General features: G+C 38.0%; 2 protein-coding genes across 3 annotated transcripts; one reads left to right on the top strand and one right to left on the bottom strand.

The window, feature by feature from the left end:
* The first annotated feature begins 63,177 nt into the window (after positions 1 to 63,177).
* grin3a (glutamate receptor, ionotropic, N-methyl-D-aspartate 3A) lies at positions 63,178 to 79,799 on the top strand. The gene is made up of 9 exons (XM_053646008.1): positions 63,178 to 64,531; positions 70,308 to 70,909; positions 71,717 to 72,767; positions 72,892 to 73,037; positions 73,879 to 73,994; positions 75,084 to 75,235; positions 75,380 to 75,538; positions 75,713 to 75,783; positions 79,331 to 79,799. Exons 1-9 carry the CDS (start codon positions 63,818 to 63,820, stop codon positions 79,707 to 79,709), a joined length of 3,390 nt encoding a protein of 1,129 aa, XP_053501983.1. The 5' UTR covers positions 63,178 to 63,817; the 3' UTR covers positions 79,710 to 79,799.
* Positions 79,800 to 84,290: 4,491 nt separating this feature from the next.
* plppr1 (phospholipid phosphatase related 1) lies at positions 84,291 to 132,182 on the bottom strand. Of its 2 annotated transcripts, XM_053645377.1 has the most exons (8): positions 131,400 to 132,182; positions 114,598 to 114,686; positions 97,540 to 97,728; positions 93,909 to 94,041; positions 92,089 to 92,339; positions 89,656 to 89,832; positions 89,276 to 89,407; positions 84,291 to 87,032 (listed from the first exon to the last, which is right to left on the bottom strand). In XM_053645377.1, exons 2-8 carry the CDS (start codon positions 114,655 to 114,657, stop codon positions 87,000 to 87,002), a joined length of 975 nt encoding a protein of 324 aa, XP_053501352.1. In that variant the 5' UTR covers positions 114,658 to 114,686; positions 131,400 to 132,182; the 3' UTR covers positions 84,291 to 86,999. The 2 variants fall into 2 exon arrangements, with proteins under 2 accessions (XP_053501352.1, XP_053501351.1); XM_053645376.1 differs by having other exon boundaries at positions 84,291 to 89,407.
* Positions 132,183 to 144,179: the final 11,997 nt, after the last annotated feature.

Raw genomic sequence — 144,179 nt, 5'->3', positions numbered from 1 at the left:
TGAACATAGTCTTTCTTTGTTCCACAAACTTCATATCTGTCACCTTACTCACACCCACTTGAAAGTAAAAACCTCTTGCTTGCACAATTATTTTTCTTGATGCACAATTCTGGTCTAAGCTATAAAATGAACCACTGTGGCAAGCATTCTTTAAAGAAAATAATTAACTTTTCTGTTCGATTCAAATTAAAATCAAGCCCCTAATTCCACAATACAATGTGTTAGGAACAAAAGATACCATTTCCAGTAGTTATAATCACTTCAATTACCAACAATATTTTTTTTTTCAAAGAGTCAGATAGTTGTATTTTCACCAGCATCTTCAAAATATCAGTCTTACAGACTTTTTGATCAAAAACCATCAAACAGCAAAAAGATAGATTTTTTTTAATTACCCATATGTATTGCTGCAAGTAAATTTCACGGTCTAATTTTCTTCTTAGGTAATACTCATGCAGAATGAAAACTATGATGACACAGTGCATTGTCAGATCTTCTAGTGCGTACTTATATATATATATATATATATATATATATATATATATATATATATATATATATATATATATATATATATGTATATAATATAGCATTATAATGAAAGGAAAAATTCCCTAAAGCACATACTTAAGCAATTAGATGATACAGCAATTCGGTTCTGTGCTGTAGTCTATTAATTTCCCCACTTTTCTTATTGAGGTATTGCTGATCCATTTACAAATTAGACTGAAATCACTGTCTCTTCCTTTAGCAAACTGAAATACTATAAAGCATAATTGCATTTGTTTTCAGAGGGTTACTACATTCATCGCTGGGGAGCTTCTGTCAGTGAGACCTCTTCCAACATCACATTGAATAGCTGACCATAAAAATTAGCAAGTAAGGTTCTTTAATGTTCAGCAAAAAACCTGCTGCAAATATGTTTGGTAGTGAGGCAATTCAGCTTACTAAGGATTTCTCAAGAAGGATCTAAATGAATCAGTAGGTCCTAACTGAGGTTAATGGGTGGTTTGCCATGTCTTCAAAAAAAAAAAAGTTATTTAAAACATTAAAAAAAGATTTGTAGTTGTACAGTATATGTACACGGTGACTAAATGAAAAATGCTGCACACCTCTGGTTTGATTGTATTGAAGTTCTGCCATGGTCTGGTACATTGCAAAAATGAAATTATTTTTCTAAATTAATTATAAAATGTGCAATAAACAGTGATGATGCTGTTGTTATGCTTTAAATATCAACATTATACAGTGCCCTCCACTAATATTGGCATATAAGCAAAGAAGGCTGTGAAAAATTGTCTTTATTGTTTAAACTTTTCATATTTTGTTTAAAACAAATTCACAAAAATACTCTGCTCTCTCTACTCTGGATATCAAACAACTGCAAACACAGGTTTAACAAAAAATATATATCTTTGTTGAATATAGGTGTGCAACAATTATTGGCACCCCCATGTATTTGTATGAGAAAATATATATTTGAAGTATATTCCCATTTATATTTTTTATTACATCTGTGTGACTAGCAACAGGAAATTTTTCAACCATGACTTCCTGTTTCACAGGGGTATAAATATGAGGTAACACATAGGCCAAATTCCTTTGGTTACTTATAACAGTGGGTAAGAAAAAGAAATATAGCTGTGATGTGTGGCAAAAGGTTGTTGAGCTTCACAAAATGGGAAGTGGCCATAAGAAAATAGCACAATCATTGAAAATGTCCATTTCCACCATCAGGGCAATAATTAAGAAGTTCCAGTCAACTGGAAATGTTATGTGACGTGTGCCTATATCGTCTCAATGCACTGTGAAGAGGTTGGTTAGAGTGGCCAAAAATTCTCCAAGGATATTATGATATATATACTACATTACATTTACATTACATACATTTGTTCATTTAGCATATGCTTTTATCTGAAGTGACTTACAAATAAGGAAATACAAGCAAAGCGATATATCAAGTGGAGAACAATACAAGTAGTGCTACCATACAAGATTTTTTAATTGAGTTCTAGAACAGCAAAGTGTGCAGAATAGTGGTGTAAGTGCCAGCGTATGTTTTTTTTGTTTGTTTGTTTTTGTTTTTATAAGAATAATGTGGGGTTGGCGTTTTAGGGGTTAATTACGTGCTCACGGAAGAGGTGGGTCTTTAGCTGTTTTTTGAAGATAGCGACAGATTCTGCTGTTCATTCCACCACTCGGGGACAGTTACTGTGAAGGTTTTGGAAAGGGACCTTGGGCCACGCTGAGTAGGTACTACTAAGTGTCGGTCGCTAATCGATCGCAGATTGCGTGAGGGAACGTGAGCCTTCAGGAGAGTGTTGCGGTAGGGGGGTACTGTTCCAGACAAGGTCTTGTACGTGAGCATCAAGGCCTTGAATTTGATATGGGCGGCTACAGGAAGCCAGTGGAGGGAGATGAAGAGGGGTGTGACATGGGTCCTTTTGGGCTGGTTGAAGACGAGGCGTGCTGCTGCATTCTGAATCATCTGGAGGGGTTTAATGGAGCTGGCTGGGAGGCTCCAGAGTAGTGCATTGCAGTAGTCCAGTTTGATATGACAAAGACTGGACTAGTAGCTGTGTAGCCTGTTCGGTGAGATAGGGTCTGATTCTCTTGATATTATACAGAATGAACCTACAGAACCGTGCAGTTGTTGAAATGATTAAGAAGTAATGTACATTAAGAAGTACGTTTCACATTTTACATGAAATCCAAAACTGGAATCACCAAATGCTAATGTTTAGGGGTGGGCGATATGACTACAATCTCATTTCACGATAACGATACGTTTTCTCAGGTAGGTCTATCAGTAGTATTCAAGTAAGAAATATTACAGAAATTTAATAAAGCAATTAAATGTAAAATAAAATAGACTTCACTGTATGGCATATACAGTGATTCTTATTACATTTACAGAAGTTATTCAGTCAAATGAGTGAGTGAGTGATTTTCTCTTTGTCTTTTGTTGTTTGATTAATATTAATGACACAGACAGCCGCAGGTTTATTAAACTGCCGTGACTTTAAGACCTAATGCACAGATCCAATATACTGTATCGACACACCTCTGATTTTTTCCCAACTGTTTACATTCACTTAAGACATAACCGACTGTGTATACATGAATACTCGGACAGACCTGAATTTTGACATGATGTGAGGGTATTTATTTGATCGACCAAGCATAATAAGCCAGTAAAGAGAACTCAATTCGGTACTCGCACAATGAGGGGCCTTTCTGTGCATGCGCTTTAAGTGTGTGCACACAGAAAGCCCCCTGGTCAGGCAAGAAGACATTCATTAATTTCTTGTTACCAGGAGCAATTCTAGAGTCTGTTGGGGCCCTTGGCATAAATTCTCAGGGGGTCCCTACAACCAGCGTTCATCACTATTATGTTATAAATAATCCGACACCTACCAAAAATGTACACAATCTAAACTTTTGTATTTTTTTCAGATGTTCACATTAGTACAAATTTCAAACTATAAATACAAAGAACAATAAAAACTTAAATAAATAACTAAATAACTCCAGGTCAAAATACCATTAAAATTGTAAATAAAAATATATTTTAAAAATATCGAACAAAATATAAATATATAGAGCGATAAACCATTGCAAAACACAATCTGAGATTTTAGTTTTCTTAGGGAATTAAACCCACATTATAAGGCCAGTGCTCATCAACATCCTTTACACATTGATTGCACAAATGCTGCTTACAGGCCTTGGCTAGTGCAAATGCTGCCACTATGTCCTCCATATCTAAATAACAGCATTCAGTTATTTACTGTTATACGTAAACAAACAATTTTACATTATCTGACCCACTTACCACCATCTTCCTTTCTTTTTTCCTCATTCTTTTTTTTTTCTTTCTTTTTTCATTTCCTGACGGAAAAGTCCTCTTCATTTTCCTTCATTAATGTTGTTTTCGGAAAATTTTACTGCCAAAAAGTCGACAGGAATGACATGGGGCACCTTTCAGGAGGTTTCCGACTGTCATGTCATTGCAAGTCATCCAGTGTCACTGCGGTTGGCAAATTTTAAGACATTGCTGTAGAGAAGGTTTGTCAGCCCTCGGGGACCCCCTAATGGCCTGGGGTCCCAAGCAGTTGCCAGCCTTGCCTGTTCACAAGCTGCGCCCCTGCTTGTTATCTAAATTTTATGTTGTTATTTATTTTTTAATCTTTTTTTTGCATGTTACACATGACGCAAACTCGACTGTAGTTTTCTGAGTCCAAAATGTCCGAGTGCGTGTCAAGTCCGAGTACAAATTTACCTGAGTGCGAGTTCATTCATAACTGGACTCAAGTCCAAGTCCGGGATTGACATTTACAATATTGACCCCTTGCTACTGTAATATGTGAAACACCTTGCAACCAACCTTGTTTCAGCTTTTTCTGCTAAAAACAACTCAAATTCATCACAGAAACTGTGATTCACTGAAGGGGAAAGGACGTGTGATGTAGAAGACACATTTATGTCTGGTAGTGATTACTTTCGCTTTGCATGAGCTTTATCTATGTACACTTTCACCAGTGAGTCTTGGTCTTGGTGAGCTTGGGAGCCAATAGAAACCAAGAAGGAGGGACTGTGGTCTCACTGGTTGGTAAAAAAAAAATGGAGGTGCTTCTCATTATTAAGTAGCAGCCACACCAGACTTTTACATCACAGCGGTAGGTTTTTGTGGTAATAGATAGATAGATAGATAGATAGATAGATAGATAGATAGATCAAATAAAATAACTTTTGATTCAATTTGATTTCAAATTAGATAAAGCAAAGATCAGTTTAGATTAGATTTCCCACTAAAAGAAATGTGTGTGCTTTATCATTATTCTTATTATTATTACTATGGTGTCAGTAATCAATCATCTACAGTTTAAGAGCATGTCCTGGAAATATCTGGCTAAGATATTCAACCTCTTGGGAGCTTAGCAGCCTGGAAAAGCAATTTGCTTAAAAGCATCCGAGTTAACAGTGTCCATGTGCAATGGAATGGATCATTGTCACTGCTTGAAATCGCTCACATGGTGTGCGAGTTGTGATGTGTCAGCACAGGCATATCTCAGCTATATGACTGCATATGAATGCATGATTGATAACTGTGAACTACACACCAGAGCAATCCATGTGCATGAAAAACTAACGACTTCACCCTGCATTCAGGAAAAACTCCGAAACCATAACATTTACAAAACGAGGCTGAGGCAGCTTTTCCAGCAAGTCATTTACACTAGTTTCCCTGAAGCGGCATCATATACATCAATAGTTCTGAAAAATAATTGAATGTTTCTTGGCTGTAGACATTTTGCTCTTTTAAAGGCACATCAATGCAAATGGCCGGGCTGTCTTTGGGCTAGGCAGGACACAACGGTGGAACAAAGGGCCAGCATCAGTCTTTTCAGGCTCCTGCTTTGTGTTTGCTTTCTTCTTCCAGCACCAGAGTTCTGTGTTACAGGCCAATTCTGCTACTTTGCTGATTGCTCATGCCCTCCTTAAGCACCTCCATTCTCCACGGCCCATATATCAGTTTCTAAACTCAAACAGCCCACTTTGAAAACACTCAACATTAGTGATTTGCAAAGAAGTGCTTCTATATAAAGACGCATCTTTCTTCTTCTTCTTTTTAACATGCTAAAATTGAACATGTTCAAAAAGCTAGAATGTGTCCTTGAGAACCTGACTGAGGCAGAGATGTTTAATAATCTTTGGACCAGGCTGATTAACTTGACTGACTTCTGGAAGAATTAAGATAAGTTTTGAGATAAGTTACTGTCTGTAAAATCCGATTACAGGTGTATTTTAATCAATGCCTTTTGGTTTGCCAGTCACATAAGTTACATACTAGGTTTTACACCAGTACATAGTTGAAATATCTACTACTTCCTGAGTTCAGAACAAAAAGCAATGCCAAAAGTGCTTTGGTTGGAAGTGTCAGCAATTAAAATGAAGCAGTGTTGCAAACAGAGCAGCAACTCAGGCATGTCAGCCTGCTGGGATCTGCAGTCACATTAATCAGATACCAAATGCTTTCACATTTTCAGGCTGTCATGGCACCTCTACGACTGCAGTTTAGATGTCAATTATAAGGGGTGGCACCACATGGGTGAGATATTTTTTCAGCCAAAGGTCATTATTGTTATGGCAACCTGAGAGTCTCGCTGTTGTTTTCAATTTCAGAGCGTATTAGCTGCTGAGATTTCATTAGTGTAGCGTAGTGGAAATAATATGGCTCTCAATCGCTGCTGAAGTTACTAATGTCTATGAAAAAAAAGAGAGAAAATAGAACGTATATGGTAAACAGTGCTAAATGACAATGACTAATAAATGACCTGTAACACAGAAACAAGGTTAATTTCCATTTAATTTCGCAATATATATATAAGCAGGTACCTAACATGTATACAGCTGGAATGCCTGTACCCCTGCTCATTCATGCAATCATCCAATCAGCCAATCGTGTGTCAGCAGCTCAGTGCATAAAAGCATGGACAGTTGGAGATTAGAAAAGCATGGTCTGGTCTTTTTGAGCCTGTGCCCACTGTAGCCCCAGATTCTTGTTCTTGGCTGACGGGAGCAGAACCCAAGATGGTATTCTGTTGTTGTAGTCCATCCTCCTCAAGGTTCAATGTTTTGTGCATTCTGAGATGCTTTTCTGCTCTCATCAACACAGCTTTTACACCTGCAGAACTGCTGCTTACTAAATGGTTCTTTTAAAGTCATTATAATACAGTCTTTTATTATACTGTGCTTCAAAAATGCTAGGCATTGACAATGTAACACAATGATACTATCTGTATTTGTTTTTGGTTGGTGCTCAACACATATATCCATATATGTATTAAGATTTTGATATGACCTAAACTGGAAAGGTTTTGTTGTTGTTGTTGTTGTTGTTGTTGTTAATTAAAAATGAACCTACTATGTCCCCAGAAATACTGGAAAGGCTGGACAGAAGAAAAAAATATTGTATGAATTCTGAATATTCTAACAGTTTCTCAACCTTAGCTGCATCACTCCAGCTCATAATTGGATTCAAAAGAGATGATTTTAATCCAGCTCACATACATATTAGTTTAGATTGTGCCTGTGCATGATATTTTCTTACAAATTTAATTCTATTTCCCTAAATATAAACAAATTAGTAGCCTGAATTAATTAAAACCACCATGACTCTGATCACATAATTACTAAGGAACATTGCTGAATATGGTCTTTATATGAACTTCATATCCGGCAGCTTTCTCACGCCCTAAACTAAAAACCCGTTCCTTATTCCCTTCACTGGATCTAAGGGGCCCAATCATGTTCCAGCATTGCAGTGCTCCTGTGCACAAAGCGAGCTCCATGAAGACATGATCTTCTAAAAGAACTTGAGTGAAAGCACATGGCCCTGACCTCAACCCCACTGATCACTTTTAGTATGAACTGGAATGCTGACTGCAGCCCAGCCCTTTTCGTCTGAAATCAGAGCCTTATCTCTTTAATGCTCTTGTGGGTGAATGAGCACAAATTCCCACAGTCACACTCCATAAGCTAGTGGAAAGCCTGCCCAGAAGAGTGGAGGTTATTTTAATTCAATTCAATTCAATTCAATTCAATTTTATTTGTAGAGCGCTTTTTACAATAGACATTGTCTCGAAGCAGCTTTACAGAAATATATAAACATGGTATACAGATATTAAAAGGAAAAACTCCCTAAGATGTTAAGAGGAAGAAACCTTGAGAGGAATCAGACTCAGAAGGGAACCCATCCTCATCTGGGTAACAACAGATAGTGTGAAAAAGTTCATTATGGTTTTATATGAAGTCTGTTTGGCCTTAGAAGCAGCCGTAGTCCCAGCAATCTGGAATTGGAGTAGATGAGAGCTCCATCCAGAGGTAGGACATCCGAAACGGATCAGGCAGGTCCGGAGAGCAGAGAGGATCAGGATCTCTAGTATCTCCATAAAATCGTGTGTGGCTCGACAGAAGGAGAGAGGGAGAGAAACAATTATTAGGACTGTGCTTAGCATAACAGAAAGTCTAGTCAGGGTAGGCTTGAGTAAACAAATACATTTTAAGCCTAGACTTAAACACTGAGACTGTATCCGAGTCCCAAACGCTAATTGGAAGGCTGTTCCATAACTGTGGGGCTCTATAAGAGAAAGCTCTTCCCCCTGCTGTAGCCTTCGCTATTCGAGGTACCGTCAAATAGCCTGCATCTTTTGATCTAAGCGTGGTGTATCACAGAAAACCAAAAGGTCACTTAGATACTGTGGCGCGAGACCATTTAGTGCTTTATAGGTTAATAATAGTATTTCATAATGCGAGATTTCACCTGGAGCCAATGCAGTGTTGATAAGATCGGGGTGATGTGGTCATATCTTCTGGTTCTAGTTAGGACTCTAGCAGCTGCATTCTGGATAAACTGGAGTTTGTTTATGCACCTACTGGAACATCCAGACAGTAAGGCATTACAGTAATCTAGTCTAGAGGTGACGAAAGCATGAACTAATATTTCTGCTTCATGTAGTGACAATATATTTCTTATCTTAGAAATATTTCTGAGATGAAAGAAGGCTATCCTAGTAATATTATCTACATGAGCATCAAATGATAGACTGGAGTCAATAATCACACCAAGGTCTTTTACTGCTGCACATGATGAAACAGAAAGTCCATCCAGAGTTACTATGTGATCAGAAAGCTTACTTCTAGTTACACGTGGTCCTAATACAAGTACTTCTGTCTTATCAGAATGAAGTGAAAGGAAGTTAGTTAGCATCCAATGTCTGTCCTTTACACATTCCTCAACTTTATTAAGCTGCTGTCTGTCCTCTGCCCTCGCTGAAACATACAACTGTGTATCATCAGCATAACAGTGGAAGCTAATTCCATGTTTACGAATAATTTGACCTAGAGGTAGCATATATAAAGTAAAAAGCAGTGGGCCTAAAACAGAACCTTGCGGAACACCAAATTTAAACTCGGTATGCGTGGAGAAGTCTCCATTTACATCTACAAACTGATAATGATCGTTCAGATAAGACCTGCGCCAGGAGAGGACTGTTCCCTTAATGCCAACAACATTTTCTAATCTATCAAGGAGAATAGTATGATCTATAGTATCAAAAGCTGCACTAAGGTCAAGTAACACAAGCAGCAAGACACAACCCTGATCAGAGGCCAGTAGTAGGTCGTTTACTACTTTAACTAATGCGGCCTCTGTGCTATGATGAGGTCTAAATCCTGACTAATACATTTCATGAATGTTATTCCTATGCAAGTATGAGCATAACTGCTGTGCTACAACCTTTCTTTCAAAAGATCTTGGAGATGAAGGGGAGATTTGATATAGGTCTATAGCTGGACAGTTGAGAGGGGTCAAGGTCAGGTTTTTTAATCAGGGGTTTAATAACTGCTAATTTAAGTGATTTAGGTACATAGCCAGTGCTAAGGGAAGAATTTATTTATATTTAAAAGTGATTCAATTACTCCAGGACAAATCTGTTTAAAGAAACACGTAGGTACAGGAGCTAGTATGCAAGTTGATGAATTTGCTGAAGAGATTAATGTAGCTAGTTCGGTCTCTCTAAGGGGAGTAAAACATTCTAAACATTGATCTGATATCGCTATATTATCATCTATAGTGTTAGTTATAATACTGTCTGGTTTTAATTTAATAGCCTGAATTTCACATCTAATATTTTCAATTTTACCAATGAAAAATTTCATGAAATCTTCGCTGCTATGTAATGATTGAGTGCTTCTTTCTGTAGTGGTTTTATTCCTAGTTAATTTTGCTACTGTGTTGAATAGAAATCTCAAATTGTTTTTGTTATCTCCTATTAAGGTGGAGAGAGAGACTTTTCTAGCATCGCTAAGAGATTTTCTATAGTTCAGTAGACTCTCCTTCCATGCTCTTTGAAATATTACCAATTTGGTTTGACGCCATTTACGTTCTAATTGTCGAGTGGTCTGTTTTAAGGTACGCGTTTGATCGTTATACCAGGGTGCTAGTTTTTTCTCTCTAATTAATTTTCTTTTGAGTGGAGCCGCTCTATCTAGCGTGTAGCAGAGTGTTGACTCTAAGCATTCAGTCGCCTGATCGAGTTCTATCGGATCAGACGGTGATCCAAATCTAACTGATGTCTCTGCGAGGTTATTTATGAAGCTCGGTGCAGTAGCTGATGTGAACGTACGTTTTACGCGGTAGCGAGGCGAGGTGGAAATATTATGATCAATACGTATTATGAACAAGATAAGATCATGGTCGGTGACAACTTCAGACTGCGGAAAAATTACAATATTTTCTGTATTTAATCCGTATGTTAGTATGAGGTCAAGAGTGTGACCACCATTATGAGTAGGTCCGATTATGTTCTGATTAATCCCTACTGAATCTAAGATGGATACAACTGCTGTTCTCAGAGGGTCTTCTGGGTTATCAAAATGAATAATAAAATCACAGACGATTAATGCTTTATCTACAGAAACAGCCAGGATTGAGATAAAGTCTGCAAATTCACTAAGAAATTCAGTATATGGCCCTGGGGGTCTGTAAATAATCATTAGAGGAATTGACTTATTTTTTGTGGCTACATAAGTTATACTGGTATAAAGAATTTCAAAATAATTAAATTTATGACTAGGTTTTTGTGTGACACCTAGATTTTGACTATGGATGAGACCAACACCTCCTCCTCTACCAGTTGAACCAGGCTGATGTACATAACTGTATCCAGGAGGACTGGCTTAATTTAATGCTATGTACTCGTTTGGTTTAATCCAAGTTTCCGTTAAACACATTAAATTACATTCCTGATCAGTAATGATTTCGTTAACAATAAGAGCCTTAGACGCAAGAGGTCTAATGTTTAATAGTCCTAGCTTCAGATTAAAGGTGCTGGATGTGCATTCAGTATGATCGAATTTTATGTTAATTAGGTTACTAAAACAAACTTTCTGAAAATATTAAAGTATATTAAAGTATAACAGCAAAGGGGGAATAAATCTGAATGGTCTGAATGGGATGTTCAAAAAGCATGAGAGTGTGATGATCAGGTGTCCATAAACTTTTGGCCATATAGTGTATATATTAATGAATTAATCATGTTTGGACATCTGAGTGTTAATATTTCATGTGTATGGCAAAAGTGCAGAGATAGAGCTGGAATATTTATAGAGTACATCCTGTGTATGATTAATTTAAGATAGATCTGAAGATAGTCCCAGGATATAGATACTGCAAGAGAAATTGACAGGCACTCCAAATTCTCAGAATAATGGTCTATAATGGTCAAATAATAGTCATTGGGATCTTTTAAGAACAAGACATTTTTTAAAAAGTATATCACCACTGAAGAGTGATATTTACACAGGGATATAAAGCTGCTTCCAGAGAGAGGGGAAGAAATGGTTCCAGACGTTACTGGAAAAATCGATTTTATGTCATATATATGACAAAAATTTGCTTCAGCTGTCTATCAAATCTGTCCATCATGTATCAAAGGGTAGTCATGCAAAAGCTGTTTCAATTCTCCGTATAACTTTCTGCCATGATTTCCACTAAGAACACTCTCTCTCTCTCTCTCTCTCTCTCTCTCTCTCTCTCGCTCTCTCTCTGTGTCCTATGCCCCTATAAATGCTGCTAATTGACAGCTGTGTGAATTTCTGAATAAATCATGACGTGTTTGCTTCTTATCATATGCATGTAGATTAAGTATGCTGTGTTATTTGTGTAATTTGTGTTAGTACACAGCTATAATCAAGTATACAATATACTTGCTGCAATCAAAATTATTCAACCCCCATTACAAATCAGGTTTATTGTCAAAATTTACAGACTTTCAGCTGTTTGCAATGAACAAACCAAACAAAAGCAATTGAAATAGTCCAAGACAATAAATGTTTCAAGTGGTTTCCCCAAATTCAACTGAAAATGCAACTTCTAATGATTTCTCCAGTTTCAAAATTATTCAACCCCTTCATGGTAAGCATCTTTAATACTTAGTAGAGCACGCTTTTGCTGTTATGACCTGCTGCATTTGAGATGCATAGCTTCTGGCAGCGTTCCTGAGGAATCATAGCCCATTCCTCATGAGCAATGGCCTCCAGTTCAGTAATATTCTTGGGTTTGTGCTGCAACCGCCTTCTTCAAATCCCACCAGAGATTTTCTATGGGGTTCATGTCAGGTGTCTGTGATGGCCCTGTAGAATCTTCCAGGACTTCTTCTGCAACCAAGCCTTGGTGGAATTTGAGGTATGCTTGGGATCATTGTCCTGTTGGAAGGTCCAATGATGCCCAAGCTTCAGCTTCCTCACAGACATCATGACGTTTTCTCCTAGGGTTTCCTGATACTTCAATGAATCCAACTTGCCTTCCACACGCTTCAGGTTTCCGGTGCCAGAGGATGCAAAGCAGCCCCAGAGCATCACCAAGCCTCCTCTATGCTTGACTGTGTACAGAGTGTTCTTTCTTCATTCTTCTTCCTCCAGACCTACTGCTGATCCATCGTGCCAGAAAGTTACAGTTTTGTTTCATCGCTCCACAGAACAGAATCCCAGAACTTCTGTGGCTTATTTATATGATTTTGAGCAGACATTTCTTGTGCTTTTGGGTCAGTAGTGGTGTACGTCTTGGAGTTCTGGCATAGAAACCTTCTGCAGTGCTCACTGAAACCTCAGTGTCTTGCTTCAGGTCTTTTGCAGTCACTCGTGGGTTTTTCACCACCTGCCTTCTCAGAAATCTGGTTACAGCCGTTGATAGCTTCATTTTCTGCCCCGTCCAGATATTCAATATGTTTTCTACCCCTAACCAGTTTGGGTATTTCATGTGTTCCAGCTCAAGCACACCTGGTGCAACTAATGAAGCTCTTGATTATCTGCATTAGTTGTGCTTGAGACAACGCCCGTTTTGCATATGTCTGCTATTGTGAGGGATTCTGTTCAGGGGGTTGAATAAATTTGAAACTGGAGAAATCATTAGAAGTGCATTTTCAGTTGAATTTGTGGAAACCACTTGAAGCGATCATTGTGTTGAAATATTTCGATTGCTTTTGTTTGATTTGTTCATTGCAAACAGCTGAAAGTCTGTAAATTTTGACAATAAACCTGATTTGCAATGGGGGTTGAATAATTTTGATCGCAACTGTAAATCCTGTAGATTTTATCTTGCTGTGGCTTCAAGCAAGTAATGAAAAATAAATTCATGAAATCTCTGTCACTATTAAAGTGTGTAGTATGATTTGATCCTTACATTCATAAAAAATAAAGTGTGTAATATTTGAAAATAAAAAGCAGTTAGGGAACTCAGTCATTGCTCAAGAGAAATCACATAGGCTCAAAAGGGAAAAAAAATTATCTTAGACCCCCATGACACTGGCTTCTTTTGCTTCTCCTCCTCTCTGGGGACAACGGGCTCTCCTGGGCAGCCTGCCCAAAAGCTTGTTCTGCACAATTATGTCCCAGCATTGTCTATCAGAATGGCCCTGCTGTCATTTCAAAGTCGTACACAATTACATCCATGTATCCTTCTAACAAAACGTTTGCGCTCCTTCTTCAACTCCCATAATGCTCAGTTAGCAAAACTATTCATCACCCAGACACAAAACCTCTCCTCTCTGATAGCTGATGGATAACACAGTATCACAACCTCTTAAACAGCCAAATCCCAAAGGCAGGTCCAGATTTAAATTCCTTTCATCTTCTTTCCACCAAAGTTAGTCTAATCTTTGCAACTATTTCTGCTCATAGCTCTAATTAGAAAATCCGATCCTTATAATCAAATATTAAGACATAGTGGAATATAATTAGGCATATTAAATCTATTTCTAAACATTTTATAGTAATTTCAGTTTTAGTTGTTTTGTTTCAGGGAAACAAACATCCTGAAACAACACAATTACCAAACTTTTAATTAGCAAAAAAGAAAGAAAAAAGTCTAACCATTTTAATCAGCTTATAAATGTTTTTTATAGTAATCCTATAATAAGAAATGAGGACAGTTTTCTAATTTTTTACATTTAATCTTAAAGGACTTTAATATAACCCGGAACCATTTGATTAAAAGAAAAGTCCATCACTAGATGTAAACATAAATAATAAATCACGTTATGTGATATGAATAAGCATTTGAAGTTGCATTTAGCAATTACATTTTTTATTTGTTTATTTGTTTATTTTATTGCACATGGTTGATACTGAGCCATTTGGAGTCTGCTATGCAGATACTCACTCATACATGAAGACAGTTTAAACTCCAGTCGGGGTTAATGGAATTGCAGGAATAGAGAAAATGTGTTTGTGCTTCCTAATGATCGTTCATGTGGCTCATTGTCATGGAGGGGTACTTAGATAATTGACCTTTTTTTTTTTTTGTCATTAACATTCCTAGTTAAATAGCAGACTTATTAGTTCACATACACCTACTACAGTTCGTGAGGGTCCAGCTACTGTACATAAAACTTCTTGCTTACAAAAGTCTGTATAAACATATAACATTACTAAATGTTTTAATGCTTTTAATGCATTTAATGCTTCACCATTAATGATTAGTTCATGGCTATAATGAAGGCATCAATTTGAAATGTTTTATACTTTCACCTCACATTGCCCTTTTTGACTAGCGCCATGAGATGAGATGAAACATCTCTTATGAACTTGAAACTGAGAACAAACGGATACTTCTCTCTAATTAGGCCAGAGAAATGAGAAAACTGTATTCGCTGAACTATGGTCAGGGTCTTTTTTCTTTCCAATACATCCATTCAGTTCTGCTACAGTATTTTTCAAGTGCTTTATACAATCCACTGAAATATTTGTTATGATGAGGACCCCTGACATAAGACATTATTTGTAACCTGGAGTGTATTTAACTTTGCTAAACTGAAATTTATACCTGTGTATTCTCACAGCAGACCAAAGAGTAAAAACCAAATGATCACACAGACCCATGCAGCTTATCTGGATCACTGGGACCCAAATAGCCAATACCGGTCCAGATTACAGAGTTATCAGACCCTGAACAGAGCGTGTGAATTGGCAGAGTGTCTTTTCAATCAGAGACACAAAGCAGAGACAGACCTTGAATGAGTACAAGCTCAGTGTCCATTGTCTCGCCATTGAAAAAGGAAGGCAAAACAAAGGCACTGTTGAAACAGGGGTGTACTTTTTTTTCCCACCACTGGGAACTATACTAGCACAATATTCAATAATAAAATAATAAAATACCAAATGTCTGCAAATTAATTAACAGAAGATGAAAAATAAAGGATTATCTTAGGAGAGGAACCCACTGCAGCTTTCACTGAAGTGAATTTGTCACAGAATGTCAGAGCCGGAGGGACAGCGAGAGTTCATATCCTACCAACACTCAACTTGATGATTACGCCATGTAATATTCACTAATTTATTCATCTTCAGTTACCACTTTCTCTTAGTCAGAGTGAAGAGTCCTATCCCAGAAGTACTGGGCACGCGGCCTCAATACTCATGGAATACATACCAGTCCATCACAAGGCATCATGCATATACATTTGTACACTCATTCACACCTAGGGGCAATTTAGAATAGCTAATATACCTCCCAGTATGTTTTTGGGAGAAAACTAGAGAACCCAGAGGAATCCCATGTGAAAATCAGGAACCCAGAAACTCAGGTTTCCAGGAGGTGCTGGAGCTGGAGTTTCTGTTTTGTTGTTGTTGTTGTTGTTGTTTTGATTTAGTAATAATTTTTCATTTAAATTCACTGCTTGGTTCAGTGAGCATACAATCTAAATATATAATCCAGAGACAATAAAAAGTGAATTCAATTGAATTACTAACATAAACAACATATTACACGGTCTTTTTCCATTCTAAAAACCTTAATATTTAAAGATTTTTAAAGCTAAAAGTCCATTGGGATAAACGCCTTCATATTTCCATTAATGACTGCCAGTTTTCTTAAATAAACAATCAGTACTTTATTATTTTACTTTCCCTGATGCTGACCCATGATGCCCTTAGTTTATGTCTCGCAGACGTTCAGTGCCTTAAATTATGTGTTTTTAATTATGGGCTAAAGAGTTTTGCACCAAACTGCAGGGTCAGGCTGAGGTTTCTTGAAGTTCAATCCTAGTGATAATTATAATTACAAAAGGTTCTCATGAGGGGAATCTCATTAGCTTGAGCACCAGATAAAACCTGACGAAGGATTCCTTCTGTAGTCAGAGCATCTTTCATGCGCTTCAACCAATTACCTGTATTAATGTGATTAACAGCTGGGATTATGCACCAATTTACAGAGGCACATCAGGTAATAAATGGCATATGGTTATTCATAAGAAGTGGAGTATACATTTTATACAGAGAGATCGTGCTCTTCAGCCACTTCTACCCTTCCCATTATTATGATGATTACCTGCTTACCATATCTCTAGCTTCTGTGCTGAACAAATTAATATTTTGGTATTCACAGTTTTCTTAATTTCTTTATTTTTGCTGTTTTCTATTTACCAGTTTGAGGTAGTGGGACTATATTGGTAGCAGGTGATATTTTAGAAATGTGGCTGTGTATTTTATAAATATATATATATATATATATATATATATATATACATATATATATATATATACATATATATACATATATATATATATATATATATATATATATATATATATGTTTTTAACAACTGCCATTAAGTTGTTTAGGTTGCCATGGAGGCTACTGTAAAATATGCAAACTGACACCATTGATCAGGTGAAATACTGTTTTTTTAAAATTAATTAATTCATTTCTTTCTTTGTAGAGTGAAGATATAAGACAGATTATGCCCAACTGGTAATTTCTTTTCAAGAGTACGGGACATGTTATTGTCTTATTTGGTGACTAACATATTATTAATTGATTACAATTAAAAGCTTGTGTTCTCCCAAACTTGTACATCCCGATAACCTTTTACGTGCATCTCTTAACTTTGCACATGAACTAGTATACCATCACTGAGCATGTGCACTAAGAACCAATGAGAGCAAAGGAAATATATGCAACGTTAAATGTCTACTTAACACAAGTAAATGTAAAAGTAGATTTAAATAATAGAAATCTGAAATAAGGCTCCTACATCAAGTAAAACTGGTCATTTTATTTAGCCTTTTTAACGCCGCTATGAAACTCTACGCATACCATACAATGTGTAAAAAACAAAGAAATAACTTGGAATATAAGAAAATGTAAGTATCAGTGAAGATGCTCCATATAAAACCTTCATGACCTTACAAGTTTTGACATCAAATTGGATATCGAATTTATAAAATATTTCTGAACTGTTTATGTAAGGGAAAAGACCCACCAATTTATTTCATTTTGAATATTATTTTATTCAATTTCAGCGTATTTAAACAATTCATTTACATTCCACAGTTATGGTTGAATTTTTCTGCATTCTTTTAGGTCTGGTGAATATATTTAATGTTTCTGTTCTTTTCATGCTCTATCTGCACAGTATTATGTATAATGTCCGTCTGTGACTTTTAATCGCAAGACAGGTTGAGGAGCATGTGTGTAGTTGTTCCCCATATTGCATCTACACGTTGCTAGTTTTGAAAGTGTTCTTAAACCTACATCAAAACACACGTGTGGACCTTGTGTGTAACATTTACAAATGTGTAATGATTGCGTCATGAAGGTCCAGTGTAGGTTTCCTTCAGTGGTAAGGCCTTTGTGTCAGCATGAGCTGAGGTAGTGCATTTAGTTTATGCGTAGGCCTATAATTGCTTTATTGATTTCTTTGGTTTTTGTCATTTTTATAGAAGCCCACCTGGGATAATCCAAGCTGCTTTACTACTCAAGCACTAATCCTTACAAGCAAAGCTTTCCTTCTTCCTCTCACTACTTACAGTACTTTGATTGATCCATACGCATAGAGCAGTTGTTATCTCTGCTCTCCTCACTGTTAGCTTCCTCATTAGTCAAAGTCAGTCAGTGTTTGGCCTTCGGGACTGCTGTTTAGGCACTTTGAAATCCCAGAGCAGAGCCGACAGACGTATAATAATTAATGTCACATCTGTGCCACTTGGGTGGCTGGACTGACAAGTGAATCATGGAAGATATATACTGCCATGCCCTCCCTCTGCTGCCTCTTTACTGAGACTAGTGTCTTTTGGGGCCTTTTGCTGCAGTTGCAGGGACTCTTAACAGCATCCATGCACATTATACCTTTCTCTCCAGATCAGTGAAAGTTTTATGATATGATTATATGTTCAGGGAGCAGGTTGTGTCCTGTTTGCAATCCATCATCTTTCTTCTTTAGGCTATGGACTTTATTTTTTTCTTCTTCTTTATTTCTCATAATGCTGGTTCTGTCTTGCTCTAATCTCCTAATGGACAAGGGTTTTGGCACTGGTTGGGGTTCAACCTGTACATTTTCAGTCCAACAAGCAATTATTAATGTTAATGATCAGGTTTATGGGTCTTTTCTTCATGACACCAGTATTTCTGGAGCATTTGTAGGAATCCTTTTGGCCTTTACCACTATGCAAATATTAATACAAGGAAACCACAGTCTTGCAGGAGTGAAAAGTTGCTTTATTCATCAGGTTTTTTATGCTGGCTCCTTGACTAGCTGCTATGCGTAATCTCTGCAATGAAGACACAAAAAGTCTCCTGAGCAATATAAGGGCATAAATTACAATGCAATTAATCAAGCTCTTCCGACAAAAGACGTGGGCATGTTTGTCAGACCTGCAGACTACATGCAATGATGTACAAGGCATTTAATTAAAATAAAAACAGTAATATTCAGTAAAATAGTCTTAGACTTCTGTGATATATGTTTTTTACTATAAGTCTATAGTTTATGACACTGCATACAGAAGAGCCACATCAATCTGTAGAATGCAATAGGAAGTGTCTTAAATGGTGCACTTATATAGTGCTTTTGTCGAAAGCGATTTACACTGTGTCTCATTCACCCATTCACACACACACACACACACACACACCAATGGTTGCAGAGCTGCCATGCAAGGCGCTAACTTGCCATCGGGAGCAACTTGGGGTTCAGTGTCTTGCCCAAGGACACTTTGGCATGTGGAGTCACGTGGACCGGGAATCGAACCGCCAACCCTACGATTAGGGGACAACCCGCTCTACCACCTGAGCCACAGTCACCCTATTTATTTACTGTTTTATTGTTGAGTCCACCAAAGATTTATTGATGGCGTTTAAACTGGTGGTAACCATAGTGGTTGCTTAAAGCCACTATTATCTTACAAATCAGTACTATAACTTATACAATATGTGCAGTGGTGTAGTTTTTTTTTTATTTTGCCACGCAATTTGTAACAAGACTCTTGTCTCAGCCAAGACCAAGACCCATACCAACCAAAACCAACACATAACCAGCCCATACTGACCGAAAAAGAAAACAAGATCAAACCATTCCAACTGTGAACAAAACTAAACCAAGACCCATACCAATGAAAAACAAAACCAACCCATGTCAATCAAGAACAAAACCAAGACCCATACCAGCCAAGACATGACCAAGACCCATACAAATGAAATTTATACAGTTTGTATACATCTTCCAAACATGCTGCAGACTATGATGTAGCTGTCAGGATTTATTAGTCTTATTAGGACAGGTTAACTAATCATTTTATTTTTATCCTTGGTACAATAGAGAACAAAAAGAAATGCTGATCAAGCAGTTTTGGTTTGTGGTCAGAATTAAGTTAGTTGCAGTCTAAATTACTCAATTAATGTTTATGCTGAGAGAGCATGTTCTCCTCGCTGTGTTAAACTTTGGGCTGGGAAGATGGATTAGTGTATAAAGTGAATGTACAGATTTGTCACATTCATGGCAATAATATTCATCCATTTACCACAGTGTTCTTTCTGTTTGTTCTGTTTTAGTCAGTACTCATGGTATCCTCTGCAGCAGTGTGTGTGTGTGTGTGTGTGTGTGTGTGTGTGTGTGTGTGTGTGTGTGTGTGTGTGTGTGTGTGTGTGAGAGAGAGAGAGAGAGAGAGAGAGAGAGAGAGAGAGAGAGAGAGAAATCGTAGCATTTCGTAAATATATTTAAAATAATCTGTGTTGAATAATAATTTTTAATGCTTCAGGGAGTACTCCAATGACATGTGAACATTTATAAATGTTCACCTCTATAAATACAAGGTTCTGTGAATAGCCATGATATATATAAATTGGAAATGGCCCGCCTCAAAACCCCACCCTCTCCCCACCACTAACTACTCTGTTTATGCTGTACCACACTACAGCCAAAAAAAAAAATAAGCCAAGATGCAACATTAAAACTTGTATTTTAAACAGACTCTCAGTCTGATGAAAAAAAAAAAAAACATTTATTTACCAAAATGAAAGAATTATTGATACATCACAACCCTATGATCAGTTTTCAACTTGTGTTGACTGGCATTCAGTTGTATTTTACTTTAGGTAATATGCACATATAGTTAGCTGGATACTTAATGCCCAAAATCCTACCGATTTGTCTTTGGAGAATGTTGTTCTCAAAGTGTTGGATTATTCACTGAAGCATCTGTTAGCAGATTGCGAGTCTCGACCCATCCTTGCTCTTGAAGGACTAGGCCTTTTTTGGAGGCTCCTTATATACTATGATTAGACTACTGCATCACCTGGTTCACATCATCACCTTCTTATTTCAACATGTCACATCACTATTAGTCCTAAATTGTAATAGTTGTATTATTATTATTATTATTATTATTATTATTATTATTATTATTATTGGTGGTGGTGGTGTTTTGTTGTTGTTGAAAAATAAAGTAGTATCATCCATCCATCCGTTTTCCACACCACCCTACACAGTCTCACTGGAGAAACTGGAACCTATTCCAGGAGACTTGGGGCACAAGGCAGGGGATAACCTGGACAGGGTGCCAACCCATCGCAGGGCACACGGGCACACACAGAAACACACTCAATTTGGATATGCCAATCAGCCTACAATGTATGTCTTTGGCCTGGGGGAGGAAACCAGAGTACCCACAGGAAACCCCCGAAACATGGAGAAAACATGCCAACTCCACACACACAGGGAAGAGGCGGGAATCTAACCAGCAACCCCGGAGGTGCGAGGCAAACATGCTAAACACAATTACTCACATTTAAGGGAGCCTGTGTCAAAGTTCACAGGTTTTCTCCAGATGCTTCTTCTAAATATGTGACATGAAAATCGTACAGAATTTTTCATTATGCAGCCTCAAGCACAATGCCACCATGCCTTAGTGACATAATTTCTCTGCCAATAGACACATATCCTGACACATTGAGAAGAAACCATGTTGCGTTTACATAACATATAAACACAATAATTGAAGAGAGAGTTGATTACTGTTAGGAACAACAGTAAAGTCTATTACAATTAGCTGTTATGCATGTATGCAGATCTAGAAAATATCTCGGCCTGAGTATTTAAGAGGGCATCTGTGAATGAAATTTCTGCCCTTAAATATTTATTCTGTCAAATACTGATAAGCTCCTTTGCTGGAATAATAAGTAAGCTGACCCTTGAAAACTTTAAGGTTACAGTGTAATCAGCATCCTATTGTGTATGAGAGAGATGGTGGTATTGAGAAGTTGGGACCAAAAATGAACAAAACAAAAAAAAACACAATTCTGAATTGAATATCTACTGCAACAGGGACAGTGCAGGGTAATGCTCAGAGAAGCATGTAGACTGATTGCATTACAGTTCTCTGTGTGTGTGTGTGTGGGGGGGGTGTATTGTGTATCTACTGACAATCAATAATACTGAGAAAGATCTATTAGAATCAGCTCCATTACGGAGCCAAAAAAAAAAAACCAACAAAGCACACAGACCCCATTTTATATTCAATGCGCAAAATACAATAGCAATTTGTATAAGGTTTAGCTTTAAATGGTCTCTCTGACTCTTTATACCAGAGAAAAAGAAAATGATAGCAATCCATTTATCCTACATTTGTACATGACATTTATTCCACAATCCTATAAAACATTTGCATGCACAAACAAGGAGCTGATTAGATTGGCAGAGGTCACTGTTTATAAAACAGATTAGATCAGATTAGATGTAAATTCTTTTAGAAAATGGTACAAAAAGTGAATCATTATTGGAACTAAAACTTAACTGTACTTTCCTTTGTATGCAGTCCAACCATGTCTCTTTAGTCCCTCGTTCTCTCTCTCTATCCTGATATTCCATTTATAAATACTATAAACAGAGTGTACACATATCTAAATAAACTACAAAATAATGTGCGTTACAGAAACGACATGAGCGCCTTCCCGCTACTTCAGAAGGTAGCATCTTAGCATTCTGGTGGATGATGGCTAATGCTAACTATCCTTCAAGAGCTACATTGGGGGTCAGCACTAAATCATGAAGCGTCAGTCAATGATCTTTTATTTCGAATGTATTACAGTGCCACAAAAAGTTTAACTGTTTCATTGTAAAATTAGCTTTGTTACAAATATCAAAGTAAAATTTGGTACAAGTGTGTTACACATTGCTAGCTCTGGAGAATCTGTAAAAAAAAAAATAAAAAATAAAAAAAAAACATTTTTATTTATAGAAGCAATACTATGAACAGGCAGCATCTTCCAACTAATATGCATACTCACAAAAAATACTCAACTATACAGATATTAAATGAAAAACCTGACTGCATCTGCCAGAAAGCTTAAAATGGGCAGTGGTTGGATCTTCATCAACATACATCCTATTCAACACAGAAATGGTTTACTGACCACAAAATCAAGGTCCTGCCATGGTCATCCCAATCCCCTGACTTGAAACCCATAGAAAACCTGTGGGGTGAACTGTAGAGGAAAGTCAACCAGTTTGGATCTCAAACTTTGAAGGATCTGGAGAGATTCTGTATGGTGGAATGGTCTCAGATCCCTTGTCATGTATTCTCCAACCTCATCAGGCATTATAGGAGAAGACTCAGAGCTGTTATCTTGGCAAAGGGAGGTAGCACAAAGTATTGACTAAAAGGGTGCCAAAAATTGTTGCACATCTATATTTAACCAAGATTTGTTTTGTAAACCTGTGTTTTGTTTGCAATTGTTTGATATACATGAGAGCAGAGTAATTTTTGTCAATTTCTTTAAAAAAAGATCAAAGTGTTCAACAATAAAGACAATTTTTCATAGCCTTCTTTGCTCAAATTTACAAAGGGTGCCAATATTACTGGAGGGCACTGTATGCTGATCAATATGTACTATATAAGTGGCTGAGCAATAGGTACTGAATTGAATGCAGTAGGTACTGGCATAGGCGCTGTCATTTGTACACACACTACAATGTTTTGGTTTAATTTCTTTTTGGGGATTAAAGTCTTAATTGGAGCGTCAGATCCCGAGAACTTCCCCGCTGTAATCTGCACACTGAATGTTAAATGTCAATCAAATATCAGAAATATTGCCCAAGCATGGGCAGGATCATAATTTTCAACCGCTTGAGCTGGGTAATTTATACAGTTCTGGTGCAGCTTCAGCAAATCAATCACAATATGAATATCAATAGCTGAAACTGTACAACTTCTAGCCTAACACTCATAACCTTCATTTAAATAAAATGCAGAATACTGCACAGGATGTCAGATTCAATCCTGCATACTAAAATCAGCCTGTACTGAATTAAGTACTACATCTATTATTAGACAGGCTAGGCGTAAACAGGCACTGTAACTGTTCATTCAAATGTATAAAAGTATATTTAAAACATTTGTGTCAGTACTGCAAGCCTTTATCAGTGCAACATTTAAATCAACAATAAGACGTCATTTAAAACTCACACAGCTATTTTGTTAACACAATGCTTCTAAGAGGGAACTCAATACTGCAAATGTTTATCGAGTATTGTAGTTGTACAAAGGAGATATTTCTATAGCATTATCACATAGCTTTACAGAAACCAGGATGTAGAATTAGATCCCCAATGAACAAGCCAGAAGTGACAATGGCAAGGAAAAACTTCCTGATATTACAGAAGGATAAAACCCTGAGATGAACAAGACTCAAAAAGGAGCCTGTCCTCTTCTGAGTGACACCGGATAGTAGGTTTATATATCCTTACAGTCAGACGTGGGTAGTATTGTGTTATGTTTACTCCGTTACATGTACTTAAGTAACCTTTTCCAATAAATTGTACTTACAAGAGTAGTTTTAACGTGTAATAATTTTTACTCTTACTCGAGTACATTTATGATTTTAAATTTTTTTTACTTATACTCTGTTACATTAGACACACTTGTTGCTACTTTTATTTAACTTATTAAATTCATCTCCCTCCACTGGCTTCCTGTAGCCACCCGCATCAAATTCAAGGCCTTGATGCTCACCTACAAGACCTTGTCTGGAACAGCACCCTCCTACCTCAACTCTCTCCTGAAGGCTTACGTTCCCTCACGCAATCTGTGATCAATCAACAACCGATGCTTAGTAGTGCCTACTCAGCGTGGCTCAAGGTCCCTTACAAGAACCTTCACACTAACTGTTCCTCAGTGGTGGAATGATCTTCCAACCTCAATCTGGGTGGCAGAATCTGTCACTATCTTCAAGAAACAACTAAAGACCCAACTCTTCCGTGAGCACTTAACAACCCCTAAAAAATAAAAATAAAAATAAAAACCTTACTCTTGCACTTACACCTCTACTCTGCGCACTTTGCTTCTTCTGGAACTCAATTAAAGATCTTGTATGGTAGCGCTACTTGTATTGTTCTCTGCTTGATATTGCTTTGCTTGTATTTTCTCATTTGTAAGTCGCTTTGGATAAAAGCGTCTGCTAAATGAAATGTAAATTATTTTTATTCACACACGCACAGTTTCTATGACGTCAAATTTTTTGCTACACATTTATATCACTATGTTTGGCTCACCGTTTAAATAAACCATACCCTTCCAGTGTGGAGGCTCCACAACTCCTTTTCACAAGATGGCTAATGAAACCGCTCCTGAGGCAGATGCAGCAGTACCCCTACATCCCTGGCCTCATCTTTAGACGCTGTTCCTTTTCCAAGCTACTAAGAATAATAGTTACATCATGCGCTGCCTGCTTTGTCAACCAATGTGGCGGTATGTATTTATCTTATAACGTGAACTTATAAAGCTACTGTTTGGCATGTTACCTAGTTAGCCTGCTAACATTATCTATATGACAGATCAATGTTCACCCTCTCAAACACATGTACATGCATATACACACACACACACACACACACACACACACACACACACACACAAAAGTTTAGACACACACAATGGACAAACATGAATAAAGACCAAGACTGTTAAGTTTTAATAGAGTAAACACTAACTGTTGTTACTTTGGTATTGGTTATTTATATTAAGAATTTTTTTGTTTGTTTTTTTGTTTAGATGTTATTAAGCTAGTTTGGGAGATTTATAAAATTAACCTGTGGCAAAATTACCTTCATTTATGTTATTTGGTAAATATATAATTTATATAATTTATCTGCTACCATTGGTGTGTGAGTGTGTGTGTGAATGGGTGAATGAGACACAGTGTAAAGGATAAAAGCGCTATATAAGTGCAGACCATTTACCATTACCATAATTTATTTATTATTATTATTATTATTATTATTATTATGATTTAGTACTTGAATGAGCAGAATTTATGCTGTGTTTATTAGACAAGCACTTTCAATTTTTATTTTGGGCATAACTGATATTCTGGTACATTTGAATGTAATACATTATAGATATAATAATTCATTATATGAAGTTACTACTTGATTAGTAATTTTATGAGATTGTTCTTACTGAGTACTTTTACTTCTACTTGAGTCTTTATCATTATTATAAAGATCTTGCTTACTCTACCAACCTCTGCTTAATGTATACAGCTGTAGAAGAGTATAGACCATGTTCAGTATGAGTATATTGGGAATAAGAGTCCTGGGATGAGCACAGGACAGTTTTTATTATTAAGGCAGCAGTTCTTAGGTACAAATCTTACAGTGTCCAGGTGAAATTATCCATGGAGGCATGATTGAAATTTGGGTGTAAACTGTTTTTAGGAAGTGCAAATCTTTAGGGTATCCATGTGGGACCATCCACAGCAGCAGAAGGTGAGTGTAGTTCAACTTCAATCCATTGTAATATTGTACAGACTGAATAAAAACATATTATTTTCATTCAATACTCTAAAATATTAATACAACCCGGTAGGTGCTTTTTCAACATTGTAAGGGTATATTCACCACTGACATTATAAAGCCAACGCTGTAGGTGTTAATCCACCAAGTGAAAGCTAATTTAAAACACTGAAAATGTCCAATATTTGTTCTCTTATCCATCCAATGTAATTGTACACTAGTATAACAAAAACTGACTCAAATACAGACAAAAGTCGGGCTATCATGAAGGACAAAATTTCTAATAAAAGCATTAAGCAATGCATTTGCATGGATGTGACAACTGATTAGCCCCAAGTAAGTTAAAGTCTTCCTTATACATTTTTATAGCCTTGTCAGACATCACTTCCTCTGACAGCCCCGTCCCATGGCCATACATACAGTATTTATAAGGATAAAAACGTCTACATATAACTCTATAAATATTAGCAGCAAAGAAAATGGGAACAAATAGAAACTCAAAATGTGCTCCACATTTCACTGTTGGAGAATAATTTGTTGCAGGTGAAATTTAAATTAACAAAAAATAATAATAGATCAGTCACATGGAAAAAGTAAATGCACCCCTACATTTATCACACCTTAAAATCCATAAAATTGTAATCAGGTGTTCAGTATTGGGTGCCAGTGATCAGAACCTGCTTAGGGAGTGCGGGTGGAACCTGTCTTATTTATACCCCTTTCATATCTAGTGTCTGGTTTTCCTTTTGCTATTGAGACGTGTTGCTAAAGAGTTCTGTAAGGCCTTCAGAAAAAAGGTTGTGGATGTTCATAAGTCTGGCAAGGGATTTTAAAACATCTTCAAATTATTTGAAGTACATCATTCCACTGAAAGGAAAATCATCTACAAGTGGTGCAGATTTCAAATGACAGCCAATTTGTCCAGGACTGGCCGTCCCAGCAAATTCAGCCCAAGAGCAGTCTGTCTGATGCAAAAAGAAGTCTTCATCACAGGATCTGCTAGTAAATCTTGAAACTGTTGGTGTCAAAGTGCATGCTTCTACAATCAGAAAGACATTACATAAATTACTTTGAAGCTAACTGTACTTGTCAGCGTCACATAATATGGTGATATGGTAATAATGGGGCATACATAGTTTTAGGTTTTGTCTGGAAAGTGGCAAAACAAAATATGACCTAAGTGTTATGCCAATTTGTTATCACAGTTGAGCCGTTATGACAGTTTATGGTTGCTGGAATAAGTCTTTATTAATGTTTATATGTATTTTTATATCAACTGTCATGGAAGTCTCTAAAGTAAGGTGTTAGCCATGACTCTAATATGAGCCAGCGTCATTCAACTTCACAGGTTTCAAATAATCTGCTGGAAAATGGAAAATGAAAAAAAAAATTAAATTAAAAAAAAAAAAAGGATCAAGAGAGAAACATTGTAATCAGTATGTAGTACAGCAGTGCAAATGAATCCAAAATGACTGAGAACACCAACAATGATATTAAAATTAATATCCGGCATCACTTGATAAAGCAACGATAAAACAATGCATTTATCCAGATACTACAAGGAGAAATTACCACACATAGATATCCACAGCATATTATTCATTCATTAATTCATCTTCAGTAACCGCTTTATCCTTGTGGATCCCGAGCCTGTCCCAGGAGCACATGGTTTTTATGGTCTAGTTTATATGTGAAGCTAAATTGTATATGTTTTAATGTATCAAATAATAGGCTAGGGTTATGGTGTGGTGGATGAAGAATGGTTATTTTTACCAAATACAAATGCTGAAGCATTTTTATCATAATCCACTCATCCAGCTCACTAAGGCTACTGAAAATAAATCAGTGAATGGTAAATACAAGGATAATACCCATAAGTAACCCTAGAGACCAAACTTAACATAACATCTGTAATTGCTTCAGTCGTTTATTGTTTATTAGACAATACACTGAGTGTTTATACTTGCTGATGAAATGGTTCAGCTGGAATACAATCTATTATGCACAAAGTATCATTTATTAATCATGATTTGTTACTCATGATATTGGTCTTTCCAATGTCGCAGATGAATGTGAATCTGAGAATTCATTCAACACAACCTGTTTCCTATAGCAATCTCTGTTGCAAAAATCTCTTATAGTGAAACACATTCAGTGCCTCATGATGCCAAAGAAATCCCTGCAACTGTTTTAATTACTGCCTATTGATTCCATCCAACAGGATTTGGCTTGAGCTCTAATTGGTGAACTCGGGGAAGCTAATGCATCACTGGGCACTAGATTGACTGAACTATCATGGAAGGCCTGAGAGGTAAAGTCTTAATATTGTTCACCCATAAATTGTTGATTTACAACCACCAGGGAAGATAAAATCACAGTAAAAATGTCATGCAGGTAATTCTTTGGCTGAGGTAAAAGGGATTTCCTCATGTGGCATTTTAGTTTGGCAAGCTAATCTCAGAGGAAAGGCTGGATGCAAACCGTTTGACCAAAGTGACAGCAAGAAAATAACACTTCACACACTTTTAGAGTTAGAAGTGTATTTCCACTACGACACTGAAAGAGATATGGGTTATAAGTAATAGAAAAGAAAACTGAAAGGTAGACGGTCCTCATCAGTCACAGTATTTATAAGAATAGGAGCATTCACATGCTGATACAGTGTTGATGTGTTCAAATAAAAAGCACTGAATGTTTTCTAAAGCACAACCTGTGGAAACTGCTGATCACAGACAAAAATCAGAAGCAAATAGGGTGGAAATTTGGGATTTTCAAATTGGAGGTGGAATTTGTTCTTAAATTTATGCTGTGCAAAATCTCTAATGTTTAATTTGCAAACAAGGACAATCAGGGCAGACATAGCAGAGCATTTGAACTGACCAAACAGAGTACTCAAAACATACTGAAGCAGAGCCAATCAGTGTAGGCTATGAAAACTGGAGAACCTGGAGGTAACAGGACACAGGGAGAAGAGGTGAAACTCCACACAGATAGTAACACAAGCTCAGGATTGAACCCTGTAGTTGTGAGGCAGCAATGCTACCCACAGCACCACTGTGCAGCCCACATATTTATACTTAAAAACCTATTGTTTTCCCTCAAAATACAGTATGTAACTCTGGTGCAATGTGAATTGCTTTACACTAGATCTATGGCACAATATGTGTAAGCATGGTTTTCTTTAGCGGTTTTCACTCTAGCTCTGAATTGTCCACATGGGGACTTAAAGCATCATCAGCTGCCGCCATGGCTGCTACAGTTTTGTAACTTTTACAGCTTGATGCGCCTCAACAACTCTTTTTCTGAGATCCACATAAATATCCTTTGTTCATGCCATGATACAGTTCCACAAGCATGTGTTGTGAAGAGCAGACTTTGATAGATCCCTGTCCTTTAACTAAAACAGGGTGCTCACTCACACCTGATTGTTATCTTATTGATTAAAAAAAAACACCTGACTCTAATTTCAAATTAAACTGCTAATCCAAGATATTCACATACTTTTGCCACTCACAGATATGTAATATTGGATCATTTCCCTAAATAAATAAATGGCCAAGTATAATATTTTTGTCTCGTTTGTTTAATTGGGTTCTCTCGGTCTACTTTTAGGACTTTTTGTGAAAATCTGATGATGTTTTAGGTCATATTTATGCAGATATATAGAAAATTCTAAAGGGTTCACAAACTTTCAAGCATCACATTTGCAAACTGAACTATGCTCATGTTTAGATTTTCATGGTTCCTGGTTCCCTTCTCTTCCTAGCCATAGTGTGATTTCTTAGATGTGAGTTCCACTTAGAGTTTGTGCTATGATTTTGAACCTGGCTTGTTTTTCTGGAGTATAATAAGGGATTTGCCTGTTCAACTGCTGGCTCAAATTTAGCCTATTACCCAAAAACACTTAAAATTTAACATAGAAGCCAATACTCACATCTACCTCTGAGCCCAGTTGGAGATAGAAAAAAAGACACCAGCCGTGAGTGAGAAGAAGCAAGGGTCCAGATTTATTGTTCCGTTCCACCACACGAGATCCACACCGATGAGAATTCTCAGAAGTGATCTGATACCCTGAGCTTAAGCTCCAGTATTTATACTGTATTTACACAGTAAATAACCCATATGTTTATGATATAAGACTATGATATCAATACCAATAGGGTTAAAAAAGAGCTCATCTACCTTACTATTATGTTCAAAAAAAGGGCTATTCCACTTACCAATAGCTCAAAAAACAGGGCTTTTCAACTTACACATAGAATCAAAACCAGGGGTTTTCAAATTACACATAGAATCAAAACCAGGGGTTTCAAATTACACATAGAATCAAAACCAGGGGTTTCAAATTACACATAGAATCAAAACCAAGGGATTTCAAATTACACATAGAATCAAAACCAAGGGATTTGAATTACCCATAGAATCAAAAGTGGAGAGACAAAACAATCTAGAGTGACCTTGGTCTATTCTGTATGTTATAAAGAGTTTTTCTATTATTATAAGATATTGTAATGTCTTGTACTATCTTAATACTTCTTTTCATTATTCTTATAAAGTTATTTATGTGTGTGTGCTTTATGTCTACATGCCCGTCCTTGACTGTGCGAGAGTGAGTGTGAGTGTGTGTGTGTGTGTGTGTGTGTCAGTACTCCTCAGCTCTTATACTTCTTTTTGACTCTTCGACTAGTAAACCATAGTGTAGTACTCTTAAAGTTTAAAGTGTAAATCCAGTTTGTCAATATCCGCCTAAAACCGCATCTGTGTGTCTAGGTGCCCATCTTCAGTCCTTCTTCTCTCCTTTACAGATCCACATCTGGATCTGGATCTGGACACTCATTATCAGCTTGTGCATCTCACTGCTGATATCATGGTGCTACTTAACTATCTTCGCAGCACCCCCTCTAGAAATGGAAATGCGGGGTCCCCCCCCCCCTCCGATACAGAATCTGCCCCGTGAACGTGTGTGTTGACGCCTCTACACAGCCAGAACCCCCCTCCAGCTTTCAGTCTGAGGGAGATGTCCTCTTCTCTGATCCGGGCCCCGACCATTCGTCCCTCTTCTCACCTACCAGTCCGCCCCACTCTCAGTGGTCCTCTCACTTCACCTTTGCTGACTTTCCCATGTCCCCAGGACGCACCCCATTTTCTTCCCCCTCCCGCTCTCCTCCAGACTACGCACCCACCAGTCCTGTGAATTACCAATAAAATTACATTTTACTCATACTAAGTCTCCCTCATGTTTATTTCATGTCATTTTTATCCACAACACAACGCATCTGTAATCTGAAATTTCATTCAGCCATTTTCTGTGTTACACAGAAGAAAGACTATAAACTATAACCTCATTTTGGTGGCAATTAATGATCAATGATATGCGGGTTAAAAAACAAATTAATTATCATCTAAAATGAGACAGAACTCAGAATCTCTCTTCAGTATCATTAAAAATAGACAGCAATATAAGAATGTTAATCAATAGGGGATTCAGTTTCTTAATAGTTTTGACCCCTTCTGTCTCAAGGTTCTGAAATGTGCAGTGAATACTCAAGTCGTGCGTAGAAGTGAGAAGCATGAAAATCATACTGTAATATGTAACTTGTAAGGAATAATGTGAGCCAGTTTGATGGATTAAGTTGACATTTACTTTTACGTTTATTCATTTAGCAGACGCTTTTATCCAAAGTGACTTACAAATGAGGAAATACAAGCAAAACGATATATCAAGCGGAGAACAATACAAGTAGTGATACCATAGAAGATTTATAATTGAGTTATACAAAAGCAAAGTGCGCAGAGTAGAGGTGTAATAGCAAGAGTATTTTTTTTTTAAGGATAATGTTGGGTTGGCATTTTAGGGGTTAGTTACGTGCTCACGGAAGAGGTGGGTCTTTAGCTGTGTTTTGAAGATAGCGACAGATTCTGCTGTCCGGATTGAGGTTGAAGTTCATTCCACCACTGAGGGACAGTTAGTGTGAAGGTTGCTGTAAGACTGCTTCAGAGTTACATTCTATATGCTCCTTGGTTGTCCTCACTGTTTACTTTCAACAAGAGCATGCTGCTTGTTCACTCGGCAAAATCATAATGCTGTCAGTTATCCATGCTATGCCATCCATCAGGAGAGAAACTGTCCTTATCTAGCAGTGCTGAGCTGTGCTGAATAAGAAGAGGCATAGGTCAACACTTACTTACAGGCAAGCTCACCTCCTTTATTCAATAGCACTTTATTTATTCCACAATTCCCAGCAGCTCTTCCTCCACAGTGCTCTTTTCCATTTCGCCATAACACACTTGAGGGCATAAGAACTGAAAATGTGAACGCTAAGAGAATATGGATCATTTTTGAACCAGGAGCATTTATGAGACATTAAAAAGGTTGTGTATTTGATCTCAGAGGAAGGCTGCTGCCACACTCATTTTTAACAGGTGTTTATTTGAAGGTACCTTTCATAAAGATCAATAAGGCTTAAATATTTAATGGGCATGAGGACATGGGGGTCAGAAAATGATATCAGGTTGTGCATGTATATCAAGGGCTAGCAGTAATGCTCCAAAATAATCAGCACATCAGAGCATTCCTACAGTAATGACCAATTTATCCCTTTTGCAGCCCTTTACAATGTCTACTCGCTTTACAAGCTAGCGCTAAAAGGCTTTAAAACAAAAGACCTTGAAGTGCTGTCAGCCATTAGGGGATACGTCAGTTTGAAAGCACGTTAATCTTTCTTTTTATTTATTTATAAGCTAGCAGAGTAGTGTGTGTTGTCCCTACAGTCAACACAAAATGCTTGTAAAATAATCTAGATAATGAGGAAGGAGACAAAAAAAAACAAACAAAACACTAATTTAAAGAAATGAAGGTCAAATGCAATGGGAAAATATTAATATGATATATGCTAGTTTTTCTGGTAAGTTAATAAGACATCAATAAGATTATTTCTCACATTAATTTGTGCTTATAAAGTTGGTAGAAATGATGGCAGCTATGACTTGTACTGTATATCCAGCAGAAGTGGGTAGTAACATGTTACATTTATTTTTAAAGTACTTTTAAGAGTAGGTTTAACATAGGCCATACATATAATCTCACTCAAGTTTATTTTTAATCACAGATATGTACCTCTTAGGTACAAGGAAGAGATTCATCAAGGTTTTTCTCTGGATGTGCTTTTTTCTGTAAGTCACTCTGGATAAGTACATCTGCCAAATGACATAAATGTAAACGTAAAGCTACAAGTGATGATTTCTAGTACTTTCATGTCACTGCCCACTCTACATAGCCAGCTCTCATTGCACAACATGATGGAGATCCTCCCAGGATCGTGGTCATGTTTTCACCCATGGGTTGAGTGTGCATATTCCACCACCCAGCTCACTCCTTTCCAATACATACTGGGCTACCAACCTCCTCCCTTACCCTGGAACAGCAAACTCATTGGTGCAGAATCTGTTGCTGAGCGGTTTCAAAGTAGTGAGGAGGCACATTGACAGTTAAGTCAAGCAATTCAATGACAAAAGTAATTCACTGAAAGACACTGCTCTGAGATTCCCACATGTATGAAACAAGTGACTGGACAGTGCTTTTGACTAAGAACTTAAGTCCATTCAGGAGTTGGGAAAAAAACATGCTCTGTTACATCTGCCTATTCAGAGGAATCTATCAAATCAGATCATCTAATTATTACCACACATCTCCATGCTTTAATTTTTCCCTTCTCAAGCCTGTCTTCCTGGTCCACTACATGATGCCACCACCAGGTATTGAAAAGAACACCCGCATATTCAGTAAATTTCGTACTTGCCTCTTATTATCACCAAAGGCATATTCAGTATCTCATTGACTAGGAGTTCTACAACCCAGGAGGATGCTGCAGGTTCCCTCAAGAGGTGTTTTGAATCATGCTCCTTTACTCATGCTGTCCCCATCCAGCACCATGAACCTGAGAAAGAGGTTCGTTCATTTCTAAGAGTGAGCTATTCTTACCTGTCTCATGTCTCTTTGTACTGCGTAGGCCACTGGTTCCTAATTCTGCTACTGAAATACCCTCTGTCATGTGATTTTTAATGTTTTCCCTCCACTAACACACCCATTTCAACAGGAAGGGCTGCTAAAATGGACAGGACAGGCAGTACTCCAGGATTAGGGCTGGGAACATGTACCCAAGACTTTTGGTTTTAAACTCCAAAATCTGCACTTGCATCCAACTCTATACTTCATAACTACATTTGTAGAGTGAACTGGCTGACAAATGTCTAATCCATATGGGTGTAACAAGGTAATTGAAAATGTTCAAAAAAGTAAATTAATTAACTCTGCTAATGCTATATAGTTCCTCTAAACCTTGTGATGGTGATTCATTGGCTGATGCTTTTCCTTTCAGACAATATTAATAGCACAGTGTAGAGGCCACCCCATCACCCTCATGCCCTGCTGAGCACAATTGTGTTTTATGCTTCCTCAGTGCCTTGTGATGAATACGGGGGCCATAGGATGCGCACACACCGGCGCATTTAACAAAGCTGGGACTCTAAATAGCTATTACCCAACAGGTAGCACAGCAGGTGGTGTCCTCTATGCCGACTAGCCTCCAGCTACACAATCCCTCCCTGTGTGCACACACAATCAATATGACCTTGCAACACAACCAAATACGTCAAATTACATACCAAAGCACACAGTTGCAATATGAGAATGGAATGGCTCCTATATCAACTCCACTGTGAATTATTTGTTAAATAATTTTTGATCTAGAGGTGAGAAAATGCAGGCATACAGATGGTACTCAGGAGTCAGTTTCAAAAAGCATAAATTGACTAATCTATGGGTTCATCCAATACTGAGACAGGGCTGTCAGGATTCAGATAAGGAAAATGCATGTCCAATTTGGTTTCAAAGCACTGGTCCATATGTTACATTGTCATAAAGTTGAATCATATCATATAGGACATAGATTAATATGATTCTGAATTTGTGGTTGAACAACTTTAGATTTAGATTCATGGTAAATGAATTGCATCCCTACACACAGGGAAAGCACAAATAGTAAATATAAAATTTGTTATGGATTGAGCAGTAAAGATAAGGACTACAGGATTTGTCTGTGGCAGTAAGGAAAGTGGATGAATGAATTTATATGGGTGGATCTGGCTTTTTATCTACACTTTTACCTCATAGTTATGGTAGACTTATTCATTTTGAGTATTTTATCATTTATTATATCTCAAAATGAGTTTGGTTTTGGTGGTTAAAACAAAAATAATGCCACCAGGAAAAAGGCTTTACGTAGCATTAAACCTACTTCAACCTTAATTATAGGAGTGCAATGCAATTACATTAATGACATACTTAGCATCTACCTGTACTTAACAACCAGTTTCTTGTTTTTATCAAGTTAACAGTCACAGTTAAGAATTAAAGAACCAATGAGGATAATATTAATGACAAATAGCTTCATAGCTACAATACTTAAACATTTTAGCCATTGATAATAGTTGTGGGCTAGATAATTAGTGAGATGAAATTAGCTTTCTCTTGATGATTTCACTAGCTACAATGTTGCCACATTAAAAGTAGATTTATAAAATCTAAAATTATTCCAGTGCAGTACTAGGGAATCTTTTTTCTTTCTTTCTTTTCTTTTCTTTCTTTCTTTTTCTTTTTCTTTTTTTTTTTTTTTTTAAAGCAGATCACCTAGATTCACATTGATATTTGGACAAATTTATTCGGTCCTTCATTTTACTTTTGTGCTTCATTTATTTTTTAAATATTTATTCTTTTATTTGTGTCCACTTATCTATCTATCTATCTGTCTGTCTGTCTGTCTCTGTCTCTCTCTCTCTTTCTCTCTCTCTCTCTCCATGTTTTTGCTCCAAGTGTTCTATATCTGTGGGAGCCAACAGTGATACTGTATATATTTTATGAAACCACAGTATTTTTCTTCAGGTGACAATGGTACAACAATACAAGGAAATAGCATTTTTAAAAACAAAAACAACAAAAATCCTATCTACTTTTTAAATATTATTCATAGATTTACTGTGTGTTTCTGAGAATGTACCAAGACAGGTCATGCTGCAGAAAATGAACAACGTCTTGACAGAAAAGTCTTCCAAATCGTCATCACACCAAACAGACTTGAATGACATTATAACAAGACACAGGTGAGGGATCAGATCCAAGGCCAGCACTAGATAATAGAAAGGGGGTTCAGCATGGTGTCTAAGAGCTCACTGGCACTTTAGGGCAGATTACCCAACTCAGTTCAAAGAAATGTGATTAGGCTCCACTGCACAAAACGTACAAGAGGACACAGACTTTACAGATGTTAGAGGAACTGAAGCACAGCCAGAACAGCAACACTCCAACAGATGCTGTTGAAAAAGTGCCTTCATAACAAACATTAAATATTTTACTGTGTGTGAGTACTGACTGAACAAAATCATTTTGTACTGAACATGAATACACTACAAAATCAACATCTTATACGTACATATACCGATCAGCCATAATATTAAAACCACCTATCTAATATTGTGTGCATCCCCCTTATGCCACCAAAACAGCTCTGACCCGTCGAGGCATGAACTCCACAAGACCTCCGAAGGTGTGCTGTGGTATCTGGCACCAAGATGTTAGCAGCAGACCCTTTAAGTCCTGTAAGTTGTGAGGTGGGGCCTCCATGGATCAGACTTGTTTGTCCAGCACATCCCTCAGATGCTCGATTGGATTGAGATCTGGGGAATTTGGAGGCCAAGTCAACACCTTGAACTCTTTTTCATGTTCTTCAAACCATTCCTAAATAAAACAATTTTGTCACCATAGTTTTCAAGCCAACCAATTCAGCATTGATATAAGTGTAAATGAAATTAAAAATGATGGTGTTTCGGAAAAGTTTGAACTTTTTTCATTTTTCAACATTTTTCAGTACAGAAAGATTTTGGCAGTGGTGGCCATATTAGTTTCTTAACTGTTAGCTCACATCTTTAATTATGCAAATAAGTTCTTATAACATCACTAAAAGCTTTTCCCCTGTAAACCTGTTTAATTGGAGCACTCATTTGAGCACAATATCACTCAGTCTTTTCCTTTGGGCATATTATGTGTAAGGACAAGCCAATAAATTGTTGAGTGAAGTGTCAGGAGACATGAGGTCAAATAAGGTCTCATTGATTTTATAATGACAGAAGAGCAAAGTAACAGAACTTGACACAGAGGACACTTAGGTACTTAGAAGTTTGCCTTAATTATGGAACATTTTCTTCTAATGTGGCCAGTAAAAAAAAAAATCATGACCATTTCCTATAGGTTCAATGACACTATCTGTATCTGTTTAGTGCTCCAAATATCCATATCTCTGTCAGGATTTAAACCTGAAGTGGGTGTGGTCTAAAACAGAAGGGTGTTTTTTAAAACCCTACGACTATGCCCCTGGAAAAACTGGGCACAAAAAACATAGAAATTTCAGCACTTTCAGCTTGGTGAGTGAATTCTGTCTCTGACAGTTCCTCAACCTCAGCTATTATTTTTATTTGTTTGTTTCCTGAAAATTTTGTTTTTCCAAAAATATAAACTAACTAGTAGTCTAATTTAAACTGCCATGATCCTACCCAGGCACTTAATATAGACGAATGAATGAATGCTGTATATATATATATATATAGTTTGCCTTGTGAGCATAACATCTGACCACGTCCTTCATTTACACCTGCATGAAAGTAAAAACCTTCCACTCATGCAACTTTTTTGTTGTATCCAGCTGGATCCCAGTCCTGATGGACACCTCTACTCTCAACCAGAAACCTTGTGAACCTTTCTGACAATCTAAATGGTAAATGGCACACTTTTATCCAAAAAGATAACACTTTTACACTGTGTCTCATTCACCCACACACCAATGGTAGCAGAGCTGCCATGCAAGGTGCTAACTTGCCATCGGGAGCAACTTGGGGCTCAGTGTCTTGCCCAAGGACACTTCGACATGTGGAGTCACCCAGGCCGGGAATCAAACCGCCAACCCTATGCTTAGTGGATAACCCACTCTACCACCCGCGCCACAGCCGCCCCAGACAGATTTTTTTAGACAATCGATCTAAAAAAAAAAACCTTAAAAAACAAAACAAAACAAAAAATGAACCTCCTATTTATATCTCTATCTGTACAGTGGTTCTAAAGGGCTGTACATAAGAGCAAATAGTAAAAAAAAAAAAAAAAAAAAAAAAAAAATACTGCTAATAATTGGTAAATAATTGGTTTTATATGAGGAAGTAATACACAAGGTCACGTTTATTAAAGCTGACGCAAGGAACTGCATTTTCTGTGTAAAAACAGCATTACATTGATGTGACACTTTTCCCATTGCCAGTGCAATCAAGGCTTTAAGTGTTTCATTTTATCAGTAAATGAAATAACATAATGTCAGTTTAGTAGATAACACAATTAGGTTAAATGTCATGCTTGACTTCAAAATCCGAAGTAGCTACTCTCAACGTTAACTGGTGAATGCAATCAGGTTTTTTTTTTTCATGCAATTACACTATGATCAATATAACCTTACATATATAAAGAGCTTAAATAAGGAAGAGTACTTAAACTATCAGTCACTGTAAGAAGTGTAAAATGTCTGAAATAACATTAAGGAGGAAACCTAGAAAGGAGGCATTAAAACAAGGTTTTCTTAAATGATCGTGGAAAGCAAAAGAAAGAAAATGGAAAACGATAAGGCTTTTTTATGGTAACTTAATGAAGATAAGCTTTTGGTCAATTTCCACAATTTGGTACTGTATAAGGCTCACTGCCTCATCTGTGGGATATGAGCCAGATTCTATTCAGAGCTACTCATCCAGAAATTGTGTACTCAGTTAAAGTTTACTGTGCATTGTATTTCAAATAATGAAATCAATAGCACCGCATCAGGGACTGAAAGGCAGTAAAAAGCTAGTGGTCAGTAGATTTGCAAAAAATCAATACAACGTTCAATTTTATGGGTGTCCAATTGTTAAATAAATCTTGTTTTGTCTCAGTCGGCAGCGGAGAATAAAAACAGCTTGTAAGCATTTCAAACCCTCGGTGAAAACTTGTTTGTGTGTGTCCTGTGGCTCTTCAATCTGAACAGAATGAATGCTAAAAGGCTTTTTGAATGCCAGTATTGGCCATCCAGAGGGACAGATAAAGAAAGCACATTTTTCCTTGTAACAATGGGGGATAGAAAGTTGCAGAAGCTCCTGCAGACCTTCCCTTCAATTAAAGCTGGCTTCATAAAGCCAACTGAATCGCTTGATACCTTCACTGACCCCCAACCACCATTGCCTTTTCTTCAATTACAGAATAGCAATTTGGCACCTCAGATGTCCAACCACATCTGACAACTTAATGTAAAGAAGATTTCTACATGGCCTATGAGCATTGAATGTCTTATACCACAGCACTGTTGAATTCTCAAATATGATTGATTGATTGCCTAGAACAGCAAGCAGTCCATACAGGATTTCACAGAGCTTTTTTGTGATTGTTGTGGGCAAAAATGCTTGATTTTGCTATGGCTTTTGGGGTTTTGTTTTTTTTTTTTGCAGAAAATTGGTGAAATTGCAATTGCATTAAATTGTCTTGTATGGTCTTTCACAGTCATGTTTGTTGGTAAATGCAACCTTTTATCTGTGAATCAACGCACGTGAACGGAAAAGGGCTTTAATGAATGCACGTTGTGATGACGTCATATGGTGCGTCTTGGCCCAAATCTGCAGAAAATCTGCAGTAAGTTTGAAAGATTGCAAGCTCCTCTGAATATTGTGGGTCTCCTTGATTTTGCATTAAATTCTGCAATCACAAAATCATGAAATCCTGGAGGGACTGAACAACTCTGACAGTAATGCTGGCTGAAATTTAACTCAGGTTTATTTTAATGCACTTGTTATTGTTTTTTGGGTTTTTTTTATGTGGTTTTGGAATCAGAGTTGGTTGTATGTCATTACATGTGTCTTTCTATCAGTGAACAGAGGTACATCCTTATTCTGGGTTAAGCCACAAGGAAGAACAAGATAACAAGGCTCAGAAACCCAGGCATACAGATCCAGGGCTTTTCAAAGACAGACAGACAAAAGGGTAGTCATACAAAAAAGATCCAAGAGATACAAACTAGACACAGGGTGCATAATAACAGATGCTAACAGTAATAGGATTCGAACTGGAGAAACCATGGGGTAAAAAGAGAGAGAAATCATGAGCCCCTGTGGTTAAATAAAAAATCTAAATAAAAATAAGAATAAAAATAAAAATAAAGTAATAAAACTATTATTAAAATATTTATTGAGTTTATAATCATTCAAATTTCATATTCCTGTCACCTGGAACATTTTGGAGCTAGTTATCGGGGTTTATTTTTGGTCATGTGTCATGTAATGGTGGATCAGGGTCAGAGATGGATGCAAGTGCAGTTAAAGCTTTTAATGAGAGGCAATTCATGCGTGCTGAATGCTCTGGCAATCAGCACGAGGGGAAATCTGTGACAGATTCCCCACCAAAGGGCGCTTCTGCAGAAGTCCCCAAAAATGCTCCCCCCTGCTGTGGGGCATACAGGTGGAGAGCAGACGTTGAGTCTAGGACAGGCTCGCCAGGGTTAGATGGCTGGGCTGGGACATTGTTCCGCGGTGGTTCTCAGGTGGGAACCTGGCTAGGGAGGCTGTGAGAAAAGCTTGGTGGGTTGCGTCATCAGCCTCTGGCAGGAGCATGGCTTGGGGGGCCACCCTGTCAGCCTGGGGCTGGAGCTGGGCTGTGGAGACCACCCATGTCAGCGTCTGGCAGGAACCACCCTGCCAGCCTGTGGCTGGAGCTGGGCTGTAAAGGCCGACCCGTCTGCCTCTGGCAGGAACATGCCTTGGGGGGCCACCCTGTTGACCTGGTGCTAGAGCCGGGCTGTGGAGGCCGTCCTGTTGGCCTGGGGCTGGAGCCTGGGGCCACCCTGTTGGCCTGCTTATAATACGTGGTGAATGGCAGAACAGGTTCGCTCTTCATGCTGATCCCCCCAAAAAGATCCTCCAGGTTGGGGGTGTATTCTGGACTCCCGAACACCTTTACAAATAGTCCCACAAACTGAGTTATATTGCTAAGTCCACTGGAACCTTTACTAACTAGACACTCCGTCCACTGGCAGGCTGGGCTGAAGAACTGGGACAAAATGAACTCTAGCCACTGCTTCTCATCAGGCTTGGGGTTCACCAGACTCAAAAAATATAACTGGCAGTCAAACAAAAAATAATCAGGTACCCAAAAAAGTCCATCATAAGGATCCAAGAGATATATGGCAGTTCACTGAGGAAACTTGACTGAGTTAAATCTTGGCATGGCTATCTTAGCCTGATGCCTTTCATACGGGTCCAGGTAATTCATGACAGTCTGGCTTGAATTGAGCACTGGCATGGTTTTCTTGGTATGATGTCTCCTCCGCTTTCCTGCTACACCCATAGTTAGGCAAAGTATTCTGCCATGTAATGATGGATCAGGGTTGGAGACAGATGCAAGTGCAGCTTTGGATGCAAAAGCTTCTAATGAGAGGCAGGCAGACAAATCCAAAATGTGAGGCAATAGCAATATCCAGAAAACAGGCGAGGATCAGGCAATCTGCATATAACATAAACTAGGCTAAGCCAGGAGCAAAACGAGAAACAGGGAACAGGATCAAAAATCATGAGACAAGAAACAAAGGACGGAATGGCTCAGTAGAGTAATGGTGATTAAAGACAGAAACAATACTTCGCCCCAAACAAAGACACACAAGGGGTTTAAATATACAACATAATCAAATGGCATAACACGAAACAGCTGAGACATTAGGAAAGAGCCAATAACATGACAGGGGGCGGAGACAGGAGAGAAACCAAAACAAAATATACATGTCAAAATTAAACACAGTAATGACAACCTGGAAGCACGTGCTGTTCATTGCCGGAGCATTCAGCGCAAGGGGAAATCCATGACACTTCGTTTGTTTGTTTGTTTGTTTTCCTTTGGTTAATATTGATCTATATTCACATTGCACACGAAGGTGAGTCATTCAGTTTTTAGAAAAAAAAATAATTCCTCCAGAAATAGAACAAAAGATCCCAGTACCGCGTTTGCAATTTAAAATCAGTTTAGAACTGACTCAGTTACTGCATTTCAAATCGGAACAGTATATTTAGTATTGTATTTTATAATATCATATTTTACAGTACATAATTTTTGTAAAAAAAAAAATAATAAATAAATTCCTAACATGTATATCATCCTGTTTATGGTAATCTTTTAAAAATGATTTAAGATAAAATTTCCTGTGGAGTCTTGACATCCTAATCTTTTAATTGGTTATAAAATGACCAATTTTGGGGGGGGGGAGGCACATTTCACTGCTGAATTACATTTAAATGTCTGAAAAAGGAGCAGTGAGAGGGAGACCATTTTTAAGGAAATGTGATCTGTGGGACAAGTGAGCCAGCATGTGTGCGTGTGCGTGTGTGTGCATGTGTATGTGTGTGTGTGTATATGTGTGTGTACACAATTGACAGGTAGGAGAAAGTAAAGGGCAGAGTCTATCAGTGCCTTCCATAATAACCCCATCACCAGTACCATGTCCGTGCCCACAAACTATCACAGCACTGAAACCAAGCCATCCATCCATAAACTCAGCACTCAGCTGTACATCGTTATGGGACATAAATCAATCAGCCATAATTTAGATAGACACTTACTACCATAGAAAGACTGTTTTAGCATTGATTAGACCTTCAGTTTTTCACATCCCGCCAATCTATGCAACCATGCAATCGGTCATCCACATGATCTAAAAAAAAGACAGTGTTTACCTGGGGAAGAGATGGCACCAGGATGCACTATGGGAAGAAGACAAGCCGGTGGAGGAAGTGCGATGATCTGGGCAACGTTCTGCTGGGAAACCTTGCGTCCTGGCATTCATGTGGATGTTACTTTGACACGTATCACTTACTGTTCCTAAACATTGCTGCAGAGCGAGTACACCCCTTCATGGCAATGGAATTCCCTAATGTCAATGGCCTCTTTAAGCAGGATAATGCATCCTGCCCTATTGCAAAAATTGTTTAGGAATAGTTTGAGGAACATGACAAGGAGTTCAAGGTGTTGACTTGGCTTCCAAATTCCCCAGATCTCAATCCAATCGAGTGTCTGTGGGATTTGCTGGACAAACAAGTCCGATCCATGGAGACCCCACCTAGCAACTTACAGGACTTAAAGGATCTGCTGCTAATTTCAAAGGTCTTGTGGAGTCCATGCCTTGATGGGTCAGAGCTGTTTTGATGTCACAAGGGGGGGCCTACATAATAATAGGCAGGTGGTTTTAATGTAACGACTGATTGATGTACATTTTCCTTTGTTAAATAACATATTTTTAAAATCTGTTTATTACTATCCTTAGATCATGTAGATTGTTCACTTGTGAATACACGTGCTGTCACTATAAAAATGATACCATACAGTATTAGGGCAAGTGCATTAATGTGAACCTGGGATTTTAATTAGTCAGCACTAGACTCAGAATTGCTGTTATACAAAATTAATACCTTTAACCTTCTGACTAATCAGAATTGAAAATTGAACAGAGCTTTGGTATGATTGAGTCACACATGGTAAGATAGCACAACATTTTTTTGCAAATTCGGCTCCTTAAATTGTTGTTAGTCCAACAAATTATACATTAATATTTTTGCAATACTTTAGTCTTGACATTAATTGCTAGTTAACCAGGACTCTGAGGAGCATTAGATCTACGTGTAGCTGTGCAATGGAGTGTCAAAGTGGCTTGATGTCTATTTAGCCTGCTTCTCTCTCCAGTCTGTCAATCATGTAGAAAAGTCGTTTCAGCTGAATAGCTCCATAGAACCATCTGACCTTGGGTTAAACTGCTAAATCTTCTGAATCTGAGGATATAATAGACAACTGTACTCTTCTCCAAAGCTGATCCAGGTATAAGTGTAGGTCTTTCTTTAAAAGCACACACAAAGATGAAAACACTTTTTTTTTGCCAGTTGAAAACCTGTGAGTTATAGAGAAAGATCAGATCTTATGCTGAGCAGATTGGGCTAGGTCATAGGTATAAAAATGTAGATGATCTGGATCTTTTTATTATCCGTTTTGTTTCTTAAATTCCACTTCAGTGACACTGAAGCAACTACACTGCCCTCGAATCAATAATCTTTATTTATGAAACGAACAGAGAGAGTGATGCCTAAACAGAATGTAATGCAAATGCAGGTTCCTAGTAGTGCTACAAACACTAGCCGTAAATCAGTCAGACAAAAAAAATTATATGATCTTACAAGTCCAAGGTTAAGTTACAGTAGAGTGACAAAACAGGAGGTTTATCGGTCATTTCAGACACATGACCTCATAGGCCAGACTTCTATTTTGTCCTATAGAATCTGGTACTTTCTGCCACCAAACATAGCCAAGAACCACTTACCTTCACGTCAAGATTGCCTCTGACTGCAAATGACTAACCATGTATACTTGACAATAACTGCTACAAACAAAAACTAATAGCTTTACGTAATAGCTTTTTTATGTAAACTGATGGATGGAGGTGTGTACATGAAAATCACCAATTAGATTGTACCTTTCAAGATTCTGTAACTTGTGGCAATCTAAGTGCACAAAAGATATCAGACTATGTGCGATCCATGAGCATAAACGTGTTTATCGTGTTTGAGTTTAACATCAACAGGTACCCTGCTTTTAATATGGTGTTTTAATCAGTCTAGTTACATAGAACCATGGTTCTCAAAATTGTGAAATTTAGTTGTGGTGGAAATCCCAGCCCACAATTACCAATGTTATTACGTCTGAGTTCTTACAGTATAGTTATTAGCTAGTTTAAATTTATATTGAACGGGGGTAACACAAACCTCAATAACTCAGAAACAAGTCGGTGTAAACTGTAAATAGATCAACTTGATTCCAATAACAATTCTTATAATATTTTGTAAATGTATTATGTGTGTTGAATGTTTTGGAATGTAAAAGAAATATGGCTTCAATATCAGCTAAAATATTATTGTGCACATTTAAATAAAGTGCCCTATATTTCAATATACATATGAATTATGTTTCTAATATAAATCGAATTTATTTTATGAACATTTAGAGCTGTAGCAATGTAGAGATAGTATAAAGTGCAGTCAGACCCCGCCCAGCCCCCACCCACCACCAACTCCTTCCCGCCCTTCCCCTAAATAGATTTGTCACTGACATTTATCAAATAACTTGAGATGACTATATCAGCCATTATTCTCTCTCTCTCTCTCTCTCTCTCTCTCTCTCTCTTTCTCTCTCTATCCATCTATCTCTTTCGCATGCACACACACACACACACCTGTCACACTCATCTATTAACAATAGGACATGAGCATTCTGACTTCAGCTTGTCCCAAAAATTCAAACACAATCCTACAAATTATGACTGAAGGGTTCTCAGTTTTTATTTCAAGCATGTGATTTACAGAGTGGTTCACAAAACCTTTTTCAAATAAAAATCTGAAATATTACCTTTAACTGTTACAGATATTTTGGATGGTCCTTATCTTGTATAGCCAATACAATATAAGTATATATACAATATACAATATATGTATAGTTCTTAAAGGGTTTTTTTCTTTGCCAATTTGAAAGAAACACATAAAGGCTCTTTCTAATGGATTTTCTTTTTAAAATAATAATAATAATAATAATAATAATAATAATAATAAAACCTTGCTCTTAAAAAACCATCAGAACATTTTTTGGGATGTAATGAGTTTATTAAATAATATTTAATTAAATTAAATTAACTTTCAAACATGGACCATCATGAACTGCTCCAGATGTGTTGAATCTTGGAACTACAGAGCAGTACATTTACTTTTTTTGATTATAGGATTTGACATATATACAAAGCGACTTACAGAAGTATTTTGTAGATCCATCAAAAATATATCCTCATGCTAGAACAATTAGGTCAGGGTTTGGTACAGACTTAGTACAAGAGTCTATACTGCAAAAAAAATACAGTACAAGCGAAGATTATGTTTAGTTTTATATGATTTGTGCTCATATAAATGCTATTTAAGTGAGATGAGCTCTCAAACAAGGTTGGGCCAAAATGTTAAAAGAAAGAAAGAAGGAGATGTAAGTTCAGAAGTTCATTGCACCACCTGGGTGTCAGTACAATAATACATGTATTATTTGTGTCTTCAGATACATTGAGTTGAGTTGAGGTGCAGAAGAGTTGCAAAGGGAATGGTGCAGAGCGGGGTTTGATAATCTTTCATCTCTTGTTTCCTTCTAATCTCTTATTTTATTTAGTGCCTTGTATGGTAGCTCTGCTGCCATTGGTGTGTGTGTGTGTCACACAAAAAAGTCAGCCCTGAATAATTACAACAGCGAATAACAACTTACTTACTGTTAGGTGTCTTGCACTAATAATTAGTATGTCTTTTACTGTTTTAAAGAAAATCTTTAGCAATCTTTAGCAATATTTATGAATTCATCATGCACTTTTATCCAGAGTGAAAGACATAATACAACAGGATTGCAAAATAAATAGTAAAAATAATTCTTTGGATTCCAGCCGTCAGGTCCACTAATGCAGAAATGCTTGGGAACTTCCACCATGTGTGTTTTTGCACAGTTAAGCGGGAATAACATTCTTAGTTTATAGCATATACCAAAGACACTAGGTAGGTGGCAGCAGCTGTTGTATTTGTACATGCATTGTATATATAAAAAGTGTACATGCCCCTGGTAAAATGGCAAGTTTTGGTGATGGAAAAAAAATTAAACCAATATAATATATGACAATATATTTATATAAATTATGTCAGAACTTTTCCCACCCTCAATGTGAAATTACAACGCATATAGAAATTAAGTAAAAAACAATCAGAAACATTTTAGGGAAAAATAGGAAAAATAAAACAATATCCTGGCTGCATAAGTGTGCATACCCTTTTATAATTGGGGTTGTGGGTGTGTTCAGAATGAACCAATCACATCCAATCTCATGTACAAAAGTAATTATCATACAGCTGTCATCAATGAAATTATTCTGATTAATCCCAAATAAAGATCAGCTGTTTCTATAGGATTTTCATCACATCATCTTGGTTTCATCCGACTGCTGGTGCTATGATCTGCAAAGAGCTTACAAAGCCTGTACAGGGTCTCAATGTTGAAAGGAATCGATCAGGAGCGGTGTACAATTTTTTTTAAAACATTAGATATACCATGGAACACCGTGAAGGCCAGCATCAACAAGGAGAAAATGGAGTACCACATTGACATCACCAAAGAACAGGACATCCCTTCAAAATTTACAAAAGGACCCGACACAATTTGACCAGGGAGGCTTAACCAAAAGTAAAATAAATATTTTTGAATGGCTTAACCAGAGCCCAGACATGAATCCAACTAGAAATCTGTGGGGTGACCTGACATGAGCTGTGCACAAAAGATCCCCTTAGAATTTGTTGGATCTAGAAAGTTTTTGCAAGAAAGAGTGAGAAAATATTGCCAAGTCAAGATGTGCCATGCTGATAGACTCTTTACCCAAGAAGATTGTGTAAGATCAAAAGGTGCTTCAACAAAGTATTAGTTTAGGGGTGTGCACACACTTATGCAACTAGGTTATTGTTTTTTGTTTTTGTTTTTTTCCCCGTTTTTTTTTATTGTTATTTTTTATTATTATTATTATTTGTATACTTGCAATTGCACCTTAAAGGTGAGAAATGATCTAAAATGATTCCTAAGTGTCATCCTTTTACTTCACAAAACCTGCCATTTTAACAGGGGTGTGTAGACTTTTTATATCCATTGTACTTTCATTTGTACATAATTAGCGGGATGATTTAATATCCGGATCATGGCCCTCTGTTATCTGAACACCCAAGAGAGGACTTGAACTCACACTCCTTGACTTTGGAGTGCAGTACATTAAGCATTATCCTGGATGTACTCCAGACAAATCAACTGAGAGTATTATCCAAATCAAGATGTGCAACAGTGCTCAATGTAAATTTATTCTCTTATTATACATTTAAAGACATTTAACTGTAACTTTGTTTGGATGCTATGACTGACCAAAATATATTATTAAGATATTATTAAGACATTCCTGCATTAAAACACTCTGTGGTGTGCTGTTATAGGAAGATAATCAATGACAGGGTCATGGGATGCCACTCTCAAGTTGATTATTTTCCTATAAAAGCAGATTCTGGTGTGTTTTATTACTCTTATACCACAGTAATGTGCCAACTATTACATTTTTTTTATTTATTTAATGTATCATACTTTTTACAGTGGTGCTTAAAATATGGCCTAAAATATCATCAGTTTTTTACGCAAGTCCTAAAATTAGACAAAGAGAACCCACTTAAACAAATGAGACAATTTATACTTGGTCATTTGTTTATTGAGGGAAATCATACAATATTACATATCCATGTGTGGCAAAATTATGTGAACCTCTAGGATTAGCAGTTAATTAGAGTCAGGTGTTTTCAAGTCTGATCTTCACAACACATGAGAAAGGAGACAAAGGAGATTTCTGAGGACCTCAGAAAAAGAGGGGGGTTTTTTGCCGTTGGAAAGCTAAATCTCTAAAAAGTTCACATTCCACTAATCCAGAGTCAGACAGTTTGTGTATAAATGGTGGAAATTCAAAACCATTCTTATCCTCCCTAGGAACAGTCAACCAATAAAGATCACTCAAAGAGCAAAATGTGTAATAGTCCAACAAGGTCACAAAGGGTAACTTCTAAGCAACTAAATGCCACTCTCATATTGGCTAATGTTAATGTTCATGAGTCCACCATCAGGGGAACACTGAACAACAGTGGTGTGCGTGGCACGGTTGCAAGAAGAAAGCCACTGCTCTCCAAAAAGAACACTGTTGCCCGTCTACAGTTTGCTAAAGAACATGGCTACTGGAAAAAGGCTACTGGAAAAATGTTTTGTGGATATATGAAACCAAAATAGAGATTTTTGGTTTAAATGAGATACGCTATGTTGGGAGAAATGAAAACACTGCATTCCAAACCTTATCTCATCTGTGAAACATGGTGATGGTAGTATCATTGTTTGGGACTGTTTTGCTGCATCTGGGCCAAGACGGCTTGCCATCATTGATGGAACAATGAATTCTGAATTATACAAGCCAATTCTAAAAGAAAATGTCAGAACATCTGTTCATGAACTGAATCTCAAGAGAAAATGGGTCACGCAGTAAGACAGTGACACTAAGCACACAAATCTTTCTACCAAAGAATGGTTACAGAAGAATAAAGTTAATGTTTTGGAATGGCCAAATCAAAGTATTGACCTTAATCCAATATAAATGTTGTGGAAGGACTTGAAGCAAGCAGTTTATGTGAGGAATTCCTGGATACTACTTCCAAGAATATTAAATAAACATCTACTTATATAAAATATCATCAAATCAAAGGCTATATGTTTTTAAATAACAGCATGTTAGATTATGATAAGCATAGACTGTACAAGTAAATGAATTGTTACTATAGAAACAATAACATAACAGGATGAGCACATAAATATAAACCTTGCAGCTGGAACTAGTGTTAGATCTGCTGTTCTAGAAAATTATTCCATGCTTACTGACCAATCAGATTAGAGAATTCAACCGTGCAGTGGTGTACCTGGCATTAGGAGCGGTAAAATTATGCATTCAAAGCATTTGTTTCCATATTCCTTGCTTGCTTATTAGAGACTGAAGTTTGAAGGTTAATAATCAAAAGACAGAAGGATTTGTCTCAGATGGATAATAAAGTGCTACGTATTTTTTACTAGCAGAGGGAAGATATAAATTCAGCTCAGGTACAAGTACAAATAGAAAACCCTGCCTTAAGAGTAGCTATGAGTGCCACATGAATTCAGTAGGGGGTTGTAAACTCCTCCTCTAACACATTCTTTTCACACATGTCCAGTGCAAATATAAAAGACTGCTTTTTTGCCAGAGACATTAAAGACTCAAAGAAAAAGGCATAGTCATCAGACATTGTGCCACTGGTAACCCAATGCTGTCATCAGCAGAACAGGGAATATTATCCAGACTTTGTTTTGCTGTCCACGACTCACTTTTATAAACACTCCTTTCATAATTTTAAGACGTAAAAGCCGAAGTCGTTCCAGTCCTTTGTTCCAGCAAGTCTGTGCAGGTTGTTATCAGGGACGTCCATCTGTGAAGCTTATGCACAAGTGATTGGCATCAAATGACTCAGTCTATTGGCTAATCCGACAATTTGCATCCTCTGATTAATACTACGGAAACAGCCGGCATATTTCAGCAGGTACCTGAGAGCAATCTAACATGAATTTGCATGGGTCATATGAAATGAACTGATTTTTTCATTTACAGCTCCCTGCTGTTTAATTGATGTGTGTATATGTGTGGGTATGTTTAGATAGATAGATAGATAGATATATCTATCTATATCTATCTATCTATCTATCTATCTATATATATATATATATATATATATATATATATATATATATATATATATATATATATATATATATAAAATCTTTCCGTGGGCACCAAAATGTCCCCACAACATAAGGAATATGTTACACTTTTGACCTTGGGGAGACATTTGGTTGCTCTCTTTCTCTTTTTTTATTATATTTTTTTACAATAACTATAGCTTTAATTGAACAAAAAAATAAAGAAAGAAAAGAGCCAAAGGTTGCAATTATGTTTACATCAAGCATAGCATTAAAGAGCTTCATTAACATTTAGGTCAATGAAAAGTCCTCACAAATATAGTAAGTCAAACATGTGTGTGTGTGTGTGTGTGTGTGTGTGTGTGTGTGTGTGTGTGTGTGTGTATGTGCACACTCTGTAAATTACCTAATGCTCTGAGGATGTGAGCAATGTCTGGCTTAGCTGACTGTGCATTCATGGATTTGCTTATACACACACTGAAGGCACTCAGTATCTTCTCCTAACTCCAAAAACTCTGAGTGTTTCATCCTCCATTTCTAACAAAGCCGAGTCTGTGACCTGGAAATAAGGAGACTGCGCAATATGTCTATTTAGCGAAGAAAGACTGCTTTCCTGCAGAAGACCATTCACAGTTCAGAGATGCTGAAATTACAGAAATATTTCCCAGGTGATCCAGAGGAAGGAATGGTGCTTTACGAAATACTGAATACTTCAATCATGAAAGATAATGATATAATGATACATGAAAGTGTACAATGAAATAGGAAAGTGTACAAAGAAATATATTTAGGTAATAATTACATGCTGTGTGTGTTATGTAATGTTACAATAAGGAAATAGGATCCAGTGGGGAAGAAAAAAAAAACAATCCATCTTTGTTTGCTGAAGCTAGCTGTTTTGAAATTCAAAATGCAAACAAATACAGCATTTCTATTCAGGTTTTTCTATTCGAAATTGCGCCCCAAAAAACACATATTCAAATACTTTGGTTGAGACACATGAATTTATCCGACAGATGATAAGCACATAGAAAAATATGTGCCTTCTTGTGTTGCTTGGTTGGATAATTGTGGTGCTCTTTATTATTATTTTCATTTATGAAGAGCTTTTGTGAAGCATCACAATTCTTCTTCTTCTGAGCTGATACCTAAACGTTATTCAAAATGACCAATTATGAGATGATTATGAAATGTTGATATTGATAGCACTCAAAGATGAACAGAAAGCAAAAACCTGTAGCTGCTTGAGAAACTGGTCAAACTAAAGGTGTATCAGATACAGAAAATAACACTTCTTTCTTAAAAGAGGAAAAGTGATAACAAAAACATTTATTATTACTTTCACACAGCTGACACGATGAGTGGAAGAATGTGACAAGGGCCATTATCTGGAACTTTAACATCCATACATCAGTGCCATTACTGCTCGACATGTGGATATTATACTGCTAATGTGTTTTTACGTTTTTGCACGTCTAGCATAATGTGAACATTGCTCATAAAGTTGATTCTGACAGATTTCTTCTTATTAAGGCATTTCCAATATGAAAGAAAACATTTCTTTCTGCTAGACGTGTTTAACTTGTGGTAAAATAGAAAGCAGACTGGTCATCCTATCTATATATACATGTGCAGTGAAACAAAATCTTTTATACCACAGTGGTGTTGTGTTATTGAATCTGATTGGTCAGAAAGCGGTGATTAAGTTTCTATAACAGCAGCTTGGTCAGTAGTTCCAGCTGCAGGGGACCAATCGGATTCAAGAATTCAGTTGCAATCTGATAGAAGTAAGGCTTAAAAAGCTTCACTGTGAAACCAGAAAAAAATGCATTGTTGACATGTAAGCTCCAGACATCATAATTTAATGGAAAAAAATGAACAAAACATTTTATTATCTCCCAGTTGCCCATCAATGAGCAGAGTTGGCATCATTAATCTTTCTTTAAAGAGGTCTGGACAAAACATAATTCTGACCTTTCCAAGTCTTTGGGCAAAACCTAATTGGTGTTTTCTGACTGACTAATTGAATAAGCACAGTCTAGTGGCTTAACACAAAGCAACTAGAGCCCCAATTATTATATTCAACCTTGTTTCAATTATACACCATGACATATAAACCAAACATTTTAATAAGCCAAAGACATTTTATTGCTCATAGATTTACATACAAGTTATCTTATGCAGAATCTTGAATTTGCAGTCATGAGACAGTGTTGAGTGAAAGTGTGATAAACTATGATGATCACTCAAGATATTTCCCATACTTCACATAAGCAGGAGGTGACTTATGTTTCATTCTTCCCAGTGGGTTAACTGACAGGGCTTAGAAGGTCGTGTCAGATTATTGGTGACGTGCATGGTTGCTCCAAGGCAGGCTCTGCTTTGACAAGGTGAAACAAGAATACAATCTGACACAAAGGCTAATACTTTTCTTTTTGCTATACAATCAATTGAGGTGGATATTTTTTTTTTATTCTATAAGAAGACATAATAAGAAGACATGATATTTGATAAGAAGACACTGAACTAAAAAACTGCGATGGAAACACATTTACCAAATAAATTCCTTGATGGGCATCACAAAAGTCATGTGACTGCCTCAACAAATCATGTGATTGGATAATTGACTGATGTGATTGGATATTCAGTGCATGTGACCAACTTATTCAGAGCAATGGCAGTGTTTTTCTGTGGGAGCCTAGTGGGTCGACATAATTGGACGAACCAGTGGACCAATCTCATTGCACAGCATCTCAAATGTTGTTTTTGTCATTCTGAAATGCCTGATCTAAAGTCTGTCATCGAAATGATTTGGTATAATTTCCTCCCAGAACTGTCTCACATGATTCCGTTCCCAAATATCAGGCATCCACCTCCGGTCGCAAGATAACATGAGGTTTGTGATGGCATTTCATCTGCACACACCGAAGTGCCAGAATTTATTATGTTGGAAAAAAGAGCCACAGTGGCTCTTGGCACAGTTGCAACAACTTCCATTTGTACTGATACTTTGCGCTAGTTTCCCCAGAAGTGACGACTTTGTTCTCATGAACACATGGGATGGAAACGGTACATTATTCGTAAATGTTTTATGTGATATTCCAATTTTTCGCATAAGTAAATTCACAACTTGGATGGAAACATAGCCTATAAGATGATAGATCCGAAGTTTGTTTATATATATATATATATATATATACTTGATTGATCTCGAGTATGAACTCGAATGATCTCAAGTAGCTGAGGTTGATGAGCTGTCAGACCCAGAATTCACACACCATGCTGCCAGTGCTGCCTTTTTCCCGGTAGTTTTCAAATGTGCTTCCAGGTGTCTACATTCATGATTTTGAACTGACAATGAACACTGTTAGCAAAATATGTATGATTTCAATATTTCCCTGCGTCTGATAGATGGGGAGACAGATAGAAAGACCAAGAACGTGTCTTATAACATAAAGCACAAATATCTAAAGTAAATGGCAGAGGTTGTTGCACTTATAGAATTCACACAGTATAATTCAATCAACCTGAATGGAGGTCTGCTGCCATTTTAATACAGAGCTATTACCCTACAGCTGGCAAACAGCACAAGAATATGTCAGCGTGTTAAAATCTATTTTGGAGTGACATTTGAAATTCAGAGGCTGACATTATTGTTTCAATAATGAAAATGAAAGAAATTTATTACCTAGCCCACACTGAGCAAACTGAGACAGAAGTCCACTGACTCTACTTATCTGTAATGATAGTCTGCAACAAATCCTGAAATTCCTTCAGTAGCTTAAATAAAAACACATCATTGCCATTTTCTCCAATTAAGATCTCCTATTGACAGTGTTCGGAAACAAAGCCTCTGAATTAGGGTTGGTGTCAGTTCGACATTCAAATCCTATTAGAGATAACATTGGAAAAAGCTGAAAATGTACAGACTGTAAGGGAACTCTGAATCTGAAAGGAATATAATCACACAATAACACACAAGAAAATGCCACAAGACAACACATACTGCTAGCCATAACTAGCTGTTAGGGCACAGAGGTCAGGACCCCTTCAGTTTTATACTACTTATAATTTCAAATTACCCAGTCGTCAAATTAAGTATTGAAACAGCAACATTCTGACAATGTGGTAGGTAAATAAAGCTTACTATGCAGAAAAACTTACTTTCCAAGACTGAATGGCTTTCAATTGAACAATATTTTTCTGTGTCATGCCTTTGAACTGTTCAGCCAAAGCCCTCTTTGATTCATGTGCATCAAACATGAGTACGGGTAAAAGATAAATTGGACTCACTCACTCATTTTCAGTAACCGTTTTATCTTGGTAACACTGGGCATGAGGCAGAAATAAGCCATTGGATGGCATGCCAGTCCATCACAGCACACCATGCATACATGCACACGTATTCATACACTCATTTAAACATAGAGACAATTTATAACCGTCAGTCCACCTACTGACATGTTTTTCGGGTGGTGGGAGGAAACCATAAAATACAGAAGACCACACTCACACAGACAGTAGCCCGAGCTCTGGATCAAACTGGAGAACCTGGATCTATGAGGCAGCAATGCTTCCTGTTGCATTTAGGAATTTGGTCTTATAAACCAAACTATTTCCTCAATAAAATGAAACAGTCTACCTTAAGTCAGAGCAGTTTATGTAAGAAAGGAAGGATAACATTTCAGAAAACAGAAATTAACGTATTTCACATTCTGCATTGTGGTTAACTATGACACATTTCTGCAATATGGACCTCATCAAAATTGTGATCCTTGGTTATCTAGTATTGTGAAGTTTTGCATGTCCTTCCAGTGTCCATATAGGTTTCCTCCAGGTTGTCCAGTTTCCTCCCATATCCAAAAAATGCCAGCAGGTGGATTGGCTACTCTAACCTGTCCTTAGGTATGAGTGTGTGTACACATGATGCATCCCGTCCAGGATATATTCCTGTCTTGCACTAAATGATTCTGGGATAGGGTCGCCCTTGAGATCACCCTTGAGCACGGCCCTTAACCCTCATCTGCTCAGCTCTAGATACAGAAGAAATTAAAATGTTTGTTTAAAATAACTCATTATTTCACCAGCCAAACTTTTAAAACCCTAATTACAAAATTACAAACTATGATAACCATGAGCTTATCATTATCAGTGCAGTAGCAGATGTCTGACCACAGGTGTCCCAGTCCAGAACTGGAAGTCCACATAGTGGTGTCTCGTGTGGTCTTGTCTAACTGATTCATCTCAGCAAGTAATTATCAAGCTGTTTGTGTGTCCAAACAGGTGCCATTCATAAACAGAAGGGAAAAAAATACACTCTGCATTTCAATGGCTTAACCGGCTCAGATTTGATTGTAGTTCACCAACAACAACATTATAAGACTACAAAAAGTAAAACACACTCTGTGCACAAGGTTTAACCCCTGTAACTCATTGGTGAGTGGCAAATTGCTTTCCTTGCTTTCGTAACCACATGCCTCTCCTGTTAGTTTCACTTTTTTTTTTTTTTTAATAATATGCTTTAGGTAAGAGATAAGATAAATAACTAAATAATGATCTGAGAGTTTCAGGGATTAACTTGAAATATGCTTTGATGTTTATCCTTTTGGTTCTCCTACAGCAGGCTTAACGCTTTCTACATTTTTGTCCTTCAACATTTGATGTCCTTCAAATTCACCGGCCAGATCCATTACATTAAAATATGTGTTTGTGTGAATACATATGGGTATTTATGAACCCGACAGACCTCAGACGTCTTTTCTGCCTGAATGCTCTGTACAATCTATCTATCCTACTTTCCTTCTTTGCTTTGCTTATCTGCTCCAGTCCAGAATGTCAGCTGAGACACAGGGAGATGTACCAGGGGAAAGATTACACTTGATGGGCATTTCTACTCTTTACTATGATTTGGAAGGTCATCATTCGAGAGTGGTATAAGTCTATTGATGTGTCCCTGGATGCCTCAAAAAAAATCAATTGGAAAGTATGGTGTAGGGAACAAAAAGCAATTATGGAGGGCTAAGAGCTGTATGAAAATGTACATTGGGCATACTGGGAATGGTGTGCTATTCTGATTATGATGACAAAGTTGGACCTCTTTAAAGAGCTCAACCTCCGTGGGTTGAAATCTAAATGCATCCATCTAATAAATTTCTATAGGGACATTACACTGGGTATATTACTCTGTTTTAGATGCAATGCTGAACATTAGCAAAACCTTAAGTTTTGCATATATAATGTCTCTCCCCCCCAACCCCCCTCCCTCCCTCCCTCCCAAGCTACTCATTACTCCTGCTGCCTGATGCTAATGACCCTGCCTCCTTCTGCCTTTTGGATCTGCCTGGCATATCCTGATACTCTACTTCTGCTTGGAGTTTCTTTCACCTGAATCAATTTTTGTTGAGGATGGGCCCACATGTAGAGCCTAAAGATATCTGTGGATGAAGAATTGAATTGAATCTAGTTATCATGATTTTCTTCAGGGTCAAGGTGGATCTGGAGCCTATACCGGGAACACTGGGAAAGAGGCAGGGACACACCATGAATGGGACACCAGTCCGTCACACCTACTAGGAGTAAACCTAAGAACCTCGAGGAAACCCACACAGACATGAGGAGGACATGCAGAATTCCACACAGACAGTAACCCAAGCTTAGGTTCAAACTGGGGATCCTGGAGGTGTGAGGTGTCTCTACCCGCTGTACTGCAATGCCACACCATCATGATTTGCTCTACTACTGAATACATTCAGTGATAGCTCAGTTAAAGTTATGTTCTAGAGACTAGTATTTATGGAGGTTCCTGGGCCACCAGGGAGCCATTATTATGTCCTTGGGTAAGGACCTTATACTTCAACTGCTTAGGTTGTACTTTATTCCACCTTGCTTATATCGTGCTTTGAAATTAAAATGTCTGCAAAATGAATAAATGTAAAGTATCTTAAAAGGACTGTGTATTCAAAAAGATGGTATGTAGAACTCATAGCACATCTATGAAAAACAGTGTTTTGTTTTGAGCACTAAAGTGCTTGAATAGTGCATTCAGAGCATGCACATCCACCATGATTTTTTTTCTTCTAACGTTTTTTACTCTTTCTTTCATTTGCACAGCATCCAAGTGCATTGTTTATATATTTTACATACTTCTTCTACAGAGATAAGCTCCCTCTCCTCCTTAATAGATTTTGACTATATTATTGTTTTCTGTACTATGCTTCTCTATTTATTATTATATTTAAGCTATCTATAATAGTGTGTTTTTGCTACTACTGTAATGCTGCAATTAAGTATCTCGGTCTATCTGTCTTTAAAGACACACAGGCTGCAATAGAACACCCTGGTTGATGTATATGAATGATTAGTCTGTGCAAATTGACAGATTTTGTGTGCTGTACAGTATATGACACACTTGTGTTATTTGGAGGATTTTGGTTTTAGCTATCTCCCCTAAGACTTCAGAGATTTTGTTACACTTTTTAAAATGACAAAACTGCTGTCAAAGAACAAGACAGCCTTGGTTTCAACTCCAGGGACTTACAGACAAGAAAAAAAAAGACATGTCAGATCTAAGAGAAATGAGGATGTGTATGCGATACGCAGCAACAATTACCTGATCTTCAGACGCACATTTCGACTCGACCATATACCTATCTATCACAGTTTAAACGATAAAGAGGTAATGTCTCTGTAACATATATCACAAGTTAAACACAAGCTTGTAGATATAGACTGGGTCTTTAAGCAATATGCTTTGAATTATGTGACCTTGACAGTAAATGACATGTTCAAATGGAAGTTCAGCTCTAGTCTATGACTCCACACATTCTTTGCAAGTCTATGTATATGTATGTATAATGCTAAGAATATGGTTTAACCTATACCCATATATGTGATGGTTTAAGGAAACCCTTCACATGGTTAAATGAAAATTTTTTTCTACTAGCTTTGGAAGCTATACGTTTTCCTGAACTGAATTTGGTGTTGTATTTGAACATGTCTCAAGCAGAAGACTGGAAGTGACTGATTAACCTCAAAAGAGGGGAAAAAAAAGGACACAAGGCAGGGGGACACCCTAGACAAGGTGCCAACCTATCGCAGGGCAAAATCGCACACTACAGACAATGTGGGGGATGAAAACAGAGCATCAGTAGGAAACCCCCAAAGCACATGCAAGCTACTGTACACACACAGAGAATGAAGGTGGGATTCAAACCCCTAACCCCAGCAGTGCAAGGTAAACATGTTAACCACTTAGCCACCATCCAACTGAACCTCTAACTATCCAAATTGATCAAATCAGAACATTCACACTTAGGTAGCAACATTTTAGAACTCTTTAAGTAGACTGACTGTATTTAATACTGCATTTGTTAAACCGGCTTCTTACATGATGTGAACTTTGCAGGCAGAAACCAAGGAAAGGTTGTAACGTAGCCCAAATAAAAATGAGCTCACTTAAAGTAAAGGTGTCAAAGTACATTATTGGCAAAAAAAAAAAAAAACAACAACTCCAAAACAAATTTTGTGCAATATTTGGCTGTTTTCCAGAATTCAGCCACAGATATAATGTCATATCACTACCCCACAGAGTGGTGACACAGAGGGTTTAATCGAGGTTGGGACTGGGGCCTGCCAAAAGCATCTTTTCATAAATGCAAGTTTAGTAAGATTCCAAACGAAATTATCCATGTGCAATGACCACACATCTGTTATGCTTCTTTACAAATTGATGTTTGCAGGTTTAAGACCAGAGGAAAGATATGAATAATTCAGCTTTCAAGTCCGAGATCAGATGCCGAGCTTTAAATAAGAGAAAATGGTTTCAATCAGAAAGCAGCCTCATAGGGTAAAAATGAAGAACATTGTGTAATCCAGTCGCCCTTGAAGAAGACCTCATGAATGTCAAAATGACCTGATGTATGCAATTCATATCATCGGGTGTTTTAATCTGCCTTCTTTCAAACTTGTACCTGATTATTCTGAAATTGTGACTATTTGTTTCATCCTAAACAGTGACTAAAATGACCTTACCATACTGAATGCCGTGAAAATGGCGTTTCTTTATTCTATTCTATTCTATCATTTAAACTTTCACCTGGAATAAAACATGACAGGGAAAATAACCAATAACATCATGATGTGTCACATTGGTTATTTCCCTATGACTGCACAACCCGGAGTGTTTTATACCTCTTATACTACAACAATTTGCAAACAATCACAATTTGAACGTATTAATGACCAACATGTAATACTTTTCAACAGTTCATAGTTACATTTAATATAGACGAACATCTGTGAGACAAGTTAGATCCTGTTGTCTCTTTGTTTATAGCTGCTATAATCTGTCATTCCCTCACCAGCCTCCTTTTTTTCTCTTTCTTGAAGCTAATAAGACAAAAAAAAAAAAACTACAACGCTGCTTGTCTTGTTACTGAAAAACCACAAAGCACAATCTCCTCTGTCCTGAAGTCTGTCCTATTGAGGAAAATTTACCAACTGTAACAAAGTGCTGAAACTGGAGATCCTTCCCTAAATGTTAAATGAACGTCTTCTTAGACATCCACATCAGCGATTAGACGTTCTTCTTTGGTAAACGACAAAATGTTTTTAATCTGTTTATTATCAGTCTTACATTATGAGGAACGTCCACCATACAAGTCCTAGTGAATATGCTTTCACTATATAGAAACGATAACGTATTAGAACGAGTGCATTAATGTTTACACTGTCTGAATTATAGCCAACAATTTTGTCAGACCAGTTGTTATAGAAAATTACAGCAACACCTTCTGACCAGTCAGAACTGAAAATCAGCAGACATATATTATAATCTAACATACAGTTCTGAAAATGTCTAGGTAATACATTTCAAATTATTTTATTAATGTGACTTCAAATCCTAAAATAGTCCCATAATAAAAATCTTTTTTTAACCACAGGCAGTGAGCTCACACTAAGCCAAAACATCAAACTGCTGTACACTCTCCATTGTGCATTGTGCTGGATTTGAGTCATTGACAGTTCTTGAAGTAAAGGATTGCCTTGACATGCTTTTCACACCACTTTCCTTTTTTAACTCAAAAAGTAAATAAGTGACACTGAATCACTGGGAAAGAAAAACAACATCCGTTTAGACCGAAAACCAAATACTCAAGTCTCTCTAAATGCAAAGTTAGCTTTTATATGTGTGCTTTGCATTCTGATTAGTGACCTGAAAAAGTGGCAAATGTGCTGACATGTTTATGGACCTGAACAACCCTCTGATACTGCAAATTCAGTAGCTCTAAAAGGGCTTTATAACTTCTGCTGCCTCATTAGATCCCTCATTACTACCCCATACATATCGGGATAGTAAGATTACATTTTTAACACAACGGTACACAGTTTTAATTGTCCCTATTACATTATTGCACTTTAATAGCACTCTAATGGTGCAGAATTTCCTGCGTGAAAGCATAAATTTGCTCATCAAGATATTCATTTCAGATGTGAACAACCATGTGAACAAATATGCATTCCTAGGTGACCACCATGAAATGTGAGCATGAAATTAATTGCAATGGGCTTTCACAAGAAGCCAAAAGGTCAGTTCTGGAAACTGTAGCTTTCCTTTGATTAAGAATGGCACATTTCTGTTCTCCACACTTCCTAATAAAATGTTCCATCTATTGCCTTAAAATGCTCCATGAACCCATTTCACAGTGTATGCACATTAAAAATCAAACTACCAAGCCTATTCTGGTATTCTACTACAGGGTACACATGTCCTGTCTTATGTAGTCAAATAAATAATATGAGTGGCAGGTAAATCCTATGTAGAGAAGATCAGATTTGCTCATTATAGTGTAGAAGTGTACCTGTAAGTGTGGTGGTTGGGAAAAACCCTGTACAAGGTTTCTGACATCAACTTTATAGTTCATAAAATTACAGACTTTCCTGAACTCAAATTGGTGTCTCTGGTACGCGAGTTAATTTCCAGCATTTTAAAGTCAGCCAAAAGTGTAAAAGGAGACATTTGCATTTAAAGATTTCAATCCAATTCCACTGCAACACACCCACCTACCTCTACATTTATCGCCTAATCTATTTGTGTAAAAACAACGTAACTGCCGAATTGTAAAGAATTATACGTTAAGAAATGTTAAGAAAATGATACGATAAGAAATCACGTCATCCACGTCAGTCTCTGTCTCATCACCTGAGGTAAAAGTTGCCCACAGCATTTAAACACAAGCCTCATCATCGTCTCTTCACTCAACTGATCTCTGCTCACAGTAACATCAGTAGGGAAATGATCACTGATTCGTTCAGTCAGTGAGCAAATTTCTTGTTATTAATGTCTTATTAGGTTATTTAAACATTTTAAATCTTTCTCTGCAGTCATCTGTAAAGAGTGTGTGAGCGCTCTGCTCTGTTTTGATGATGATGTGATGGTGCAGGAGCATCAGACATTTTGACAGCCGGTATCTGATTACAAACTGAACTGATTGATGTCAATTTCTCCATGACTTAGGTCAGTTTTACTATGCCCAATGACTTGATCAAAGCAGGGTATTCACTGCGTGAGGAAATCACATTTAGCTAGTAAGTTTTTAGACATCTTTCATTTTCTTTGCATTTCTAACATGGCTCCTTACCAAGGAAGAGGCAGACCGCCTGTAACCTAAATAAAACGGTAATCGCTGATTAATTTAATGAGTTCTGTTCTGCTGAGTGTTGTGCTTATTAATTATAATAATTAATGTCATTTTATTAGGTTGTTTACCTTTAAAAAAAAATTGTCCATGGTCATAGTGTGTGTAGGCACTCTTGTCTGTTTTGATGATGTCATTGTGCAGGAGCATCATGGACATTTTGATAGTCAGTATCTGATTATAAACTCAATTCTTTAGGCGTAGGTCAGGTTCACTACGTCCAACGACTCGGTCACAGCATGATATTATTGATTGTGTGAGGAATTCACATTTAGCTAGTACGTTTCACACATCTTTAGTCAGACTGATTTTCTTCGTGGTTGTTGAAATGGCTCCTAGACAGCCTAGGCGAGGTTATAAAGAAACCTGATTAAAACATAGACAACACAAGGATATTGGCATGGAGAATCAGCACCCTGTCCTTTTGATTAACCCTTTGATCCAATGCAAACCTTCCGTTAGTAAACAAGGACGTGAGGAGTGCCTTGATTTTTCCAACAGAGCTGAGGGGGAAATCTGACTGTATTTGCAACATGTTAATTAGTCCATTACATTGCTGTACTACTGAATACATTCACTGGTTGCTCAGTTAAAGTTATTTACTAGAGACTAATATTTATGAGGTTCCTGGACCACCAGGGAGCCATTATTATGTCCTTGTTTAATGACATTGTACTTCAACTGCTTAGGTTGTACTTTATTCCACCTTACTTATATTGTGCTTTGAAATTAAAATGTCTGCAAAATGAATAAATGTAAAGTATCTTTAAAAGGACAGTGTTTTCCAAATGATGGTATGTAGAACTCATAGCACATCTAGGATGGAGTCATGCATGGGTAGTGTCTGTCACGGCAATGTGTTGCTGCATTAGTGTTGGCTAGCGCAGCTTCACGCGCACCTCACTACGGAAAATAATCGAGCTCGCGCGTCGCCTGAGCGTCAGTGCGTCGTGCCAAACACTGCGCCGCTGGATTTCCGCGGTGGGCGTCGACTGCCTCCTGTCTTTAGAGATATTTGGGAAGACTTTAGATTACTCTTTAATCGGCTTTTAATATTTTCTCTCGGTTTCCCGTGCGTAAATGCGCGTAAAAAAATAGATTTTTCTGTTTGTTTGTTTTTTTTTCAATTATTATTATTATTTTTGGTTAACGTGCAAATATAGCCTAATGAAAATGCATAGAGGATAGGAACAGCACGATTTTGAAGTGCGTACGTTTCGAGAAAATAGCAATTCAATCAGTCATAATAATAATAAATACTTTATTCTCAAATTCATCTGGAGATGAAAAACGGCTGTTTGGAAACGCGTCTCTCGCGCGCGCCGCTCGCGGTCACTCGGGATTCCGCCGATCGCGCGGAGCGAAACTTCACCGCGTGCTGGACATTACCGGAAGAGCGAGCCAACCGGCGCTGGACGCGGAGCAGGAGACGGGAGCGCGGAGGCGGACGCCGTCTTTTTCCCGAGCGCGTCGAGAGCAGCAGGTTGCGTTGAGGAATGCCGGCTCCGGGGATTTGGGATACGCTGGGAAGGTTGGTGCTGCTTCCGTTGCTCGCGCCGGGCGTGTTGGTGCTCATTTTGACGCCCGCGTGCCTCCTCGCGCACCCGCAGCCATGTCAGATCCTGAAACGGATCGGGCACACGGTGCGAGTGGGAGCTGTGCATCTTCAGCCCCGCGCCGTGACGCACAGCTCCCTCGGGAGGAAAGGAATCGAGTGGGATTGGGACGCGGACAGAGAAACGACCTGGGAACAGCTCGAGTTAGTCAGGAAAAGTGTAAGTGAACAAGGTGCGAGGGATGTTAGGACTAAAGGCTCGAACCAGCAAAAAGGCGCGAAAAGTAAATCCGTGCACAAACAAGTCGCGAGCGCGTTTCTACCCAGAGACTCCATCTTCCTGGCCGCGGAGACTCTGAACCGATTACCGAACCTGTTACCGTACAACCTGTCACTGGAGATCGTCATGGCTGTGGAGGTAGGACTCGGCGAGCTACCGGCTTTCTCCTTCTCCTCTTCACCTCCTCCACCTGTGTGTTCCGACCCCATGTCGTTCCTGCAGAGTGTGTGTCACACGGTCGTGGTTCAAGGCGTTTCAGCCATCATGGCGTTTCCTGAGAACAGAGACGAGTTCATCAAGTTGGAGTTCGTGTCCTCCTCGCTGCACATTCCAGTCATCAGCGTCGTTCAGAACCAGTTCAGGCGTCAGAGTCGGGTACGAGTCTCTTTTCTTTCCTCACCTTAGGTCATCTTACCTCTTTTGGACCAGATTGAAGGCTAACATTCTGTCCTACAAGCTGAGTATGATATTATCATTTTATTGGTGACATTCAGAAGACCTTAGTCCTGGAGTACTCCATAGTCCTGTATATCCAACTAATCAGCTAATTGCCAGCCCTCTCTGAAATGAAGTGAGTGTGTCAGGGAAGGAAAACATTCAAATGTGCAGAGGGTACTCCAGGGCTGGGAAGCTGGAAGACAGGGACAGAATAGCACATTCTGATAATATTGCTACACCTTGGGCATGAAATGTGTTGCAAAATATTTAAACAGTTATATAGACCAGATATATAGACACAGAGTGGCAAAAGGGGATGGGTAAGAGCACATTAAAGGGTGACACCACCAAATTATATATTGTATATGTCAGAGTTGTCTGTTCCTTGGCGCACAATAAATAACCATAGATGCTTTATAGTTCTTAATAATGAAATAATTTGGTTAAAACACCAACACTGCAATGGATTTTTTAAAACTGGCTTTATGAGGTGATATTTTTGGCTCGATTTTGTCGTCACAGAAGAAAATTGTTCTTTGGTTGGCGGTATTAGAATCCAATGTAGTGCCATTGCAACCAAAGCAACAAAGTTTTCACATACATTTTCTGTTCGGACTGACAATGTAAGCAGAACATGATGTCGCTTTAATCGCAGAGATATAGAATTAATAGAAAATAATTGATTGGTATCATCTCATACAGCGGGACAGGTCATTTTATATCATAAAAGACTGCTGAATTCCGAGCTGGATACAATTGAACCGTTTGTATAAACTGCACAGCGTAATAGCCTAGGTCTCTCAGAGATGAGGGTTTGGGTAGCAAGGCTTATTTCAAGCGTGTCAACTGCAAATCTGTGCCTTACAGTGTTTTACAGTTAAAGACTGGCTTGCGTTCATTTATTTATCCATTATTAATTCATTCCTGTTTTGGGATCATGCCAGTGTACTATTTATCAAAACACCTGAGAACAAGAGAACTTAATGCTTACAGGGAAAAAAAGAAACGATAAGTTTAGTGCTTATTTCATAGTGTAGTCGTTTTTGACAGCAGTATTGCAAATGGCAATACTGAGATATCTCTTAGCAAGTCAAATAATACATTGTACATCCCTGGTATAGGAGCATATAAATAGAATACTGCACAGTCCGTACAGGTTTTTGAGTTTTTTCTGATTGTTGAAGGCAAAAATGCTTGATTTTGCTGTGGCTTTTTTCAAAAATCGTGATGCAAATGTGATGAGTTTTTTTTTTTGTGCGTGCTTTTCTGTGGAAAACTACTTTAAATTATGAAATTGCACTGCACAAAAATGTTTTCCACAGTCTTTCACAGTGATGTTTGTTGGTAAATGAGACCTTTTAGCAATGCATGCATGTTCGACATGCATTAATTGAAGGGGGATTTGGCTGAATGCACGTTGTGATGGCATCACATGATGCGTCTTGGCTCAAATCTGTGGAGAATCTGCGGTAATTTAGAAAAATTGCAAGCTCCTGCGATGGGAGTTCATGTCTGCGATCGCAAAATCCTGGAGGGACTGACTGTACATATATTACAGATGTAAGACTTGACTGATTATGAATGCAGGTAATTGTATCTATAAGTGTAAACCTGCTATATAATGTATTGTATATGAGTCGAGAATGTGACACAAATGCCAGGTGTTAATTCACCATACAAGATGTTCACCATACATTCTCTACCTGAAAAAACCTGACTCCTTGTTGTTCTATAAAAAGCACCAGTTAAAAATATTTTCCTCCCTAAAGAGGTCAATATTAAATAGAGAAAAATGATCTAAATGGGTGACTCATGAATGATCTAATGGTGACTCATGACTGACTCACTCATATGTTTCTTATAAATACATTCAACATGTGTAAACCTTCCAAAACCTTCCCCATGATGGTGAAAATTGTCCGCAGGCATCGTTCGGGGCTGTCAGTCCACTTGAAGTTAGCACCATCTTCTGGTCAGACAGCTCTGTGTTTACATGTGTTCAGGTGAAAACAAGCCCCGAATTCAATACAGTGTCACAGTGTGCATCCATCAACATCAAACGCCAGGGTTGACCGAATCTTGTTATTGACCTTTGGCTTGTCTGGTACAAATTGTGATGGCTGCTTTTTTCAACATAGACAGAAGGCAGATAAAGACAAGCTCTGGCTGTCTAGGATAAATCCTGAGTCAACATTTGTCTTGTTCCATTCGGATCTTCCTACTCCAGATGCTTATTCATTCTTAACTATGGGCTATGATGCACAAATATGTGGCTAATTGAAATGATGAAAAATAAAGGCCTTCTAAGGAGGTTTCTTGTACTAATGGGTGTGCTGGTATAGCATGATGAGGAAATATTTAAAAAATATATATATTCTGGGAAGTGCTGCATGACCTTTGAAATATATTACAAAAGTATTAAAACGAGGTAGGCTTGTAGGGTTAGGGTTAGACTGCTAAAGACTAAAAATGATCCTCTAAAGAAGTCATAGAAGTTTTCCTAACTAAATCATTTAACCCTACAAGTTGCCCCAGTCACATGTAATTTGTCAAACGAAGTAGAACATGGCACCATATGAAATACCTGGACGGGGCAGAAAAAGGAAGCTATCAATGGCTGTAACCAAATTTCTGAGAAGGCAGGTTGTGAAAAACCCTTGAGTGACTGCAAAAGACCTGCAGCAAGACTTGGTGGCAACAGGCACTGAGGTTTCAGTGAGCACAGTATGATGCGTACTAAATGCCGAAGGTTTCTATGCTAGAACTCTAAAACATACACCACTACTGACCCAAAAGCACAAGAAAACTCGGCTCGAAATCATATAAATAAACCACAGAAGTTTTTGGATTCTGTTCTGTGGTGCGATGAAACAAAACTTGGAAACATGGAACTTTTCAGCATGACAGATCAGCAGTATGTCTGGAGGAAGAAGGATGAAGAAAGAACACTCTGTCCACAGTAAAGCATGGTGGAGGTTTGGTGATGCTCTGGGGCTGCTTTGCATCCTGTGGCACTGGAAACCTGCAGTGTGTGGAAGGCAAGATGGATTCATTGAAGTATCAGGAAATCCTAGGAGAAAACTTTATGCGGTCTGTGAGAAAGCTGAAGCTTGGGAGTCATTGGACCTTCCAACAGGACGATGATACTAAGCATACCTCAAATTCCACCAAGGCTTGGTTGCAGAAATAGTCCTAGAAGATTCTACAGGGCCATGACAGTCACCTGACTTGAACCCCATAGAAAATCTCTGGTGGGATTTGAAGAAGGCGGTTGCAGCACGCAAACCCAAGAATATTACTGAACTGGAGGCCATTGCTCATGAGGAATGAGCTGTTATTCCTCAGAAACGCTGCCAGAAGCTATGCATCTCATTTGCAGCAGGTCATAACAACAAGAGGGTGCTCTGCTAAAGATGCGTGCCATGGAGGGGTTGAATAATTTTGAATAGTTGCATTTTCAGTTGAATTTGGGAAAACCCCTTGAAGCATTCGCTGTGTTGAACTATTTCAATTGCTTTTGTTTGACTTGTTCATTGCAAACTGCTGAAAGTCTGTCAATTTTGACAATAAACCTGATTTGCAATGAGGGTTGAATAATTTTGATTGCAGCTGTAAGTGAGGAGATAAAGCTTAAGGTGGCTATCCTCTATAAACCTATATAGTATGTCATAAAAATCTAAATATTTCTACTACAATAATAAAAACTGATGAAAGTGATGCAGAATACAATTAATGTTTAGAACTAAGCAGCTCAGCAAAGAAATCCACAGTGATTAAATCTCGTATACCACAGCATTGTTGAATTAGTGAATCTGATTGGTCAGAAGATGATCGTTAATTAATTTTATAATGCAAGTAATAACAGGAACTAACTTGCCTCACAGCCATTCTTTACCATTAAATGTAACTATTGTAATCCATTACCTGGGTGGTAACAGCCCCAAAGTGGACATCACATCACATCACCCAATCATGGATTATTTTCCCACTTTCCCAATTCCTTAATTATTCAAAGTGAGCCTGAGAAAGTACCTTAGCCTTTGTCTGGCTATGCTGCTTTGAAGAATTTGTACATATCAAACACAAACATCTCTCTAAAATCATGATCAAAGCTGGAGTACATGCCAAATGGTTTCACTGCCCATCCTTGTTGTACACTGAATGTTAAATATTCACAGCAAAAATGTTTACGCAAGAAATCATTTAAAAGAAAGGGACACCCACAATAAAAATCTAGCTCTAGAGTCATGTAGCTATTCAAAAATTCTGTAGGTGTTAATTGTAGCTCACCAGAAAGCTGGATCAGATTGTACGCGTCATAATAATGAGTAAAGAAAAAAATAACTTAACTTGTGAAGAAGAAAAGTAATAATAATGGATTTATTTCCAAACAAACGAAGAAGTAAATCTCATTTTGTCCGGAAATAAATCCATGAAAATTAAAATTTCACCTAGTTATAATGAGTGTTTTCTGCTGCCTGTAAATATTGATTCCCCAAGGGAAATTAAACTTGTGTGATAAGCATTTCAACCAGATGTCTTGATGAGTGATTTAGTGAGGTGTCACAAGGTTATTCTATAGTATTATATCTATTAAGCCTCCAGTAGTAGGTTAATAAAAACTGACATTTGTGATTATCATGAAAACTCCAAATATTCTGTTTAATCTAAATGTAATTTATTTGCTTTTTGATGTGTCTAATGTGCAACAGTTGGAAACAGGGTCGCCAGGGTCATGGTGTTTATGCCGAAATTGGCAGAATCACAAAGTTCTGGTGAGGGAAAGGGAGGTTATGGAATGGATAGTGGCTGTAACAGGTGATTAATAAAAAGGTGAATTACATATAGTGCTAATCAGTACACAGTAACCTTGTTTTGGAGCCCTTTTCATGTTCTTTTGAGAAGTTTTTGAGATATATTTGGACTGGACATTTTGCTGAGACCTGGTAACCATGGCTGGAAATGACTAAAGGTTCCATAGAGGTATGAAGTGTTTTGGAAGATTTATTAAATATTAACACATTCTGCCTACCTTTATTAATTTGGCAGGCAGTTATTCCCAAATGACACCTCAAGTTCAGCAGTTGTTCTCTGGCAGCGGAACTTCAATTCGCAACCGTCTGATCACGATCTCAAAGCCTTAACCAATGAGTTCAGAACAGCCCTGAGGCCTTTAGACCTTAACATCATTCATACTGACTTCATATTTAAAATTCAAAAAATGACACCATTCAAATACCTACACAAACAAACATGGGTTGGTCTGTGAAAATGTACAGTATTATTACCTTCTGCAGTGAAATATAGCAAGTAGTTTGAGGTAATTGCATATATTCTCGTTGAATACTAAAAGCATCAAGCTGTAAACAATAAAACGTAAATGCCTTAATGAAGACGCTGTGTAAAAATGGAATATAAACATGTTTTCAGGCAGCTGATGACTATTCAACATTAAAGCTTTACATGGTTTATGATCATCACAGAGCTAAGCCAGTGCTGATTGGATATGATAATATGATAAAAAGTGTGTCCAGTGGAAAACCTGATTTTTCACTGAATGGGAGGTATGGGCAATTCATGACAACAGTTCAGAGCAAGCTTCCTGTCCTGCTGTTGCATTTCACTCCAATGAAAGACACAAGCTACTGTATGTCTGCCTTTTTTTAAGCTCCATTTTCTGTAACTTGTTTTCCCTTTCATTCCCACCCGACAGAACTCGCTCCATTTCCAGATGGCCATGCAGAATCCCCAGACTCCTCAGGTGGACTTAATCTATTCTCTTCTTTCCATTAATAATTGGTACGATGTGAGCCTGCTGATGTGCCAGGAGCTGAATATTTCCCAGTTCATCTTCCTGCTTCGCAACAACTCAAAATTTCACCTGGGCTCCATAGTCAACATTTCCACTAACAGCAGCAGCAAAAGTGACTTTCAGACAGCCCTGCAGAGTCACATGACCTCCATTAAGGACATAACATCCACCATTGTGACTTTTGGATGTGATATTCGGGACATAAAGAGGATCTTTATAACCATAGCAAAGCTTGGGTTAGTGCTGCCAGACTACCACTGGATTATAGGGGACTCGCAGAACGTGGAGGAGTTAAGGACCGAGGGGCTGCCGATGGGCCTTATGGCGCATGGGCGAATGAGGCAGCCTGCTCTGGATCACTACGTTCAGGACTCTTTGGAGTTTATTGCCAGGGCCGTTGGATCAGCTGCCACTGTGTCTCCAGAGCTGGCGCTTATCCCTGGCATCACAAACTGCATGGTGATTGAGGATAAAAATCTCACCTCAGGAAGCTATCTGTCCAGGTAGTAATTTATGCATGCATTCTACTATGTTTCAAGTTTCATTCCATGCATCATGTAATGTCTATGACTGTATTTTCTCATCTTTAAATCCTACTTTAATGTGTTGTCAGATAAGAATTAACTTCAGGGGCCGTTCTTTTAAAATACCTTTTAGTACTACTTTAAGCAAGAGGATGGGCGATTTTACTCTCGCTTTGCTTCAGAAATTTTCAATTCAGAGATTTTCAAGCACATACTTCATAGTGCCATTTTCATATTTATTGGGTTTCCTGTCTTCACATAACTTCAGAATGGTTTCCCAAAAAACATTTATGCCATTAGATAAGCCTCCTTTTCATTCTAATAGAAAAGTGTGGTTATATCTCTATATCTGCCAAAGTAAACCACCTTGACATTTTGCTGATGATTATATACCTTTGCATCCACAAATGACTATTATTTACATATAAAGAAGGGAAAACACAGAACAAGTTTTTAAATTGGCTCTTTCTGGGATAAGCCAAGAGGAGAAAATAACAACCTTGTAGATGGAAAGTGTTATCATAGTGATTAGATAGAAAGCTGCCGAGGGGTTGTAGGGTATGACGTTCTGAAAGGTAGCTGACATGCTCATAGTGCTAGCAAAGCAAAATCATTCTTTTTGAACCGGTTATTCATCTGCCAGAGGAAATTCATAGATACTGAGCTCCATGCTCATTAGACCCCAATTTTTCTCTGGCAAAAGGTAGAAAACTATTGTGTAAAGTAAAAGAAAGGAAAGACTTCATAAGGAAAAGGCCCTGAAACTGTTGTACTCTTGTTCCCCAGGTTCATGGCCAACACATCATTTGATGGGCTAAGTGGCTCCATTCATGTTCAGGATGAATCTACCATTATCTCCAAAAGCCATCACTTTATTTGGAATCTGCAGCATGATCCATTAGGGAGCCCTGCATGGACGCGACTTGGTAGCTGGAAGCAGGGAAAAGTGGTACTGGACTATGGAGTTTGGCCTAGTAAGAAACGTTCACACCCAGGTGGCGATTGGAGGCATTCCTCCAGGTTGCACCTGCGGGTAGTGACGCTGGTAGAGCACCCCTTTGTATTCACGCGAGAGGTGGATGATGATGGTCAGTGCCCAGCAGGGCAGCTGTGCCTTGACCCACTCACCAATGACACAGCACTCCTTGATGCCCTCTTCCATGGCCTGCAGTCTGGCAACAGCACAGTTCCCACCAAGCTCAAGAAGTGCTGCTATGGCTATTGCATAGACCTGCTGGAGAAACTAGCTGAGGATGTGGGTTTTGACTTTGACCTCTATATTGTGGGAGATGGAAAGTATGGTGCCTACAAGAACGGCCGCTGGACAGGCTTGGTGGGAGACCTGCTGAGTGGTGCAGCACAGTTGGCTGTCACTTCATTTAGCATCAACTCAGCTCGCAGTCAGGTTATCGACTTCACCAGCCCTTTCTTCTCCACCAGCCTGGGCATCCTAGTGAGGACAAGAGACACGGCAGCACCCATTGGTGCCTTCATGTGGCCCTTACACTGGAGCATGTGGCTGGGCATCTTTGCATCTCTCCACGTTACTGCTGTATTCCTTACCCTGTATGAGTGGAAGAGTCCATTTGGGATGACGCCCAAAGGCCGAAACAGGGACCGTGTATTCTCCTTCTCTTCAGCACTCAATGTTTGCTATGCCATCTTGTTCGGTAGGACAGCTGCCATCAAGCCACCCAAGTGCTGGACAGGCCGCTTTCTAATGAATCTCTGGGCCATATTCTGTCTGTTTTGTCTCTCAACATACACAGCCAATCTGGCTGCCGTGATGGTTGGGGAAAAGACGTATGAGCAGCTTTCAGGTATACACGACCCCAAGGTAAGACCATCTTAAGTACCTTTTTGCAGAGTGTTTTATAAATGGCTTAGGGATGAGCCCAAATTCTAAATTGTGGTCATTGAAGTCATTGCTACTACTAACGGGAATTATCCGTCCCTTTAAGCTCCATCATCCATCGCAGGGTTTCCGATTTGGGACCGTACGGGAGAGCAGTGCTGAGGATTATGTGAAAAAAAGCTTTCCAGAGATGCATGAATACATGAGGCGATATAATGTTCCTACAACCCCTGATGGAATAGACCACCTTAAGTAAGTCATAATCATTACAGAAAAGGACTAATATATACACATACATACATACATACATACATATATATCAGAACCTGAATCTAGAGTTGTCCAATACTGGTTACTACTATGTATCTACTAGATAGCAAAGTAGAAATGGGGTTACAGTGATACTTGGGACCATACATAGCCATTAGGGAACCTCGAATAGATGGAATTTGGTGGCTGGAAGCAGGGTAAAATGGTGCTGGAGTAAGGAGCTTGGACTAGCAAGATAAACCCTAACATAAACACAGGAATGTACAGACTAGCATCTAGCATCCACAGCAAATTCAGTTTTCCTGACTGCATCAACTGAATGTGTTCTTAGACCTGTGCTCTTTTGATCTCTCACATCCTCTTTTAGAATGTCCTTGAATCGAGTGTTTCCAAATATCTGCTAGTATGGATTTTGAAAATCCTTCAAACAGCCTCAGACATAATGGGCTTCAGGATTTTGTAAACCATATAAAATGTAGTGCATGCCATTGACTAAAGTCCAGCTGCAAACCCTATTTCCAAGATAGCATGCTGTTGAAACAGACTACTACAAGAAACTAAGTTTGTGGCATAACTGCCTCCCGACACCTTTTCTACATCTTAAATGATATCTGAAAGACTATTTATTCTGTGGAACACATTAAAATCAATGCTATGTCCAGTTCTTACACAATATTCTGTGCAAGTCTAAATACCAAGATATGCTTTTTTTTTTATAATGTACTCTTTTTGAAAGAACTGATCACTCATAAATGATCAGACTGACATTGTAGTAAAAATGTTATCGTAATGCATAATAGGCCTATTTTATTTATCTTTTCAGGGATGATCCTCAAAAACTAGATGCTTTTATTATGGACAAAGCCCTCTTAGACTATGAAGTGTCCATTGATGCTGATTGTAAAACTCTCACAGTGGGGAAACCATTTGCAATTGAAGGCAAGTTAATCAGTGATTCTTCATTTATATACTTATTAAGATACTGAATGAATTTCATTATGTATCAAGCCACCATATGACAAGAATTGATTTCCATAGGGAAACTGTCAAGTGAAAAAGAAAATTACAAAATAAATTAAAATACTTCTTAAAAAGTTTGTTACTCAATAAGTGTATAAGGGTCATTCTACAAAAGTGGTTCATATTCAGGGTTAAGATAATGTTGAAAATGTTTCCTCTTTTACACATGAATGTCTTTCACCTTGGGACTTAACTATAGATTATGCATTAATTAAGCATACACTAAAAACCTGTATCTGAATCTTGTCAGTATTGAAACAAAAATATATAATTTACACGTAATTATTTATTAAGCTTTTTTATCCCCTATTAGGCTTTATGTAACTAACATGAGAAATATATCAAATTTACTCATAATACAGCGATACGATTCCACGTTACACATTCTAGTCATAATGTACTGTAGAATTTTAATTTGTTAAACTGTTCTTAAAAATGTGTTTTGGTTATAGCCAGCTTCAGTTTTTGAAATCAGTGCCAGGTTATCAAGAGTTGAAACATTTTTATTTCAAAATGTTGAAGGAAATCTATTTACCACGTGTTCCAGATGAAGGAAAATGTTTAAAACATTTTGCATCATTGCTCACATGTTTAGGGCTGTGGCAGAATACTGTTTAGTACAGAGAATTTTTCAGACACCATGTCTGTAGAATTAAGAGTCTGCATAATAAAGATCACAGCTGTCATATGTATAAAGACTTTATAGTGCTTTGCATGTTAATATAACAAAGAGTATACATAGAATTCTTGTGTACAGATTTATGATGTGTGGCAGCCTGGGAAAATACTTCACATGGTGAATTCTTCTACTATATATTCTTCTGAAATCCTCATTTTTTGAAAAAAAGGATTCTTTTTGGCCTTTTTGCCAGAATTTAGCAGCATCAACATGGGACGGGCTTTCCCTGACCACCACACATGTAGGGTTGCTATGTTAGAACGTCTACATACTGTAGTTGCATCTATTTCTTATTCATTAATAAACATTGCAAATAATTGAATTCACAGGCTATGGCATTGGTCTCAAACAGAATTCGCCTCTGACTTCAAATATCTCTGAGCTGGTTAGCCAGTACAAGTCAGATGGATTTATGGACATGCTGCATGATAAGTGGTACAAAGTGGTGCCCTGTGGGAAAAGAAGTTTTGCTGTGACAGAGGTAATGAAATATACATGATATAACAAAGCTCAGTAGCAATATGTCGTCCATTTAATCTCTCGTTTCATATGATGCTGTATGTATGGGATTTTATTTTTTACTCTCTTGGATTTAATCTAATTTGCACTTTGTTCTGATATCTAGACTTTACAGATGGGGATTAAACATTTCTCAGGGTTATTTGTAATGCTGTGCATAGGAGTCGCTTTGTCTCTCCTCACAACTATTGCTGAACACGTTGTCCATCGCTGGGTGATACCCAAGATGCAGAACAAGCCACAGTACTGGCTTCATACGAGTCAAGTGAGTCTATTTTTTGTTTTTCTGACTGATAACTTCAGTATAATCTAATATTCATTTCAGTAATGTATTAGAGCATTAATGAAAACCTGAGTCAGATTGATGCAATTATATTATCATATTCCCAGTTGCTCTCTGTGTTGTCTTTAATAACACTTAATACGATTGCTCTGTCAGAGATTGCATCGAGCACTTAACCCGACCCTCAATGAAGACAAATTATCAACTGTTGCGAAACCGGAAAAAAGGTAAGGATCCATTATTACACAGCATGTCCCGATATGCCCAGTGTCTGCTAAATGATATTATTAAATGTAATCATATTTGCCCACTAACTGATAATGAAGCCAATAAACTAATGAGAGTTGAATAGAAATCTGCACATGTACCATAACTGAACAACCTGTTAAAAAAATCTCCATTTATATTTTTGTTAAATGTAATCGAGCCAAACTTATGTGCATGCATCCACTACCATTTAGTGTCAAAGGTACCAAATCAGCCAGACGCTTACAAGCCCAGTCATAGTGTTCACCACAACAGCTCAGTTTTCAAATGCCTTGCTTGTCTTAAAGCCTGTGTGAACTTATTTTCAGAATTAGCTCTTTACTATTAGATATAACTTCTATGGTAAATTTAATACGGACTAGAAAAGAAAGCTCTGAGATTCCTAAACACCTTTCTAGCACTAGCACTGTTCCTGATTTGTTTACACTGCCTGGGATATACAGCAGTCAATCATTATGTAATCTGACACAGCCACACCGAAGCTTTTAGTTATAATGAAAATGTAGTAAGAGACATACACCGACCAGCCATAAGATTAAAACCACCTGCCTAATATTGTGTAGGTCCAAAACAGCTCTGACCCATCAAGGCATGGACTCCACAAGACCTCTGAAGTTGTGCTGTAGTGTCTGGCAACAAGACATTAGCAGCAGATCCTGCAAACCCCGTAGGGGCCGAAGTGGGGTCTCCATGGATCAGACTTGATTGTCGAGCACATCCTACAGATGCTCGATTGGACTGAGATCTGGGGAATTTGGAGGCCAAATCAACACCTTGAACTATATCATGTTCCTCAAATCATTCCTGAACAATTTTGCAGTGTGGCAGGGTGCATTATCCTGCTGAAAGTGGCCACTGCCATTAGGGAATACCGTTGCCATGTAGGTGGTACGTGTCAAAGGAAAAACCACATGAATGACAGAACCCAAGGTCCCAGCAGGACATTGCCCAGAGCATCACACTGCCTCCGCTGGCTTGCCTTCTTCCCATAGTGCACCCTGATGCCATCTCTTCCCCATGGTAAGCATCACACACGCACCTGGCGTGATTCATCAGACGATGCCACGTTCTTCCATTGATTCATGGTCAGTTATGATGCTCATATGCCCATTGTGATGCTTTTGATGGTGGACAGAGATCAGCATGGGCACTCTGACCGGTCTGTAGACCCATACACAGCAAGCTGCAATGCACCGTGTGTTCTGACGCCTTTCTATGATAGCCAGCTTTAACTTTTTCAACAGCTTGTACTATAGTAGCTCATCTGTGAGATCAGACCAGGCACGCTAGCCTACACTCCCCACGTGCATCAATAAGCCATGACCCTGTTACCAGGTCATTAGTTGTCAGTCCTTGGTCCATTTTTGGTAGGTTCTAACCACTTCATACTGGGAACCACCCATAAGACCTGCCGTTTTGGAGATGCTCTAACCCAGTCATCTAGCCAGCACAATTTGTCCCTTGTGAAAGTACTCAGATTCTTACACTTGTGCATATTTCCTGCTTCCAACACATAAACATTGGGAACTGACTGTTCACTTGCTGCGTAATATATCCCACCCCTTGACAGGTGCCACTGCAACAAGATAATCAATGCTATTCACGTCACCTGTCAGTGGTTTTAATGTTATGGCTGAAGGGTGTATTTTTTCCTTGATATGCCATTGTTACGTTGTTGGATTAATAACCTGCATATAAACACTGGTACTGTTTTTTGGGGGGTTTTTTAACCAAATAATAGGTTGAAAGTGATCCTACTATTATGAAGCTTTTGTATATTCACTGTGAAATTATCAACTAATACATGTTGAATTCTTGCCAGGATTGATTTGAGCCTCTCTGAAGTACTTGTATATTTGTTCAGTCATTTGAATAGTTTACTGCCCAAAAGAATAAATGGATTCATCCTTTTTCAAAAACCAAATTTACGCTGTGTATGCTTGAAGCTTAGCCCTCCTTTCACCCTCCTTTCAGCTTGTTGGTTCTAGATTCCTAACAACCTGCTTCCATGAATAATTAAGCCCACTACTGCAATATAATAATAAAGTAATATATAGAGACTAATAAATAAACAAATTGATATTTTTCTGTGAATAACTAAGAATATTATACTAATATACCTAAAGGAAAAGGTCACTCTTCAAACAAAATGTAATAACATCCCCAATGTGATAATGTCGGAATATCTTTTTATATTTGTCAAAGTCAAGAGCATCTTAACATTTTTTTTTTTAAACCACCCTGCAACATAAGGTACCAGGCTAGTAACGCCTTTGAGAACAGAAAACATTTACCCTCTTAAGTAGTAATAAGGTTATAATTGCTAAGCTTGGATGTTTTGAAAGAGAATTCAACATTCAAGCAATAAGTTACCAATAAAGACCAATAAATACACTTTTAGGTTGGAAAAAAAAACCCCTAATATTTTTATGCTTTCACCATGCGATGGTGAAGGTGTTACTGTTTGTTTTTGGTTTGTCTGTCAACCTCTACTTCTTCCTGTCTGTCTGTACATCCCTCTGAGATTCTTGAATCTCAAGAATGAGCGGTTTGTAAGATTTTTATGGATTAATCATTGTAACCAGTCGAAGAACTGATATGATTTTAGAATGATTCCAAACAGGGTGAAGGTCACAGCAAGCTCAAATGTCTGCAACAGATTTTCTTCAAAACATACTTCATGTTTTAGGTATATTTTGCATACAATTTTGTAACAAGAAAGACTAGACTTGTTGGCAGTGGAGGCATCCCTGTCTGGATGAGTTCCACTTGTTTGGATTTACAATGTATTCCTAAAGTTTACTTTAAAGACCTCATAAGTTTAAGAGAAAATGAATTCACTTCAGACATTTCTCTAAAAGTTGGTGTAAAAAGGTGGGATATTTTGACTTTTAATTTCTTTGCTACTTAAATAAACACAAATATGCACACAAACTCATCTTGGCCAAAATTGTAAAACATGCTTTGTTGCCTGAACTTTAAGAAGAAAAAAAAAATGAATTATGTGGAAATCTTTTTTTTTTATCTTGTTTGACTATTTTGGGTAAGGAGCGAGTTTAACAAATGCAATACTAAAAAAAAAAAAAGTTAAATTGACTAATACCATCCAAGCTAATGTGTTTCCCTCACACGGTGAATGTTACACTTGGATCAAGTTGTGGGCTAAACAAAGTGCCAGAGCAAAACAGACATAAGCCTAATCAGTTCAGTTTGCAAACAGGTACTGCCGTGTCAAAATGTCCGTGATGTTAGTGATGCTCCTGCACTGCAGTCAGAATGAAATTGTTAAATCCTCCATTTACACTTTTGGTGGCAACCAGTTTTTAAAATGCCAGAATAAAATCCATGCAAAAATAGAAACATATTTCAGTCTTTGGAACTATATATAGTAGAAACTGTCAAGATTTCTACCAGGTCGCCACAGATATTGTTAATATAATAGGTATTTAAGCATAAAGACATGTATTTGGACTAAATCATGCCTTCATCTCTTTGCTCTGTGAAAAGGTGCAACATTGGGAACAACCAGCAAAATCTCTGGAACGTCTGTGAAAACTCGGTCTGCCCACGTTGTCGCCTTTCCAACCAAGAGGAACAGCAGAACAATTTGGAGTGTTTACAGTGTAAAGAGCTCCTCCCCCCTCCTCCTCCTCCTCCTCCTCCTCCTCCTCCTGTTTCTCCTCCTCCTCCTCAGCTGAAAAGACAGCTTCCTCTACAGTCGAATGGGAAAACAGACCTGCTGGGCCTGGCACACAGCCCAATAGTGCAGGAGCTGACTGACCTGGAGACTCACATTCAGATCATCAAACAGCAGCTCCAGCTGGCCATGAAGAAAAAAAAGGAGCTGGAACAGTACCAGAGAACCAACATGGCACCCGAGTCCTAGAGCAGTCTCTGAAGCTGTTTTGGGGAAGTCTGTGACTCTGCGAAATTAATGATGGATTATTTTGCTTCCCAAGTCGAAGCTTTTCATGTTCCTCTGCACATATTTTTAAAAGAACATTTTATTTTTCTCTTTGTTATTAAGTTTTCTCTTTTTGAATGCTCTTCTTGGCATCTCTCTGGACCAGTTGGTCTATAGGATGGACAAAGCAGTGAGAAATTTGGATACAAACCCTTTCTGTGTATGTGTGTGTGTGTGTGTGTGTGTGTGTGTGTGTGTGTGCGAGCGTAACTGCAATGGGCAGCGTGATAGTGCAAGGGGAAAAGCGCTCTGTGCATCAGAGCGATAGATATATATTTAAGGTGTCAGATTGTGATGTACGATAGCACCTCCTGCATATCAATATAAAGCACTAAACTGTTTTATATAAGGAAGCATGAATGCGGTCTCTCTGGTTGCAACGAGAAAAGTCTTTACCGTGACCTGCGAAAGGATTCTGAATCTCTTAATTAAAAACAAGCTTTGATTAAGATCTCAGAAGCTCAATCCTTCATTTGCTCAGTCAGTCATTTGCACTACACTTGGTCTGTTATTTGGATTCCTGGGTGCATTCTATTGTGAAACACAGAGACCACATACATTGGGTCATTTATTTTAAGGATTTTATATACAAAAATGAAAGTAAATGTAAATACAACTAAGATGCAATTAAAACAAATTGAACTGCAATGTCTTCAATTCAGAAGATATGAGATGCATTTACATTTTGGGTATATAAAACACAATCTAAAAGGCACAGTGGAATGAGACATGATCCTTTAGTTAAGATATGCAACATCTTCTACAGCTGAAAATGGGTGGTCATCCATGGCAAGAAATTCCATAACATTTTTTAGTTTTACTTGGCTCTTTGTCACTGTGTGTTTGTGAATTTTTTTAAATCAGCTCAAAAACTGGTTACAGATGGCAATGGCATGTTAGTAGGTGCTTATCTTTTTGCTGGTTATATTTTTGTATTCTGTATATTGATGGGATTGGGATGTAAATGAGGTGGCATAGTGACATGGTGGTGCAGCGGGTACAACTGCTGCCTCACATCTTCATGGTCCCCAGAGTTTTCATTGCATTCTCCATGTCCATCTCCATTTTGAATTATTTACAAAACATGCTGGTAGGTGGATTGGTAATGCTAAATTGCCCCTAGGTGTGAATAAGATGTGAATGTATGTGTGTGTGCGTGCATGTGCATGGTGTCCTGTGATGGTTCCATGAAGGGTGTGACCCACCTCACAACCAGGCTCTGAATCCACCATTAAAATTATTTGTAAAGTGTTCCATTTGATTTGCTTTGTGAGAGTATTTCATGTTTTGTTTTGGGGGTTTTTTTGTTGTTGTTTTTTTAGTCAAAAGGTTTCAGCCTTTTTTTTCCCTCTTTCAGAAATTCCATTTTTGACTGAAGTGGTCCAAATTTCAGTGCATTGCTAGAATAAATACATCCACCACTCCAAACCACATATAACAACCAAACTGCTGTCATTAGATTAAATTACAGGTTCCCAACCCCAGTCCTGGAGTATCCACTGTCCAGCACATTTTAGTGCTTTCCTACTCTAACAGACACTCTTTAACTCAGGAAGCACTGTTAATTAGCTGATTAGTTGAATCAGGTGTGTTGATACAGGACAAGGAGTACTCCAGGATCACTGTTGGGAGCCTGTGCATTACATAATAACACGTGGTCCAACAAAAAATGGTTATATTTTGATGCAGAAAGTACTTTGCATCAAATAACTGGAAATATGGAACAACACAGGAAGTCAAGTGTTATTAGCTGATTTGCATGTCTTTTGCAATACAAAAGTCGGATTTCAATCCATCCAGAGACAAGAAGAGGAAATTAATCGTTGTAGTTAATATCTTATTCAGAATACAATCTAGATTATGGTTGCATACATAGGATCACAGACCTCATAAAGCCCATTTGTTCTCCAAACTGTTGCTACAAATGTATTACAATTATATAGAATTTCTTTGTAAGCTGTAGCTTTAAAATTTCCCTTCACTGGAACTAACAGGTTGAAACCTGTTCCAGCATGACATTGCCCCTGCACACAAATCAAGGTCCATAAAGACGTCCCCTGCGTCCCAATTGGCATGCTATCCCTGCTAAATAGTATCCGAGATGAGAATTAGTATATCTCAAACGGTAGTATGTTGAAATGTGTATCCCAAAGGTACCAGGATGGTCTACTATTTCCAGTAGATTTTCGAAGTGTGGATCCGTGGACACTTTTTCAGCTAAACGTCTTGCGCAAGGGAGGAGTTTGGTGACAAAACTTCGCGGAATTCAAGTATGCATTTTAGAGAGGTGTGAATGAAATGTGTAAAAGTAAATCAAGTGAATGATCAATTAAATGATATAGTATAAAGTATATAAACAAAATTATGAATGAAGAAAAGCTGAAATGCAACGAGGAGTTTGTTTATGGTGACAGTGGCCTCTTCTGGGCAACGTTCTCTTCCGTTACACAACGTACTTGCATACTCTTAATGCACAAACAAAAGTATGTACTTTTAGTACATTATTGTGAAAAAGTATGTGTATTTCTTCTGTTTTTGTGTACATCTTATACTAAATAGTTTTAGATCGTCAAACGAAATACAACATAAAACAAAGGTAACCTGAGTAAACACATACAGTTTTTATTTATTTTTAATTTTTTAATTAAGGCAAAAAAAAAAAGTTATCCAACACCTATCACCCATGTGAAAACCTAATTAAGAGCCTTACTAGAAGAGTGGAGGCTGTTATAACAGCAAAAGGGGACTAAATCTGTTGTACTGTCCTTGATTTTTCGAATTGGTACATATAAGTGTGATGGTCAGGTGTCCACATACTTTTCCCTATATAGTGTAGCTAAGACATATTCCAGCATCTGTGCAATAGACACTGCATAGATTTGCAATGCCATAACAATCTACTCAATCTATAATACACACTTTCCATTTTAACCCCTGTAGTTAAACAGACATCAGACTGAACCAGTCCCCTTGGGTATAATGTGAAAGATCAAGCTTGAAAGCAGAGACTGCTGTATACTGTAGTAGTATGGAGTGTATGGAATATAGTCTGTCTGGATCCATCACTTTAAATGCCATATTTTGAAAGGAGGACGCTTGTTCAACAAAAGGTTAGATCTGTATTTTTCATTATTTTTTCTAAAGTGAACTCAGGTTCCAGAGTTAGCAGATGCTCATATTTCATATGTCAGAGTGTCACTTTGCGAAAGAGTGCAGTCAACAGTATAATAAGAACTGAAATCAGAGGTAAAGCCTTTGGTCTACACTGAGCTTTGAGTCATAAGACTCAGAGTAAACACACTGGAGGTTTAAATATTGTCTAACTGCGTAAAAATGTTTGTCTTTATTCTTTATTGCTGGGCCATCTGTCAGCATGTAGTGTTTGCAGTAAAAAAAAATAAAAATAAAAAATAAAAAAAAACAGAGAGAGAGAGAGAGAGAAAGAGAGAGAGTGCATAAAGTCTATAGAGTCTAGTGAGTCACTGATACCTGTGTTCATCCCACAATGCTTTGCTCAGTTTCTACTGGTTATATTCAGGGCATGACTTTTCCACTATGTGGCACCCATATGGAATCATTACATTTGGGCCATACTTACATTGCCTTTCCAAATAACGTATTTGTATGTATATACTCCCACACTTGAACATCTCGTAAACAGTGAGTAACCTAATAGCCTTGTTATGGCCGGTGGTACTGTCTACACCTGATCCAACACTATCATAGCCAAGCAGAAAACTAGCATTGCTAGTCATTCAAACAGACAGAAATAATGTTAACCCACTGCAATATTTTGGCACACACTGGAACACAGTGGTGTTATGGTACTTATAAAGCATATAAATGCAACTACCATCAGTTAATTTTAGTTTAAATTAATCTGTCTAGCAACCAAGTTTCATTAGCATGCTAACTATTTAAACATTCTGAACCATTAACCTTTGCTGACCCATTAATGATAGTTTGCCACTTACCAGAGATTGTTGTTGGGGAAGGAGACAAGGTGCCAGAAGGATCGAATATTAAAACTATATCTAATAGTGGAATCTTGGCCCTGTACAATTCCTTCTCTTTTCTCTCTCTTCGCTTTCAGGCTCCACTTTTATGTTTATAATCAAAAAGGCATTCTGATATGTTTGCTAAGTAGGCTTCTGCACTGAACCAAATAACTTAAGCAAATAAGCAAAGTGATGCAATTAGACCAGCCATTACTAACTTCTAAATCACATGATGAAATTACACATATCCTATTGGATCTCTACATAACTGGGAAAACCATATATCAACGTTAACACAAAATAATGCAATATTTCTTAAGGGAAAAAAAGTCTCATCTAAATGTAAAGTTGTGATGGATTAGGCATAAAAGATTTTTTTTTAAATTATTATTATGTAGTATATTTATTTGGCTTTCATTGTCTAATTCTACAATGTGGAAGGAAGTACTGGAGTGGTTAAATGTTGTAATGTAAGGGTTGGATTATGTCATTATCCACGCTTCCACAGTTAGCAGTAAGCAATTAGTCACACAGTGGTGGCAGCTGTTTCTAAAAGCAAACCTAAAATTTGTTAATGGGTACCTTTGCATTTATTAACTGTGCAAGTGTTTGGTAAAGCAACAACAGCTAGCTTGTTTACACAACTGACACTGAGTGTTAATACACTTACAGGCCATGCTGATTATTAGTCCACACTGATTACAGGCTTCCATACGATACGATACCATTTAGATTCTTAAGGCAACCAACTGATGTTTCACAATACCACTGAATCTTCTAATGTATGATATGATATGATACAATACAATTAGCCTCCGATCAGTATGTGAGCAACTTCGTTTTGGGCCTACTGTTACACAAATGATGATGATGACGTAGAGAAGGTGTATTTGAAGTATGAGTGTCGCGGGCAAATCACCTTGCTAGTCTGTCAGTTTTAAAATATGAATAAATTTTTAATAGCTGTCTATTATAAATGGTGTATAAGTCTAAGTGTTTAGCACACTTGCCTCACAGCTCCAGCCCAGTTAGCAAGCACATTTGGGCCGATTACGGTAGAAATGCACCACTGTCAGCTCAATGCTGGCATCTGCAAAAAGATAATTGGACAGAGCCCTGCCAACTGTTCACACCATTTCTAGCTGACAGACGGTTTTTCCTATGTGAGCCAGTCTTGGCTGAAAGCAGGTGTACTTGCGGCAGGTCCATACTCGATGTAGCTGTCTGTATCTACTTTCTACCCGAAATTAGATCGTTTGTTACCTCACAGTCGGAGAATTACTAGAATTAAGGAACTCAGCCACCTGAAAAAAAAAGTTTGCCGTCAGATGTAACGTCTTCCAAACAGTTCCACCATCGACTCATCAGTCCACAGAACATTCTTCCAAAATGACTGAGGATCATTAAGGTGTGTTTTCTCAAAATTCAGACGAGCCTTAATGTTCTTCTGGGTTAGCAGTGGTTTTCGCCTTGCCACTCTTCCATGGATGCCATTTTTGCCCAGTGTCTTTCTAATAGTGGAGTCATGAACAGTGACCTTTATTGATGCAAGAGAGGCCTGTAGGTCCTTTGATGTTGTCCTTGGCTGTTTTGTGACTTCCTGGATGAATCGTCGCTGTTCTCTTGGAGGAATTTTGGAAGGTCGGCCACTTCTGGGAAGTTTCACTACTGTGACGAGTTTTTCCATTTGGAGATAATGGCTCTCACTGTGGTTCTTTGGAGTCCCAGAGCCTTTGAAACAGCTTTATAACCCTTCCCAGACTGATGTATTTCAATCACCTTCTTCCTCATCATTTCTTGAATTTCTTTCAATTGTGGCATAGTGTGTTACTGGGTAAGACCTTTCACACAACTTCATGCTGTTGAAAAAGTTCTATTTAAGTGTTGATTTGATTGAACAGGGTTTGCAGTAATCAGGTTGTAGCTAGTCCAGCTGAACCCCATTATGAATGCAGTTTCATAGATGTGGGAATTAGTAACTATGGGGGCAAATACATTTTCACACAGGCCCAGTTGGTATTGGATAACGTTTCGCTTCAATAAATTACATTATCATCTAAAAACTGTATTTTGTGTTTACTCAGGTTGCCTTTGTTTTATCTTAGATTTTAATTTCTTAAACAAATTAGTAGGAGATACACACAAAAACAGAAGAAATCAAGCAAATACTTTTTCCACAGCACTGTACAGCCCTAATCATTACTGTAACTTATTCAAATATCCTTCAGTAGAATTACTCATCTCTTCTTGTGAAAGAAAACCATGCTCTCATCTCAGGAAAGAGGAATGTTATACAGTATACTCAAGTACAAAATCTTGTGACGCAGTATATTTTGGGTTTTTTTTTCCCTATCAGATCCATCAGATTAGAGTTGTTATTGCAATTTGTAACTCGGACAATTTTGTCATATTGAGGGCAAACATTTACCTAACGAAAGGCAATAAAAATTAAATCCAAGAGGTCCAACACTAATATCACACCAATTTATGCACCGATATCTACTGTGTTCTTCAAAAATCAAGTAGTCCAAGATTTCAACTACAGACTATTTATTTGACAGACAAATCAAAAAATATATTTGGCATTTCAAAGGAAACCTTAAAAGGAAAGCAATACACAAGAATGAAACATGTCATCAAATGTCTGTGTACTTTCATGCAGTGGTAATGACATTTTAAAGATGCCACTGGGGGGGGAAAAAAAACTGCTTTTTCACAACTCATCGTGTATCTTTATATTACATCAAAAAAATAAGAATACCAAAAACATTCCTGGAGAAACAGCAGGCAATGTTGATCAAAAATGCTTTATACAGATAAAAATAATACAAAAAAGATGATCTTTGTCAAAAAATCGACATGGAAAAAAAATAAGCATAAAATAATTCTTTGTACAAATACCACATAACATTGATAGTTGAGTAACATCATATATAGACTCGATTTGACTTTGTGATGTAGAACATGACGAGGAAGGTGTACTCCTGATGTTGAGTCAGAAATAACATAGGACATAAGGATAAGCTACAGCACTGTGTTTTACAAAATGTACAAAACATTTGCCTCTAACTTGGTCCAACATAATACTATTTTCTTTGATTTTTTTATTATTATTAGTATTTTTTTTTTTTTTTTACAGTATGCGACAGTACAAAACATCTTGTGCCTAGAAGTGTTGAGGTGAAGTGAAGGTGACTCTGTGTCGGCCCCGTAGTCAAGTCACTTCAGTCATGGACGCTGAATGGTTCTGAAAGAAAAAAGGAAAAGAAAAATGATAGAGTGAGTCACATCAAGGACAAAGTTTCATTTGGTGTAGAACATTCGACTAAATGTCTCTTACATTCTCCTTCTATCCTTGATAAAACATCAATCAGAAGAAAAGGAATATGTAATGAGAAGAGAAAGTGATATGTCGTCGTCTGCATCCCCATTTCTTCTTGAATCACACATTTCATCCATCTTGCTTGTCCTGATAAGAGCCACTGACAGCATGGTGGACCGTCCCACACAGTGCTTACCGCACATGTCCAATTTCATTTCACTGGGCATTTCCCGTAACGGCTGGTCCCAAAGTGCGCAAGGATGATGAGCTTGTGTCCTTCAGCATTTGACAAAAGTGCGAAGAAATCTCACTTTGTGTCAGAACAGCGTGGCTGTTTTGCTCGCTCACTCTCAGCACAGCTATCTGCTTGGATTTCCTCTACCGCATCAATTCAGAGAAGAAGGATTATATTTCCTGGTTGTAGATCATAAAAATGGCCCCATCAGTGTTGTAAACTGCTGTAGTTTAGCAATTTAGCAGATACACACTGGGGTAGCTGTGCTTTACAGCAACATGACTAATATCATATATTGTGATTTAAACCCCAACGCCACTGAACTCTTGATTCTGATTGGTCAGAAGGTATTGACTAATTTTCTATAACAACACCTCGGACAGTAGCTCTGGCTGTAAGGTTGATGTTAATGTCCTCATTCTAATATATTATTGTTTCCATAGTAGTAACATCTTCACAGATTTGTATGGCTGACACGCCACATAAACGCATTAAAAACATCTGTAGTTGTTGAAATGGTGAAGTTTTCTGTTAATTTAATGAAGAATCCACCATACAAATCGCTGAGTAAACCACTATTAAAAAAAAAAAAAAAACAATAGCTACAGTTTTACAGCCATAGCTACTTTCTGAGCTGCTGTTATAGAAAATTAATCAACACCATCTAACAAATCAGAATCAAGCACTTTACAGTATTGTGGCATGTCCCGAAATGTCTAATTTCTTACATATTTATCACAATACAAATATTATATATTGACATCACTCATCCCACCTACAGCAGATGCTGAGACTTAAGCAGCACAACATTATTTGTTGTGCATTTTGCAATACCCTACTCATAATACGCCCATTGTAATATTAATGTTTTTATGATAGACGTGGTGGACATGGTGACGTAGTGGTTAGCACGTTTGCCTCGCACCTCCTGGGGTTGGGGGTTCTAATCCAGCCTCTGCCCTGTGTGCCCATAGTTTGCATGTTTCGCTCGTACTTTAGGGGTTTCCTCCGGGTACTCCAGTTTCCTCTCCCAGTCCAAACACATGTGTTGTAGGCTGATTGGCATTTCCAAATCGTCAGTGAATGCATATACGATTGTGTGCTGTGATGGGACGACACCCCTTCCAGGGTGCCCCCCGCCTTGTGTCCAGAGTTCCCTGAGGTGGGCTCCAGGCTCCCTGTGACCCTATGTAGGATAAGTGGAATGGGAATTTGATGAATGGATTGATGGATGGACGATGGATGTGCTATCCCAGGAGTTAAGGGTAGCTTCGTGCCAAGAATCCTATAAAATCCCATAACAGTGAACAAACGAAATCTACTTGAGTAAAAACACAAGTGAATTACATAATGTTCAAATTAAATGTCGCTCTTTGTCTTCTTAAGTGTGTATACAGCAATATATTAACCGAGTCTGACAGGGATTGATAGCAGCACTGTCAGCTCAGGAAAAAATACAGCACTGACCCATAACACTTCCTGCAAAAAAAAAAAAAAAGAAACCTAAACTAGACCATAACAAATAGCAGCCTGGAGTGCTGTTTAACAGGTAGAATAAGTGTCACGTGAAATAAAATACATTTTACATAATATATTTTGACATAGAGCCAAATATCGATTTACTTTCACTCTGGCATGAATTTAGCCAGATGAATCTTGTAACCTAGAGCCATTTATTGCATATGAATCCTTCATAACGTGACATGTGAAATATAACCTCGTAATGAGCATGTCAAAAAATGCCTCCGCCACGCTCCCTGCTTCATTCTGAGCCGGCGTATCCATCATGAATCATGCATAGAAGATGAATGTGGAGGAATCAACGCAAGGTTCACCCATGCAGCAATAGCTAAGACAAATGTTTGTATTGTTACAAACGTCAATTACACCTCTATTCGTATGAAGATGGTGATGATGGCGGTGAAGGTTCTACCTGTGCACTGAGGGTCTCCAGTGGGCTCTCCACACGGGGGAACGTCATGAGCGGGAGGCCACGATATTCCTCCGTCTTCCGTTTGGTAGGAGTCGAGTGAACACCTTTAAAGTTATTTACCACACACAGTCCCTGCAATGCAAAACATTGATTGTTTGAACGTGATGCCTTATTCATATTTAGCTATTTGGGACATTTGTTTTCAACAACAATGATAAATGACTATTCTCCGTCATGTCACGCGCATCATTATAGTATAAGCGGATACATAAAACACATCAAAAGCTCATCAGGACTGTTTGTATTACATAAATCATCAGCCAACTATGCAGAATTGTGAAAAGGCTAGTCATGAATTAAGTGTGCACCATCAGACTGACCAAAAACAGAGCGATGGAGGCTCCCAGGATGAAGCCAGCAACCACATCCGAGCAGTGATTGCGGTATTCGGACACCCGCTTCAGTCCGGTGAGGAACGCAGCACACAGCGTCCCTAAACACAGCACAGGCTTTGCCAGACGACTGCTCTTCGTCCTGATCGTGCTCGTGATGTACATCTGAAACACACATTCACGTACAGAAACACAGACACGAAGACACATGCACCATGGAGGATTCTCTCGCTATGTAAATGCATACAGCCTGGAGAGATTATGTTCAATTATGTGAGAGCAAATAAAACAAATTTGTATTTCCAGATGGAGATTCACAGCACAGCATTTTAATCCAGGTCTTGCAGAGTCATTTCTTCTATGAATTGTAAATTAAGATTGCTATGGATTTCCACCCCATACAGAAATCTGATCTATGAACATATATGTCCGTATATCCGAGAAAGGTTTTCATACATGTTACAGGTCCTTTGATGTTGTCCTTGGTTCTTTTGGGACTTCCTGGATGATCTTGGAGGTGGTACACTACAAATGCGATGTTGTCATGCATCCTAGACCACCTATGGATGTGGTTTGTGTGATCTTCAAGATGCACTGGACCCTGTTTATACCTGTACTTGGTGCTGTGCAATTACAGATGACCCAGGAAGCATCTTAATGCCATGTGTAAACAGGGCCTTGAAGCTCTCTGCAGGTTGGGCTAAAGAAGCAATTATCATCATGTCTTGATATTCAAGCTTTGATAAAAACATGCTGTTAGATGTTTAAACAGTCTTACTGTAATAAAGGTTTTTATGAAATTTCTGAAAGTAAGACAACACAAAAGACAAAGTAGTTACTGCATAAAGAACATTAACTGCAAACACCTCTGTATTGGTTAATTTATGTGCACGCACAATAAGCTCAGTGTGCCTCTCTTTTCTCTTTATAGATGCCGTTATTAAACGATTCCCTGTAACCACCCATGGTCAACTTGGCATAGCAATGAATTGCCAAACAATAGTAAACTCAATAGTTTTAGTCAATACTATTGATTAAAAATTGATTGCTTTTGTTCTTTGATCCAGTATCTAATGTGCCGGTTGAAGACAACTGTTTGTTGCCTACTTTTTGATCCAGTAACTAATATTTTTGAGTCGTATTGAATTAATTGCATGTTTCCAATAAATAACTGCAAAATAAATAATGTCTTTTGTATATAAACAAACTACATTATATATAATAGCCATCCATCCATCTATATATATATATATATATATATATATATATATATATATATATATATATATATATATATATATGAATAAAACATACATCAATCATTTACTGTTTATGCCATCCATATAAGCACCTCTTTCCTCCTGCCATATGTTGGCATATATGCATTAACAATATATGTTTTATATATAAAAATAAATAAAACTACCTACATGTTCCATATTTGAAAAGGACCCATTTCAAATATGTTTCTATATTTGGTACATATGTAAATATCGTATATACTGTGTATAAGTGAAATTCTTATATGCAAATATACTGCATGTATTGGAAATTCATATATGTCTATATATCACATTTCCGTATGGGACAGCACTGATGCTTGCAGGGAAAAAAACAAAAAAACAAAAAACAAACAAACAAAAACTGCCAAGATAAACAGGCAACACTTCACAGAGGATTGAGCTTCTAGCAAGGAAAGGTTCAAATATCACTTCGGAGATATGGAATTGTCAGATGAGCAAGATTATATCAAATATAATGCTGGATTAAATCCTAAGTGGTAATTTGCAGTTCGGAATGACGTCTTGTTTGACCGTGGCACGTTAGATAGATGGATTGGGAATACAGACGCCCTCATGTATGTATTTAGTTATCAACCAGCTTGACAGCTATCTCAGATGAGTGAGGTATATTTTTTCTCTCAAACAGCGAACTGTACAGTCAGTGTTTTAGATTTAACAATGTCTGCATGTTGATTAATTAATCCTAGTATAACACATTTAAAGGTAAGAAGTTTCAGTTTATTTATTTCTAGTGATGTGCGCAGCCATGCTGATTTGATGTCACTCTGTAAACAGGGAAGGAACTCCGACTTCCCACTTCTGTGCCAAGTCAAATGCAGCAAACGTCCTGACCATTAAAAAGCGCTGCCAGTGTAGAATCCTACCATGAATGTTAGATAAATGTCTCCTTCCAAAAATGCAACCAAACCAACATGTTAAATAACGACACTTTTTAAACCAGTTCATTCATCATGATAAGTTGTTACTATAGCAGTGGAAACTACTGTCATTGCTGCTGTTAGAGAAAATTAATCAACACCTTCTGATGAATCAGATTTCAGAATTCAATAGCACTGTGCTATAAATAAAGTATGACTAATGAGCCACACGCTAAAAGGAGGAAACGTGAGATTCTTACAGTGACATAGACGGCCGAGTAGACGCTAAGTGAGGCGTCTTTGGACGGGAAGGATCTCCTGGCTCGCTCCACCACCACCCGGTTCCCTGTGCAGATGTTGCCATTGGAGATGAACTGGTGGTTGAGGCGGCACTCTGTGCCTGTGTAATTGGGCTGACAGACGGTGAGGAAATACGGTGCCAGGCTGCCCGTCACCACCTGCCCAGCGTTCACAAAGATGTCTGTCGCAAACAGGCCAAACGCGAACACGCCTGTGGTGGGAAAATGCCAGCACATTCATTTAGTCTTGCTGCTATCAATCAGGACTTGAGCAACACAGCCAAACAGATTAGAGATTCTTGGAAGCACATATGCAGATCTACCATTTTTTTTTTTTTTTTTCCCAAACCCTCCCTGGATTTTCTAGTTTCCATTGTAACTAGATTTTGGATTTTACAGTTTCCAATCAGTTGCCATTGTCCCACTGACCAAATTTATACAAGCAACCAATGTAAGCAGGACTGTCAACAAAAATTTCAAATTTGTTCAAAGAGTTGTTTCTCTACCATTCAAATTATTTTTTGACCTTGTGATACATGACATTATATGACTTCACTCCAGCATGAAACGGTAGATGTGATATAATTGGTGGAGTTTCTCTCTGTCTACAGGCTCCCAACGTGCTAGAAGATAGACGACTGATGACTACGACCACCGGAGAAAAAGAGATATGTGGAGGGGGAGAACGAAACGCTCACACATTCCCCGTATCTATGCGCACAGGGCGAAAAGAATTGAATACAATGGTCCACATCATTGCAATACCAGGCCTCAGTGGACATGATTACCAGAGTCTCTTCTGAAATATGCATCATGGTCAAGTAATATTGTAGGACTAAGCTCTCTCAGCCAGACCTGAGATGGATTTTTTAAGAGGTGAAGCCACATCAAAAACGCCCAATCAATATTCCTCAAGTAGGAGAAAAATAGACATGCCAGAATATCTTAGCAGGATTACACCAATCAGCCATAACAATAAAAAACAGGTGAAGTGAATATCATTGATTAGCCCATTTTAGTGCCACCTGTCATAGGGTGGGATATATTAGGCAGAAACTGAACAGTTGATGTGTTGAAAGCAGAAAAACAGGTAAGCGTAAGGATCTGACCGACTTTGACAAGGGCCAAATTGTGATGGCTAAACCACTGGTTCAGAACATCTCTAAAATGGCAGGTCTTGTGGGGTATCCAGGTATCCAGTGGTTAGTGCCTACCGAAAGCGGTCCAAGGAAGGACAACCGGTGAAGCAGCGACAGGGTCATGCCTTACTGATGCGTATGGGGAGTGAAGGCTAGCCTATCTGGTCCGATCCAACAGAAGAGCTACTGTACTGTAGCACAAATTGCTGAAAAAGTTCATGCTGACTACGATAGAAAGAAAATTTACAGGACTTAAAGGATCTGCTGCTAACATCTTGGTGGAGTCCATGTCTCGACAGCTAAGAGCTGTTTTGGCGGCACAAGATGGACCTACACAATATTAGGCGGGTGAGTTTAATGTTATGACTGATTGGTGTATTATGGGGGGCCATTAAGTTCTTATTAATATTGATATTTTCAAAACTGGATGTTGGGAATCAGAGCGATGTTTTGTAAATGGCGCCAGTGTAACATCCACTTGTTCTGTGAACTGTCAGAAACACACTCTCCTACTCAGGATTATAAACCAGAGCAACCAGAAAGGTCATGTCTTCCTGTCATCAGGCTGACCAGTGCTTCTCTGCCTCAGGGCGCTTTTTCAATAGGAGCTCATCAAACACTTCCACAAAAGAAGAGGCTCACCGATAAACCTGATGATCCTGCGAATGAGTGGATTCAGGTAGCAGCATTCTCCAGTAACAATCATCTTCTCCTGTGCAATGAGAGCCTCTCTTGTGGATTTCATCATGTACATGGAGATCTCACCAATGAAGATCTGCACACCAGTAAGAATAACAACATGGGTAATCAGTAAAAATTTTTTTTTTTTTTTTTTAAGTATTTAAATATATATGTGCTTATATTGAATACTGAAAGAGTGTTCATCCTCATCTCTAAGTACCTTATCTATAGAGCATTGGAAAGTCCCACAGACAAGATTCAACTCACCTTCAGCTCCCCATTCACACCTGAGACCTTGTAACACTAACAAGTCACATAACACCGGGGAGGGAAAATGGCTAACTGGGCCCAATTTGGACATTTTCACTTAGGGGTGTACTCACTTTTGTTGCCAGCGGTTTAGACATTAATGGCTGTGTGTTGAGTTATTTTGAGGGGACAGCAAATTTACACTGTTACACAAGCTGTACACTCACTACTTTACATTGTAGCAAAGTGTCATTTCTTCAGTGTTGTCACATGAAAAGATATAATCAAATATTTACAAAAATGTGAGGGGTGTACTCACTTTTGTGAGATACACATTCATCCGAGGATGTTACTATAGAAACAATAACAATAAAATGACAGCATTAATATAAACTTGTGTTTTACATTGCAGATGGAACTACCTTCAGAGCTGCTGTTATAGAAAATTAACACAGTCAGCAAATAGTTTTTTTTAAAACAACACTCGAATGATTTTTTTTTCTGCCAAATAAGCTTTAAACCTGCAGAATGTGTCCTTTCAATGATTAGACTACTTTTTCAGAGGAATGAATTTGTGGGTTTGACTGCATATGGACACAAGCCTCAGAAAAGTAAACAGAATTACCCTAAGGTCTCTCAGATCTGTCTAATCCTAAATTGAACATTTGAAATTTGTCAGAATATAGTTGCATATTTTAGATTTTTATTCAAAAGTCTGTCCTTACACTTTCATTCCCATTTCATTTAGGTGAGTTTTGAGTAAGCAGGTTTCTGGAAACATTACTTGTGTAAATGGCAAACGGAGATTGGAGGGAAGATAATACAACAGTAGCAACAATAAAACAAAATGAATCATATATTATTTATTTTAGAAGTGGAGGCATGACAGCTTCTCAACAATATTACGCCATCTAGCTTATTCTGTTGTACTACTGCACTTTACACAGCTGGATCAGTCACTTTACTCTGGAACTCGTTTTTGCTTCCAGTATTGCTGCTATACCTGTGCTGCTACATTACACGATAACTTAGTCCATGTTTACAATTTGCAGAGCATGTTCTGTGGATCTATTTTCCTGTGTATTTATTGTTCTGTTCTGTGTATTTATTGTATTGAACTCATCTCACACTGTTGTGTATTTGCACTTTATGTAGTATGCACTATGGTCCTGAAGAAACGTCATTTCGTTCCAGTGTATACAAGCTATATAGAGGAATGACAATAAAAACCCACTTGACTTGACGTGTTCTGTACAGTTAGCGTGCACTGCCATTTCCTCTAACATCATCAGAATTTATTATATTCTGTTATAGCTTATTATTATTATTATTATTATTATTATTATTATTTCTTTCTTTTTTAAACAAAAACTAAAGTCATACTAGGATATTGGCCACCAAAATGTCTTGACTGAAAATGTCCAACAATGAAAGATTTGTTTTTGGTTAAAAATTTACACTGGAAACTTTAACCTGTTTCACACGAGGACTTTTCCACTACAAAAATAAAACAAATACATTAAAGAATAAATTTAACTAGATAATAAACAATAAAGAATACTAATTTAAAAATATTAAAAGAATTTTTTTTGTATCTGTCTATGTTCACTAACTGAAACTAAAGGTCTGTTTTTTTTTTTTTTCTTACACTTTTGGCACTACTTACACTTATGAAATACTAGCCCCAGCATTTCCTCATATATCGGATTTCCACAAACCAAATATTTCATGACTGTATTCTCGGAATTGTTCACCACATGACAAGCCTCTCTCTGGAAATGAACAGCAGTTTATCTGAAAGTTATGTTGGCTGATAAAAAGGAAAAGATCTTACAGTCATCATGCTGTAAGTGGCCACTTCTTACGTGAATTTATGCCAAGAGGAATGGAGCAGCAAGAAAGTCCAAGCTTGTGTAGGAAACACCTGCGGGCTCTGCGGGTCAGTTTGGCTTTAATGCATTTTTCATTCCTGAGGGCTGCACACTGTGCTCCTAATGAAAGCTTGTTTCATCAGCTATAAGCTTAATGGGGCACACAGTACACCCCTTTAGCCAGGCTTTTATGCTGACAAGAGGTGACAAGGACAAGATATGGGTATTAGTTAGGTAAGTAAACACAACAGGGCATGTTGTTATAGAAAAATAATCAATGAGGTGGTGTAAATGTTTTGTTACTCTCATTCTCCAACAATCTGCTAATGAGTACAATTATTTGATTTATTAAAGAATGAAATCATACTTTTTATCTACTTATTTTTACATTTCATGTTGTAACAGCTATAAACAGTTGTTCCTTCATTAAAACACCCTGTCTCTTTTTTTTATGTTACAGAGAAACTGGAAAGTTGTCTGAAGCAGTGGTCACCAACTCTGTTCCTGGAGCTCTACCTTCCTGAAGACTTTAGCTCGAACCTTAATAGTACCCACCTGACCATCTAATCATTGCCTTAAGAAACAGGTGTGTTAGATTTTGCTTGGAGATGAAACCTGCAGGAAGGTAGATCTCGAGGAAGAGAGCTGGTGACCAGTGCTCTAAAGACTTTCCTGTGGTGGAAAAGTCTTACTGACGGTTACAAAGCACTGACACTGGACACTCCTTCCATAAATGTTAAATAAACAGTTCCTTATAGAAAGCATCACCATGTCAACAATTATATATCTTTTCTTTATACTTTTTTTTTTTTAGGCTTAGATTATCTGAGTGCTTGTCCTTGTGAATTAGTTGCCACTATATGTATTAACCACTGTTATAGAAAATGAATGAACATCTGACCAATCAAATTTGAGAATTCAACGGTGCTGTAGTATATACACAGATACATCGGCCGTAGTTACAGCTATAGTCAAAAAGTTATAAAGACCAGGATCTAATCATTTACAATGTATGAATCGATTACAATACCTTAAAATAATCCAATACAAAAATGTATCAATCCATTTTATTTATAGCCTCCTAAATCAATTAGTCAGTAATATGCTTAATGTGATTTATTAAAACTGATTTTGACTGTCCAGTGATTAACCAACGGATGTAATTTCACGTTAATGAGATTCACCTTGAGCTACAAAGATTAAAAATCAAAAGGAAAAGTGCAACATGTCCTTGCAATTTTGGCTAATAGCCAGCATTACCATATGGATCAGGATTCTGGCCTTCGGTGTGAGCTGCATGCTGTTCCGGCATGCTTACATCTGCAAATACTGATCACTGAGCGCCCTCTTGTGATGAAATCCTGTAGCACATATGTGAAACCTTTCCAGAAAGCCTTACACGTTTCAGACTCGACTCCCCATGTAATTTAATGCATGTTGAATAAAAATCTAAACAGAAGGATTTTACTCACGACGGCGGTGGGAGCTGCAGCCACCACACAGTAGAGGATGAGCGGAGGGATGAAGCTGTTCTCCTCGCCTCCAGGGTAGGGCTTCATGAGTTCGGTGTCATTGCAGAAGAAGCCCTGGATGTGGATGCCAAATATATCGGTGCACTCAAAGTAGTAAGCCAACATCACCGTGCCTGCCATGATGACCAGCTGGAGAGAAAACACAGCGCCAGACATGTCCATTACCTTCAGATCATCATATTAAATCAGCTGGATTTCACCTGCAGTAATCCATCAGACTTGTCAATTACTGCAGCACTCCTTTTTTGTTTTATATTCCCCTTCCCTTCCCCTTCTTTGCTTTAAAAAAATTTTTTAAGGCGTTACATAAAAGCTTTGTCTGCAGGCTGCTAAAGGAGGTCACTGTATAAAAAAAAGGCCCAAAGCATAAAGCATGGTAAAACAAGGTCATTTTTGTCCAGGGGTGCTGCAGTTACACAATAATGACACTGTATTTCTAAATAAGGGCAGGTACACACCTTGTTTTGGCTAAAATACAGGTCACATTAAATAGATTCATGTGTTCCTTTCCACTAGAGCATAAGCATAGTGGAGTGTAGTGTAGTAATGAATCAATTTTACTCTCAGGTGAATTTTCTGGACACAGATCAAGCCTCATCAAGTTCCATTTCTGTTCCAATGCATTTTTTAGCACAGCACTTGGCTTCCTCCGTGTCCAGAACATCAGCTGTGTGACTGGAGTAATTAACGCCTGTGTTGTGATGCTTTCCTAATGGCATCTGGTGTTTAATGCGTTGTTCAAATGGATCACCGTGTAATTTATATCACACTCTTCCAAACAGTGTTTTAATGACGTCATTAGAAATAAAAGCTACCAATTATTAAACTAGCCTTGAAGTCTTGTAGTAGACTAGACTGGGGGACACAGATTTTGTGTCAGGGCTTTCATATTTGATGAGGATTTTCAACAACCAGAAAACTCCTTACTGACTTTCACAAATAACAAAAGTTAATTCGGTATGTACAGTAGCTATGTTTAAACTTGACGCACTATGAAATTTAGTTAACACAAAGTAAGTAAGTAATACAATTCTACTGCTATAAGTGCCAGTCGTGAAGCAAATTCATAGGTTGCCTTTGTACTTCTGCTCAATAGTGGAGGAAACACAGTTTGAAAACTTTCCACCGTATTCTGCTCACTAGGGCTGGGCGATATGACAAAAATAGCATATCATGATGCTTGAGGACATTTCTACGATACCCGATGTGCATCACGAGATCATTTAGCTAACAAACTGTCTGCAAAACAGTTTCATGTTCTTTTTTTTTGTTTATTTTACTACCGAGGTTCACAATGCTTTTTTTTTAATGCCTACAAAGACAAAGATTACGCTTAGGTGTTTGTTTGTTTTTTATGTCAAATCAATGGCATCCATTCAGTACTATTTAATTTTTAATTGTTAACAATGTAAAAGAAATAAATAAAATGCATCACCATACCAATGATATCTCAGAAAAGTGTATCATGTAATCATTTATCATGATATATTGATATCACCCAGCCCTACTGCTCACTACTTGTGTCTCAATGGACAAGTAATATTTCATCACTGGCAGCTGAGCACTGCAACATTAGTGCAAACTGCCCAAGCAACAATCTAGACATAAATCAATGAGCCTAGTTAGATAACTGAATTCATCTGTCCATCGGCACACTTTTTCTTTCAGTGGGGGGGGAAGCACCTCATCGTCACTTTTCTTTATATAATCCCAGTTCAGTAATCCCTGAATGTAATGCTGCATATCTACTGTCAGTTATACCTGCCTTTTTTTTTTTCTTTTTTTTTTAAAAAAACAACCCTCCTGCTAAAAACAAGCAAGTAAAACTCAATTCTAACAGTGTCAACAAGAATGCCTCCACCATCACATCATCTAGTCGTCTGGTGTGACCAACTCAATTTACCTTGTTTGGATCAATTCAGACCTGTAGCTAGACCCGCATTCTATCTACAGCAAGCCGTGCTTGACAAAGAGCTTCTTCTCCACAGGCCATTCAGGCCCGGAACCAGGATAACCCCAAGGACTAGACCATGGACTTGTTTGCACAACACCCACACCCTCTACGTTCCTGTTAATATCCACGTATTATACCTTATTTTTACATATTTATTTAAATATGTTCGCTAGTTTACTGCAACTACCTCAGCCTGATGTTGCACAGCATTGTATTGTACATACAACTACACATATGTGAACTTATTCCACATATAGTCCATACTTTTTCTGCCATCTATCTTTTATATTATTTTTTTCCTTTTCTTTTCGGGGGCATGATTGCTTAGTGGTAAGCGCCCTTACCTCGCACCTCCAGGGTTGTGGGTTCGAATCCCACCTCTGCCCTGTGTGTGCATGGAGTTTGCATGTTCTCCCTGTGCTTCAGGGGGTTTCCTCCGGGTACTCTGGTTTCCTCCCCCAGTCCAAAGACATATGTTGTAGGCTGATTGGCATTTCCAAATTGTCCATAGTTTGTGAACGTGTGCAATTGTGCCCTGCAACGGGTTGGCACCGCATACAGGGTGTCCCCTGCCTCCATGGGATAGGCTCCATGTGTATGTGTATGGATGTGTGTGCGACCAATCGGTCTTGAGATATTGCACAACTAGAAACTCGGAAAGCACACCCAGACAGACAACCAGAAAACACTACCTATGGAGGCATAAAAAAAAAACAGTTCAACCATGGCATGACAAATTCACGGCATAATAACTGTTCAAGCAGCTATCATACAGTATGACGTGGCTAAAATGAGTCTCAGACCTCCTGAAGTATACTGAGTGATCAGATTTAAATTTACCCCAAAAGTATCTTTGGTGCTTTTACATTTCCATTTTATATGGATAATCCTTATCTGAAAATAATCCTGATACTCAAACTGCATGAAATGATCAAGTATAAATACTGGACTTTAACTGAACGTATCAAGTCATCTAAACCAATGGCAGTCAAACCAATTTGTAAATCACCAGCCAAAAAAGGAGGAGCTCACTTTGCCTTAAACTGTGCAGGGTAGTGAGTGGATCCAGTGAGTTTCACACATTATTTCAAACAGTGCTGGATTCCTACACAGAAACTAAAATGTGCTGATCACTTTTAGCGCTTTCATCCTCAGCAATGTGTCCAGCGAAGCATGGCTGATGAAATAGGCTGACAGGAAGTGTTCTCTCATTTGTGTCGGTGATGGCCATGACATGATTTCCCACCTCGTCGACAATGCAAATTGGCGGACGAGGGGAAAAATGTGCTGCGCTGAGCGTTTGTCTGTTCTTCAAAACTGCACCACAATATATCCGAGTCCACCACAGTGTGGTTTAATTTAACACAATTAAATCATTATTTTTTTTTAAATCATTTGGAAAATGCATTGTTATTGACTGAAAGCTATAATGAGGATGATGCATAACATAAAGAAGGCCATATTAAAAGGTGCAATGGGTGGAAATGGAGCTCCAGTGGTTACTACAAAACATTGTATTGATCTGGTAACTCCTTGTAACCCCCATCCATGGTCATGTTTTCGAAGCCCCGCCTCCGGGATGCTGTGGTGGCTACAAGAGTTCATTTATATTAGTTCTGGAAATAGCTAACCAACACTCAAAATACAAACCAAATCACTCAGTTGACTTCATTTTATTGCTGCATAATGTTGCAGAGTCTAGACTTGACCAATCGAAGCAACCCTAGATCATAACACTGCCTCCAGAGGCTTTTACAGTAGGCACTATGCATGACCAATGCATTGTTTCATGTGCTTCCCTTCTTACCCCAATGTACCCATCGCTTTACAATAGGGAAAATCTGGACTCATCAGACCACATGACGTTTTTCCATTGCTCCACACAGTCTAATCTTATTTTTTCCAATTAGCCTCACTAACAAGTGGATTTCTTGTCGCCACACAGCTGTTTAGTCCCAATCTTCTAAGTTCTCATCACATTGTGCATCTTGAAATGCTTTTATTACCACGACTAAACACAGCTGTGAGTTCCAATGTAGATTTTTTATGACGTGACTTCACCAAGCGTTTTTAAAAGATCTCCAATCACAATCATTCAAGATTTTGAACATTCATTTTCCGACCACATTTCTTTCTCAAAGTTGACAGCTCACTACTCTCCTTCCAGGTTTTAATAATGTGTTGGACAGTTCTTAACCCGATTCCAGGGATTTCAGCAATCTCCTTGGTTGTCTCCAGCAATCTCCTTACCCCATAGTCGGGGTATACGTCTTCCGACATGGTTGTTTAAGAAATGAGAAGCTAAATACTGTGTCAGTTAGGGTTAAAACAATTGTTGCCACCTGAAACATAATCATAACTGCAATAATGATCCAATCAAAGGCTCTTAAGTGTTTTCTTGTTTAAATCCAAACAGAAACCTTTTTTATTCAGGCAGTGTGTACCTAGAATAAGCTCTAAACATTCGGTACCAATTCTCGGGTGGAAAAAAAATATATTTATCATTTGGACCAACATTTTTTGTCTAAACACACTAATTCTATATCATTGGACCCCTTTAGGACAGGGGCAACTTCCCCAGTCCCTGCTTTGTAACTGGAATCTGCAAACTTGCCATTTTTGATGTTACCATTCTAAAATGCTCAAACCATTCGTCCGTGAATAACCAGAGGTCCATTAGTCATAGGAACATGCAGGCAGCTTCTTTAAAGCCCAAGGGTTGCACAGCACTCATCTAATAGAGCAGAGAGGACATTCTGTGCTACAGAAACAGTGAACCAGGTTACAATATCCAACAGTATATTGGCTTTTGAGTAAGAGACATTATTTTATGTGCTTGAGAATCAGTATAATCCATATAGAAATGCAGATTTAAAAATGTGATTACTCAACATTTGAGATGGATGGATGGATGGATGGATAGATGGATAAATGGAAGGGAACACTATATGGCCAAGAGGTTGTGAACACCTGACCATCACATTCATGTGCGTTTGTTGAACATACAGATTTAGTCCTCTTTTGCTGTTATAATAACCGCCACTAGATTTTGGAGCATGGCTGTGGGGATTTGTTCATTCAGCCACAAGAGCATTAGTGAGGTCAGGCACTGATGTTTGGAGAGGCGGCTTGGCACATAGTTGGTGTTTCGATTAATCCCAAAGGTGTTCAGTGGGGTTTAGTTCAGGGCTCTGTGCTGGCCATTCAAGTTTTTCCACACTAACCTTGGCAAATCATGGACCTTGCTTTGTGTACAGGGACATTGTCATGCTGGAACATGCAGGAAATCGAGTAATATTTGTATGTGTAGCTTGAGTGATTGTCTAACCTCCTGTTGTCTCTCAGTATTGGATTCTCACAGTATTTAACATTGTTTTTGCTTAACTAAGATGGATTACATCACTGATATGTGCTATATGCTTAATATGATTATTCTGGCCTCCATTGTTATATTTTTATATATAAAAAATTAGTTTGAGCAAAGGGAAATCTTAAAGCTACAACACACAAAGACATCCTAATCAAAGGTGTGCTTCTAATTTTATGCCAACAGGTTGGGGAAGACCCATATATGGGTGTGATGGTCAGGTGTTCACAAACCTTTGACTACATTGTGTAAACAAATTAAATTTGTCTGCTTTTCAGACAATACGCAAAGGGAAGACAGCATGCATACATACATAAAAACCTATTACCGAATCCCACATCACTGCTGAATTCTCGATTCTTGGCTAATTGCTATGATATAATGTAATAGTTTAGGATGTACTCTTATTGGAAAATAATCAACAGTAACTCCGGTTCTCGTCAGGCCTTGTCACACCACATTGATTAATTATCCTTTAACAATACATACAGTCATGTTTTATTCCTTACACACGTAATCTGTGTAGTATAGCAAGAAAACTATGAAAAAATTATATTGAACTGTTCAGTATTAATGCAATAAACCTGTGTCATCTAAATCATGTTTTACAGATGTGGTTATAACAAATTATTATTTCTAGAAGTTAATGGGAAATATCCAACAACAAACTTTATCTGGAAACATGATCATGGAATCTAATAAGTAATTACAATCACCTCATATAATGTTGATCATCCCAATTAATTGCAATTCTACGAAGATGTAATGATTGTGACGGGTCTAAACATAAGACACGTTCTAAGACTGCCCGAGTTAAATTGCAAAATAAAAATGCAAAATTATTGATGCAGCAAACATTTTTTGTTTCAAACAGCTGGAAATGAGGAACAGCACAGGACAGTATAGTTCGAGCATTATGAAGCAATTTGCATATTATTCACAATACAGAAATCAGATTTCAATCCAACTAACCAGAGACACAAGCGTAGATGCATGTGATTAATATCTACTGATGATAGAATTCAGACGTAAGACGCATGAAATGCCAGATGGAAGATGTAGGGTCATAAACTAAAACTTCTCTGAAATTAAGCACTCAAAGTATTATGCATACCCCAAGCACAACTGCAGATGGAGAGCTGATGATTGCCAGTTGCCTAGGGGTGTTTTTAATCTGGTCTTGTGTCATGTGACCAGAAAGCAAACCTTACAATATGTGCTTATATTTCCAGTCTCGGTGGAGCTCATGAAAGCAGCTCTATGTGCAGTAAATGAAACTCTTGTCATTAATTAATCAATTTAAAAAGAAGTATGCAAAAATGTTGGTTAATTGCTGTGGTATAAAGGGAATAAAACACCTCAGGATGTGCTGTTATATAAAAAATAATCAACCTCAGCGTGGTAACATTAACTACGTTTTTATTTGCGTTTATTTCTTACTTAACCACTCAAATATAGCTTGCTTAATACTCTACTGTATTAATTAATCTGAAAAACATTTGTCAGTAATAATTGTTTATCACAGCTCCTGCTATTCACAGCATCGCTATCTCATTATCTTGCTGTATACAGAGTTATGACCAGCAGATGGTGTGGAATGAAAACAGGGATGGTGTTTTACACAGGCAGCATTATGGCAGAGAATTCTATGCATCCAGAGCCTCACTTGCCAATGTAATGTGAGGTGTGTGTGTTTGGGTGTGTGAGTGAGAGAGAGACAGACAGAGCAACCATGTAGCTCATTTTCTTCCAGTAGGGGTCAGTACTTGACTAAAGACGATAACTGAAAAAGAATAAAAGGATAGAGCACCAAAAAGTAGAGATAACAGATGACTTAAAACATAAATATAAATAATCATTTTATGACAAAACCTCAGTAGAGGATATTCTCAGTTAAAACCTAGTTTAGCATTAACAACAATGGAAGCATCTAAAAATGACATCGTAATGCACCTCTCTCCTTAAAATCAATCAATCGATCACACGATTTCATTTCCTCATTTCTTGATCTGTGCTTGTCGTACACACCACTCACATCTGTACAACGACTCTGGAGAGTAAACAGCACCGCTCAGGGCTATGTAGGGCTGAATGCAGGTTCAGAGATAAATAATTCACTCGGTGCGCTGGAGCGCAGCTGTTCTGGGGCAAACAGCTCGACTGCAACAAGCAATGAAGAGAGCTGCAGCAGCGTGAGCATGAAAAACACGCTTCCCACACCTTGAACAAAAAAAAAAAAAGTCTGTTCTTGAAGCGAAGACAGGATCAGACCTACTGAGGTAACGTTTAAATACTGAGAACATTTTGGATGAAGCTGTGATCAAACTGCTTGAAGTTTAATTATCGGAGATATGAACAGATTACAAGAAGACTCGGGGACCATAAAAATTTTTTAAAAAAAGAGGTCGCCTGGTTATCACCAAAATCAGACCATTATTTGCATTAGAAGCTAATTATGTTAGAAACGCCAGCATGGCAGCACATCTTTAGAGTCCCTGGTCCAGAGTTCAGCTGTTCAAGGAGTTCAGCAGATGAAGGAGTAAATATATTCAAATCTAATACATAATAAATTCAAATGTAAACTTGCCTTGGGTGTATTCAAGAGTTTTCATATCGGTATATTTGTCCGACAACAGCAATAACATCTGTAGCTTCTTGATCGAGGCTCTCAGATAAACAACACTGACAGGGCATCAGAAACACTAAAGAGATGTAGTCTATATTGTAGAAGCTGCATAGACAGTAGATACAAAAGCTGATAGTTTCTTCTTTTATTAAAATCAATTCACAGTCTGTCTGTTCCCAGCTAAGATCTGTACTTAGGCTAGGAGAGCGTTTCCTGTTACAGTTTTGGTGACGCGTCATGTTTTCTTGGTGTTTTGAGGTGGATTTGTAAACGTTCCAGCAATGTTAATGTTCTTAGTTGTAATGTTACCACTAATGCTTCAGGGCTTTCCAAGTACTGCAACAAAAACGTTCAGCCTTTTGTCCAGAGTTCACGACAATGATAGAGTCCTGACGATGCCAGGTATCCATGAGAGCAAAATTCGCTGTGCCCTCTGAGTGGGAGGGATAGCATGTTCTCTCTCACCTGTCAATCATAGTGAGACTAGCCAATCATGGGTGTGTGTAAGCTCATATATCTGGAAGAGGGTGGATACCACTATTATTGGTGGATACCACCGAATATTATTACAGAAAATGTCTTAAGAACGTGTTTTTGGAACACTACAGTCTAACCTTCTTAAAACCAAGACGTTTTGTCCTAATAATGTTCTCTCTCAATCGTTCATCTTCAGTAGCCACTACAATGCATCACATGATATGAGGCAGGAACAAACATTGAACAAGACATTCATAGGGCACCATGCGCGCACACACACACACACACACACATATACACACAAATATATATATATATATATATATATACACACACACACACACACACACACATACATACATATACACACATATATATTCACACACGTTCACACCTAGGGGGCCATTTAGAGTACCCAGCTGACCTACTGGCATGGTGTTGGGAGGTGGGAGGAAATTGGAGAACCCTGAGGAAACCCAAACATACACAGGTAGAACCAGTAAATCTCAGCATAGACAGTAATTCAAGCTCAGGACTGAACCATGGACCCTGGAGCTGTGAGGTGACAACGAAACCACCGTGTCGCCCATTTGGTCCGGATGTTAAACATAAAACGTGCAGTTTGTCTTCATTCTCCACAGGATTTAGGCCTGTTCCCTTTCTATCATGTGCTGTGTTTTTCAAATCCCCCGTTTTTGGTTAAATAATAAACGGTGCGTAGGCTGATACAGGCTTACTTTTCTAAATACGACACAAAGGCTTGCAAAAGAAGCTGTGAATAATTTTACAGTACCCCACTATGTTTTTAAAAAAATCACTGGGATTCTCTATAAAATATATCATTTGTAACAACAGGCACAGTGTCAGGGCAGCTGTCCGTCAAACACCTCAGAGTATACTGAAACACAGGCATTTGGGAGTGCTGAACAGGGCTTCTATAAACTACACCATCAATCAACTTGCTGCAGTTATTTAACTACAGTAAGTAGGGGCGTGTGTGTGTCCTTCCTTCCAAAATGACATAATGCACATAAAGCAGCCAGTGGATAAACGCTGGATAAACCACCATTATACATTGTACGTAATGTTGGATAATGGGCTTAGATTTTAAAGGATGGGTGTGTGTGAATGACAGCTAGGGTTAAATGTTTCTCCATGTAGTAAACAATGCAGTAAAGGCAAAGTAAACAAACTCTCCCAGTGATATAGTAGCTTCATATTTTAATTACTAACGCTCTTATCTAACTAAGGCTTTTATGCCCAGTGCTACTTTAAAATCTAAATTCTGTTGAATCGCAATGGAATTTGAGCAAATTCTGTTTCTGACTTTTCTGCTAAATACGAAAAAAAAAAAACACAACAAAGGCCTGCTATTATAGGGAAACAAACAACGATGGGGTGGTGAGATACAACCCAATGTAAAGCAGTTAATGTTGATCATTTTCCCCAAAACAGCACACCCAGAAGTGTTTTATTCCTCTTAAATACCAAAGCAACTTGCCAATGATTACAATGATTAATTCATTAAAGAAAGACACATGGTGCTCCATGTTAAAGTCTTCCGCAAAGTGCTTCATGCTCAAGACTTTCCCATATCAGAAAACTTAAAGTTGTTATCTCTGGGGAAAAAGAACAACAAAAAATGATGGTGGCGGGCGCCACACACACACACACACACACACACACACACACACACAAACAATTTGGCCAATCAGCCTACAACACATGTCTTTGGACTAGGGGGAGGAAACCAGTAGTACCCAGAGGAAAACCCTAAAGTACAGGGAGAACATGCAAGGTGGAATTCGAATCCCCAACCCCGGAGGTGTAAGGTGTGCTAACTGCTAAGCCCCCAGACTCCTTCTAATTACCTTAAATAAATGTCTCCTCACCATATCAACAATATGCACATTTTTAAACCTGTTTATGTATGAGTTATGCTGTAATGGAAAATTCATCATCGTCATCGTCAGACAAATTAGAATTAAGTATTCAACAATCCTATGGTTCAAATGCCTTTAGCTGATAAAGATGCCTTGAAACAGCAACAGGGAGCCTCAAGAGGAAGTAGCAAGGGAGTAATGAAATCAGCTCCCCATTTTAAAAAAATCTAGCCATGTTTTGTGCTACAGTTCTGCTCCACTCCAAGCTGTCTGAAAGGCAGGCAATAACAGATGGCTCAGGTAGGCTGGTGACAGAGGCTGTAAATGCTGACAAGAGCAGTCAGCAGTTTGCTGCGTGTATTTATTTATTTATTTTACATTTATTTATAGAAATCCACTGTTTAGTCAATGCTCTTTTAAAAGTCGGGGCTGAAAAGCCAGGGCTGGTGGATAGAGGTGTCATCATCCAGTGCCCTCAGGGGCAACAAGGGATAAAATCCCTTGCTCACACACATACAAGCAGTGATCTAAGGAAAGACACTTCAACTAGCAAACACTCAAGCACTAAATCAGCATTCACAATGTCCACTCTAAGCTCTGGGATTGAACTCTGTCAAGAGAGGACTAATCCACTGAGTTACAATGAAACAAAGAATATACACAAACCATGTGTGATTAACAATTTGTGGATTTTCTGAAGAATGCACATAAACTGCTGAGCTCCTCTCATTTTAGCCCTGAACTGCAGAATTAGAAAGACCAGCACACGAAAATGGACAGCCTCCAGCTCTGGCTCAGTAGAATCTCAGGAGGGGAATGGAGCGAACATATGTCACCATATTGCTCAGGCTTCAGTGAGGAAGCCATTTCATCAGGAGGGCAATTCTGAATCATACAAATTAAAATGTCCGCATAATATTTGACGTGGTACTTTTTGACCTCTATTTTTAGTTGAGGCACTGGAATGCAATGTATAAACCCAAACTGCATTACCATGTGAGGTACATCTTTGCTTTGTTAATCATTCATTGATAATTGTAGGGTTGTGTAGGTCTTAACTTTTTGCCCATGTACGTGCCAACACAGAACACCTGAATTATTGTTATGGTCATGACCAGCCAGGGTCTGAAGCTCCGAGAATGTGTTCCAGGCCAGAGCCCTCTCTTCTAGTTATCATAAGTGTTATGTAAGCTACACAGCAATCAGCCATAACATTAAAAGCACTTGCCTAAGCTTGTGTAGGTCCCCTTTGTGCCTCCAAAAAAGCTCTGACCCATCAAGGCATGGACTCCACAAGACCTCTGAAAGTGTGCTGTGGTATCTGGCATCAAGACATTAATAGTAGATCCTTTAAGTCCTGTAAGTTGTGACTGGGGTCTCCATGGATGGGACTTGTTTGTTCAGCACATTCTACAGATGCTCGATCGGATTGAGATCCGGGGAAGTCAACACCTTGAAGTCTTTTTCCATGTTCCTCCAACCAATCCTGAACAATTTTTGCAGTGTGGCTGGGCACATTATACTGAATATCCTAAATTATGTTGAAAGAGCCCACTGACATTAGGGAATACCATTGCCATGAAGGGGTGTATTTGGTCTGCAACAATGTTTAGGTAGGTGTTACATGTCAAAGTAACATCCACATGAATGCCAGGACCCAAGGTTTTCTCAATAGAATAATGCCCAGAGCATCACACTGCCTCCACCGGCTTGCAGTCTTACCTTAGTGCATCCTGGTGCCATCTTTTCACCAGGTAAGCGATGCTCACGCACCTGTCCATCCACATAAGCAGCAAGCTGCAATGCACTGTGTGTTCTGACACCTTTCTATCACAGCCAGCATAAACTTTTTCAGCAATTTATGTTAGAGTAGCTCTTCTGTGTGATTGGACTAGACAGGCTAGCCATCGCTCCCCATGTGCATCAATGAGCTTTGAGCACCCGTGACCCTGTCGCTGATTCAGCGATCATCCATCCTTGCACCACTTTTGGTAGGTACTACCCACTGCATATTGGGAACACCCCACAAGACACAGGAGATGTTCTCACCCAGTTGTCTAGCCCAGTGGTTTTCAAAGTGGGGGCCGCCCAGGGGACCTCAACAATTTGGTCGGAGCCACCAAGCCCATCTCTCCCACAAGTATGTTTTCTCTTTCTCACTCTCAGACAACCACACACACACAATCAATTCCTAATGTAAAGATGCAATATGTAATTATTAATAAAAAAATAAGGGGGATATATTCAGAAGTCTAGAAGTCTGTATTTTTAATGTGTTTTAAAGACATCTTGCAAAAGGGGGGCCTCGGTCAAATGTTAATGCCATTTGGGGGGCCTTGCCCTGGAAAAGTTTGGGAACCCCTGGTCTAGCCATCACAATTTGGTCCTTGTCAAAGTCACTCAGATCCTTATGCTTGCCCATTTTTACTGCTTCCAACACAGCAGCTTCAAGAACTGACTGTTCACTTGCTGCCTAATATATCCCACCCCTTGAAAGGTTCCATTGTAATGAGAATCAATGTTATTCACGTCACCTGTCAGTGGTTTTAATGATATGGCTGATTGGTAATTATATTTTGGAACTTAAATTTTGGCCCTTATATTTCTTTACAAATTCTTCTTCCATGTACGGGATACACAGTAACTTCAAAATACAAGACGCACAGATACAGATCATACAGATACCATATATGGAATGCGCTGAAACTTTGGTCAGCACGCTTCAGACGAACACTATCTAAACATACACTCACCAGGCACTTTAATAGGAACACATGTACACCTGCTCATTCATGCAATTATCCGATCAGCAGCACAATGCAAAAAAAAAAAAAAAATTCATCATTCAGATACAGGGCAAGAGTTTCAATTACTGTTCACGTCAATCATCAAAATGGGGGGAAATGTGATCCCAGTCACTTTGTCATGGCATAGTTATTGATGTCATGAGCTGGTTTGAGTATTTCAGAAACTGCTGAAAAACAAAAAAGCATCCAGTGAGTGCCAGTTTTGAAGGTGGATACAACCTTGTTATTGTAGAGGCCAGAGGAGAATGGCCAGACTGGTTCAAGCTGACAGGAAGGTTACAATATCTCAAATAACCCCTCGTTAAACTTAAAACACAGCAGAAGACCACTCATGCCACCTGTGACAGCCAACAGGAATGTGAGCGTACACTGGGCACAGGATCACCAAAACTAGACATTTGGAGAAACACTGCCTGGACTGTATCCAATGCAGCTTTTCTGTCAGCTCAAACCAGTCTGGCCTCCATTCTCCACTGACCACTCTAATCAACAAGGCTAATTAAAAGTTAATTAGTATACCATTACCAGGAATTTAATAAGAGATGTAATGTTGAAAGTCATACATCAATGTTACATTAAAGTTTGTGGTTTTGTTCGATGACTGTAATTATGTGCACATCAAGCTCTTTCAGTTTAGCTAGCTGACACTGTGTTAGCAGTGATATCAAATGACAGAAGTGCATCATAAAGCTGTATGGTAAATAACATTTTGTGCATCTTAAAGCCATATGAGCATGTTCTTCTACATTCTACACTAAAAACTAAATAATTGCTGGGACAGAACAAATATAAGGACATATTAGGAATATTTGTGTCAGTACTAGCTATGGCATTATCAATTCTCTTTTGCTTTCAGAGCTTTAGTATGTAGGCAGCTGGGGGAATAGAACAGACGGATGAAGATGAGCGGATGAAGAAATGCGCAACCGTTTTGTCAGAGCTTTTGAAAGCGAAACACAGCTCTAGCTTTCATAGCGTTAGAGCCACTTCAAGATGCATCAGTGTGTGTTAATTACATCTGTGACAGTCTCCAACTGAAACCGCCTTGCATAGCATCACATGAGTTTATCACATGGGTTTATCCCTTGTAACTTAACATCTTTATTTTATCTCTTTTTTTTCTTATTTTCAAACACTGAATATAAGAAAACATGCATTTTAAAAAATGCATGTTCAGAAAATGGCTTAACCCATCTCAGACAATGTCATGTTTTACAAGGTTACTTGGTGGAATTTTGCTCTTAAATGAGTAACAGGGTTGAAAGTAACATAGTTGAGTTTTAGTATAGAATTAGCGAATACACAAAATGTGGTTAACTACATCTATGCTAATGACATGACGACATTAAGAACACTGATAACTAGGGATGCACCAATACCGATACCAGTACTCGGGTGTCGGCCCGATACTGTGCTCATGTACTCATATTTGTAAAATCACCTCGGTACAACCGAACCGATACCACTTTATGACAACGTGACAGAGCTTAACCTCTTGTCAGTTGAGCAGGTAATCGGAAAAGGAGCAATGTCGGCAATTTGGAGATATTTTAAGATAAGTGATGATAAAAGTAGAGCAGACTGCAAACTCTGCTCTGCTAGAGAGAGGAGGGGTAAAAAAATAGCTCATTTAACACAAGCAATCTGATTAAACGTCTAAAGAACAAACATAACGCCGCGTGCAAAGAGTTTGCTAATGCTAGCAGCGGGAAACAGCAACAACCAACTTTGCAGCAAACGCAGGCAGAAGAAGCGAGAGAAAATGTCCAGAGACAACCCACGGGCAGTGAAAATAACAGAAGCTCTTACCCCGTTCATTGCTCTTGATGACCAACCGTTGTCAGTTGTAGATAATACAGGATTTCGTCGTCTTCTTGGTGTACTTGAGCCGAGGTGAGACATTCCCAGCCGTCAGCACATTACAGATACCGCATTACCACAGCTGCATGACTTGGTGAAAAAGCACATCAGGAACCTGTTGTGGGACATTTCGGCCTTCAGCTTCACCACTGATATTTGGACTAGCAGTGTCAGCCCAATGTCTCTTTAGTTCTCTTTAGTTCTCTTTAGTTTAACAGCACAGTGGATTGATGAGGATTTTACTCCCCAGAGAGTCGTTTTACAAGCAATGCAGTTTAGGGATTCACACCAAGCCATAGCAGGTGCGTTTGATGACATGCTTCAGACATGGGGCATTCCGAAAAGCGTGAAGTACTCATATCGGTACTCGGTATCGGCGAGTACCCAAATGTAATTACTTGTACTTGGTCTGAAAAAAAGTGGTATCGGTGCATCCCTACTTACAGTATAACCTACGTAAAATGTATTTTTTATATTAACAATTTACTTTCATTCTATAGTTTAGACAAAAGTGCTGTGCATTTCTTCTTCCCATGATCCTCATGAAATTCAGTTAAAGCAACTTCCTGGTCAACATGTGGACTTGTGGAACATTCCAAATATTTCATAGGGGTGAAGGTGTTCAGACAACAGTGTTGAGGGAAAATTTATGCACATTTAAACAGTAATGGATGACTTATGGAACAGCTAATGTCTGATGGACACACATTAATGCAAAAAGTTGTGAAGTATTTGAATGATTATATTACAAGGTAAAGTCTTGTAATAGTGGGCTGAGATGTTTTCCAAGTTTCCTGCTATTTATCTGAAATATGCACATATGACATCAAGGACACGCTACCTACACTATATATTGGCTCACATATGGGTGGCACACACCCATACGTGAACCAAACTGTTTCCACAAAGTTGGAAGTACACACTTGCATAGAATGTCTTGTATGCTGTAAAATTACGATTTCCCTTCACTGGAAATAAGAGGCCCAAACATGTTCCAGCATAACAATGCCCCTGTGCACAAAGTGAGCTCTATGAAGACATGGTTTGCCAAGGCTGGAGTGCAAGAACTCAAGTGACCTGTGCAGAGCCCTGACCTCAACCCCACTGAACACCTTTGAGATAAACTGGAACGACGACTGCACCCCAGGCCTCCTCGCCTGACATGGCCTCGCTAATGCTATTGTGGCTGAATGATCACAAATCCCCACAGCCACACTCCAAAATCTAGTGGAAAGCCTTTGCAGAAAAATGGAGATTATAACATCAAAAGGGGAAATCATTCTGGAAAGGGGTGTTCAGCAAGCACATATTAGTGTAATGGTCAGGTTTCCACAAACATTTGGCTATATAGTGCATGGAATCACACATATATACGCAATATCTCAAGCTGCTTCTTACTCCATACCATCATCATTTATTTAGGTTGTCACTAGGACAGTTTGGCAAGGCTACTAATGTGAAGCAGCTCAGTTTTCCTCCAGGGTGATAAGAGAGACAAAAATCAATACTATCTGTCAGTTGGGGAGTTATTTAGGTGGCAAAAATCTGAGACGAACAAGGATGAACTGAAATGGCAGAAAAGGGACAAGGGTGTCTCCATGTGTTTGTGTGTAAAGACATCCAAAAGGACTGCCAAATGCATTCCTGCAACTCTCAGTGGGAGCTAAACATAACCTTGCATGGGTCTAAGCATGGCACTGTATCAGTATTGTACAGCTTTGAGTTTTCTGCATGGATATCAGGCACCAGAAAACCTGCTAGAAGTGATATATGCAGGGCGAGTCTCTCGATGAGAAGGCAGCTTTGAAGTGTCGACGGTCCTCAGCGATCAAGGGGATTCGACACAAATTTTAATTAAAAACACCCAGCCAGTGCAACGAGCAGTCTCAAGATTACAAAAAAAATCCAGTTTTCACTGTACATAGGATAAAAAGGATCAGCAAGACCTGAATATCACAACTGAGAATGCAAACAGCACAAACGCATTGGTGTCATGTTATACTTTACCAAAACCAAAACCTTACCTCCACAAATATGAAGCATGGTATGATGGAGTAACTGCGCTGCAAGTTGTCCGAGGCCATTTTCCCAACACGGTAACGTTGATGATGGTCTAAAGGACAGAAGAGGGAATGCAGTTAAATTAATGCACAAATCAGATAAACTACAACTATCACAAGATGATCTGACCATGATTGATATTCCACAAAATGCCAAGAGACAGAAGAGAATGATGAATGGAGGGAAACGGAGAAAACGACTGCAGGAATTTGTCAACGGGAAACACCATTTCATTAAATAAGGAATTTATATAAGTACCACTGCTACATTCACTAAATGAAAAAGCAATTCATGTTTACTGAGTTTCCAAGCTTAGAGACCACAGACAATAGTTTAAAAACCTAAATACTGACTAACAGAAAAAAATTATACTGTACAGCATCAGCCATGAAAAATTTTCTCAATGGGGACAATAGTAATGTGTCGTCTTAGTCAGGCTATTGACATCTAGTTAGACCAAACAAATACATTGACAGTCATTTTTTGGCCGCTGGTGATGTTGGGGGTGGAGGGACTGGGTAATAGTAAACCACATTTTTTAGGACTACATCACTGATGGGGACTAAACAGTAAACTGGGAACAACAGACAAGTCACATTATGTGGCAGCGTTTTGACATTTTTGTTTTATTACTATATATACACTGTACAGTGCTGTGAAAGTCTTTGTTTCCATCCTGATTTCTTCTGTTTTTGTGTATGTCTCTCTATACTAAATAGTTTTAGATTTTAAAATGAAATACAACATAAAATAAAGGCAACCTGAGTAAAACACACACACAAAAATAAATAAATAAAATTATCCAACACCTATCATCCACATGAAAAACTAATTGCCTCCTTAAACTTAAAATCTGGTTGTACCACCTTTAGCAGCAATAACTGCAACCAAACCAGAGCTGCAAGAACTAATCGATAAAATCGATAATAATCGATTATGAAAATCGTTGTCAACGAATCTCTATCGATTAGTTGGTCTAGCGCACGGCACGGGGGAGATTTACTCATTACATTACTTCTATTCAGAAAACACGCCTTTAGTAAATACTAAAGTTGTGTCCCAAATAACGTACTATACACTTACACTGTGCATGGAGTACTCTACCATCTAGCATGTGGGTTTTAGAAAGGTAAGATTATCTCAAATGGAACACTAGCGGGTTTTTACTAACCGGAAGTTTATCCACTTCCTAGTCGACGGCGCTTGACGTCACACGCACGTAATGCGACACCGCTAGCTTTAGCCTCAGAGTCACCGACACTGACTTTCTTCAGTTTACTGTTTGTCAGTGTTACCTTTATTCCCATCATGACCTCAATCCTCATCAGACGGAGGCGAAATCGTCACGTGACCGAGGAAGAAAGTGTGCAACCTCTAAGTCCTCTAAGACAGGGGGGCATTTTATATTAAACACTGCAGAGAAGATTTAGAAACTTTACAAGGCAGAGTTTCTGCAGCACGGAAGCATGACAGTGAGGCGGTCGCGAGTTGCTTAAAAGGTTTAGTTTAATTCAAGTTTATTGTCATTATATGGTGTATTTACGCACTTGCAGCGTAACTTCTGTTGTTTATTATAATGGAAATGATGTGTTAGTAACGAGGCCGTGTTGCTGATCACGCACGATGATACAGAGTGTAGTGCGAGTAAGATCTGTAATGTCTATTTAAAACAGTATGATCAAAAGTAAAGGGGAGCACATTCGCCTCACACCTCCAGGGTCGGGGGATCGATTCCCACCGTGGCCCTGTGTGTGCGGAGTTTGCGTGTTCTCCCCGTGCTGCGGGGGTTTCCTCCGGGTACTCCGGTTTCCTCCCCCAGATTGGCATGTCCACAGTGTCCGTAGTGTATGAATGGGTGTGTGAATGTGTATGTGATTGTGTGCCCTGCGATGGATTGGCACCCTGTCCAGGGTGTACCCCACCTTGTGCCCGATGCTCCCTGGGATAGGCTCCAGGTTCCCCCGTGACCCTGAAGGAAGGATAAGCGGTATACAAGATGGATGGATAGATGGATGATCAAAAGTAAAATAATACGTCTAAAGACAGCGAGTAACAGAAACCACAAGGTGCAGTGAAAGTGAGTTTTTATTATAAATTTAGGACTGTAGTTTAATTCTGTGCTTTTTGTGCATCCATTAAAAAATAATGCTATCTATCTATCTAATATACATATACACATTATTTTTATTTTTATATATTATATATATATATATATATATATATATATATATAAAATCTGAATCTGATTCAGATTTGGGGTTAATGATCACTTGTATACAAGTTTGCACTGCACACATTGTCCTTCGTTTGTTGTATTTTGTCATTGTTTCCTGTTGCTGCATTTAGATCTTTGTGCCATGTTTGCTTCCTAGCCTTTGTGTTCTATAGTTCATGTTTTGTTATGTATTAAACCTAATCTGCACTTGCATCCACCTTCGTCTCCATTACCTGACACAAAGCCTGTTTGACCAAGTACAAAAAAAAAAATAAAAAGAAGCTTCGGTGTAGTTTGCTATTTTCCTAGGAGCCTGTACGGAAGCTAGCTACTTCATCAAAAGAGTAGTTTGGCTGTAGCTTATCTACTATAAATCATGATTAGCTTGTAGCTTGACAAGTTATTTTTAACTGCAAAGTAGCTTCCTCAACACTGCACCTGAAGTAAAGCTATTAAGCCTGAAGTAATCTTGTAAACACCTTTTATCTAGATGAAAGCAAGAACAAAAATCACATACACAATGCTACAAGACAGCTGTGATTTAGTGCAGCTACAATGAAAAGATTCACATTCTCTGTTTACTTTCGTGAGGGGGGGGAAAAAAACCATCTCTCCTTAATAACAATTTCAAAAGCAGACTCAACAAATAGATAGGCTGCTGAAAATGTTTAGGCTGCTAGGGCTTTTAGTTCACATCCATTAAACAGTTCCTCTAGAACAGAAAATAGCACAAATAATAAATAATCAAGCTGTGAGGCTCCTTCATATTCTGTCAACAACAAGCAGAAACTCAGAGAAGGATGATAAAATTACTTGCTGATTCCTTCCATGATTACTGCCTTAATTATTCCACTAAAATTAGAAAAAATATTATTTTAAAAAAAGTTCTAAAATGTAAGAAAAACATGTTTTAAAAAAATGAATTGTTTAATAATTGTTTAAAATGTTGCATAAAATGCTTTTAAAATTAAATATTTTATATTTATTACCACAAACATAAAATAGCTACAATATGAAAACACTGATTTGCAGTAAATAAGGCATAAGGGAGCGGTGGAATTTAGAAATGTCCACAATAATCAATCAGGATGTGTGTTATAAGCACAAAAACACTAGATCATGATTACACAACAATGCAAGTAAAAGCTGTTGTGGTTTCACGTAACAGAGTAAATGAAAACAACTTCATTAAAAATGATTTGTTCGAGCACATATTTGTCAGCTCTTCTGTTTGTAATTGCATAGCATCAATTCCCAGGCGCCTGGAAATTGAATCAGTCCTTCTGTTTGGGAAAGGGGAGTACCGCAAAAACAAGCCAATGAAGTTCCTCTGGTAAATAGAAACACTATGGAGACATGACAAGATGAGGCCCTTAAGGTACCTTATGTACTATCTATCTTCATATTCTGGACTGAATCCAGATGTTGTTACATAAATCACCACACCTGGGACTTGACTAAAATACATAAATGATTGACTGCCTGCCACTTTTGGTATGAAGATGGATACAGTGAAGTATATTTGTAGATGCGGTGATTCTTGGTCAATTTCCTTCGCATCAGTATTGTTGCAAACAAAGAGCATGACGTACAATTTACATTCTTATAGTCATACGTATTTTGATGCTGCATTAGTGAGATCCAGATTTGGTAAGATGGTTATTATGCCTCAAATGATTAGCAAAAAACAACTAAAACTAGTGAAATTAATTCAATTACCAGATTTTAAGCGAAGAGATTATATTTCTGAACGAACGATCCTGTTTTTTTATTGTATTGAAGTGATGTAAGTTTCTCCCCACAAACAGTTCACTGCAGCAAAAGTAAACCAGCAAATGGTGACACGAGGTCTTAGGAGTGCATTTGTTCAAATTCTTGCTTATTTTCTGACCAACGATTTGCTGTTAAGACCATTAAAAAGTTTCATATGTTGCCATTACGGGCCTGACCCATTTTTTTGCAAGTTCAGCTATAACACACACATATGGCATTATGCTATTACATGCGACTTTAAAAGCGTCCTGGAGATGCAGTGTGATCCATTCATTTAAATGACTTCAGAAGAAGAATAGTCAAAACCTTTTAAAAAATGATTAAGCAAATGCAATAAATCATTCAAATAATGGGACAAAAAGATTTTGCATTTAAAATGTGTTGAAATAATTATAGTACTTTTTCTTCAGTAACTTTTCAGATGGTCATTTTAACACGGGGACTTGATACTCTTGGTTGAATACTGTAAATAAAATAAGTAATGAATAACAAAGTGTGATACAAGTCAAATGTTGCCTGTGTCTTTGCCTAAAAAAGTAAATTGCTGTGGTATAAGAGAAATAAAACACTTGTGTAGAATCCTGAGGCTGTAGGAACATAAAGCAGTCGCTTTGTGATTATGTTCCTATAGCCCTGTTGTGTTCTTCATTATGTATTACAGCACTACCTGCTTCTGTATAATAATAATAATAATAATAATAATAATAATAATAATAATAATGCCTAGAAAAACCTACAAAGAAAGGTCTGATAAAAAGTGGTCGTTGATGATGCATGCAAATTGTAAGTCACTTCAGATAAAACCGTGTACCAAGTGAGTAACTGTAACAGTGTCTAATGCTGATATGACTCACCGTACATAAAGCCTACTCTCATCATGATTTCTTTACATGTCCTTGGCACAGCTCCAGCAGGAAGCTTTTCATCTCCTAATAGTGACATTGTATGTGTCAACTCAGATCTAAACTTAGCTCCAATGTGTAAAGTATCAGAGCATTCACCTTCTGCCTCCACATTTACACACCCTTCTGTCATCACCTTAACCGAATCACACACCATGTCTCTTTCCTTTCAGCTCTAACAGACCAAGACTTGCAGGAAATCTTATGAAGGATTTAAAATCTCATGTTCCGAAAAACAGTCCAAAAATGAATGAATGAACAAACAAAAATAAATAACTGTGCTGGCATTCTGGATTTAGATTTTTAAAAATAAATAAATAAATAAATCATGATTTTGTATTCAGTCCTTTGGGAAAAGAAGTTGCAGCTGTTCAGGACAGATTTAGCAGGCCTCATTGCTCTTGTAAAGGAAGAACAGCATCCTTCATTCTCCCTCTGCATGCTCACATTGCAATAATTATCTAACCTTTCTTCTCAGTGTACAATAAAATCACAATATTTTAAAAAGTATTTTATTAAAAATCATGTTCACTTGTATCTAACCTCATGAGATTGCTTGAATTTATTTATGTCACTGCCTTCTCCAGATTTGTGTTGCTGAAATCAATTTTGACCTAAATAAAGAACTTTGAAGACAGCTGTCCTCAGGCTAAACAGTCTATCTTGGGAACACAAATATTATCTACCACTGAATGAATGACAGAAAGTGTCCATGTTATAAATATCCTATTCTGTAGAATCAATCACAATATTATTGTGATATAAATATAAATATTACAATACCTCATCAGAGATTGTTGGTACAATCCCAAATCTCACATAAGAAGTCAATATGCAGAGAATCTTACAAAAAGTACGGGTTAGAGTCTTCAATCATTGGATACTTGGAACCCTATAAGGGACTGTTTTCTTTTCAGAGAAGGTTCCAAGTAGAAATGTTTTGAAAGCTCTGAACCCTTAACTGCCCAGAAAACTTTGCCTTTGTTTTATCTTTATCTTGTTTTATCTCTGTTTTTATTGGTTGCCATGCTAAACCCTGCATCTTGGCCCAAATCTGCAGTAATTTTGTAAATTGCAAGCTCCTGAATATTGCAGTTTCCTTGCTTTTGCATTCATTTCTGCAATCGCAAAATCCTGGAGGGACTGGCTGGGCCCTTGAGCAAGGCCCTCAACTGCTCAGTTGTATAAAATGAGATAAATGTAATTGGGTTTGGATAAGAGTGTCTGCCAAATGCTGTAAATGTGAAAACTCGTGTGTGCTTTGTTCTGTCCTAGCAGTCAGAAATTCCAAATTATTTAATTGAACACAGCATTATTTCTGCCCCCAAGCTTGTGCTGATTGGCTGAGTAAACCCAAGAGTAAGCAATAGAAAGAGACTATCATTTTTTTTTTATTCTTTTTTTTTATTTATTTTTTTTTTTTTAAAGACAGCTGAACATGAGCAATGCGACTGCAATGAAACATTTGACAAGATCAAATTTCCATAAAAAAAACACAAAGGAACTGTTGGGATCAGCGAAAATGTAAATGATCAAGCAGTTCCACGCAGGATCGATAACAAATAAGGACTGAAATTAGAATTTCTCGATGTGTGGCACGTTTAGGTAAAGTCACCCTTTGACTCTTACCATTCCTCACTGATGCATCAAATCTCTACACCGGTCTCTAGAGGATTCCTGTATCTCTGTCTCTGTGATCAAACTTCTCCTGAGGGACCAGCCATGACTCACATCCCATCTAAACTCAGCAAATCAGCAAGTCTCCCTGACTGCCATCAGGGTAATGTGATAGCAGTAAAGCACACAATCATGGACACTGAGGTCCATGAGCTGTCTGAAGAGACAGCTGGGAAAACAAACCATGTGGATGTAAATGTAGTGAGAGATGATATTATTATTATTATTATTATTATTATTATTATTATTAATAATAATAACAACAACAACAACAACAACAACAGCAGAATATCTCAAGTCACATAATTGTATCCATGTAAGCATATGGTGGGTATTTTTCAACAGTTCATTGACAACTACAGCCCTTTTTTTGTCCAATTAGTCAAGCAGGACACTTCTAATCAGTAAATGAGTATTAATGCATTAAGAACTGCTGAGGTAATTTCTGAGGTAATGAGGTCATTATAAGGGTAATAACTATACACACACACACACACACACACACACACACACACACACACACACACACGTCAGTCTATGCTGGAAAGCATGACATCGTGATTACCATATCAGGGGTGGAGAAATCATAAATTTGATGAGTTAGCTTACTAACTAGGTAAGTCAAAGCTCCAATGTGCTGCCCAGTCCCATGTTATGATTGCCTGGAAGCTAGAAATCTGTAACTAACATACTCTAACTCAAAAGTATGACAAGTATAAGCATTGATGCACACTATGGAAAACTACGGAATATAAGGAACATACAAATTTAAATCTCTGGTAGGGGTGACTTTACGTAGCCATAGACTTTATCCTCTCCTGATAATGTCGTCTGGTGAGGACACATCATGTTCAACAAAAAGGCTAATCTTTCAGCTATGGGCTGTGGTATCCGCTTGTCGCATATAAATACATTATTGGAGTCTGGATGGTGCCTTCATTTTTTGCTCAATGAAGCGTTTAAATGCGAGGTAACTGTGTGTTGTGCTAGAGTTATATAACAGTTTTTGTACTGCACTCTCTTGTTATTTGCTCAGTTTAGTCATTGTTTCCCATTGCATTCCTGCTCCTGGAAATGCTGTCGAGTATCAGTTCAAATCTGTTCCAATTCATATGCACAGGTCACCGACATACCATCCTAGGTCAACCTCACATACACTCTCACCGATCAACTTCATATATTTATTTTAATATATTTTTTTTTTCATTATTTAAAGTATGTAACAAAACTTGATGGTGAAACTGCACATTGAAACTCACTGTACTTCAAAAATTTACATTTACATATCTACATTTATTCATTTAGCAGGCACATTTATCCAAAGCGACTTATAAATGAGAAAATAGAAGCAAAGTGATAGATCAAGTGGAGAAGAATACTAGTGCTACCATACAAGTGCGCCGAGTAGAGGTGTAAAAAAACTACTTGAATTAGCGAAATTACAATTGCACGAAAATGTTTTGCAGTCTTTCGTAGTGATGTTTTGGGTAAATAAGACCTTTTAGCTGTACTCATGTTCGACGCACATGAATTGAAGGGGGCTTTGGCTGAATGCACGTTGTAATGACGTCACATGAAGCGTCTTGCGCCAAATCTGCAGAAAATCTGCGGTAATTTTGAAAAATTGCAAGCTCATGTGAATATTGAATATTCATGTGAATATTCCTTGATTTTTATAATTAATAGTTTCCTACCAACAGCCAGACCAGATTCTCTGTTCACATGTGTAAAAAGAGTAGGGTTTGTTTTTTTGTTTTTTTTTTTTTAACAGCATCAAGGTTTTTTGTTTTTTTTTTTACAACATGGATAATATATTTCAAGGTGTAAAAAAACACATTGATTTTTTTTTTAACTACTCTTTAAGGGTGTTTAAATTAACATATCAAATGAAACATTTTTTGTTTGTTTTGCTTTGGGGGGTTTTGTGCAAGTCAAAAAGGAAGTAGAGTTCTTACTTTCTCTGGTTGCAGGACTAACAACTGTCAGACGACATGAATGAAAAACTGATTTGTCGACCCGTGCATATGATAATAACAATCATCATCTTTACTTTGCATATAAAGTGCAGAACATAGATTACTACTATAGATTAGATTACTTCAGAGGTCTTGGTTCTAGAATCCCTAATTATCTATCTAAGATTGGAATTAGAGTTGTATTTAAGAAAAGAATAATGCAAAATCTTGTTCATGTTTATTAAGAAACCAAATGCAATTTTACTCCAGAACAACTGAAAAAAAATATTGTGAAATGCTGTGTATCCATTTGACCGGTTTATAAAATGAAGGCATACTAATGAGGGACTCGGGTAGTGAAGCATCATTCTGCATAAATCTTTTTTGGCTGGCGTAAATGCCAAGCTCCGTACACAAATAAAATGCCTCAAGACCTCTGCACTTCAATATATCTATTTGCATTCACCATGATCTAACAATAGGAGAAAATCCATTACTGACTCACACAGGGAAGTCAGAGTATGCCTGGTAAAGCGGTTCTGCAGGGAAACTCAGCATCCCGAATGCAGTTCAAGTGTTGGGTAATTAAAAACTTGACTGAGGTGTTTCACATTAACCGCCTCAGAGAATTACAGCGCGAGATAAAACAGAGGGTTCTCGGTGTGTATGTAAAACCTGCTATTGTGCAGACTCGGTGTCATTAATCATCTGCTGTCTAGCCAATGTTCCACTGGACTTCACACCTGAGGAACATTAGATCTTGCACGGTTTATCACATTTCCAATACAGCTGGGGGTTTTATTATGACTGAGCCATTACATAAACAAAGTCTTCCACAAGTCCCACATACTACAGTCCCCAGATACTACATTTGCAAAGTAAATGTACTGTATAGAAAGTAAAGGTAAAACACATTGTGAATATAAATATCCTAAGTGTCCTTCACAGCAAGCTACACGTTTCAGTTAAATAACTTAAAGCATTAAAAAAATCTACAGTACACAGAAAACAGCATTTTGCTCATCCCATCCCACTATAACTACACTTCACCTTGAAATATGATCCTTAACTTCAAAATCTATTATCATCAAAACTATTATTTGTTGCATTAATGTACAAGTCCATTGACCACCTCATGTTTGAAACATCGTTTTCCATTACATATACATTATATATATTATATATATATATATATATATATATATATACCCCCAAATGTACATTTTAATGCCTCACAGCACATTCACACCTATGAAATTTGGGAATGTTCCACAAGTCACATGTTTGAACAGGAAGTTACATCACCTGAATATCCTGAAGATAATGGGAAGAAGAAAAATGCATTCTCAAATACTTTTTTTTGCTATTTTAAGTATTTTAAGCACAACCATGTTACTCAAATTATACACTGATTGATAAAAAAAAAAATCAGAAAGTCATTATACGGTGTTAAATGTTCTCATGCCATTAACATGGATGCTAGATAAGCACATTGTGTATTTTCTATTTCCATGCAAAAAAAAATATAAATATATAAATAAATAGATAAATACATTTTAAAAAATATAAATAAATTTTAAAAACCTCGATCCTCACCAGCAAAATGTACAAGAAATCTTGGTGTTTTAAAAAACATTTTTAATTTTTAATTAGATTGTTGCCTGGGACAGGTTAAAACATGTTCGAATTGTTAAATGCATAATTTCACGGTTGAACCTAAATTTTTTTAAAAGAATTACAAGGGCTAAATGGCAGCCCAGTCATGGAAACACCCCTCACAGCTATAAACAAAAGGCATGAAAAAGCCAACAAGAAAAGAAAAAGCAAACACCGTTTGTCATAATTAATTGAAACAGGTAGACTGGACCAGTACATTCCAACTTCAAATCACTGACCTTTACAACCACCTGGCTCAAAACTAATAAACCATTTCAGTGGACTACCTGAAACACATCCCTGAACAGCAGCTTATTACCTACGGTTCAATAGATCAGTGCAATTTATTATTTAAAAATGCATGAGATGGCAGCAACCTACCATTTGTACAGCACACAAACAAATCCTATGTTAAGCAATAACACTAATAGGGCAGGCTATTGAGTCAGAAATGTATTAGAGTGTATTTTATTGCTCTTGTTGTGTGCTTGCTCTTGATCATGTTTTAATCCTCGGATATATGTTTCACGAAGTACTGTATACAAATACACCCAGTGGAAAAGAGACTGTGTACTATATACACTGCGAAATCCTGTACGGACTGATATACATAGTTAAGAGTAGAGATCAACCGATAATCAGTTTTACCGATATTTTTCCTCATATTTAAGCATTTTTCCATAATTGGATATCGGCTTTGTAATAACGGATCCACCGATAAATGGTGCCATCTTGTTGGCATTTTTAGAAAAGCGTGCAGGACTGCCATTGCAACCCTGTATCTAAGGAGAGAGGAGTCAACAAAGGTATGCACGGGTCAAGTATACTTGTTTTGCTTTAATTAATAAACTTTATTTACCATAACAGCCATTAATGCACAAATGAGATGTGTTAAATGTTTGATATGTACTTTAAGCAGCTTGGCACTAAGAAATCGAGACAATCTCACGGAGTCACGTAATCTGTGTACCTCATCAACACTTTTTTTTTTTTTTAAAGACACTTTAGTAACAGTGCAGTTTATTTTTTATTTTTTGCACTCTTTCAGACCCCTCTGTTTTTTGGTGTATAAATAAGAGCTTTGTTTTCTTTTGTATGCAAGGAGGAAGTGAAATTGACAAAATTGTTATTAATAAAACAGTTTGTCAGTTCAGTGGTGTTGCAATCATTGTGTAAAAAAAAATTGAAGTAAAACAAATAAATATCGGTTCTGCATATCGGTTATCAGGCACATAAACATGCGAATAATCGGTATTAGTTATAAAATAAAATAAAAATCAATATATGTTTATCTCTAGTTAAGAGGAACTATCTAGAAATGTAACCCACTGAGAACCTGTACTTTCATGTCCAATGCATGTCCCTTTACAACTGCTGAGAATTTCTCATGTTTATTCACTATCTGATCTACTCCCCATTATTGAGGACAACCAATTTCTACTATCTTGTCAGAGATTTCCTCTGAGATGAACATCTCGGATCCTATAGTGTACCCTTAATCCTATAGTGAAGGAAATTCTGTACAAGATGGCTGTCTGGAAGAGCTTTACTTGCCTACTCTTCTGAAATAATAAAGGAGGTGACAGGTATTCCCCAGTTCTAATCAATGAGTAGGAGTGAATGGCCAAAAAATAAGTAAAAATGACTGGGTTTCTGTTACTCTTCCTGTTGGTCAGCATGCAACACATCTGAGTATTAGCATATCCTCATGTAAGCATGTAAAGAATAAAACACAATAGGATATGCTGTTATCGGAAAATAATCAACATCAACAACAGGAGTTATGATGTGAAGCCAAGTTACTGTTACCTACTGCTAGTTCTAATGACAGCACATACTGGAGTGTTTAATCTCTCTTATACAACAGCAATTTGTCAACACTAATTTTTTTTATTTGTTACAGGACAACATTTTTGTACGTTTTAACCCATTTATAGTTCATTTTAATGTTATGGAATGTCCGCAAAACAAGTTAGTTGCTATTGTCACTTACATTACAGCAGCTATAAAGCCACATCGTTGTTCCCTTGCCAGACTCATTGTTCTTTCTGTTGAAGTTACTAAGACAAAAAAAAAATGCAGCTTATGGTACTAAAAAGAAAAAAAAACAAAGCCATCTGTATGGATGGTTTTCTCATATCAGAAATCTTAAAGTTATATCTTCATTTCTGTCCAACAATACACCAACCCTGAAGACGCCTTCCAAAAATACTTTTTTTTTTTTTTTTAAATCCTCACATAAAACTTGACCATATCAATGATTACATACATTCTAATTAATTTACATGGCCTACCTACCATACAAATTCCAGTTGTTACTTCAGAAGCCATAGTGTATTAGAATAAGTACATTAATATATACCTCGGACTTGCCTTCCAGCCAGAACTACTATAGAGTTTAATCAAACACCTTCTGACCAATCAGAATGGAGAACAACACTCTTCAAAATTTGTGATGCATCTTTTAGTGGGAAAACTACTTCAATTGGCAAAACTGCAATATTTTGTCACGGTCTTTCGCAATGTTTGTTGGCACATGATGGATAAATAAAGATGGAAAAATAAAGACAATTGCATCAGCTAGGAACATGAACATACAAAAAAAACCTCTCAGTCTTAAAGCAATCAACACTAGACTGAAGTATGACATATGGTTGACCACAACCACAGGTTCACATTTCATCCTTAAGTGATCCTTTCCACATGGTTCAAAAGCTTGGTGGCTGCCCTTCTCGAACACAGTTAAGAAACTTGATCATTAGCAGATTAGCACAGAGCAGGTGTGTTTGACAAGGAAAAAATAAACTGTGCTGATCTCTTGCTACACACAGCCGGGCCTCCCTGAAGGGTCATATCTGAAAACCAGTGAAAGCCAACCATGAAGAGTTTAGTTACAACCCAAACTGAACACATCACATTTAATATGTGGCTACTCAATATGCTTGTGAATTTGGGTTAAAAACTAAATTTTGGAAAATGGCTGCTCTCTAGGTTGGTCACTACTGCACTAAGCCATTACAAAAGCCAATGTTTCTAACCTGCATTCCTGTGAACCTACTAGTGTTCCATGTTTTCACTACTCTTAATCCAGATCATCAGTCTACCTGATTTTTTTAAGCAAGTGTGTTAGATTCAGGCTGGAACTCAATTCTGGAGCTAGATTGGGTTACATTGGATGTGCTCTGAGTAGGAAAACAGTGAAACCGTATAGGCCAGTGAATCTCCACGGGTCTGCTCCAGAAAGCAGGATTTGTGAGTTAGCCTGATAATGTATACTGAGATTAGCCAAAATCCTGAGATTTGTCTTCCAGATACAAGGAATAAACCAAGTCAAGATCAGTTACCTTGAAAGTCTATGCTCTGAAATGAACCGGTAAAAATATTCCAAGCATATGTTTAATTAGCATTGTAAATTTACACCAAAAAAAAAAAATAAAATAATAATAATAAATATCCTTTAACACATAGCTTCCATGTTAATGTTCTGCTTTCCTTCACATTTTTGCTTTAATCAATGTGGTAGCTTTTATTTTATACAGGTATGGTATACACTTTTTTAATGTTTTTCCCCCATAGTGTTGACAAGATTGTTTAGTCTACATATTGTCTAAATTTCAATTCCATTTACAGGAACAAGAAAATCTACTAGAGTTTGTTTGTTTTGTTTTTTTACAGGATTTTACGGGATATGATTTTTTTTATTTATTACTTTGTTACAACAAAACCTACAGAACTTTATTACTACGTCTACCTGAACGTGTACATTAATCCAGATCTGAAAACTGCATTTTCATTTTAAAATGCTGTCCGTCTACACTGGCATTTTCAAACGTTTTCCAAAAATTGCTCGTCCACACTAAAACATCTGAAAACGTATATATCCCTTTACTGCACATGCGTAAAAACGTTGTCTGCGTCACTTTCGTCAGGCGTTTATTTAAAAATGCAATCTGAAGGTTGTATAAAGCGACATTAATCTTTAACAACACTATCAAACTGGATAGCAGGCACAACAACTGCAGTACAATATCGTCCACTATCTAGTTTGCTTCGAGATCAAATGGTCTCATAACCACGTCACGTGACTTAAAAGTACGTCACTGTTTTTGTATAAAACGCAAAAATGGTGTTTTAAAATTTATCCACTTGGGAGAGCATTTTCGAAAAGCTCCATTTTTACTGCACAAAAATGCCGTCTCAGTGTGGGTGGAAGGCCAAAATGTAAAGTGCATATGGCTCAGGGCTACTGATTAGAAGGTGGCTATTCAAGCCCTGGCTTGCAAGCTGCCACTGCTGAGGCCCTTAAGCAAGGCCCTTATCCCTCTCTGCTACAAGGGTGCCAAATTACTCCAACCCTTCCAAACAAGCTGGGCTACATGAATAGTTTCACCGTACTGTACATGTATATGTGCAATAAAGGTGACCTAAATATTGAATGCAAGATAAACAGGAAGACAAAACTTTACTTAAGCATTAATTGCCAGCTAATTGTTGAAAAAAAGGCTATATGTTGTAAACCATTTCTTACATAGTCTTTGTAAGAAATCACAAAGCCTACTGGTCTCCTGCCGGGAATAAAAGTTGATCTTTCTTCACTGGTAAAGGACTTTAAAAGTTCACTGTGAACATGCACAATCCTGACCTATATGGGGTTGAGTTAACTAACTGTAATCTGTTTTTTAATTAATTAATTAATCCAGAAACACTCAATTTGGCTAAGTAAACTAGTAATTCCAGATAGAGTTTAGGATTTTGCAAGCCCTCGTGCTGGAACGGACCCCAGAAGTGAAACTGAGAACACTTGCCTTACAAAGTCAGGTGGTCACGTAGTTCTGGGAGTACCTTTACAGCCAACACCGGACATTCTGGTAAGGTTGTCCACTGTTTAATCATCAGGGATTGACACGGCTGCCAGAACCACCAGTCTGAGAATAGTGCTGCAGGTTTCATGAATGGTTATGATCCGATAAGTATAAGAATTGGAGCCGATACTGGTCTGAAATGCTGGACTGGTATCAGCTTAGATTGGCATCTTTCGATCCAATCCAGTGTTATGCCATGAAAATTTGACCAGATCATGCATAGAGGACATAAACTGTCTTAACGCACACTAGCATCATACTCATGATGTTTTCCCAAACTTGTGCCAAGTAACTGTGCCAAGTCTCTGCAAGCTTCTGTAGCTAAGAGGATGGCAGTATGAGATACAAGCCAATCTCCAGGACTCAGATACTGGTATAATACTGAAAATGGAAAAAGTGGGATTGGTGCATTAGTTAGCCCTAGTGCAATGTCCTCTGAACAATGAAGGAAACATTCACAAGACAGGCTATGCCCTCCCACCAATTATTAGCCTCATCACAACCATTCTCACACAATTCTGACAATTGTGTATTTCCCCAAAATTACTAAGCACTAATGATTAACATACGGTATCCACCACTACTTCAAGTGCAATCCAAACATGAAAGTGGGCATTGATGGTACTCCATGGAGTGTGGCAGGTATGGATCATATGTGACAAAGCCATCTTTAAAAGACTTAAACATGAAACTAGTGATCTCGACATTTGACAAAAGGACATTTAAAGAGCAAATGTTTTTAAATGAGGAATTTTTTTTTTAAGCCAGCATGATGGTGCAGTAGAGCATTATCGCCTCACAGTTCCAGTGTCCCTGGTTCGAGCCCGAGCACAGGTTACTATCCGAGTGGAGTTTCACATATTCACCTTGCATCTTCTGGGTTTCTTCTGGATTCTCCTTCCACCTCCCAAAACATGCCGGTATGTGTGTGTATGGTGCCCTGTGTTGGACCTCCTATCCCATTCACCCTGACTCACACCCAATGTTCTCCCGATGGGTTCTGGATCCACTGCGACCCTGACTAATGCAGTGACTGAACATAAATGAATGATGAATTTTTCCAGAAATTATCTACAATCTTCACATTTACATCCAGCAACACACTGCTTGGTTTAACAACTCACTTGGGGGAAAATGGTTCTTTAGATTGATCAATGCTTCTAGCGTTGTAAATATTCTACATGTAACCTTTTTGTATAAAGGAAACCTTATATTATCAGGTTCCTGACAAGACCTTTAAGGGTTTCCTCACTGAGCCACACCAAGGAACTCCTTAGGATGTTATATTTAACCTTCTATGTATGATCTAATGTTTGGAGAAACATGCTGGTTTAAAAAAAAGATTAAATAAGTGGGAAATATACAAGGTTTCATGTGATATATGGAACTCTTGCATGCTATTGAGACAGATGTGTGTGTGTGTCTTCCTAAGTCATACAGAGGAAGCTTCCTGGGAAAACATGTTTGTCTCTAACATGCAATCTACAGTTATCCCCTTAAAACAAATGACTTTAAGATACTGCTTTATCATCCTTCCCAGATCTAATTGCACACATGATGCAATTGCAATTACAATCTCGTGCACAACAAGTCTCCCGATTGCATTAACACGGAAATAAGATGTAACAAGCAAAGCACGCGACGCACAATGGCAGGTTGCAAGAACCACAACAGCGAATCATTTCGTCCCTCCGAGCTCGCGCCTTATATCCTCTTTCAACTTACCGCGCTATTGCTGTCTCCTTACACTCCAAGCAGGATGCACAATCCATCCAAGAAAAATGAGGAACTACTCCATGATGGCTTGGGTGCCACAGTGTTGCCTCAGAGTCTGAGCTCGGTGATTAGACGCCGTGGTGAACGCTAGAGGAGCTGATATTCACCCACAAGCACGAGGAGAGAGGGTGTGTGTGTGGGGGGGGCGCGGGCGCGCGCACACATATACACACACACATGCACTCTGCTCACTCAGGCATACAACCAGAACATCCCTGCGATGCCGTCCCAGATGAAAAAGCATTGAAAGTGACCAGTCGTTTCCCAGTGCATAATCGTTTACACCGCGACTGAATTTTTATGCTATTATTGTTACTTTTGATTGGCGCGCTGGCACCGTGCACGCGATCACGACGTGTGAATTAAAGGCTTGGTTTAAAAGACTCTCCGGTTTGGTTGCTGTCGTTTAGAGACCAGCTCGTGACTGCAAACGAAAGTCACGCGTCGGTTTAGCATATAAATGCGGATTAATCAGGATTAATGTTGGTCACCAGGCTAATACTGCACTAATATTGCTCGATTCGCGAAAGAGTCGGTTCTTTGTGAACGACTTTCTGAATCAGTTTAATTCCAGTGCGAGGAACTGTCGTGCCTCATTCCATCCATGCTATGACCCAACACTGTATTACTGTATAGTGGTGTAAAGCATGCCTTTAAGTTGGTTGATACATGATTTATTTTTTTAAATATATATGAGTTTCCTCTTGGTTCTCTGGTTTCCTCCCACCTCTCAAAAACATGCAGGTTTGCAGACTAAATTGCTCCTAGGTGCAAAAGTATGTGTGCATGGTACCCTGCAATGGACTGGTGTCCCATATGAGGTGAATTCTCCTGCTACAAACCAAGTGTAGCACCAGATCGACCGCAACCCTGACCAGCATAAAGCAGATACTGAAGATGAATAAATGAAAGAATGAATGACTGAATGATAGGGGTGTAATCTGGCCTGGGCATCTGGGGCTGTAGCCCTGAATAATTCTCCACTTGGAGTGGTTTGTCAGTATGTAACTGAAGGTCAGTAAAAGAAGACGGAAGTGTTGTAATTTTATATCTTCAGTGAACAGAGGCGAGACCAATCAGACAGAGTTTACAGGAAAAAATGTGGAAACACTTGTGTCTTACTGGCTGACAGCTATCAATTCTGCAGTTAGTGTGAGGGGGAAATGGATATATGCCGATTTTATTTTTACCATTAAAGGGGTTGAAACTGAAACGCTAACATCCTCTCATGCTGAACAGGAAAACAAGGTGTGTAAATGTCTATATGAGTCCCAAGTTACATGAATATGATATGGCAGACCATAAGGACAGCTAACGTACTTTGCATGGCTCTGTAGCAGCTAAACCCATACAATGATAACTTAGGTGTGCCTCCCCTGGGCTAGTGACACCAAACTGGCCTAGTCTCGTGTTACATAGCTAAAAGGTTTTATATTTTATCTGTCTGGTAGTCCTGCAAACAGTGATAATACACGGGGCAAGTTTTATGATAAATCCAACTTTTTGTCCAATTTTCACATTTTTTTAAGCAATTAGCTCTCACATACAAGAAAAAAAACAATGCATGGAGAAAAAAAAAGAAGTATGTTTTTAAGAGTTTTTAATGGAGCAGAATCTGGGCTCAGTCCCAAATGATTAACAGTCCAGCTAGCACCCTTGGTGAATGAATGAATTTCAATCAGACCTAGTCATCTATTTTTTTTTTTTTTGAAAGGCCCTTTAAGAATAATCTATGCCACAATCATACATTTCAACACGTTTAACAGTTCAAACAATATGTTTTAACAGTACAAAATGTTCAATGCGATTTGAGCCACAGCGAAAGATTTATCATCTACAAAAAAAATGTGTGTGTCTAGACTAGGGCTCTAGCGATTAGTCAATAAAAATGAATTTTTCAGTTAGGAAGATTTATCGATGGTGTTTTTTTTAAATAGTAGTTATGTTGTTTACTTATTGACTAAAATGCACAAGGTAAAATTCCACAGGCCTCTATTTTTGTGCAGAATATAATAGACTACTATAGATAGTAGTGTTTCTATTGTTCCTTTGCACTATATAGCATTGTTTTAATTCAGTCTGTTTGGTTTCTTGTCATTTTAATAGACTTAAGAACAGACCAACTCATTTAACCTGCAACACATAAACTGTTCACTCAAATTATAACAAGCCAGAGGCGATCGGGTTGGAAGAAAAAGTTAATCATGGTGAACCTTAACACGTGACCATCATCATCATCAAGATCATCATTTACCACCTTCATAAGAGAAAAAATATCTACATGCCCAGTCCGGTACCACAGAAGAAAACATACAAAGGGAACTTGAGTGAGAGGGCAGTCAAATAAGGTAAAACCTAGAATGTTGAAAGAGTGGGAAATTTTAACTTAAAAGGTACAAGTGCAATTCAATGCTGTGACCTTTCATTGTAGCACATTAAAGATGATTGAACAGCCATCCATTTTCTGTACTGCCTATCCTCCCTGCAGGGAACCTGGAGACTATCCCAGGGGACTCGGAGCACAAGGTGGGGGACACTCTGGACAGGGTGCAAACCCATTGCAGGGCACAATTGCAGACTATGGACAATTTGGAAATGCCAATCAACCTACAATGCATGTCTTTGGACTGTGGGAGGACCCCACCCCAAGCACAGGTAGAACATGCAAACTCTGCACAGACAGGGCGGAGGTGGGAATCAAACCCCCAACCCTGGAGGTGTGAGGCAAACATGCTAACCATAAAGCCACTGTGAATGGTCTGCACTAAATGGGCTGCACTTATACGCACTTTACTCTGCACTTTATACTGTGTCTCATTCACCCATTCACACACACACACACACACACACACACACACACACACACACACACACACACCCACCCACACACACACACACACACACACACACACACACACACACACACACACACACACACACACTCCAGTGGTAGCAGAGCTGCCATGCAAGGCATTAACTTGCCATCAGGAGCCATCAGGAGCAACTTGGGGTTCAGTGCATTCCAAGTATGTGGAGTCATGTGGGCCGGGAATCAAACCGCCAACCCTACAATTAGTGGACAACTCGCTCTAGCAACTGAGCCACTGTGCCCCCAAATGCATGAACACTTACTTTGGTAAGTGAAACAGACTAATGTCATTAGCATTATTGTAAGTTTCATGAAAGGGACATGATATTTTTATGACTTTGTCAAAGTACTAAAATATGTGATGTGTAGAAACTTCATACTGTAGGTTAATGAGATCAGTCTGGTTAATTGATTTAAACAGGTAAGGTGTCTGTGTGTAGGCTACTGATCTAATTCAGTTTAATTAAAGAGACCTTATGGTGGCCTGTAAGTGTAAAACACATTAACAAGCCAAGAAATTATCAGCAAATCAGAAAAAAACACAACAAAACCAAAGCCATAAATGCTTTTGTGTTTACAAATTTGCTGATGTGTTCTGAGTTTTGCTGTAGAGTTTTTGCAGTTGCAGCATTTGGCAGACTCCCATATCCAGACCAACTTACCAGACCAGACTCCCTTATCCAGACCAACTTAGCAGACCAGACACACTTATCCAGACAAACTTACCAGACCAGACTCCCTTATCCAGAGCAACTTAACAGACTAGACTTCCTTATCCAGAGCAACTTACCAGACCAGACTCCCTTATCCAGACAAGCTTACCAGACCAGACTCCCTTATCCAGACCAACTTAGCAGACCAGACTCCCTTATCCAGACCAGCTTACCAGACCAGACTCCCTTATCCAGACCAGCTTACCAGACCAGACTCCCTTATCCAGACCAGCTTACCAGACCAGACTCACTTATCCAGACAAGCTTAACAGACCAGACTCCCTTATCCAGACCAATTTACCAGACCAGACTCCCTTATCCAGAGCAACTTACCAGACCAGACTCCCTTATCCAGACCACCTTACCAGACCAACTTACCAGGCCAGACTCCCTTATCCAGAGCAACTTACCAGACCAGACTCCCTTATCCAGACCAACTTACCAAACCAGACTCCCTTATCCACACCAACTTACTAGAGCAACTTACCATACCAGACTCCCTTATCCAGACCAACTTACCAGACCAGACTCCCTTATCCAGACCATCTTACCAGACCAGACTCCCTTATACAGACCAACTTACCAGACCAGACTCCCTTATCCAGACCAACTTACCAGACCAGACTTCCTTATCCAGACCAAAATCAAGCAAAGTCCTCAATATTGGGAGGAGCTTGCAAATTTTCAAAATTACCACATCGCGCATTCAACCAAAGCCCTCTTCGATTGACGTGTGTTGAACATGAGAACAGCTAAAAGGTCTCATTTACCAACAAACATCACTGTGAAAGGCCATACAAAACAATTTCATGCAACTGCAATTTTGCCAATTCAGGTAGTTTTCTGAAGAAAAAAAAAGCACAAAAAACTCTACAAGTTGCATCGCAAATTTTGATAAAAGCAGAAGCAAAATCAAGCATTTTTGGCCGCAGCAATCACAAAAAACCCAAATGATATCCTGTACTGACTGCCCAGCAGTGGTAGCTTTGTGATGCTGGAAATTGAGCTTGCAATCAGATGTCCATCCATCCATCCATCTTCTACCGCTTACTCCTTTTCAGGGTCACGGGGAACCTGGAGCCTATCCCAGGGAGCAATCAGATGTACAATGTCTTAATCATAGGGTTTTGCTTTAGGTGTTGTATTTTTGGTCTTGATATTGAGCTTTAGGTTTTACTCTTGTGTTTTTGATCATGCTGTCATATTTCTGAATTTGCTGCTGTGTATCTTATTTTGTGGTTGTGTTTTTAGTTTTGTTTTGGATTTCTGATAAGATACAGACAGAGTGAAAGAGATCAACATGATCCCTCTGAAGCTTACACTTCAATGTACTTATGTCATTATTTAAAATGGTCAAATTCAAAATTCGCTTTTTATTGTTACTGGAACAGGTATAATCACTAGAATAGTCTTTTTTAATAGTTGACTAATTATTCGATTATAATAATTGTTACTTGCCGTTCTAAACATATGAGTAATACTTTTATCTTCACCTATTTCTGATTATGAAATGTACATGCCTTTAGTTTTACTAGTATTTCTGAGTGATTCAAACGAATCAAACTCGTGAAAGTGTCGATTCAGGAAAATGAGTCGGATTGCCCATGGCTGCAGCAGGCGCGAGGACAAAGAGCGGAGGAATGCAGATTAGCGCGTGTTGCTGTTGTTTGAGCTGGCCACGCCCCCAGGGCTGCTTACGATGGCTCTTAAAAAGGGGCTTCCCCTCCTTTGTGCTTAATCATTACCCTAGTGCTGGTGACTTATTGTATCCTAAGGCTATGCTGAATACTGCATAAATGCTTATTAAATAGTATAAACTCATACATCACAATGTCCATATCACACTGCAGAATAATTTATTTGTGTATTATTGCAATATTTTTGCCTTTATTATTGGATCAGTATCACAGAAGTCAGCTGAGCCCTCTAATCAGTCATTAAATATTGTGTGTGAGCTGTGAATGTACTGATACATTCTGATGAGTCTTTCTGTAAAGATAAAAAGGGGGGGCGGGGGGGGGGGGGGTTACAAAAAGTAAAGAAAAAAATACAGGCCATTCTCTAACATGCAGGCCATTCTCTAACATCAAGACTTCTCCAGTGTACCATATTAGAATACCATATTAGATTCTCAAATTTGATTGGCCAGAAGGTGTTTATTAATTTTATGACATTAGTGTCCGCTCCAAGACAAATCACAGGTTCATTCTGATGCACTGTTATTTCTATAGTAACAATTATGCACATAGAGACTTTTACCAAACTAACTATACAACTTGTGTGGTGAAGCCTACTTTAACAACCTGCCAATGGCTATTTGGAGATAAATCCCAGAATGTTTGCAGCTGGCATACATTGATTTGAGTTATACGTCTGAATGTATTATAACCCTTTAAAGTACCGGTTCCAGAACTGGAGAGAGTCAAGTATGTATGTAAAGCGTAAAGAGAAATGTTAAGCTTTTGATGGTCAAACATTTAAGGATATTTGTTTAGATGGAAAAAAAAAATACTTTTGGACAGATCCTTTTGTATAATGTGCAAAAAAGTGTAAGCAAATAATAAATAAATTTAGCACACAGTTACCCTAGAAGTGTATTGTTTACTGCAAACATGAATAGACCCGTTGATGATTGTTGATGGTCTGCAGAATACAAAAGAAATAATTTTACGCACTATGTTCAAGGTTACAAATATTACAGAGGAAAATAATTTAAAACAAAAAAAGATAGTTTTATTTAATGTCAGCCATGCTTTTTTTTAAAAACATTATTATTATTGATATGTTCACGATTTCTATGTTTTAATGATCCCGACACATGATCTGCATGCTTTTAGCACAGAATGAATATAAATTGTGCCATTGAAAGCTAACCAAATTCAGTGAACCAGTAACATTAATCACTTTGTCAATGTCAGGGCCAGCAAGGCCAAATGGGTAATGGAATGATGGAATAGTCTTAACTTAATTTACGGTTTAAGTTAACTTTTTGAGTGGTGTCCATATTTCATTAAATGTCAATAATATATGAATTTGGCCAGGTTTGCTATATTAAAAAGCCATATTAGAAAGCACTTTGGATGCTTATATACTGTAACAATACTCATATCCTTAAATAAAAACAATGTGATTAATAAACATAGTTATTTTCCAGCATCTAAAGTTGTAAACATTCTCTGGAGTATTGAGCTTCCATTATGTAGTAAGCAAAAAATCCATGTGTATGATGATGTATAATATATAATAATATCAGACTAATTAAATGGTAAATTACGCTACAGCAGCTTGTATTACATTACTTGAGTGTGCTTTTGACTGTAATCACACATTTTGGGCAGCATTACATTGCAGTACATTTACTTGAGTCCATTTACAGTTAAAAGATCCTCAGGGTACAGTGCTGAAAGCCAAACTAAATTAAACCATGACAGAAAGCTAATAACCTACAGGTCTGGCATCAACCGAGCAAAGGGTTCTCAGACTTTTTTTAGCCTCAGAGCTCTTTACTTACAGATTTATTTAATGAACATTATCCAAACAAAACGTGTACAAAAAAAGAGCTTCATATTCCTGAGAGCAAAGTGTTCTTATAACAGAAAACTTAACTAAAGAGCAATGGGAATCTTTGCTAGCTAGCCACCCATCATTAAATTGATATCAGGAAATGCTGAAATTAGCTACTTTTATGTCATATTTATCCATGTCTACATTTTGTAAGGGGAGCGGGTTTTCTCTTTCTGGTCATAGCGTTGTTTACATTGTCATTTGTAGTAGGCTAGTGGAACAGTGGGGGATTTTAACAGTAAAAAGACTCCATCAGTATGCATCTGCATCAATTTGAACACATGCTTACAATTAAGTGACAGCATTTCAGATAGTGTTCATTTGAACCCTTCTGTACTGCACAGTACAGCATAGTATTCCATACGTTCAATATTTCATACACTTGACCTTTTTCCTGCAAACATAAAAGAGTAAAATAATACATTACACTTCCCAGCCATGTAGTCAATATGAAGTTGTTATTTATTCATTTGTGTTTCATCACAACCACTTATGTGACCGCATACTTTGTGATTTACTTTAAAATCTCAGTAGGTACTACTAACAGAACCCCACACATGATATGAATATTATGTATAATGATCAAAAATGCTAATGCCTTCACTAAGCATTCATATTTCAGTACACGTTCAAACTTCTTTTATGAAATATATATGTGATGTTCTTCTTTGCTTAGTACAGTTCGTCTATAGACAAATATTACTAACAATCCCAGAAATAGGAAACCAGCAAAAGTAGAAGTAGAATGGTGTCATGGCATCGCCCACTGACTTTTCAAGAAAGAAGACATTGATATGGTAATCCTACAGTTTCTAAAAGTGTAATATTGATATTAGCTAACAATATCTATCTTCCAAACACAATCCACATTGCTAACTTGTCCAGTTTTGTCTACAGCTTGATGATTAGAATGAATTAGAAGAATATCCAATTACTATATAGCTTTCTGCCAGTGTGGCACATCCAGTCCGGTGCAAAAGTCTGAGACCACATTGAAAATCTGGGATATAAAATTGGAAATCAACAGAAGGTTTTAGAATTCTGAAATATCTCAAACAAATAAAGTTAATGTTTAATATCTTGAATATTTCATTTTCAAGATTCTGCACTTTTCTAGGTCCCTATTAAAATGTAAGCAATTCTGTGATATTGACCATGTTACCTGCTTTGTAGAAAGGTCAGATTTTCCTAATCTCTTCTATTGAAGCATGTGTTCGGATGACATTCCAATAGATTAGATCTGAAAATGGATTATAAGCTTTTGCACAAACTTGTGGAGTCCATGACAGCTCGGGTGCACACTGTCTTTGGGACACACCGAATACTAAGAAACTGAAGTTCATGTAAATATTTCAAAGATTCTACTTTTCACTGAAGTAGTAGTCAGTAACATAATTTGTTATGAAAATTGCTGCATTAAATTATAAAGTAATGTAAAATAGAAGCAATTTCAGTATTGCTCTCAGACCCCACCATAGACTGTCTATATTGTCTGTACTTTCTCTAAGAATTTTGTAAATTGTGACAGTCAGAAGCTGCACAGAAACAGAACAATAGTGCAAGAGTAAATTTCTTTCCCACGCTGGGGTCCAATGCAACCCATTTCATTTTTCGCTCCATCTAAAAAATATTGTTTGTATTATACGCATAGTGTAGTCTCTTTTATGTTGCTTTCAAATGGCTCTTGCACTTCCACAATAAACCCAGCACTCAGTAATAATCAGTCTATACTCAGTGTAGTTAGTGTTGATTTAGCTATCGAGTGGGTATGGTGTGGATCTCAGCGGTCCCGGTGCTAAGTGGTTACTATGGTGATACACGCTGGCATGGGCTGAGGGATCTCTGGCCTCGGCTCTAAATCAATGTGAAGACAGGTTTGGCTGAGCCAATATTTTGCAAACGAGGCTCTGGAGACGCCGGTCATCCATGACAATGAGGATTCTTTTTCACACACATTTTCTCCCTCATACCAGGGCTACATTTCACATGCTGTCCTGATGCTTGTAAAGAATTTTCAGCTTTGCAAAGGTCCGTCTTTTATAATGCCTTACTGTGTGTTCAAGCTAATAGAACAAAACATTCGCAGTATATTCAATTTTTTTTTTCAGTACTATCTTGCTGTTGAACCTGTCCCTAGACTAATATGTAAAATATAATAGTTGCTGAGGATGTGTTACAGTATTATTATATATTATTTAACAAACTGAATAATTCTTTATTAGTAGTATGTACACCAATGCTAAAAAGTTATTTTATAGAATTTTACTATATTTTACTAGAATGTCATACTTAAATTCAACATGAATCCGATTAAAAAATAAATAATAATAATAATAATAATAATAATAATAATAATAATAATAATAATGCCAATGATTACATAACAAATGAAAAGCATAATACAATAACAAAGATCATGGCAAAAGAAATGTCTCCATATGGGAAAGAAAACATGCCATGGAAATAAATGAACTTTCCCATGATCCACTAACAAACAAACCTCTGTGTGACTAATATTGGGTCTGCTGCATCTGCAGGGGTCAGATCATGTGAAAAGAAGAGAAAACCAAATTTCATTAGAGGAAGAGTGAAAAAGAAGAGAACAAGACAGTAGAAAACATATTTCTGTCAGTGATTATTTTTGTCATTTTGTTACAAAATTGCAATCATAAAAACAAATTAAAACACTAATCTAGACGGTGATTCCATCATTCCTAAGTGGGTGCCACTTAGCCCTTGAAATTCAACCTGATCGTTTTTCAACATTAAAATCTATGAAAACAGGCATTACAACACGCATAACATGCATAACAACACAAACCGTGTTTCACACATTTTTACAAGGTTTCTTTTCTGAAAATGACTACTGCTCTTAACTGAATAAAAGGGGTTGAAATGAACAAGGTGGAGTTTTTTCATTCTATAACTAGCAAATACGCAAAAATGTGGTTATCTAGCATCCATTCTAATGTCATGTGGTCATTAAGGACATTCTAGTGATTTACTTGTAAATTATATTATAATGAACCCTTTCTAGCAGCACACTGCTGTTCCATTCCACCGCGGAATAGAAATTGACTTATCGGACATTTTCAATCAGTATAAACAAATCAATTATTTTATTGCTGTGAGTCTGTTACAAGATTATTCAGGACACTGTTGGGTTTCTGTGTGTAGAGTATCGTGACTCTGTGTTTAGCTATGGTGAGCAGGGTGATGGGAAAGGGGAGGGGTGTGAGCACCCTGCTGGGCGTACAATTCACACCTCTACACAACAACATTGGTACAGACATAAAATGGACAGCCCTAAGTGTCTACTTTCATATAATGAGCCATTAACTATTACAGTGGAGTGTGATATCACAAATAAACTCAATGCTGGCATCCCTAAAACAGGCAGAAATTCCATTTTCTGGCTTCTGGTAAAAAAAAAAAAAAAAAGAGTTAATAATTTCCTTTCAAGCTATAGTTAGTCAATAACCCAATATCACTGAAAATCTCATTTTCTTCTTCCCATGATCTAAAGGAAATTTGGACAATGCAACTTCCTGTTGAGCATGTGACTTGATGAATATTCCAAATATTTCATAGGGGTGAATTGTTCAGGTAACAGGGTTGAGTGAATTTTCACACCAAAATCAGGTCTTTTCTCCTAAAAAAAAACAAAAACATGAAACAACAACAGGAGCAAGATAAAAGGATTTGATTTATTGTTTTGTGAGAGGCTTTGTTTCTTCATGATAAATGTTGGCAATAAAACAAATTAACTCTACTCAATTCTGCAATGTAACTCTAATGGTTTTTAAACATCAAACATCACGTGACGACTTGAAACAAGATTACTCCAGTGCCTACTCTGAGGTAACTGATATACAGCATAAGCTTTTTCTTTCACTGCCGATCATTAAGCCAGACTTAAGGACAAACAAACAAACAAAAAAACCTTGGGACTAGATTTATGTTTTATATTTTATTTATGATTGAATTTTAATATACATTAAGCTGATATGTATGTGTATAATATGTGTTTGGATGAACATTTCCTGTTTCCTGTTTGATTTACTCCAGCTCCACCTCCAGTCATTATTATACTTGTTCCTTATAATTAGTCTTGTTAAGTCTCATTAATCAGTGTATTATATTCATTTGTTGTTCTTTCTTGGACAGTCTTGCATATGTAAATGTAACTTTGAGCTACGTATTGTCATTTCTAATTTCTGTGTCCCTTACCCTTACAGAAAACTGAACGTCACACATGAATAATCACATGAGTGACCTGTGAAACATGTTTTTACACACTTGCCTCTTTGTTTCATGGACCTTCATATGCACTACATATGTTTGTTTTTTTCACGTGATTTTTATTCTTATGTGAATTGTCTGATTCATTCATGTTCACATGTGAGCACGTTATTCACATTATATCACATATCTATCCACCCATGTTCTGTACCGCATTTTCCTACACAGGGTCATGGGGGAGCCTGGAGCCCATCCCAGGGGACCGGGTGCCAACCCATCTCAGGGTACAATCGTACACACACTCACACACAATGGGCAATTTAGAGATGCCAATCAACCTACAATGCATGTTTACTTGAATTCAAGTGCATGTATATAAAACTTGAAGATATGCACCTTCACATGTGATTATGTATTAATCACATGTGAAAAACTGATCTCATGTAAATTGTGGGATTTTTCCATCAGTGTAGTTTTGTAATTCTGTAGCTGTCTGTCAAATCCCATACTATGATCTAATAAAAATGTTTTACTGAAAGATCAGTACACACAACATACTTTTAAATGAATTATCTAATGGGAATTTTGTTCAATTCATATGCTAATTATGTATTGACAGTAAAATGCGCTTGACTGCTTTTATTGCTATCTGATGTTAGCTAGCTAATTCTGGCAGCAATGTACATTTTTGTCTTTACTTGGATGCACTTCATTAGCAGCTAAAGTTAGGTGACAGAGCTAAAAGTAGCTGTGTCTGCTTTATCTGTTATCTGCAATAAGCTCCACCCCTTTTTCCTAGTGGCACATGAATGGGAATTGAACTTGTGCTTTCATACATTACCCAGTTTCATTTGTCCTTGTTTCTGTTTCTAGTCCTTAGTCCTAGTTTTTAGTCACTATTCCTAGGTTCTACACTAATGACATGAACGTAGTACTTTATTGTATAATATTTTTACAACCTCAGTTAAGTGGTGCACAGTTCAGTTCATCTCCAGTGTTGTTTGCGTTGCTCTTCTTTATATTCCCATGTCCCCCATTTTTGGCTACCATTTTGGCACGAGTACACCTCTCTAAGAGGTGAAAATATCGGCTTGTGGTGAATGCTGGCAGATGCTATAAATAACCTGGACCGAGAGGAGGTAGCCATGGTAACACCACAACCAGCTAGGGGCTCTTCACAAAACACTGCTGAATCGGGGAATGGAAATTGTGAAGCTTTGTTTCTCAAACACGCACACACACACACACACACACACACACACACACACACACACATGCTGCTTCGTTACTGCATGCCCTGCTGTTGTAGCTTGTGGTGTATCACATGGGTGTATCATGGAA

Source organism: Ictalurus furcatus, chromosome 16 (genome assembly GCF_023375685.1).
Source record: "Ictalurus furcatus strain D&B chromosome 16, Billie_1.0, whole genome shotgun sequence".
NCBI classification, from domain to species: domain Eukaryota; kingdom Metazoa; phylum Chordata; class Actinopteri; order Siluriformes; family Ictaluridae; genus Ictalurus; species Ictalurus furcatus.
Note: the sequence above shows the minus strand (reverse complement) of the source record. Positions and strands in the feature narration are given on the sequence as shown.

What these genes read in the sequence shown, in the direction of transcription:
- plppr1 (XM_053645376.1), bottom strand. Translation starts at nt 114,657, where the DNA reads ATGGCCTCGGACAACTTGCAGCGCAGTTACTCCATCATACCATGCTTC. An exon ending in CATGCTTCATATTTGTGGAG is followed by an intron (nt 97,729 to 114,597) that starts GTAAGGTTTTGG and finishes TTTTCTCTCCAG; the next exon opens with CTGGTCATCATGGCAGGCAC. An exon ending in CCTCCATCGCTCTGTTTTTG is followed by an intron (nt 89,408 to 89,655) that starts GTCAGTCTGATG and finishes TTTGCATTGCAG; the next exon opens with GGACTGTGTGTGGTAAATAA.
- grin3a (XM_053646008.1), top strand. Translation starts at nt 63,818, where the DNA reads ATGCCGGCTCCGGGGATTTGGGATACGCTGGGAAGGTTGGTGCTGCTT. An exon ending in GAAGTTTTGCTGTGACAGAG is followed by an intron (nt 75,236 to 75,379) that starts GTAATGAAATAT and finishes TCTGATATCTAG; the next exon opens with ACTTTACAGATGGGGATTAA. An exon ending in GTTGCGAAACCGGAAAAAAG is followed by an intron (nt 75,784 to 79,330) that starts GTAAGGATCCAT and finishes CTCTGTGAAAAG; the next exon opens with GTGCAACATTGGGAACAACC.